Source organism: Anser cygnoides, chromosome 17 (assembly GCF_040182565.1).
Source record: "Anser cygnoides isolate HZ-2024a breed goose chromosome 17, Taihu_goose_T2T_genome, whole genome shotgun sequence".
In the NCBI taxonomy this organism is placed as follows: Eukaryota; Metazoa; Chordata; class Aves; order Anseriformes; family Anatidae; genus Anser; species Anser cygnoides.
Window position 1 is genome coordinate 12,306,097 of NC_089889.1, and position 105,822 is coordinate 12,411,918.

The following is a 105,822-nucleotide window of genomic DNA, read 5'->3' on the forward strand; positions in this document are numbered from 1 at the left end:
GAGGCAGGATGGAGCCCACTGGAGATGCTGCCCACATCTGCTCCCGCCTGGTCCAGGCAGCAGCGATGCCGTCGTGCCGAGCGGGAGCCTTTTTTTTTTTTTTCCTTCTTCTATTTTTTTTTTCCCATCCCTTTCCCCGTTCCCCCTTCCGTGCCGCTCTCCCCCGGTGTCAATGCGGCACGGGTGATAGGACACGGTGATAGATCTGCCTCGGACACACTCTACAATAGCTCTCAGACAGTCTATTAGTCAGCAATTGTCTGCCAGGCAGCCTGGCCGGGCCCGTGTGCCGCAGCTGATAATGGCAACGAACAAAGATGGCAGCTGCTTTGTAGGGGAACAGATTTGTGGCAAATCGAGATAAAATAAAGAGGAAGGAGAAAGGAGTGCATGGGAAAAAAAAAAAAAAAAAACGTGCAGAGGAAAGGGGGAAAGTAGGGGAGAGGGGGAGGAGGAAGGAAGCAGCGTGCGAGCTGTCAGTCCGCGGGAGCATCGCGCCGCTCTGATCTTCTGCGGGGCTTTGGGGGGGGGGAAGGAAAAGCAGCACGAGAGGAAACGCAAAGGCAAAAATCAAATGCAAAAATCATTTTCAGGCTCCTGGTGTCATGGGTGCAGATAAGCGCAGCCACCGAGGCTGTCAGGCTGGGGAAGGGCGGCTGGGGCTGCGTCGCCGCCTGTATCGCGGGCTGCGTGTGTGTGTGTGTGTGTGCAGCCGGCAGGAGCACGCCTGCCGTGCCGCCGCTTCCCTGTGCCCACGCACCCGGCCTCTTTTGGTCCCTCTGATTCTTCCCCTTGATTTTTGGGGCAAGAGAGGGGGCTCATCCCAGCTGGGGGTGTCACGGTCACACCGAGCATGCCTTCTGTAGCGTGCCCAGGGAGCGCAGTGGCCACTGTCCCCGCTGACATGCCCTGCGAGCAGAGGGGTGCACGGGGTGGGGAGGTGGAGGCTCCCAGGGATGGGTTACGCGGCTCCAGTGCTGTGAAAGTATAGATGGGGTTGGCAGGGAGCACAGGGAGCTGGCCTGCCGCCTTTCCTGGAGCCGCAGGGCTTGCACATGGGGGTTTGCACACAGGGATTTGCATGCAAAGGTTTGCACACCATGACTTGCATGCAATCATTTGCACACAGGGATTTGCATGCAAAGGTTTGCACACCATGATTTGCATGCAAGGATTTGCACACAGCAGTTTGCACGCAGGGGTTGCATGTAAAGAGTTGCATGCAGTGGTTCACATGCTTGGCTTTGCATACGAGGATTCGCATGCAGGAATTTGTACACACAAATTTGCACGCACAACTTTGCACGCAGAGGTCTGCCTGCAGGAGTTTGCACACGCAGTGCACTCAAGTTTCCACGCCTGACCCTGCACACAAGCACCCACCAGCCCAATGATGTGAGCCCCTCGCAGCCACCCCCCCGCAGCTCCCAGATCCTCGGGGCCCCCTAAAACGTGGCCCATGGGTGCGTGACCCCAGGAAGCACCCACCGAGGGATCACACACAGTACTTGGGGTGCTCGCTTGTCATCCTGAGCAAAGGGCGGATCAAAATCAATTACAAAAAATAAATGAAAAGGTGCCCGTTATAATTAAAATCCAAACTTTCTTTTTGGACAGAAGCTGGAGGTTTTAATTCGAATGAATTACATTTTGCCTTAAAAATTTAATTGAATTAAAATTTAAAGCTTAAATTATGGCAAACCTATGTTAAAGCCTACATTTAGCAAGATCTATTCATATTAAAATTAAATAGATATGTACAATTTTATATATATGTATATATAAAGATAGCTGTACATATTTGCTATTGAAGTTTTAAGGAAAGTTTGACTGAAAGTCTGCTGCTAAAAACTTAAACCTCGAAGTGCTGCCACGTTTTTTTGCTATCAGAGTGCCAAGAGTTTGCTCTTCTGCTTGGCTTTCCCACGTGGCGGTGCTCAGCACCCGACCTGCCCACGTTTTGAGGCAGAAACACGAGGTTTTTGTCGTCCTGGCCATGCACCGGTGCCGGAGGTGATGGGCTCGCTCCAGGCACCTCCAGCTTGTACCAGGGTTGGTTTAAAAGGGAAAACTCACGTTTGGGTACTGCAAGACCTTTTGTTGTTATAGATTCTGCTTAGTTAGGGTTTGTTAGTGTATTATTATTATTAATAATAATAAAAAATCCAGTTTTGTACATATTTAATTGAATTCTGGTTCCCACCTTGCCTGTGCTTGATATGGTGGGGTGCATGCGCTGCTTTGTGGGACGGGGAGCATCCTCTGCATTTTGGGATGGATAACATCTCCAGCTTTGTGGGACGGGGAGCATCCTCTACGTTTTGGGTTGGGGAGAATCCCCTGATTTGAGGGATTGGGAGCATCACCTGCTTTGTGGGATGGGGAGCATCCTCTGCATTTTGGGATGGATAACATCTCCTGCTTTGTGGGATGGGGAACATCCCCGTTTTGGGTTGGGGAGAATCCCCTGATTTGAGGGATTGGGAGCATCACCTGCTTTGTGGGATGGGGAGCATCCTCTGCATTTTGGGATGGATAACATCTCCTGCTTTGTGGGATGGGGAGCATCCTCTACGTTTTAGGCTGGGTAACATCCCCTTTATTGTGTGATGGGGAGCGTCCTCTGCATTTTGGGATGGTTACCAACCCCTGCTTTGTCCGACGGGGAGCACCCTCCGCATTTTGGGATGAGGGGCGTCCCATGGGGCAGGGCTGGGGGCGAGTTCAGGCCCAGCCCCTCTCGATAACCTCCTGGTGGGCCCGTGGAGAGCTGAGCCGCCTAATCTCCTTATCGCTGCCGGCCTCAGCCTCGGGGCTGGTTATCTCCGTGGATAAAGGGAGAGGGACACTGCACAGCACCTAGCCTGGCACGGGGCCCCCCCGCTAATCCTGCCGGGGCCGTTCTCCCTTTATCCCCCTCCGCAAATCCCCGGCCCCCCGCGCCCCCTCCACGCCTGAGCAGCACCGGGACCTCTTATCGCCCGCACCTGCGGTGGGAAAAGGGGGCTGGGGAGGGGAACACGGGGGTGCCAAGGGGCTGGGGGGGCTTCCTCTGTGCCCCCCTGGGCTGCCTGCCAGATAAATACCTTAATCACTGCTGCCAGCCCCCCCCCGGGGAGCGGGATAAGCCCTGCGCATCGCTGCTGCACGCAATGCTCCTGGTGCTTCGCCTCCCCTCCTGGCCCCCCAGCATTTGGGTCCCCTCCTGATGCACACACACACACATTTTCCCATTTCTTTCTAACCCCGTATTTCCCTCTTTATTCGTTTTTTCACCCTGCAAATACATATTTTTTGCCCCCCACCTTCCCCCATGCCCACTTCTCCCTGCTCCCACCTCCCCTCCCTCTCCTCTCCCCCAGCCTTCCCCCTCTCCCCTCCCCATTTGCTCTTTGTCAGGCTGTTCTCCATCCCTCAGCCTGCCTCTAATTTCTGATTAATATGTTCTTAGCCAAGGAAAAGAGAGAGAGGGAGAAGGAGAGAGAGAGAAAAGAAGGAATCTTCTAAATAAATCATTTAGTCATGTGAGGAGCTAATCTCCAAGTGACGGCCTGTGTTTATCTAGTTTTTAGCAGTGCATGTTAAATAGTGATAGGGGACTAATTTTTTTTTTTTTCCACTGGAGCTGCTGTGAAGGGATTTTTAACTTCATTTCCCAGAAAGAAAAATGGTGAAAGCGGAGATAAGGCCCCCGAGCAGCTCTGCCCCTGAACTGTTAGCCGGCGCAATTAAACACCGTGCGGCAGAAGGGGCAGCGGGGCAGGGGTTGCCAATTACCCCACGCAGGGGGCACGGCTCTGCCCCCGCACCCCCCCCGGCCCCCCCAGCCCCTCTGCCTCCTCTGGGTCCCCCCCAGTTTCTCATGTTTGAGAAATCTGCTCCAAATGGCGACGTCTTTCTGGGTTCCTCGCCATGGCAGAGGCGGCCAGATGTACGGTGCACCGGTCCCTGAATGTGTCCGCCTTTAGGTTTTACCTCTGGGTGAACGGTAACACCCCCCCCCCCCCACCAAGGGACTCGACACCCTGCTGAAATCTCTTGTAGGTTTGTCCTTTGGCTCGTTTTCTGGAAGAAGAGCTTGGTTTGGTCTCCTCGCCCTTCTTCCAGCAAGCTCACCACTCCTGATTTTGCACTGATGTGCCACCAACCCTGCCCATAGTCCTGCCTAGTTTATTACAAATTATTCTATATATCTATAAAACTACTTATTCCACGTATAGGTGATAGAAGGGGAATGTATCCTGATCCCCACAGGGCTGGGACGGACGAGAAGGTGCACGATGAAGAAGGGGAGTTACAAGCCACGGGCGCAGCTCAGCACGTTGGAGAGGACCCAACCTCCTTGCATTGCCTTCTCCAGGTGTTCTCCAGCCCCAGGAACCTGGGCTGCTGCAGGGAAGCATAAAAAAAAAGTCCCCACAGCCAGGGGCTTTCCCAGGAAGCCCCCCAGGAGCCTCCAGACCATGGGATCCCGGGTGGGCAGAGGCAGCTGATTCCCACCAGGAGCCGCCGCAATTAAGCCCCGGTAATGAGGGGCTGCGTTGAGGGGAGGCAGAGCGGTAATTTAAATGATGGCCAGCTCAAATACGGAACGTCTAAATGTTCTCTCGGAGAGATTTATCTGCGTGCGGGCCTACCTCGCTCATTTATTTCGTTAAGCAGCTCGCTATGTCCCGGCGGGCGGGAGGAAGGATGCTCGTGCACAGCGCCCGGCGGGGCTTGGGTACCTCTGTGGGCGCGAAGCATCCCTTTATGTGCGCCCAGGGAGCCCCAAAAATCTCTGCCTTCCTCCCCAGGCATGGCTTTCCCTGCTTTTTTCCCCACCCGGGGGATGGGAGGAGGAGGGATGCTGAGCTGTGGGGTCTGCAGCCCGAAATGTCGGGAGGTGGCCGTAGGTAGCGGCCGCCTGCCCTTAAATCCCTCCTCGCCGGTGACACCGGCTGCGCCGCCTTTGTCTGCAGCGAACGGCTTCCCACCAGCATGCCTGTTTGTTTTTTTTGGGGGGGAAAAATCAATTAAAAAAAGCCGGATTTCTCCAACTTCTTCCTCTCCCACTGCCGGGGAGGAGGAGAAGCCACGCAGGGTGCTGCAGAGGGGATGCACGAACCCTGCAGCCCCGCTGGAAGGAAGCACCCCCCCCCAAAAATAAAACCAGTTTGCATGGAAAAAAACACTGCCTCGCTCCCCTTTCCCGTATCCCCCACCCCTGGGGGGGGGCACAACACGGGGACCCTTCCCCACGGCCACCCCCGGGTCCCCGCTGTCCCCCCGGCTGCTCCCTGCCGCCGCGTCCCTCGGGCGTGCGGCCGCGAACAGCTGTCGGAGAGCTGGGATCTAATGGCTGCCTGGAGAGCAGTTAGCGGATAATTAATATTTGCAGCACAGAGCCGTGATTGCTCTACGTCTTCCTCCCTGACAGCGGCGCGGGGATGCTGGGGACGGCGAGGCGGGGGGCTCGGAGCCCAGCCAGCACGGAGGGGGTGCCCCAAACCCTTGGGCATCCTCGGCTGGGCGTGGGAAGGCAGGCAGGAGGCTGCCATGGCTCTCCGTGGCAGCACGGGGATGGGATGGGAACATTTTTCTTCCCCCCGGGCCATCCTTCCCCGAGGCTGCGGGGCTGCACGTGTGCTGCAGGGGTTTCAGCAAAAAGCAGGCTGCTGGAGGGGCTCTGCTTCGGCACCGTGGGATTTTACCTTGGCGCCTGTGAAAACCCTCCTCCTTTTCTCCTTTTCCTCCAGTTGGGTTTGTTGCATGTGCAGAACGAGAAAAAAAAAATAATAAAAAAAATAAAGAGCCTAAGTGAAGGGCCAGCAACTTCCCTGGCAAAAATAAACCAGCATCCTGCCGGGGTGCTCGGCGCACCGAAACGCTCCTGGGGGTGCACAGAGCCGGCCCCCTCCCCACACTGCCCAAAGCTCCTGTGGCAACCCCACAGCAGCGTTTGGGGGCAGCTGGGACAGGCTGCCCCCCCAAAAAACTCAGAGCAGCTCCTTGCTATGTTTTTTTTATCCTTTAAGCAAGAAAAAGCACGCTGGTGCTGAGCAAGCACGGTATGGTGGCACTGCTGCTTGCATCCAGAGCACCCGGAGACCCCAAAAAGCAGATTCTCATCACAAACCCAGCACGGAGGGGATGTGGGCACCTGGGGAGCATCAACCCCAACACAGAGTCCTCCAAACCGCTGCAATAAACTCAGGAGGAAAGGGCGAGGGAGGAATAAAAGCCTCCATGCAGCAGGCAGGGATTCTCTTATATTTCTTTTTGCTTTTCTCTCCTATTTTTTATTTATTTCCTGGGGGGGGGGGGGGGTGAGGAGCAAATTCAGCCATCTCTGGCTGCGAGCGTGTTCGCTGCAGCTCGCAGCGTGCCGTTAATTCCCCGAGCTGTTTAATTTAACAGCCCCTGAACATGCAGGCATCACGCTGCACCTTGGCTCTTTGCGGAGCGGCCTGGGTACGCGGCCAACAAAGCCGAAAAAAAACCCCACAAACCCTGCCCTCAGGAGCTGCGGGGCGGGCAGGGATGGGCAGCCAGCATCCAGTTCCCATCCCGTGCCTACGTCCATCCCGAAACGTTTCCAGCATCACAGCCCTGGTCCCGTTCCTGCAGCCTGGCACAGCCTCTCAGCACCCCTTCGGTGGCTTTGCACGGGTGTCCCGTGTGCCTCGGTTTCCCCAGGTGCATGGCGATGTGCCATTGCTTCTTGGGCATGCTGAGCGGGGTTAAACCAGCATCTGCCTGGCCCCAAATGTTTGGGGCTGGAGGGCGGTGCAGTGACACCTGAACCAGGCAGGTTCCCTGATTGTGCAGGAAGATGGGGCTGGGGCTGCTCGGTGGTGAGAGGTGACACTGGAGGCTGCTGACACTAGGGGCTGGTGACACCGGAGTTTGGGGTTGGTCTTGGCTCCAGTGCCCGGGGAGATGCGGGAGGACGCGGGTTTCCAAACCCAGGACAAAAAATCAGGGCCACGCCACGGCCCCAGCCGCTGCCTCGGACTGTCCCCAGCCAGCAGAAAATCAGGGCTGCTTGTGCCATCGCTCCCCAGCTTCAAAAATCCCATAAAGAGGGGCCGGCTGCGGGCAGCACCGCCCCGGCGAGGGGGCCGCGGGCTGCGGCTTGATCCGCTCGCCTGCGGTATTATCCCGCAGCCCCCCGAGCGCCTGGGCTGGCGCACGCGGGGGTTCACACCTCCAGAACAGAGCCTTATCTCGGTGCTTGGTGCAGGACAAGGCTGTTTTACTCCTCCCTCCATAACCCTCTTAGACTTAATCCCGTCTTTAATGCCGCTTGGAAGGGGGCTTTGAACGGCTGTGCAGCCTAACCGGCTCTGACCTCTCCGGCTGCTCTCGCATGCCCATTTGGAGAACTCCTGACTCTCAAAGAGATAACAGGAGCCCGGCAAATCCTCGCTGGGAAGCTAAAGCGATTGTCACACTTAGGGAAGTTTACTCGGAAAGCAAACTTAGAGCGGCTTCCCGGCCCCGGGGGTGGCAGGGGGGCTGGGATGCTCGCCCTCCCAGCCCCGTGGAGCGGCCGTACCCAGCCCAGAGGGATGCAGGAGAGCGGGAGCAAGGAGAGGAGGTGCTGTGGGTGATACAGAGCTGGATAAAGTGGTTCAGGGGATGAAAACCGGTGCTTCTCCTCCGTGTGGCTTGGCGCTCGGTGCAGCGGCGTGGCGATGCTTGGGGGTCCCCAGCACCGCGATGCACGCCCGACGCAGTGACCCCCCCCCCCCAAAAAATAACACAGCACCAAAACACCCCGCTGTCACCGTCCCCAGTGCTTGTACCCCACCCCTGGGTGCTCCCCGCCCCACCTCTGGGTGCTCCCCACCCAGCACCCCACGGCCAAGCCCTCCCCGGCGGCCCTGGGAATCGACACCTTTCTGTTCCGCTTCGAATTAATCAAAGCCACGGCCCCTATATTAATACTGCGGTGGGAATTAAAATCATGCAACGCATTAAAGATGTAATTTAAAATTAATAACTCATAATTATTTATCATGGCGTATCGGCGGGGCTATGAATTTTCTCCTCTCGCCCGGCGTTCATTTCCTTCCCTTTCCCTCTTCCTTGCGCCGCTAATAGCTGCCGGACCATTATGAATATCTGCGAGTGATTTTTGGAGACGCTCAGCTTCAGATAGACCACGCTCCATTTTTTATTTTATTTTTTTAAATTTTTTTCGGTGCTTGTCAGGCTGGGTGGCAGAGGAAAGCCTTGGCTGCGGTCAGTCCCTGGAGACAAAACGCTCCTGGCCCGTCGCAACGCGCTCCATGCCCAAATGACGGCACGGCTTTGCTGATGATGGCTTCGGATGCCTGGTGCGTGGGAGCATCGGGGTGGCTTGCACCAAAACCTGCGTGGCTACGGCAGCGGGGTGCCCTGCAGGGACCCCAAAAATCAGCGGCGACATCGAGGGGAAGAAGGAGGCGGCGAGGCCGGCGCACCCCTGCCTCGCTCGGCCGGCGCTGCTGAAGGAGGGAGCGCAAATCCCCAGCCTGGCAGTTGGCTACAGCTCGCAGGAGGGGAAAAAAAAAAAAAAAAAGAGGGAGAGAAGCACGGTTCTGTCTCTTTAAAAATAAATAAATAGATAAAGACTAAAAAAAAAAAAAAAAGCAATAAGTATATGCAAATGTGTTGAGCCGAACATCGCTGTCTGTGAAACAGATGAGGGAGAAAGTGCTTGAAGCTAGAGAGGAATGAGGCAGCCAGTGCTGACCTCGGGGTTAATAATTTTTACTTCTCCATCTCATTCCCTCCATAAAAAAGAATGCGAGGGGGGAGGAGGGGGAGACGCTGCGCCGGGGGGGCTGCGGCGGCCCCGGGCACAGCGCCCATGGGTGGGCACGGGGGGACGGGGCACCTTCCCGCGCCGGTGCCTGGTGGAAAGGGAACATCCGAGGCAATAATCACATTATTTGGTAATCACGTTATTTGGACTTTATCTCGGCTGCCATTACTCCGCCACGTGCGTTATTCCGTCATCTCGTGGCAGGCGATGACGGAGGCAAGATGCTCGACGCCACCCGGCACAACGGCATCGCCAGCTCTCCGAGGCGCTGATGAAATCGGCAACTCGATTGATGTGAATCAATTTTCTTTTTTTTTGGCAGAAAATCACGGAATTCCCACCAGCTTCAGCACCCGGTGTTGCGCGTGGGACTTGTATCCCTCCCATAGCCCGCCAGCTTTGCTGTGTTTTTCCACCCCGTGTTCAAATATCGCCGAAAATTACCCCAAACAGGGAGGTCAATGCCTCCGAACGCACAACCGGCTGCGGGGGAGGAAGGGAGTAACATGCTCCCTGGGTTTGTTTGGGACAAGCAGTGATGGGTTTGGGCTGCTGCCTGGGAAGGCTGAGGGCAGGAGGGACAGCCCCAGCCCCTCGGGGCAGAGCATGGGGTCCCTTGTGGGGTTTTCCCGGCCAGGGTTGGCAGCGGGTGCACAGGGAGAGGCCAGGGTGAGTGGGTCCTGCTTGAGGGGCCCTTGGGGTGGGCTAACGGAGCCTTTGCCCCGCTGCACGGGGGGGTGGCAGTCCACGGTGGCCTTTGAGGAGGTGCAGAAGGAGACACAGCCCCTCTCAGCCCTTTCTCTGACGGTCTCAGGGGAAGGAGCAGGGGTGGCAGCAAGGCTCGGGAGCTGCTTTTTGCCAAGGGGTCAGCTCGGTGGAGGCAGGGATCCCTCCTGCGCTGCCAAAACCAGCAGCAGGGCTGGAGCCCAGCAGGTGCTTGGATGTCACCTGCCTGCCCCCACCTCTGCAGCCCCCCCCACCCCCCCCAGCAGCCTTGTCACCCCCAGCCCTCCTCGCCTGCTGGTAAATGAAAAGATCCTTGCTGAGCACAGCAGCCTGTCAAAGCCTGCAGCGCCTTCCCCATGCAAGCCTGCATCCTTCCATCCCTGCATCCTTCTCCTACAAGCCTGCATCCCTCCTATGCAAGCCTGCATCTATCCCTACATCCTTCCCATACAAGCCTACATCCATCCCTTCAGCCTTCCCATGCAAGCCTGCATCCTTCCCTACACCCTTCCCATATAAGCCTGCATCCCTCTCTGTATCCCTTCCATGCAAGCCTGCATCCATTCCTGCGATCTCTCCCCTATAAGCCTGTATCCCTCCCATACAAGCCTGCATCCCTCTCTGCATCCTTCCTATACAAGCCTGCATCCCTCCCCTATAAGCCTCTATCCATTACCGCGTCCTGCCCATACAAGCATGCATCCATCTCTGCATCCCTCCCCTACAATCCTGCATCCATCCCTGCATCCTTCCCCTACAAGCCTGCATTTCTCCCTGAATCTCTCCCCTACAAGCCTGCATCCCTCCCTGCATCCCTCCCCGCATCCATCCCCTGTAAGCCTGCATCCTTTCCTGAATCCCTCCCCTACAATCCTGCATCCCTCCCTGCACCCTCTTCACCCCCTGCATCCCCCCCCCAGGCACCCTGCCCGTTCTCCCCCTCCCACATCTGGTGCTGAGCCGCGCAGCCCCTGCAAGACCCCTACCCACGCCCTCCCCATCCCCGTGTCCCCGTGTCCCCGTGTCCCCGTGTCCCCGTGCCGCCCGGCCGCGGCGGTGCCCGAGGAAGCGCCTCCTGCACCCCTGTGCTCGGGCGCTAAATGGAAGCGGCAGATCGATCCCGCGTGTGCCGAGCTGACACGGAGCCTCATTAGGGGTTAGTTTTCATCCTCCTGCTCCCTGGCAGCCTTCACATTATCCCATAAAATTTATTTACTATTTCATGAATACATAAGCAGCAGGCAAACGCCGGCTTTTTATATATTTACACTGTATATATTTCACGGGAGAGTTATGTGTGTCTCTGAGGCAGAGTGGAGGGAGCGAGAGGGGAGCAGGAGCAGAAGGAGAAAGCAGCTGTGAGGGAGGAGGGAGGGGAGATGGGGACGGATCCTGACGAGGGTGCTGAGCCGAATTTTGAGGGTGTTCACATCCCGCCGCTGGGGCATTGCTGACGGCTTTTTTGGGGCAAAAGGGGGGAAAAAAAAAAACCCAGCAGACAGGGGCTGGATGCGCAGGGTTTTGGGGGCAACGTGCCCAGCTGTGGGGTTTCCAGATGTGGGGACCGACTGCGCCCTCGTTGCTCGCCCCGGTCATAGGAAAAGGGCTTTTAGGGGCGGCAGGAGCAGAGCTGTGGGATGCCCTCGGTGAGGAGTGAACTCGGAGGAGCCCAGCTGCACCCCGCCGTCACCCCAAGGGCTGCTGTGAGGCGCTGGCTTGGGGTCCTTGGAGGGGGAGAGCGCAGGGTGCGCCCCGCGATGCTTGTCCTACATGGATGAAGACCCCATCCTTATCAAACCCCATCCCGTGTCCCCCAAAATGCCTTCCGTGTCCGTCTCAGTTGGCAGAGGCTGGCTCCCGGGGCTCGAAGGGGGGCAGAGGGACGGGAGGAGGGCCGGCACCTTCCCTCGGGAGGCAGAGCGGAGCGGAGAGCCCCCTTTCCGGAGCGGAGGCGAGGAAAAAAAATAAAAAAATAAAAATCCCGGTGGTGTTCATTTGAACCGCGCAGCCACTTGTAGCCTGATGCCGTCGGAGGAAATAAGCAGCCAAGAGCCACTCGAATGGTTTGCGCGGGGAGGAGACAGGGACGGAGGCAAAACAAGAGCTGGGAAGGCAGGAGGGGGGATTACGGTCCCCCCGTCACCCGTGGCGGAGGCAGGGAGCAGGATCAGAGCCAGGTGATTTTTTTTGGCAGATCCCACTGGAGACGTCGGCGCTTGGTGTGCCCCCCAGCAGGGCGTGGGGATGCACGCAAACCCGGCAGCGTCCCCAAATGTCACCGCTGCTGGAGCCACCACAGAGGCAGCTCCTGGCCTCCCTCGGAGGAACGAGGGGATTTAATCCTCGGAGCCGCGAGGCTGCTGTGCAAACGTGAGCTCCTTTTTGCAAGGTGCCCGCTTCCTCCATCCTCTCCCCCCGGCACCACGTCGTGCGTCCCTGGGAGAAGGGAGAGGAACCGCGGGTAGGAGGCTGCGAGGGAGGATCAGAGCAGGCGGCCTCCAGGCACGGCTGGCGAAGGCCAAGGAGGGAAAGAAGGGGAAAGGGGGAGGCAGGGGAGCAGAGGAGCTCCACGAACCCACAAACCCACCCCGCAGCATTCCTCCGTGGCCCTCCCCGCTCCATCAGTCATTTCTGCGCCGCCGGAGCTGCGGCTGCCAGGAGCAGAACAAAGGGGGAGGACGGCCGGGCCTCCTGCTGGGGAGGTCACCGCAGGGATGAGCCCAGCCCTGGGCAGAAGGCCGAGGTCTTGGGCGCTTTCTGGACGAGGGTTGGGGTCCCCCACCTCGAAGGGGTCGTGATACCCTAACGCGGTGCTGCCGGTGTCACGCCATCCCACTGCCACCCGTCCTGTTCTCATCACAGCGCCGGCAGAGGTTGCAGACTCCCCCTGCTAAATTCAGGAGGTTTAGGATAAAAACGAAGCCGCTGACTTCTCCCTGCACCGTTATTTTCCCTCTGGGGGAAGCCCTCTCTGCAGCAAGCAGCGTCGCTGGGAGCTGCAAACATCAGCTGAAGGACGAACGCAGCCTTTTGTGCACGCACCCATTTTACAGACGAGGAAAGGAGGGAAACGAGTGAGGCCAAGGGGCAGGGCGAGGGGACCGGGCAGGGGGTTTAAGCAGCAAACTGGAGACCTAAAAGGAAATAAAAACCAATCCCCAGAAGTGCTGAAGCGGCTCCTTAATGTTTGCCAAAAAATCACCTGCCTCGGCAGCGATACCTTCAGCTTTCTATCTCTGTTCTGGACCCATCCTCATTCCCGTGCGGCAGCGCTGGAGCCCTGCCTGCCGCTTCCCAACCCCAATCAATTCAGTGCTAATTTGAAAAGCAACACGTCCGCCGAGCCCCCTTCCTCCGGCGTGCTCATACCAGCCCGGCGGAGCCCCAGCGGGCAGGAGGGGGGGTCCTGAGCACCACGACGGCAGCTCCTCCGTGGGCAGCTCCACCGCGGGGCTCGGACAGCCGGCCGGAGCTGCGGGACGCCTTCCCCGGGTGCTGGCTGCCGATGGCAAGCCCGGTCCTGTAAGGGGTTTGCGCTTTTGGTGTGTGCCAATTAACGGGATGTCGCCGTCGGCGCCGCAGCTGGGTCCCCGGAGCTCTCGCGGCATCCCCTGCCTGCGCGGAGGCTTTTCCTTGGGCACCGCTGGAGGAACGAAGCCGCCCGCGTGCGCTGCCCGAGGGATGAGACGGAGAGAGGAGACCCAGCCGAGGTGGCACCCATCACCTCATCCCCCATCGTGTCCCGTGGGACCTTGCACAGAGCCCAGCTTCCAGGCCACGTTTTTTTTTTGCAGCAGAGCCACCAGAAGGGGGAAGGCTGCCCAGGCTTCCCGTGGTCCTGTCCAGCCCCATCCCACTACCCGGGCTCACAAGCACAAACCCAGGGATTTTTCCAAAGACGCAAAGCCACCACCAGAAGTCACGCTTGGCATGCACAACTCGGCGCTCCTCTGGTTGAACTCCTAGCACAAGCCGATGGGCGATTGTTGCTCGGCTTCCAGTGATCACAACCAAAGAGACAAAAGTTGGAGCTGGAATATTCATGGCCGAGCCACACAGTTAAAACAGCCAGGAAAGGTTTGTTGAATACATTCAAATAATTAATACATGTGAGAACACTGCGATTCCCTCATTGCCAGTCCACAAACAGAAAGAAGCTAAATTCATTAGATTAATATTTGTTGAGACTTATTAGTTTAGCTCTAATTTCATGATCAGATGGCATTTTCTGGAAGTTGAAAAGCAGGCGCTGAAGATTCGCTGAACCTAAACCGTGGCATTAAAGGGCAAAGCATCTCCGAGAGGAAAGGCTGTGCAAAGCCTGGCTCCCCCCGCAGCACGGAGAGCGGCAGCTTTTCTGCCTTACCTCACCTTGTACCACAGCCCAGGGTTTATAGGACTGGAGGGACAAGTGGCTCCTCCAGCTGGGGCTGCTCAGTTTGGGGAAAAAAACCGAGATCGCTCCCCTTTGGCAATGCTGTGACTTAACCCCCTTGTCCGCCTTGGTCGTGCTGCTGCCAAGAGCTTCCAAGGCCCCGTAATTCCCCGTCCTGCCCAGCCGGTGCCTTTCCAGCCCTGCCTCCTTCAGCTGAACGGGGAGATGAGCTCGTGAAGCATCGCAGCCAGGCGTAGTCCCCTGCGCACTCGAGCGAGCCCCCGTCCTTCCACAAGTCCCCGCCGAAGGTGACCGAGGCACCTCCTGCGGGCAGGTAGCAAGGCAGTGCAGCAGCTTTCTCCAGGGAGCCAGCCTTCCCGAAGCTGGGATGCCTCCTGGTTTAGTGGTGGCCATCCCTGCACACCCCCAGGACCTTAGAACAAGGTCCGGGTGCTTTGAACCCACGCTCGGGGCCGGCTGGGCAAGGCAGGGGCGCGCTGAGTGGTGCCCCCCGGGGCCGAGAGCCTTTGAGCCGCAGGAGCTTGCTTAAAGCCGAGCCCTCGTGCCCGAGCTGAGCAATTCCTGCCTTTCCTTCCCACCACGTTGGGACCTCACCCGATGAACCCCGCAGCAGCAGCTCCGGCGTGGCAGCAGCACAAACCACAGCAGCCGGCCCCGTCTCCATCGCGGTTGCTCCAAGCGCGAAATTTGCCGAGCCCCTGGAGCCGGGCGAGGTGTTTCACCCCGCACACGGCTTGGTCCAGCAAAGGGGACTTCACCGCACGCCTCAGAGCTGGGAAATGCTCGCCCTACAGCTGTGCGGGGTCCCAAAGAGGGCTGGGTGCCGGAGAGCTGACCGGGGCCGTGTGTGGATCCCCAGCTGCCCCCAAAGCCACCCACCTCTCCGGGGAACGATGCTCCGCTCTGGCTAACGGCACGCTGCACCCCTGCTCCTGGGGAAAACTTTTGGGGAGGGAGAATTGATTTTTGAGTGTTATTGTCTTAATTACAGTGCACATTTGCTACTGCTGCAAAAGCCACAGCAGGGGCCCGGTGGCTTCGCACCAGCTGGGGAAGAAAATGAAGTAAAACCACCAAAAATTTTGGAATCATCGCTGAGATTCCAGCTCTGTTCCCAGGACACGAAGGCATCCTCTTCCTCCCATCACACACACACACACACACAGACCGTGGGTGCTTCGGCCCCAAGTGTCTGGTGGGGAGGGTGAGGCCGAAGGCAGCGTCCCCCCCGCCCCCGGCCACCCCGCGCTCGGAGCCGCCTGACCCCCACGGGTCCCCTCGCTGACAAAAGGCCTATCTTCTCTCCGCCTAAATGATTTAAATTCTAATCAAACATCATTTATGGTACATCTCGGAGCCGTCTCCCGGGAACTGCTCCCACGTGAGCCGTTGCCAGGGCAACCGGGGGGTCTCATTTCAGAAATGTCAGATTGCATTATTGTCTTCACACTTCTCTGATAACCCGGTGTCTCTGCCTCTCCCGCCGCCGTCCCCGCGGCTCGCGCCAGCCTTCCCCCTCCTCGCCCGCCGTCCCCGGAGAAAATCGCCGGCTCCGTTTCATTACTCGCCCTGCCCGCCCCGCCGACACCGGGTCCCCGTTGGACTCCCGCGGCGCGGTCCGCTCTGGTTTTATTGCTGCTGGAGAGGAAGAGGAGAGCTCGTTTGGTGTTGGGGTGGAAGGGGAGATGCTCCCTTCACCCCTCCGCTGCGTCCCTGCATTGGCACGGTGGTACCCAGCTTGCCGGGGCACCTCGGGGATGCACGAGGATGCCCTAAAAGCCACTCAGAGGGGTTCTCACCGAGCTCCTGGGTGTGCCCAGGTGAGCCCCAATCTCCTGTAGCCATCCCAAGGGTTCCTGAGGGCACCTCCTGGCACACACAAGAGCCAATTAACCACGATCTGCTAACTATGTGGTGAAGGAGGAACCGCTTCTCCCCACCCATGGTTCCTTGTGGGCAGGTTAAAGCAGCCGGAGGTCAGCAGACACTTTTCGTTATGGTCACAACCACATCTGGCAGAGCCAGGTGGAGCAGCCACCAAGAGGCACGGAGAGCAGTCGCTAAAAACCAGCACAGGCATTTCATGCCGCGTGAGCCATCACCTACACGTGGTCTTCAGCCCTACGGGCAGAAATGGCAAGCCTGTCCCCATCTCAGCGCCTTGCCCTCAACGTGGTGCTCACACCACTCACTCCGCCATAGCCAGGACATCTTGCGGCTCCTTGGGGCACCAACAACCCAACCCAACTCAACTCAACCCAACCCAACCCAACCAAACCCAACCCAAATCAACTCAACGCAATTCAACCCAATGCAACGCAACTCAACCCAACTCACCCAACCCAACCCAAGAATAGCCTATACAAGCTTCAGGTTCCCCTTGCTCCCACGTTTTCTGCAAGCATTGCCAACTCCTCGAGCCATTTATGCTTCTTTGGCCCTTCTCCACACTGTGCATCCCACTGAGGTCCACCTCCACCCGCACAGAGGTCCTAACTCTTGCCTCCAGCTCCCAGAGGCCAATAATTGAAACCGCAGTTGGCTGATGAGCCTCTAACGAGGTTCGGCTCTAAGCTGTCCAAACCCGGCTGAGCTGGGTCCAACACAGCCGTGGCTTTCACGTGCCATCAGGGACAACTGGCAGAGCTGCTGGGAATTTGGTCCTGGCTGGAGACAGTGCTGGTTTTACAGCCCCAGGAAGGGTTTAGTGGGGAGCACAGAAATGTTCCAAGAAGCTGGGGACAAAATGGGGGTGTTTTCATGACTACTCTGCCACCGCTTAGGGGCACTGGGGAGATAAGCTGTGTGGGGTGGTTGGGATGGGACCATGCACGCTGTCCCTGCCTGCCCCTGGTGCTGAGCTCCTCGGCCCATCTGCCAGCAGCACTGAGGTCTTCATCACCTTTAAATCCCTACGAGCCCAGGAAATACTCCCCAGGAGAGTCCCCACCCAGGGCAGGAGGATTTGGCCCAACAGTCCCAAATCCCTTATTCTTCCCCCATTTCCCTGCATCCTGCCCTAAGCACGGTGGCTGGGAAGGTGACGAGGGGTGTCCCCGACGAGCCAGGCCGGTGGCAGTGCTGTCCCTGCGTGCGCTGTCCTGTGTCCATCCATCTGCCGGGCGCCCCGGCTGCCTGATAAACCCCTAATGAACTCCCAACACCGCCTCTTCCCAAAGAATAAACCAGCGCTGGCCCAGGCGGTTAATATTTAACTGAATAAGGGCCATAAATATGGAAAATGGGACTTTTAATTAAATAAGCAGCTTTTAAAAGGGCCCTTGGGCCGAAGCGGCTTTTGTTTAAATATGATTGATTTGACATGTCCTTTCCCTCCCGTTTTTTCTCTCTCTCTCTCCCTCCCTCTCCCTTTCGGTGCAGGGATGGGAAGCGGGGCTGCTCGTCCCCGTCACGCCGGCTGCGGGGATCCCGCTGGCCTTCCCGTGGTGGGGGCAGAACTGGAGGTGTCCTGCTGGAGTGGAGCCACCAAAAGCAGGGGCACAAGGGGTGGGTTTCGGGCCGAGATGGGTTCAGAGGAGCCCAAGACCTCCCTGGCTGCTGCGCAGCAGTGTCTTTCTGAGCTGTGAATCATCCGGAAGGAGCTACAGCTTGTTTAATCCTAAACGTTCTCGGAAGGGCCTCTGTCAGGATAAAACACCTCGACCAGAATTGATGCCCAGAGCCAAGGCAGGGACAGCACACAACGGTCGCTACCCTCTCCCCTTTGCTTCTTTTTAAAATATGTAACCCCCCAAGTTTCATATTTTCCATAAATGCCCTCCTCTGTAGGAGGCTGAAGCCACAGGGATCTCCTGGAGAGGATCCCAAGTGTTTGTGCGTGGCAGAGCCTCCTCCGAAAAGCTTGGAAGGGGAAACTGAGGCAGGGAGCGGGGATTGACTGCCCAGCACAGCCAGGAGAAGGATGGATCCCCCCAAATGTCAGCACAAGCGGAGCTCAGCTGTCACTGTGCAGGTCTTACCAGCTTTGCTGTTTGACGCTTGGGCTGTCCTCGTGCTGATGACTCCAAAACCTCCCAAGGGGACCCTGTGGGGCTGGCAGGTCCTGGGCTGAACGGCCACAGCGTGCAGGAACCAGCGCTGGATGAGACCCTCCGCAGCCCCCGTGGCCCGAGGAGCATCTCAGGATCCCCAGATTTGGCTCTCTAAGAAAGAGGAGCTGGGTGAAGGAAGCTGAGCCACCCTGAAGTGAACATTGCACCAGGATCTGGCGGAGCTTCACCCAGAGCCAGCTGAGCTCCTCGCCTTCCCCTGCCCAAAGGCTTTCAAGGGGTCTGCAAAGCCCAACGAGAAGCCCACATAAAGGTGCCCTGGCTCCTGTGCTAGATGCTGGGGGTGCCAGTCGGTGCAGCCCCGAGCTGGGCTGCCACCACGAGCAGTATTTGCTCCCTACCCGTTCATCCTGCCTGTTTTCCGTCTGTCGTTCTCCCCCGTCTATTCCCCATCGATACCGCATGCCTCGGGCTCCCTTCATTCAGCGCAGCCACGCCGAGTTTCAGCTGAGGGAGCACAGAGTTAATTATCTCCACCAACTACTCGGGGGAAGAGAAGTATTCCCCGGACCTTGACCTGTTGCTTCAGTGGGATTTCACGTGAGATACTGTGAAATGGGGGGGGGGAAGTGAGCAGGGGGGAAAAGATCAGGTTATGCTTCCCGTCACTTCTGGGTGCCTTTGGGTGTGAAGCTTTCACCAGGGATCACTGGATTTGAATACTGCCAGGGTGCCCAAAGCCGGGTCCTCACCCCGGTATCCCACCGATTTGTGAGATCTTCTCCCCCAGAAACAGCCCCCATACCCGGTGAGAGCATCGACACCTGGGACAAACACAACTTCTCCCTCGGCTTAAGCATCCCTGGGCCACTGGTGACAACTGGACCTGCTTCTGAACCCTGCTCAACGCAGGCATCGCTGGAGACCTCCGAGGGCAGGCTGGAGGAGCCCCGCAGTGGTGGCACGGGCAGAGCTGTCCCCCACGGGTCCCTTCCACACACCCTGCTGTGGCTCTGGCTCCTCCATGACACACAAAATGAGGTGCAGGAGGACATGCTTTGGTTTTAGCTTGTTTGTGGATAAACTGAACCCTGCACCTTAGCCTCACGCCTTGGGCAGGTCGCACTCCCCGGCAGCACCCGAGCTCGTCTGGGTTCCCTGCCTCGGATGTCATCGCCCAGCTAAGACCCCTCCAGGAGGCCAGCTTCCTTCTGAGCTGCCTCCCAGTGACGCACCCTTTGTAATTATTCATGCACATTGCTAAACATTTCCTCTTTTCCCTTTAAAGCAAGCGAGGCACTGCCTAGATCAGCTGGTGACGAACGCGCACGCAAAACAGCTCCTCGTCTCCACGCCATCCCGAGGCACCTCCAGCCTTGGTTGCCCTCTGTACCACTGCACAAAGTCCTGATTTTTCTCCCTCTGAAATCCAGGCACATCTCAGCCCCGGTGTACAACATCTGAACACGGCGCCACTGCTGGATCTGACCCCGGTACCAGGCAGCAGGGAGCGCAGCGCCAGGGACAGCGATCGGCCAGGGCCGGGTACCCACCAGGCAACACTGAAACTGGCAAAGTGATTTTATGAAAGGGGGGCTAATGCTGACATATAAAATTGTAATTCCTAAGGAATTACTAGAAAATATTTCTGTGAACCTCAGTGCTTGGTCCTCAGCAGCACGACAGCATCGTCGCTCTGACGCTGAGGGGTCCCGGGAAATCCCAACCCAAACTGCAGCCAAAATTTCTGGCCAGACCAGGCAACGAGTGACATCAGTGGGACTTTGGTGGATTTGGGCACGTGAGAAAAGCAACCAGGACACGGCCCGGACAGCTGCTACGCCACCAGTCCCAGGATGCTGGGCTCGTACCTCGCTCCTGGAGTGACCAGGCAGAAGGCAGAGCTCACCGTGGCACTGGAGAGACCGGGAGGTTTTGTAGGGATTTTTTTTTTTTTTTTAAGGTATGCGGTTCTCAAAAAGAAAAAAAAAAAAAGGCCCAGTGTTTGCAGCCAACACGTGTAATCTGTTGCAGTCCTTGTCAGACAAAACAGTTTTGCCGTAAGACAGCGATTCCCAGAGGGGAAAGGGGCGAAGTGAAAATACTTTATCAGCTGCGTACATATGTAAAGCGGTACCCTGGTTGAAAAGCAAAGCCTCTTTCCCTTTGAAAGCAAGGCAGGGAGAGACGGGAGGCAATTGCCTAAGAGCAGGGACAGAAATGACACAGGCACAAAGCTGAATGCGGCAAACCCCAGGCCTCGCTCCTAAAATATGCTTATCTCCCTATCGGGCTGAAATCACCGCCGGGCTGTGCGGAGCGCGGATTCAAAACCAAATCCAAACAAACCCCAGCTTCGGTCAGTTTTGGAAAACTCTTTAAAAATATACGCATGGCTTTTAATGTACAATTCACGATTTGATTCGGAGATTAAGAGCAAATTCTGCCGCAGTCTTTAGGGTCGGCGGGGGGGCCTTGCGCCAAGCGTCCGTGTCCCCAGGGCGCTGTGCCAAAAAATGTGCTGCTTTGGGAGGGTCGTGCTGCTGCCCCGTACCTGCTGCTGGTTTCAGATGACGTCCTGGGGCACAAGCTCTTCCTCCTGCTCTGAATTCAGGGTCTGTTTAAAAGGCTGAGAGCTGAGACGTGTACGTCAGCCCTCTGCTTCGCAGGACGAGCAGACTCAGCTGGCAACAGGTGTGCTCGCCGCCGAAAATCCAGAGGTTTTCTCCCTCTCCATCCATCAGCGAGTGCCCTGAGAAGAGGGAAATAAAATGAATGGCGTGCAGCAGCTACCCGTCACCCCTGGCGAGACGGAGACCGCATCTCGAGTTTGATTTACACGGATGGGGACGGGCACAGGAGAGTTTAGGGGGGATGCAGGCGCCCAGCCCCGTCCCCCGGGGGGACGCAGAGCCTGGGGAGGGCAGGGGCCAGACGTGGTGATGCTGAGGGGCAGAGGAAGGTAAGCAAAAGGGCTGGGGGAGGGAGCTGGAAAAATAAAGGAGAGAAAGAAGAAAGGGAATCAGGAGAGGCAAGGGGGGGCAGACGGAAGGAGCACGCGCGCGTGCCCATCTGGGCGCTGCATCACATTGAAATTGTCCCGCATTAAAAATTCACCAGGCAGCGAATTTTCAAGGGATTTGTAGTAATTAGATGACAAAATGCTGGCAAATCTCAGGCTTGCCAAAGATGTTACTCAGGGGTCAAAGACTCGACACTTTTGGCTGGGTAATTTGTAAGTGTCAATCACACTCAGCCATCAGAGGGAGAGCGGGGATCTGAGGGCTGCATCCTAACGAAGTCCAACGCCCCTGCCTGCAGCCGCCCCGCGCCTCGCAGCCGCACTCGCTGCCTCTTGCGAGGGACTCGAGGCACAGCAGCAGAAACACGGAGGCTATATATATTTATTTTTCCCCAGAAAAAACTTCCCACTTTTCGTTTTTCGGGTCAGTTTCTAGCAGGAGGAGCGCCTGCCCTGGTTTTTGGCCACCAAGCGAGGCAGCTGCCCCGATCGCATCGCGCCGGCGCATCCGTCCCGGCCATCCTGCTGGGGGATGCAAAAAGGATTTGAGAAATGGGTGTTTTTCATCAGTCCTGCTGACATGTGCTTAAAATTGCCCGTAGGACGGGCTCTGCCTTCCTGCCACCCCGTTGTCTGCCCCCGGCTTGGCTCTGCCCAAACCGACCGGGTTAATTCGGACACCGGCGGGCTTGTCCCAAACCTGGCTGCTCCCGTGCTAGGGACCGGGACCCGCTGCGGGTTGAGCCGCCTGGAGCCTCGGGGAGAGGAGAAATTAATGGGTTTTCCACTCCATCGGTTAGAAACCGGGCCACAAAATGCAAAATTGAGCACTCAAGGTGCCACCAGAGCTCGCTGCCCTGGCCATGGGCGAAGGCTCTACGCGGCCGATCCCACGGGGCCATCCCCTGCCTTTTTGGGGGAATTTTGGCTCGACCCGTGCGAGCCCCGACACCAGGGCACGCAGCGCTGCGGTGGCTGCCCCAGCTGCTTCAGTCTGCCAAGGACCGGCTGCGATTGCCTGGAGTCGCAGGCTCTTTGAGATCAAACTGCCCCACAGCAGGGCAGCATCTCCCAAGCACAGCACCCCTCCTGTCCCAAAAACCCGGCTGAGCCCGGGATCAGCCCTGGCACCGTCCCAGCACGTGGAGCCTCTGCAAAGCCACTCAGCAGGGAATTACCAGCACAATGCCTGGTGGGAGACACAGTCTCGGGGCTGTCCCGCGATGCTAACTGAGGCCAGGCTTCACCAGCTCCAAAAAATCCCCCGAGAGCGCCAGTGCACTCGGGTTTAGGTCGCTGGAGAGGCAAAAGCCCAAATGCCTCTCCATCTCCCGAGGCTTATGAGGACGTCCTCGTTCCACCTGCGAAATCCCACCTCTGGTTTCGGACCGCAAGGGGAGGTTTAAGCTGGAGGAAGGGGATGGAGGGATGCAGGGAGGGGCACGGCAGAGGTGGCAAGGGGGAAAATTGCCTTCGGGAAGAGTTTGATGTGGTTTAGTTCGAGTCCGTCGCCGTTCCTTGCCGGAGGACACCGGGACCACAATACCTGGTAACTCAGCCAAGCGGCAGCGTGCCGCTCTCCAGCCATCGTGCTGCCCTATATAAGCGAGCTGAGGGGACTGTAAAAGTGGCTGTGGGTTTCTCCTCAATTTAAAAAGTCATTTAGCAGCTGCAAAACACTGCCTGCCAGCAGCCAGGCCTCGGAGGGGCATCCTGCCCCTAACCAGGCAGCGGCTGGGTTTCGAGACTCTATTATGCGGACTTAAATAGCACTAATTACGGACCGAGGCACCCAGAGAGCTGCAGAGGTGCTTCTCACTGTTCTTTCTCCATCTTAATGCCACAATTTCTCTGTTTTCCTTCTTTGTCGGTGGTTCCCTTCGTTTTCAGCACCAGGAGCCATAAAGCCCAGCGCAGGTTTTTCCTATAAAGTGCTGATGCTTTATAGGAAACTGAACCCCCACCTCGACCAACCGCGCTGGGTGAGCGAGGACAGGGGACTCTTCCCTGTCCAGGGCTGCTGGAGGTGGAGCAAATCCCAAATATGCGTGGCAACGATGACAAAAAGGCCAAAAAGCAGTGGCACAAGCCTGGAGCCGGTGTCCTGCTGCACGAGAGGGCTGGCGAGTGCTTCAGCCACCTTCGGAAAAGGATGTCACACATATCGGGATGCTGTGAGCGTGCTGCTCCTTGCTCCGTGCCCGGCTCCTGCCCCTCTCTGCAAAAAGGCAAAGGTTTTAACCTCACCTTGCTGGAATTTGCTGGCTGCTTTTGCTCCGCTCCTCGGGAAAGCCCGGAGCTCCCCAACGTGCCCCAGCGCAGGTGCAGGTGGGAGAAGGGACTGACCCCATCCTCCGAGAGCCCCGGGTCCAGCAGCAGGGTGGGAGGCAAAGCCTGACCACGGCGAGAGGCTGCAGAGGAGAAAACTGACCCACAAGGTCCTGAGGCCGCAAGAGAGCCCTGATCCTAACTGCGCCTTGATCCTAATTGCGCCCTGATCCTAATTAAGTGGCACGAATCACTCACCGTGGCACGCTGGGGTCTCTCCAGGACCGTGCTCCTACAAGAGACCAGGGTGCCAAGTGTCCCACGGGATGACACTGGCCGCTGACAGCCACCTTTAGGGGATTTGGGGTGCCTGCCCCTCCTGGAGCTCTCCCTCTCCTGGCTGCTCCCGCACCCCGCTGACGGAGCCTCGCGCTCCTGCGCCGGCTGCTTTGCATATCTCACCGATTCCGGTCACATCGTGCACACATATGCCTCAGCCAACGTTTGTTGATATTCTCTCTGCCTCTCTTCCTAGCTCCAGTTTGGGGTGAAAGCCTCCCTTATTAGCCAATTTGGATACCCATTTACTGTGAATTACTGAGCCTGATTATTATTCATGAATGGATAAGTCTGAAATCTCAAGCCCTGCCATGCGATTTCTCTCCCTCTCAAATGCATATATTTAGGGAAAACAGGAGGCAGCGTGTCCGTGTCACGCAGCAGCGCGCTCCGGAGGAAGGAGAGCCGGGCAAGGCTCCTCGCTGCCCCCTTTTTTTGAACACTGACTTGTCCGGGAACACGGCGGTACCGGGCCAAGAGCAGCGAGACCCAGGACAAGGTCCGGATGCGCTTAACATTAAGGAGAGAAATTCACTCTCCCCAAATCCCAGCAAATCTCCACCAGCATCCACGAGAAGCGTCCCCACTGCAATTTGAGTTTGCTGCTGCCTCCTTCCAAGGGGGGCCAGGTACCAGGAGTCGCCTTGGTGGCGGCAGAGCCCTTAGGCATGGTGCAAAGATTTGAGTGCTGGCTGCAGGAAGGGGAAAAGAGGTTTGCCGTCGCCCATGGAAGGAGGCAGGAAAATCAGGGGCTGAACAAAAGCAAGCCCCGGCTGCCACGTAGCAAAGTTTGCAGCACACCTGCATGCCCAGCAGGGAACTGCCTCCAGCTGGAGCTCTGCAATGGGGAAACCGAGGCAGCGAGGGGAGGGCTGAAAGCACCGGGCAGGCGGCAGCTCTGCGCCAGCACTGCTTCTGCAGAAGGAGCAGCAGCCGAAGTGGGTTTTGTAGAGCCCAAACCTTTCCTGTGTGCTTCCTGCTCAGCGAGCCAACCTGAAGTGTATGCAGACAGCGCACCGGGGGAGCAGGCAGCCAAGCTGGGAGCGTTGCTGCCGCCGTGCCAGCACGCAGCAAGAGAGGCTTGCGGCGGAGCCGGCAGCAAGCAGGGCGCAGGAGAGCCGAGCTCCTCCCGCAGCTGGCGAAGGGCTGGCAAACCTGTGGCGGGGAGACGTGCTGCTTGTCCTCCGGCGACGATCCCTGGAGCCCCGCTCCGTCAGCCAGCCTTTGGGGAAGGGTTTCGCAAAGGCGGCGTGGGACGAGGGACAGGAGGAGAGCTGGGAAGCAGGAAGGAAATCACCTGGATGCGGGCACGGGGCTCCTGTGCCCTCCTGGGAGTGGGGACCAGCAGCACGCAGCCCAGCCCGGACCCTTTGGGGTTCTCTGCCGGGGAGATGACAGCCCCCTGAGGCCTCTGCCAAGAGGCAGCACCGAAGAAGAGCCAGCTTTCCATTAAAACCCTGCGATTCAGCAAAGAGGCTGAGTTTGAATAGCATCCTCGTCCAATTCCAAAGGAGCTAAGGACCAGGGGGAGACCATTTCCCATAACTACGTGGACAGTTACAAGAGTTTGCATTATTTTATCGTTAGGATCGTTTCAGATCCAAAAAAAGAAAAAAAAGGCAGTGGGGAGTGATGAATTCTGCGCAGACCTACTTAGGCTTTCGGTTTAATTCAAGTTAATTATCAGATATATGCTCATTCTCGGAAAATTCCCATTAAACCTGCTGTAATTTTAGGGTGCGGGACGTGGGATTCTTCCTACGTAACAAAGAAGCCGAGCCTTTGCTCGCAGAGTAGGAATTAACTCAAGCCGTTCTCCGGCGCTGCGATCAGCACTTCCACAATTAACGCGCGGGCAGATATCTGTACACACATACACAGCCCCCCCCCCGCACACATCAAACAGATTTCCTCGATACCAAATTGCCTGAAAAATTAACCAATGTCAAACTGCTCAGCGAGATAAGTATCATTAAGGGAGAAAGAAAATCTTCATTACGTTTGAAGGTACGGAAAAAGCCCCTCGTGAACGTCCTCCAGCCCGATCCCAGCCACGGCAATAAGGCGTTTTAAAACGTATCAAAGGGTTAAATTAATTTTCATTAAAATTTAAATTTGAGAAGGCTCCCTCTCTCTCCTCTCCTCCCTCCTCCCCCTCCGAACGTTTGACTGGCAACCATTTCATATTTCAATCTCGGCAGAACAAATTGAATTAGATGTTGAAACCAAACTCTGCTCTGTTCTCTAAAGCCTACATGCTCTGCTTGCGCTAATCCTTTTCGGCGCTGCTGCAGACCTCAGAGACGCTCAGCAAGAAACCTGCCCCGCCGCAAAAGACAATGAGGGGAGGAAAAAGAGGAAAAAAAAAAAAAAAAAAAAACACAACACGGGAAAATCCAACCCGAACCTGCAAGCCTGCGAAGCTCTGCTTTAACAGAGGGCTGGGGGACACACGTAGGAAGGGGCCCGCTCGGCTCCTCCGCCCTCGGGGCAGCCCGGGCCAGCTGGGCACGTTTGTTCCTCCCTCCTGCAGGGTGCTGAGCCATCCTTCCGTCTGATCCTGCTCCCCTGCTCTTGTACCTATCGATATATGTATATAATTTTTTTTTTCTTTTACCTCGAAGCATTTTTTCCCACGGATCTTGGGATGGTTTTCAGCTTTCTGGCGGTGCTGTGCGCCTCCCATCCTTCCCCCATCCTTGGCTGACCTGATTCTTGTCCAAAGATGCAGAGCCCCTGCTCTGAGCTGCTCAGAGACTCACCCCGAGACACGCCACTTTGCTCCCCCCCCGGTGCCACCCCAGGACCCCCACCAGGAACGCTGGGCAAAAAGAAAGGTAAAAAAACAAACAAGAAACAAGATTCCCTCACCCCACATTGAGCGTACGGCCATTTCAGCTGACTCCCCCTTTCCTAACACTGCTCCAACACGCGTGCCTCAGTTTCCCCAGAAAAGGGGCAGTGTTTGGGGCTGGGAAGGGGCGTTTTGGGGCTAGGAAGGGGCGTTTTGGGGCTGGGCAGCAGCAGAGCTCTCAAGCAGGGAGCGCCGGCTCCGGGAGCCCAGCTGGGGGAGGTTTGCAGACACCGTCCCAAAGCGGTGGCAAGCGGCCGGGGGAGAGCAGGGCAGGGAGGATGTGCCCAAAAAGCCGGGCTCGCCGTGCCTCCAAGCAGCACTGGTGCCGCTCCATCCCCTCCTTCCTCCTCCCGGCATCTCGAGAAGGTGCTGGCAGCAAGTCCATGCGGAGGCATCCTTAAATCAGAGCTGTTCCACGGGAACAAATGTTATCTCCAGGCCCCGGCACTGACTGCAGACGCACCGTGCGAGGCAGGCAGTTATTTAACCCAGCTCGTTTTCCTCCTGCGGTCACGCAAGCACCTTCCCTTTCATCAGGAGGGCCCCGCTGCTGTGCCTGTGCCCATGGCACGAGGCAGGAGGACGCATTAGCAGGGTTATTGGTCGGCTCCGGGCCCAGACGCGCTCTCTATTCAGGAGACAGCGGTGCCGTGGGTTTAACGAGGTCCGGTAATAGGTGAGGTTATGGGCATCCCACTGCTAGGCGGATTGGTACCGCCTCGCAGCAACGGGCAGGTATTGCCGGGAGGAAAAACAGCCTCGGCGGCACTGATGTGCATCACGCACGCAGGCACACGTGGGCGAGCACAGGGCGCTGGCACGGGGACAGCCCCGAGTCCCCGGTCACCGCCACGTGTTCGGCACCCTTAAAACCAGAGCCTTCCCGACTCCCCCAACCCCGGCAGGATCCGCCCGGGGGTCTCAAAAGGAGCTGGGGGAACCGTTTCGGCTGTTTTCCCCCCGTGCCCACCTCACGTGGCGAGCCAAGGAGGAGCAGCCCGCCTGCTCTGCCCCACGTGAGCACGTCCCTGGATGCTCCCAGGAGCCTTCTCCTCCTCCTGGCACCTCCGCCCGAGGCGTTTTGCCCTGCAGGGCCAGCTGTGCCCCGTACCCACCTGGGCGGCTGGCAGGCAGCTGCCGACGACCGGCTAGATGGCCTCATCTTTGTTGCTCTCCTCCTCTTCCAGCTGCTCCAGGATTTCACCCAAAACCTCCGAGTGTTTCCTCTTCTTCAGGGAACCTGGGGAGAGGAAACAGAAAGGCAAGGATCACAAGCCAGGCCTGCGCAGGACCGCCACCAGCTCCAGCCCTCCTCGTCCCCTGGCGATGCCACTTCCATCTCGCCAGCTGCCCCCGGCAGTGCGGCACCACGGAGTGGATCCCCACAACTCCTGCACCTTTCCTCCAAAGCCTTCGCTGGAGGCCAGCGATGCCGAAACCCTTCCTGTGAAGCCCAAATCACCCACCCCACGCCCGAGAGCGCTCGCAGGAGCCCCCCAGGCGCACGGCAGGACACGGACACCACGCGCACCCTTCCTTGGGGAAGGGACATCCCTGCTCTGCACCCCGCCACCGTCACCACGGCCGGTCCCAAACCCCCCCGGGGGGCTGCCAGCCCCCGTGGCGCCGAAGCCATTTGTCCCCTGTGCCGGGGAGGCCGGGGACTGCCTTGTCTCCGCTGGGCAAGAAATGCCCCCGCGGCACGGCAGGAGCCGCCGCGCAGCCCCCGCTCCCCCCGCGCTCCCCAGCCAGCGGCTCTCGCTCGCGAGAAGCACATGGAGAACAGCTGTTTAAATCCTGCTTTCAGACATCAAAAGCCTCGCTGGGTTTCTCAAACAAACAAACATACCGTAGGACTGAAGAAAAGGTGTAAAATAAATAAATGGAACAAGCTGTGCATTTTCTTTTAGTATTACAGCTGCTGCGGGAGATAAACAACAAGTAAATGTCACAAAACATCAATACAGAAGAAATTAACCTGACAAAAGCTCACATCCCCCTCCTCTGCCTCTCCCCCCCGCCCCCCCCAGCTCGGAACAGTTTTGCATTTCTGGAGTTCCCATCTAATGATTTTTATTTTTCAATTAATTCCTTGACAGAGCGCCAGAGCCCGCCTCGCTCCCCGCCGGGGGCTGCGGGGACGGGCAGGGGAAGGGGGCACCGGCTGCCACCCCCCAGACCCGAGGCGCTCGGCTCTGCCCCGCTGAGATGCCCAAAGACACAAAAAAAAGGGGCGGTCGAGGCCGGAGGAAGGCGCAGACCCCGCTGTTGACCCTACCCTTTACTCTGCCCTCCAGGCTCCTGCTCCCCCGGCCGTCCTCATGCTTAGGGTTAGGAGGCGAATAGGGTTAGGTGCGAATTCCCCAAACCCGTGGCAGGTCTGGGTTTGTCCCCCCTGCCAGCCGTTCCACACCAGACCCCAAATGCCCCTTGTAGGGTCTGTTCACTGCCCCCACCACACCCCAGTCAAACTATATGGGTTTATTAGGGGAGCATGAGCATGGGAAGAGGTTGGATGGCTCTAGATTTGGGATCAGAGCTGCTCCTACCCCTAAACCCACCCCAAGCCAACAAGGAGACTGCGGATCCCCCCGACCACAGCACCCGAACCCATCAGACCCACAAGCGGCATGGGGAAAACCCCGACCCCGACGGCCCCCCCAGCACCGGGGAGCCCCGAGAGCGACCCGGCGCCTGCCTAACGGGGAGGAGAAAAGGGAAATAAACCGAAATCAAACAAAACCCAGGAGGGTGGGGAAGCGAATTGGTTCGACTTCCGTTCTGCTGCTCCAAGCTGGTTAAGGTTTGCCCGCTAACGATCCCATTTGCTTCCTTTAAACAATAGCCAAGGCCGGCGGGGGTGGGCCGGGAGGGGGATTACCACGGGATTAGAACGTGGCAGGGTTGCGGATGCCACGCTAATCCTGCAGGGTTTTACTCTCTGGCTACGGCATGTGTTTGCATTAGTTACAGATGCTCTGTTAAAAAAAAAAAAAAAAAGCTAAAAAAAAAAAAGGAAACACAAAGGGAGCCCAAAAGGACGGGAGGTGAGGGTGGGAGCGCAGCCGAAAGGAAAAAGGAGCCGCTTCGGGGGGCCTGGGCGAAGGAGGAGCAATGGGGGAAAGGTTGTGGGGTTGGGGAAGCCCCTTCCATTCCTTTCCCTTGCCCCTTCCCTTTCACCCTGCAGGGCCAGGCCGAGCACAGAGCAGGGCTTCCCCTACAAGCCCCCTGGGCTTCCCCCTGCAAAACCCCAAGGGGACGGGGGGTGCACGCTCCTGCCTCGCTGCCCTCCTCTTCCTCGCCCTCTCCCACCCCAAACGAGAGGCAGCTCGGCGGGCAGGCAGCTCCCCCCCGTTCCACCGCCCGCCGAGAAAAAAAGCCGAGCCGTCCCTTCCCCTTTTTCCCTTGCGCTCGGCGCAAAAATTCCCCATCTGTCAATTTAATTCTTTGATCGATGGGAAAGAGCAGGAAAAAACGGCCCGGCACAGCTGGCTTCCCAAGTTAGCCCTGGCAGGAGACCGCCAGCCCCGCTGGTGACGGCTGAGCGCAATGTTTGCGGAGCGCGGCGAACACAAGTCGATAGCAATTTAGCTGGATTGGGAGCACGTACCTTCCCTGCACGGAGCGCGGGCTCCCGGGAGAGAGGCGGCGCCGCCGCGCTCGCCGACGTTTCCCCGGGGCTGGAGCTCGTGGCCGCGGCTGCAGCCGCCGTCGCCCCACGGCCGGCGCGCGGTGGAAGGGGGGAGAAAAAAAATGCAAGGAGAGGAGGGGGGGAGCGGTGCGGTCCCGAGGGTTGTGGGTGAGCGGGGGGAGGCAGGAGGTTGGGAAGTGGGTGCTGGGGGCCTGCAGGGGACCCCAGGGCTCGCTGACGAGCGCAGGGCACAGACGGGATCCGTCCCTCCCTGTGGTTTGAAGGGTTTTACAGTGCCCGTGCGCCCTGCTGTCCCAAGGGGATTGGCACAACGGCCCCTGGGGATCAGCCCCCTATAAAATGAGGGTGAAAAGAGGCTGCCGGTGGCAGGATTGGTGCAGCCACCCCGATGCAGTGCTTGCCACGGTCCTGCTCCATGGGACGGGCTGGATGAGCAGCCCCAAAGCCGACCAACCTTCCTGTGGCTTCTCTCCCCGCGTTACTGCAGACGAGTCCCTCTATCCACAGCAGCGCCCAGCCCTCCCTGCCACCCTCGTGGGCTCCCCACCACGCTCGGGGGCTCCGCAGCCACCTCTCAGCAGCAGCTCCCGCGTTAACAAGGCGTTGTGGGGTGCCATTAAACCCCAGAGAATCCAAGCGGGGTTTTCCCTCCCGGTATAAGACCCTCCTGCGCGAGGCTAAAGAGGAGGTGTGCTCAGGAATGAGAAAAGAGATTTAAGCTCTTAGCTACTGAGCCCGGAGGCAGAAGAACAGGGATCGGGGTCGGGCAGCGGGATCCCGTCCGGCAGCATCACCGACCCCGCTGCTGGCAGCGGGGGCCTCGCTTCCCCCTGAAACGTTACAAAGGCACAGAAGGAGCCGTGAAGAATGACCTGAAAACCGCACAAAATGGGAGAGGAGCCCACTCCACTTCACTGCACCTATCAGACCGATTGAAAAGATGGCTCCGAAGCGAAGCGACTTGATTGCTAGGCCAAACGGCGGCAACCGAGGCAAGATCTGGGAGGCCAGACCTGGCTTTGACCTAATGCAGAACAGCAAATTGAGACCCGAGCAGCCAAATCTGTGTAAGTGGTGCCTAGAAATAAGGCGCAGAATTGCAGCAGAGAGAAGTGGGCGGCGGGACGTGGAAGATGCTCCGGCTCTCGCAGCCCGGGAAGCGTTTTGTTGCTGAGCCAAAAATGCCAGGGCTGACAGGGGAGACGCTGGCTGGGGGATTTGGGCTGCTGCAGCTCGAGGCACCAGCCTGAAAGGTCGGCCTGCTCCTTGAGAGCTGGGGATGCAGAAATCTGGGGGGCTGGCAGCGAGACCCACAAGGTGACAAGGAGCAAGGTGAGGTCGTTCCATGGTCAAGCCAAATCTAACCTTGGAAACCCCTGCGCATCGCTGCTGCGCCCACAGCAAACCAAAATGGCACAGAGGAAAAGGAAAAGGAAAAAGGAAAATGGAGGGGCTTTTCAAAATACTTGCAGGGGTGTAGAACTTGGAAGAAATGTGTCCCGAAATTGATGTGAGATGGGGAATACCAGCGCTCTTTGTCCTGATTCACCCCTTTTGTAGGTGAAAAATCCTTGGGATGCTCCCTGGTGGCTTTCATTTCTGTGAGATAACTGGGAGAAAGAGGTGGGAGCAGCAGAGCCCACGTGTCAACCTGTGTTGCTGGCATGGCACTGCCAAGGTGACGACAGAAACACGCGACACCCCTGCAGCAAGGCCAGCAGCTCCCAGCAGCACCGTGGTTTGTGGCGTTGGAGGTCGAAAAGGATCGCAAAAGGCTTTCAGAGGGGAGAAAAAAACCCCAGCAGGATGGCAATGCTCAATACCACGAAGACGGTACAGATGGCAGGAGGTAATGCTGCGTGTGCTCCCCACCCTGGGCTCTGCTCGGGAAAATCAGCCTCCAGCTAAGGTGGGGAGGCAACGGGGATGCGAACGAGCAGCCCCACGGTGGCTGCAAGCAGAGGCAGCTGCAGGTTTTATCCCTATCACCTTCTGCACACCCACGGCAGTACCGGGGCAGGGCACGGCTCCCTCCTGTCCTCGGGGCCACCGAGCGCCGCTTGCGGAAACCTTCAGACCAACCCGCCCCGCCATCCGGAGAGGGCACTCCCCAAACTGGCACCCGAAGAACAAAAATCCCCACAAGGGCGGCCGGGAAAAGCTGTGCCCTGCTCCCAGTGCCAGGCAGCTCTCGTGCCCGCCCCGCAGGGGCTTTGTCCTGGAGATCTGCTGCTGGCAGATCCCGCTCGGCACCGGGATTAGCCACCAGCAGCTTCACGGCGGAGACGTGTGTGTGTGTGTGTGCAAGGCAGGGCTGAAGTCATCGGATATTATTTCTCTCTCTCTCTCTCCCCTCGAGACGGGCTGGAGAGCAGAGCTGCCTGCCGTCTTCAATCCTATTTCCAGCCCCTGAAGACGGGCGGCGATAACCTCGCTCCTGTTTTCCATCCAAGCCCCCGGAGCCACCGCAGCTCCCTCCAAGACCGCAGCCCTCCTGGGAGGCGCAGAACCTCCTTCTGCCGCGCTCCGCATCCCCGCCTCGGCCAGGGAGGCAGCAGACAGGGGGGCCGGGGCGATGAAAACAGAAACGAGGACGTGAGCTGAGCCTGGGGTAGGCGGCAGAGCTCGCCAGCAGCAGCCGGCATCTGCTGCCAGTCTGCACCGACAGCAAAGCCAAGCCCGTTCCCCCCGCCCAGAGCAGAGGAACAAGGGCAGGAGGAGATCGCGCATAGAAAAGGGGTGCACAGGGCATCACACCTGCTCCCCTCTTCCCCCAGGACGGAGATTCACGTTGCTGTGGACGCGCACCCGCTCTGGGCTGGGTTCAGGGGGGCACATCCATCCCCTCCCAGCAGTGCCCATCTGCCCCGCTGCCTCCCAGCGCTACGTGCAGGGTATTTTACGTGGCTGGACACCGCCGTGCTCCTCCAGGTCTCCTTTTCAGCGCCGTGTTGGCGCTCAGCCCGCGGCTCCCAGCCCTTCCAGCTCACCACGTGCCCCTTTGCTCCGCTCCTGGCCCCATCGCATCCCCCGTCGTCCCTTCCCCTGCCAAGCCGCCTCTTTCCCAGCCCGCCTGTAAGACTCAGCACCATGCACACCGCTTCACCATCATGTCACCGGGTCCTGCTGGAGCTGGGCTCGCTCAGTGAGCGAGGTTTGCTGCCTTCCCACCTCGGTGCATGGCAAAGCGCAGCCCCAGAGCTGCTCCTGCCACCCCCCGGCCACAGGCATGACAGAGAGGGGAGGCAGGGAAGGGATGCTGCAGGGGATGCAGGAGGAAGAGCATCGATCTCCAGCTCAGTCCTCCAGCCCAGGGGAGCCCTTCCTACATAAATATTTGCCAAGCAATGCATTTGTGCCTGTCGATGGCCGTCAATAGGAGCCCGCAGGGCTGTTATCTGCCGAGCTGTCATTCTCGGGCACCTGATCCAAACGGCACTCTCCGGATCTCAACCCACGGTCAAATTATTTGTCCTTTTAAACCGGGTTCCCATCCTCTGAGGGACCCCACTCCCCTCCCAGGTGCCCGTCTGTTAGACCCAGCCCTTGCTGGGAAGCCGACGGGGTTATCTCCGCGCAGCTCGCTGCACTCACGGTGCCACCACGGGCGCTCGTCCCCTTGCCCTCGCAGCCTGTCCCCACCTCCCCAGCACCCTAGGGCGCAAGGCAGGCAGAGCGAAAGCATTTCAGCTGGCACAGCGCTGCCTCAGCGCTGCCAGCGCGCGGGGAGTTAACAGCCTCACGTGCACAGGGAGAGCTGTCAGACAAAGCATCCTGCCCGGATCCCTCCTGCTTCCCCCTGCGCAGCCCTCCGCCGCCTCCAGCTCCTCTCCTGCAGCAGAGATTTCCTCCAGCGCGGGCACAGCCTCCTCCCCGGTGGGCCGTGCCCGCCTCTGCTGGGCGAGACCCCCTGCGTTGGCACCGCCGGGCTCCAGCATCCATCTGGCAGCCCCGGCGCGGCGGGGAAAGGGCCGGCGTGGAACGGCGGCGCGTGCCAGATGGGCCGGTGCCAGCCAAGCTGCAGTCGCCGGGCCAGAAGGATGCTGCTACGTTACCGTGGAAATGGTCGGCTGTTTTCCGTCTCAGGGCCTCCACCGTGCTCTCCTCCGTGTCTGCCCACTCCAAGACCAGCCTCCGGCCGTACAGATGCGTGCTGTGGCACAGGGCGTTGAAGGCTTTCTGCAGATTAAAATGGGGGGGGGAAAAAAGAGAGAAAATAAAAGCAGGCTTGCATGAGGAAAAAACAAAGATGTCCCTCCCTCTGCCCTGAATCTAAAAGGCCACCACAGGACATCCTGCTTTGAGCACTTGGCTCTGATGGGGCAGGATTCATCTCCATCACTGGCCGTGACTCCATCATTTATCTCCCACGTCCTTGCAGAAGAGCAAGTACCCGTCGCGATTCCCGCTGCTCGCAGGGGAGCGGGCTGAGAGCCAGCACGTGGAGCAGCTCAAGGCTGGCTGCAGCCCTGCGTCACCCCGGGACCACACCTGAGCCAGGAACACGGGGCAACGAGCTGTGCCCGCAGGCTCTCTGTGTCTGTAGGCAACTCACAGAAGCACTCACGCAACACCAGCTCAACGCAGTCCCCACTTCCCACAGACTTCCAAGAGAATTCAGGTCTGGGCAGGATCGGGCCCATCCCACCAACACGCAAACCCTCAGGTCAAATATTTTCATCCCCTGGGGCCCAAAGTGCTCCAGACATCGCGATACGCGGCTGGGCGCGGGGCAGAGCAAAGGAGTGCAGGATGCTCTTTGAAAACCCTCAGCTAGGATTAGGATCAGGTAACTACATCAGGTCTGGAAACTCGCATCCATGGCACAAACACGGCTGCACACAGCACCCCTCTGTCCTCACAGCTGGAGGGCCCCGAAGCAGCGCTGATGTAAGGGTAAGGCTGGAAGAGCCACGGCCAGTCGGTCCCACGGAGGTGCTGAGGCCAACCAGCGCCGCGGGCAGGAGCTTGGAGAGCAGCACGAGCGCCTTTTCCAAAGGTTTTGTTGACAACAAAAGGAAACGCGTCGAGTTGATCATCCTCGCTGCCCGCTTTTTGGGGTTTGGTTGGAGCGCCTCGCCAGATTTGGGGCAACGCTGAAAGCAGAAGGTTTCTCTGCACACAGGGCAAAGGCTCGAAAGTCGCGAAGAAGTCTCCAAGCGAGGCTCGCCCAGCAGCGGCTCTGGATGGCCGAGGCTGTCCCCAGACGGCACGTCACGTCTCCAATCCTCCTGGAAGCGCCTTCGGGTGCCCAGCACTGCTCCTTGGCAGCCAGGGCATCCCTGGGGGCTTCAGGGCCCAGCTGCTCCACGGAGGCAGCAGAAATTCCCCGCAGAGCGAAAGCAGCGCTCCCACCAGCTCACCGCGCCTCCTCCCAATCCGACTGCAGGGCCGTGCCTTTACCCCGCAGCAGGCTCTTCCGACTTCCTCAGATTACAAATCTCCAAAGAGAGCATTTCCAGGGACCAGCTTGCCGTTGCCTGCATTTTCCCCTCCTTCTGATTCTCCTTCGCTCACCCAATTCCCATCCATTATACAAAAATACAGCACTGCCAGCTCCACCTTGCCCGGACCACTCGCCGATGCACCGAGACATCCTTCCACATCTGCCACCTCCCCAAACTCGTGCCCGGCCCCGTTTTTGGGGTGTGCCGCAGCCTCACCAGCGCTTCTTGCAGCTACAGCTGTTTTTATTTGCCGCTGCTGTCGTTTTAAAGGCCCCTTTTCACTTGGAATGGTATCCAATTAGCAGAGCAATGTGTTGGCTTGAACAACCACCCGGGGGGAGGCGGCAGTAGGGCGCTGCGACGGCTGTTTACGTTGGCACAAGGAGCCACTTCCATAGCCTGGCGAAGCAGCACAGCTCGAATCACGCAGTCCCGTTTGTTCATTTCTACTTTTTTTTAAATTTCTCACTACCTGCAGCACGAGGAGGAGGGAGGCTGCAGGACAGGATGCGGCCGCAGGGTTGCCAGCCCCGTAGGGATCACCAGGAGAGGTCGCGGAGCAAGAGGGAAGGCTGGTGTTGCCATCAGCTCGTGTTGGATGGAAATCCTGCTGGGTGAAGCACAACTCCTGGCGGCCAGGTGACACCTCCCGGCCTAACGCGCTCCTGGAATGAGAGGCTTTGAACCCAGGAAGAAGCAAAGCATGGGATGGCGGGGTGAGAGCCCCTGAGCTGGGGCACTAGAAGAGGATCCACGCCCTTCAGGTGAGAAACACCCACACGTGTTATTTCCTTTGGAAACCAGCTGAAAAATAAAACTTACACATTCATGGCTTTGAGAGGGATTAGTACTTCTTCAGGGCAAAGCAAGAACGCACCGATGGTTCGGAAGACAAAGGGACGAAGGGGAGAAATGCTGTCCCTATGCACCCTTGTGGCTGGAGATCTTCCAGAGATTAGTAAATTCACCACTGCTGCTATTCCAAATAAAAAACTGGGCAGGAGAAAATTCATTTTAACTACAGGAGGAATAGGAAAAGGAACGAGGACGAGCAGAATGGCTTTCAAAGCAAGTGGGGCTGGGGGCCTGAGATATTTTTGGTATCCTCCACCTGAGTGTTCGAAGACCAAGCTGTCAGAACAGGAACAGAGGGTTGTTGGCCGTCCATAAAAATGGGAAAAGACCTCAAATTACTGCGGCACTGCATCGCTAAAGAAAGGGGATCAGAGCAGGCTTGGCATGTTGGAAGCACCTGAACTTGGCGGTGGCTTCAGCTTGGGCATGGCCTGAGCGTGGCAGAGGATGGAGAGGCAGAAGGAGCAGGGAAAAGCAGAGAGGAAGGGAAAAGGAGAATGAAAAACGTTTGTGGGATTCAGAGAGGGAATTTCCAAATGAAGGGGGGACTGATGGACTTCTCTGATGCCTGGGACAAGGCAGAGGCTGCTTTGGAGCTCATCTGCTGTGCCAGGGCACTACAAAGTCAGAGATCAAGGGGCTGGACCACTGCATCCACCACCCCTGAGCGCCCCGGCGCGCAGTCCCTAAATGCTGTATTAATTTTGAGGACAGTGCTGCTCTGCCTCCAGATTCCCCCTTGCCCTATTAAATACTCAAGCCTCAGAGCCTCGGGGCTGGAGTCATTAGAGGGACAAAGGGTCAACAACATTAGGAGATTGATAAATTTCCCTTCCTCACAAGAAACAGTCCCAACTGAGGATGCTCTCCGCATCGCCAGCTGCACACAAGGATTTTTCGCGTGCGCCTTTTTAAAGGGCTGCCCGTCTTTCCCAAAAGGGCAATTCCTGTTTGGAGACCAGATGTATTTTTATATTGACAAGGGAGAAAAGTGGAAACTCGGCTTCCAGTTAATAGTTTAAAAATAAAAACAACCCCCCACCAATTCTGCACGGGGAACTTCAGGAAATGTATCAAGCGGTTAAAGCTTCCTTAACCAGAGTTCATCTGCTACTGCCAGCGAATCGAAGGTCCCCTTCTCAGTCCCCAAATGCCAGGTGCTCCCAGCTAGTGGTCATCTTGTGCTGGAGATTTAAAGCCAAAGGCTTGGTCAGCAGGTACGCAAGCCCTCTTTGGGAATACGATGAAGGCAAGGTATAAAAACCCACCGTGTGCTGGGGGCTGGGGTAGCAGGATGGTACCAGCTGACGGGGAATTACGAGGCCGCAGCCCTGAAGCTCCCGCTGCAGAAAAACTCAGGGTCCTGGCTCCTTTCTGAATCTCTGACGTGGGTTCCTCCCTCTTTCCTGGCTTAGCACACGTGCTGGGATCTGCTCAACGCACAGCCGTGGCGGGCAAGGGGACGAAGCCCAGCCCGACGGGGCGGCCGTGCTGGCACACCAGCGGGGATTTCGGAGCGGAAGCCCCCCGTCTCCCTCCCAGCTTTGGAAAAACCTCCGCAGGCGCTCCCACAGCAGCTGTAATTGCTCAGAGAAAATGACAAACATGGGAGGTCGCAGGCTTTAAATGCCCAACAAAGCCACCGTAACTATTCTATTATAAAAACATCATGTTTTATAAGACGCTTATAAGCAATTTCCAAATTACCACTCTGAGCAAAAATGTCATTGATAGTCCACAGCTATTCAGCTCAGAGGTCTCCGGGCCCACTCCCCTCCTCTCTCATTTCACTTAGCAATAAACACTAAGCCAATTATGTCCGTGTTTACGATATTCAGGATCCTATTCATCAATACACGGCGCATCCTTTTCCAGACGGCCAGTGGAGTGTACTTGATGTGCCACTTGTGAGACAATTAAATCCCTCAAAGAGATGAGGGTAAAAAAAAAAAAAGAGGAAGGAAGAAAAGCTGCTTTGCTGGAAAAGAGGAAAAACTCACGGGGTGATCTTTCACAGGGTGGCTTTCTCACCGCACGCTCGTCTCCGGGGTTGGTGCATCCCTGCCTCTGTGAGCTCCGGTGGGGTGGTGGGAGCAGGAGGATCCCGATAAGGGCCCTGCCACAATCTCTCCCCCCTGCCTGGCTGCGTTTTTCACTCAGGTGAGAGCAAACCTGACGAGAGACCCGGTTGGAGCAGAGGCACATGCGAAAACCGTAGAGCAGGCAGGAGACCCACGCTTCGAGGGGGCTCGCCGCACGACGTGCTGCTGAGCAAGCCAGCCCCGAAGGGGAGGGCGAATGCTGAGCTGAAGGAAGTTTGAGTTAGGATCAATACAGGACTAACAAAGAAACTCTGCGTACTGTCTTATAGGGGAGGTCAGGCTGGACCAGATGATCTAATAGTCCCTTGTGACCCTGGATCAATGAATCCTGTCTAAAAACATAAACACCGGCGATGCTCGCTCCCCCCTCCTCGCTCCTTCATCTCCGCTCACGGTCTTGAAAATTTGGAGTGGCTGCAGGTCGGCGGAGCCCCGTGGTACCTCCTCTTCAGCAGTGACATCCCTTGGCCTGCACCCACGGTTCCTCTTCCAGACACCGCACACACCACCGGGCACCAGCAGCAGGTACAAAGCCCCAAAACCAACCCTGCGTCCTTCTTCTGACCACTGCATCAGGGACACCAAACTTCCGCCCTTTATGGCTCTGCCCTTTATGCCCTTACCTGCTGGCTGGAAGCACTGCCCAGCTTTTTACGTGCTGCCCCTGCCTCCTGCAGGACAGCTGTGCAGGTAGGCACAAACCCTCGCCACGGCTAGATCCTCCTCTTCACAACTGCTGAAAACTCATTTTTCCTTCCTAAAGAGCACTGCTCAGGTCCCCGGGATGTTTTTCCGTAAGGCGCTCTGGGAAGCACTTTGAAAAGCGTTATATTGTGATGGAGTTTCTTGTCCTTGCTGTGAGCTGCCTGTGGTTCCCCCAGCTCAAGCAGGACCATGTGGGACCTCATGCAGGACCTCATTTTATGGGCTACGACACCCACCTGATATCCCTGAGCCAGCAGCCCCGAGTGACAGCTCCAGAGCCCAGACCCACACGTGTGCGTGGGGCGATCTGAGCTGTTTGGTAGCTGGACGCTCGGTATCACTTCTGTGAGCCCTTCCTCCCACAGACAGCAGCTTGCGGGGCCGAAAGCACGGCATGGCACAGCACAACTGCCTGCCCCAACCGCCCTTCCCCGTCTTTTCCGCTGCCACAGAAGAAAAGCTGTTTGCTAGACAATCTGGAGGGTGATCCTGGGTGTTGGTTTCACTGAGGGTGATAAATTAGCCAGACCCCGAGTGCAGGTAAAGAGAAAGAGAGCCTTCGGTGGCTGCCCACCGTGGGGGTTTAGCTTCGTTGTGGCTTTGCTGGTGAATCCAACAGCCTGCATCAAATCCCTCAGTGGAACAGGGCCTCCAGGCTCCCTTCTGGCCCGAGACCAGGCAGGGGCGGTGCTGGAGGGAGAGGAGACGGGGGCAGGTGCAGGTCTCACCTTGGCATCCTGCTTGGTGAGGAAATCCACAAAGCCGAAGCCGCGGTGGGAGCCTGTCCCTGCCATCTTCTTGGGCAGCCGGACAGTCTTCAGCTCTCCGAAGGTGCTGCGAGGGAGAGAGGGAAAAGCAAAGACACTGAGACTGAGGGGAGAACCCTCTTCTTCATCCCACACCGCGACACCACCAGTTGCAGGCACATTTCAGGCTTGCCAGCCCCGAGGACTAAGGCAAGCCGTGAGCAGTGGCCGCTCTGCTTCCCTGTAAGCTCCACATCCAAAGCATGCAGCGACAGCTGAAAGCTCCGCTGGGATTTCAAAGGCCATCCTTTCCGCTTCACAAAGCGAAAACCTCCTCCAGCCTAACTGCTGTCCTTCTCCTCCCTCTAGATCTGCAGAAATAGAGGCCCCAGCCTGCGTGCCGTGCCCTGCTCAGGGTGGGCAAAGAGCATCTCCGCGTTACAAGGGGTCAGATCGGATTTATTGGCACTTCAGGACACGGCCACAAGTCCCGGCGTGGCCTCGTGGGGTCTTTTCCTCCTTCCAGAAGAGCTCCTCCGCCCCCAGAGCCTGTCCTGCACGCCATGCTCGCAGAGGTCCCGTCCCTCCGCTGGGCACCGTTTTTCAGACTGGATTTCCTCAGACTGGATTTCCAGCAGCGTTTCAGAAGAGTCTGAGGGGCACCAGCATGGAAAGTTGGGAACAGGTGAATAAATAAGGGGGTTCCCATTTAGCTGGAAACCTTGCCGTGGCATGGTTTTCCCTGCAGAACGAACACATCCCTCAAAAACCAAAGCATGCAGCCATCCCCCCAGCCTGGACCTCACCCCAAAAGCCTGCAGCCAGACCCCGAGGCAGAGCTCGCGGCTCCCGCACCTTGGCTCTCCCACCCCGACATCCCCAAGAAATTCCTGGACAAAGCCCCTGTTCTCCCTGCATCCCAGCTCCAGCTTCCTCTTCCCCTCCCCTCGCCTCCATTTATCAACCGCATACGCACAAACCGCAGGCGTTAAATATTTAATGCGGACCGGGTCTGAGGAGATGCGGTGTTTTATTTGGAAACCCGCACGCACAAAAGGAGCCCGGGATGCGGCAGTGCCAAAGAGCACCTGGGAATAAACACAGTAAAGGCCGTAAATGCTCTCGTGAAATGATATAAGCTAAATCCTGGGAGTTAACCTGCTGCACCGGCGGCATGACCAGGCATTCATCCACCCAATTTCCTCCGGCAAGGCGGTGTGTAAATGTACCATTATGAAGCCTCCAAATGAATCCGCACGCCTCCTCCTCGGCGCTTCCAGCGCTCTGCCTCCCTCCTGCCCCCTCCGAGCTGGAGCTGGGCAAACAAACCAACAAACCAACAAACCAACAAACCCACGCGGCGCGGCCTTGGCCAGCGGAGGGGCTCGGGTTCCTGCACGAGGACGATGCTCCCGGGCACCGGAGCTCCGCGGATGGCTCCTCTCGTCGCCGCGTCCCTGCGGGAGCTGAGAGCCCTGGGTGGGTTAAAGGGAGGGCTGACGAGGGAGATCCCGGCCCAAAGGGGTTTAAAACGGAGGTAGAAATGAGAGTGACGGTGCTCCAACCCATGGCACCACGGAAAACACGACCTGTGTCATGGGCATCGCCTGCGGGGAGCACAATGTTTGCCGAAGGACTCTTAAATTGAGAGTCTCCCTTTGAAACCACACCGAGACCCGAGGCACGGGATGGGCAAACAGGGGACAGCTGGGACAACCCCTGGGGATGGGAGCAGGGCAGTTTGGGACCCTACGGGGCGCAGCGGGGGAGCCCTGGGGACACACAGCGGCCTCGGCCACCAAGAAGACGACAGCGGGGACCCAGCCCGGAGCGGCACCTCCTCGGGGCTGGGGGAGAAGGCCCAGCAGGGCCAAAGAGGGCTGGGGCTGCTGTAGGGGACCACAGCACAATGTTCAGCAGGGGGAAGGAAAGCAGAGGGACAGGGCTGACCCCACCGGGGCTGAGGAGTAAAACACCCCCCCACTGCGGCGCTAATTAGAAAGCACAACACAGCAATTACCATCCGAGGAGCTGTGAATGAAGTGGAGAGCCCGGGCCTTTAATGTTCTCCTCTCCAGCGCAAGGCAGAGGCTCACACCTCTCTTTTCCAATTATTTCCTCCAGATTTGTGTGGGGGAAGAGAGGCAGAGGTGGGGGGGGGGGGGGGGGGGGGGAGGGGGGGGGGGAGCCCAATTACCCCCCGCAGCGCCAGGCTCCTTGTACCGGGGGGACACCGACGCTGCAGCCCACGAGCTCAGGGACGGCCCCAAAAACCCGCAGGAGCAGGGCTAGAGGAAGGGACAGGGACGCAGCCCATCCGAGCGAGGTGACAGGGAGGAAAGGAGCTTTTAGGCAGGCTGGCGAGCCAGCTGCTGGAAACGCGGCTCACCGCTGAGATCCCACCGAGCTGCTTTAACACCCAGGGGAGGACGGCTACGGAGGAGGGTGGGCTCCCAGCAGCTCGGACCCCTTGTTGTTGCCTCCTTCCCCTTCCAGAACGTGACTGAGATGTTTGCAAACCCACCGGCATGCAGAGACCTGTGTGCAAACGCAGCAGGCGCCCCAGGAGCCGGGTTTCCCCTCGGAGCTGATGCCTCTCCTCTCTCCGTGGGGAACTGGACGGCGATCAGCCGGCGCTGGCACCAGACCCCGCTGCTGGCGCAGAGCATGGCCCCGGGCCAGGCTCCTCAACCCCTGCACCAGGCTTTACAGGGCAGTCCCAGGAGCTGGAGTGAGAGTGTGTGAAACCCTGAGCGGCCACGGACCCTCTTGGGACACGGATGCTCACCACCAGGAGCTGAGCTTGGAGCTGCGGAGGTCAGAGGAGGGTCCTGGCTGAGACCACAACCAGTCTGGACAGAAAGCTCCGATCGGCCACTCAGGCATCGCCCGTCCTGCTGCACGTCAGAGTTATGATGAGATTTCAGCATCTCTGCCCACCTGGATGAAAGCTGGGGAGCTCCAGAGCCCCTGCAGCAGTGCCAGGGCTCAGCCGTGGCACAAGCGCTTGCAGGCGCAAAGCCCTTCCCGAGTCAGCGAGCCCGCCTCTGCAGGAGGCTTCAGCCTCCCCTCTGCTCAATCCCGCCCCGGGCAGACCCCCATCCCTGGCACTGGTTTCTGGCAGAACACCTCAGGTGGCATCACACCAGGCTGCTCTGAGTCCACCCGCAGCGAGCGTGCCTTCCTAGAGCCAAGGTAAAAACAAAGGCACCGCGTTTTACCTCCACGGCGCTGCTCACGATTAACAAACTCGGTCTGGGAGGCAAAAGCAAAGAGCAAGTCCTTTGCCAAGGAGGCAGCAGGTCTGCAGAGCACTCAGTGACCCACCATGCACGCAGCCATTTTGCCACCTCCTTGCTGCCTCATCGAGGCATCGTAGAAAAGCGTTTTGGAAATAAATCCCAGCCAGGGCACCGCTCGGCGTTGGGCAGCGCTGCTCGCACAGGAGGGGGGAACTCACCCACCGGCGGTGGGCGACGGAAAGCGTGGGTCAGGCTCCTGGTGGGAAGCAGAGCGGAGGCACAAGCGTGGCTGGGTTTGCAGGATTTGGCTCTCCTGGCTTTGCCCTCCCCGCACAGTGCAGGCGGCTCGCCAGCCAGGCTGGTGAGATCCATCCTGACGGCCGCGCTTGCCGTCCCCGGCTTGGCAGCACGCTGCTGGCTGGCAGGGCTGACAGCCCCGAACAAACGCGCAAACTGAGAGGTTTCCTCAGCGAGAACCTTCGCTTCGTGCTGATCCAGGGTTACGGAGGGAGAAAGGGAAACCAGCAAAAGCCTGCGTTGGCCCTGGCTGAGCAACCACCCACGCGGGCACAGAATAACGACAGCCACAACCTCCCTCGGCCCGTCACCGGCCCCAAACCCAACAGCGAGGCGAGAAGCTCCCCGAGGTGCCAGCAGGGACATCCCCTGGCGTCCCTCATCGCCGGTGCCAGGTGGCATCGAGCACCTCCGCGCGGCGCTGCTGGGCACCCACCGCTCGTCCTGGCGCTCCGGCAGCTCGCCCGCAGCTTCTGCGGTGCCGCCCCCTCGCCTCGCCGGCTGAGCGGAGGGAGGAGAAGGGGATTTCTCCTCCGTGCCGCGGGATGCGAGCCGCGAGCTGGCCGCGGGTCAGAGGACCATCGCTCCTTGGGATTGTAATTATATCCTTCTGGCACAGGCCAGCTGGGAGGCGAGTCCTTTGCCTGCTAATTATAGGACGCTCTGTTGCTGTTGAGCAGAGCGCGCCGCAGCCCGGTAGACAACACGCTGCTCACTTGGCTTCGCCTGCTTGCCGGGAGGTGCTCGGGCGTCCCTCAGCATCGCGGCCAAGCACCTGGAGGATGGAGAATTGGGGAATACAGGTGTTTTCTGGAAACCTCCTTCCCCGCTCTGCCGACACCAGCGGCGAGCCGAGAGCTGGCAGCTCCCTCCGTGCCCACGGCTGCTGTCCTGCCACGAGCTCCCCCCGAATCTTCTTTCTCCCCCTGTGCCTGGGCCTGGCCGCAGCAGCCCGGGCAGCTCCTGGAGCTGCTCACGCACGCGCTGCGCAGCTCGGCAGTGCCTCGCCTCGCAGGAACCACACATCTGCCTGAACACAAGCCCAGCTGGAAGGCGTCCTGTCCGCCACACACGGGTACCCCGCACTAAGCACACAGCTTTCCAGCTCCGTGCCTGCACCATTTTGTACTCCACGCTCCTCCAGACCCAAATCCACGAGGACGTCCGCGAGAAAATGAAGCAGACGTGTGCTGGTGGAGCCAACGTGATACCTGCTGACCCCTTCTGCTCAGCCTCTGCTCCTAACCCTCTTCACCTCCTGCCATTCCCTGCCTTAAGAAGAAGCACTTGAAGTGCAAGCTTCGTAGGACAGGCCAAGTCCTGGTGAGCCCTGATCATTATTAAGTCCCGGACAGAAGTCACCTGCAGCCTGCTTGGTCTCGGTGTGCCCTGAGCACCCGATCAAAGGCCGGTTGCGAAGTTCTGGCACCACGAATCCACGCACGTGGCTGGAAAAGCCAGCTGCTGCCCGCTCCCCGAAGGGCAGCCCCTCCTGAAAAGCAAATAGATCAGCCTTATGTTTCTCCAAACGCCAACAGATGTCCCGCTGCCCAGGATAATCCTAAATCGGGGGGGAAAAAAACACCACAATACCAATGATAACAGTGGAAAGTCGGTCACGAAAACCTCCAGCAAGGCCACCAGGCTTCTCACGGATTGCCACCTACTGCCACCACCTCCTCCTCTCTCACTGACGACTTCCCATCCCCAGAGCCCTGCCACCGCCTAAATCCTTGTGGCTGCTGCAGCCCTGGACGAAGCTCGAGGGGGTGAGCTGGGAGGTTCCTGCTCAGCACTAACAGCTCCAAGCAGGGGACGTGGGGCCAAACAAGACCAAAGTCCTCCCCTTCCCAGCCCGTGCCACCTCAATCCTTGTGGCAGGCCACAGCCATGCTTCAGCCCCGCAGAATTCAAGCAATCTCTTCGCAATGGTCATCCTAATTTTCCTTTTTTTTTTTTTTTTCCTTCTTCTCTTTTCACCCCCAAAAAGGACCTTCCCTCCCCCACCAAATTACTTCCCTGCCAGTCTTTGCTTCCGCGCCGATTTACTGATTACGGGGGAAAGGAGAAAAAAAAAAAAAAAAAGGGAGATATAATAATGGTCCTTTTTCTTTCTTCCTCCTTTTGGAAGGCAGGACCCTGCCAAATGGTTTTGCCCCTGGGCTGAGCCGCGGCCAGTTCCACCCCCTGCAGGAGGGAGTTAATGAAATACGCAGCGGAAGGGCCCTCCCGCCTCCCGCTCCAGGACTTGGGCTGACTCCACTACGGCTAATCCCATTACAAGAAAATAACGTGGATAATTCAAGCTAATGAAATCGTTACAAGAATGTGGACAGCCAGGGGTGGACATTCAGAGCCAATTTAACACTCCTCGGCGTTGTTATCCCCGGCGCAGGAAATATCTGAAAGGAGGAAGGGAAAGGAGAGAGGGAGAGAAAAAAAAAAGAAGCCCTCCTCTCTTGTTAGCTTAAATCCTGTTAGAGAGTTCAGGAATTAATCTGCCACCTATCTCCTCTGCTACCATTATCATCATCATCATCAGTAACGTCTCCTCGGTAACCTCTGAGCATTAACAGATGAAGGCGCAGGAGGGCGAGGAGGGCGCGGAGCCTCCCGGCACGCTGCAGCGAGCGCGGCGCTGCCGCTGCCACCACCCCGGCGCAGAAAAGGGGACAGAGAAGGGGACAGAAGGGGGCGGCAGGGCTGAAGCCTGGACCCGCACACCCCAGCCTTCCTCTCCCGCAGCAGCTCCGTCCTCAGCTCCCTGGTCTAGCTGGAGGTGTGCTGGGTCACCAAACTGCCTTCCAAACCTCTCCGAAAACCGCACAGGGCACGGGAGGAAGGCAGCCACGGGTGCTCCTTGTTCCTTCCTGCACGGATCACCATTTTTTTTTTTTTTGTTTAATTTTTCACCATCCTCTCCTCGCTGCCCACAAGCATCATCTGTAGTTGGAGGCCTCCTGGTCCGCTTGCTGCAGCAAAAACGGGGTTTTTTCTTACCTAATTCCTGCTCTTCTCCGCTCCTAGGGACAGCCGGACACGAAGCGAAGAGATCCCCACCTCCTGCAGGTGGATGCAGCGGGCCCAGGGGCAGAGCTGCTGCCGCGGGCGAGATTTCAGAGAGACCCAAGCTCCCACGCACATCCAAGCGCCTCCTGGTTGCAGCCTGACACGGGCACGGCTCACGCTTGTCCCCATCCTGCACCGCTGGGTGGTGGCAGGATGGCGCGGACCCCGGGAAAGCCAAACCTTTCCCACCCTTCCAGCTCAGCAGCTGCAAAGCCCCGGCTGCTGCTTACCGACCTCACGCAGACACGCACCGCCTCGGTCCCTCCACGGAAACAGCGACCTTTGGGATTTAAAACAGAGACGGAGCAACACGAAGGCGAGAACTTGGAGCGAGACGAAGCAAAAGCCCCGTGGCAGAAGCAGCAGAAGAGCTGGGAGCACCGCAGAAGGGTGAGCTGCAGGAGGCCGGGCCACCAAGAGCAGCGTGCCACCAGCCTCCGTGGGTCACAGAGACGGGACATTTGGGGTCCAGCCTGGTGGCTGTCCCCTCCCCATCCCATGCAGACACTCTCTGATGTGCCATAGGGGAATTTTTCGCCTTTGTGCCACTCCAGCACAAACAGCAGCTTGTCCTTCCCCTTTTCCTAGGCTTTATTCTCACCAAGCTTGCAGGAAATTACCACCAGCCACATTTCCACCTCGTGCCCCGTGAACGAGGCTGGGACTGACCCAGGCTTTTGGAAACCAGCGATGCCCAGGACAGGGAGGGATGCGGTGGGCCGAGCCTCCCCGGGCCGAGCGGCACCACCCCGTTTCTCCGGGTGCTCTCTCTTGCGCCTGCCTAATTACCTCCAGACGGCGCTTCCAGCACACCTGCCGCAGCAACTGTTTGTCTCGCCGCCTCCAAGAGCATCGCTCACGAAGTTTGCTAGGGAGGAAAGCCAATTAGCATGTCAGCTGGGCACGAAGATCCCTCGCGCTTTATCTCCGCCGCTCGGCAGCGGGGCCCTCTCGTGCTAATTCCCTCCCTCCTTCCGCTTTGGCTCCTCCAGTTGGAAATACGCAGAGAGGACCCGAAAGCAAAGCGGGAGGGGGGATTGTAGGGCGGGGGGCAGTGGTGCCCAGCCCTGGCTGTCCCTGCCACCTTGGGAAGCCCCGCAGCTCCCCAGGGAGCGAGGAGATGCCAAGAGGTGTGCCTGAAGAAGAGCCCCAAGATCCGGCGATTGGGGTGAATGGCTGGGATAAATGCGACGAAGGCACTTGCAGATGATTTTTAACTGAATTTTGGGAAGAGGTGGGCATGCAGCCCGTTGGACCTGGCTTCATGGGGCAGAATAAAATGATGCCGTGCCAGCAAGTACTTGAAAAATAAATTGGTAGATTGCCAGCGGTCAGGGTGTTGTGCTCTGGGAGCAGAGCGTTCCCATGTCCTTGCCCCACACCATGCTCCAGACTCCCCTCTCCAGCCACCACACCAGCCTGGCTCCACTCCCTCGCTGCCTGTGCCGGGCTGTCCTCACCTCTCCTCTCTGAGCCCGTCTCCTCCTTCATCCCCATCACCCTGCTGGCTCAGGGCTCCTCTGAAGCTTCCCCGGGACTTTGCTCCCCCTTCTTTTCCACCTGCAAGTCTCCGGCTGGCCGATGGCTCCCTTTTCTGGCTGTCACTTCAAATCCTGTTTCTCCTACTGCTGGTGCCAGCGGGTTGCCGTCCCTCGCCTTCCTCTCCTCTCGCTTGGGACCCGTTTGGGCGTGCTGCCGGTGGAGGTTTCATTGCCATGCCGTCCCGATGTGCCTTCCCACGCTCGTTGGGTTGCCAGTAGCCCTCAGCTCCGTGCCACCGTGCTCCCAGCTCCAGGGGAGCCCCTGAGGTCCCCCAGCCTGCGCCCCCTCAGCCTCACTGCTGGGCAACCTGCCCGGGGTGCCGCATTGCCCTCGCTCCCCACCTCTTCTACGTGGGCAAAACCAAAGTTCATCTCTTGGATGCGTCAAATTTGGGCCCAGAACTTCAAAAAAACCCACAACGACTCCCAGTGCCGGCAACTAGGAGGACACAGATGCGCTTCTTCCAAGGAGCTCTTCCAAGGAGCGGTGGATTTACGCACGAGGCTCTTGCCAAGGTCCTGATTTTCCAGGGAAGCCTCTCCGCCCTCGCAGCCTCCCTCAAAGCCTCGCAAAGGAGGCAGCCTCGGGCCCTTCCCTCTCCCCCCCGAAGCTGCTTCCCCCTCGCCTAAACTGCTTGCTTCAAACCGGAGCAAAACATTTCACCCCTTCTCGATTTATTTTCCTTAACAGTTGCTTGTGAGGGACCTTATCAAAAGCTTTCTGAAATTCCAAGTAAATTAGTCATTAGGCAGGTTTTCAGAACAGTAATTAGGCCACTCCATGCCCCTGATGTATTATTTACCTGAGAAGATATACATAATTAGGGCTCTTCTTTATAACTGGTATTACACGCGCTAAATTCTACTCCAGTCTATCGTGTAATTACGCAATTAGGCTGCATGCTAAACAGAAAGAAACCAATTCTGAAAACCAAGTGAAAAAGGGGAAAAAAAAAAGGCCGGTAATTATTATTTTTTAAATCCCCCATCACCGGCACAGCGGCAGGTTTTAAAATTTTAATATCCCTCCACTCCAGCCGTTTCTGAACAGGTGCTAGAACCAGGTTTGGTTTCCTCGTTTTGTCACGTCTAATCCTCGCCTTGCGCCGCCGATTCGCTTCCTTAAAGGGATTTGCTCCAGGGCTGACGGTCCCAGGGGCTTGCAGCTCCCTTCCCGGGTCGGTGGGGATTTGCTGTGCTCGGGGAAACGGGGTCGCATTGTCTCGCAGCCTCTCCTCGTCCTCCCTCTCCTCCCGAAGAACGATTATTTCCAACAGCTTCCCGGCCGCAGCCGGAGGATGACGGACGCAGGCAGGTCCAGTTGCTATGGCAGGGCTGGCGCCGAGATTTAGCCCTACAGGGCTGGACCCTACAGAGTAATCCAAGCGGGCAACGAGGCCAAAAAACCATCAGGGAGCACCGGGGGCTGCGCAGGAGAAGCCAACACCTCCGCAAGGGGCAGGCAGAAAACCAGGGGCCGGGTCCTGGCTCTCCAAAGCCGTGCCCAGCCCTCGTGCACCTCTCAACAGAAGGATGGGATGTGGCGATCCCAAATTTGTCCCCCTGGTCCTGCTGGCCGTACCTAGAAGTGTGAGCTCTTCTCTTCTGCAGCTCCACGTCCCGTGGTGTGCTGCCCTGCTCTGCCTCAGCCCTGCTGATGGAGGAGCGTGTGCCACAGGGAGTACCACGCACCTGGAGAATTTTTTTAATCTACCTATTATTACACATCTATTTTAGAGTTGGTGAGATCAAAGAAAAGTGCCCGGGACTTACCCAGCATGCTTACACCTCCCTGGGAAGACACCTGTGCATTATCCGCACTCGTTTTCATGCTTTAAAGGCTCCTCTGACTCATTAGCTTCGTTTCAGAAGGAAATCTGTTGCTGTTGCTGCTCTAACTACGTCTCAGCGCTCGAAATTGCCAAGCCACCGCAGGCACGGGGAACGGTGCAGGATGGGGAATGGCATCAGCTTCAGGGAGCCATAGGTAGGACACCGCTGTTGGACTTGCACTAAACTCTGGGAGAAAGTCAAGGTTTTTGGAAGACCGTCACCCTCACATGCCGTGATTTCATCTGCCTGTGGGCTTTCTTACCCCTACTGCTGCTTTTTTATTTGTTTTTGGGGCAAAACATTCAGTGGAGAGAAGACCGCATCCACCAGGACCACTGCAAGAGGACTCCTCTCGAGCCCTGCCGGCCTCCTGTCCCCGCCACCTCCCAGCGCCGTGCCAGGACCCCCTGGGACACCCCACGGCTCCTGCCGCCGGCTCCCACGGTCACTCCCACTGAGATGTACAAGCACAGCCGTGACCCCTATATCCCAAACCCCAGGAAACCTAAATCCTCCCACCGACCTCAGTGGGAGCCTCGGCGCTCGCAGAGCATTTTGTCGAGCTCCAGCTCTGAGCCACGCTTCTCCTGCGGGCAGCACCTTGCAAGACCAGGGCTTAGGAGCCCCCACATCCCCCGAGGGATCACCGGCAGGTCAGGATTTCAAAGGAACCCGCAGCTCGAACAGCGCCGAGATTTGGGGATTTATCTCTCCTGGGCTCCTTTGAAAATCCCGATCAGAGCGCAGCTGCGGTCACAAAGGAGTTACGCTAAAAATAGTGCTCGCAGGAGGGCCTGGCACAAATCTCCTTTCCTCTCGGATCCTCGTGAGTCAGCTCGTTTTAAAGACAGAAGAGGAAATTCAGGCGACTGGCAGAGCAGTAAACAAGAGCAGGGAGATGCAGCCGTGCCTCGTGGCCCCCAAAAGGGCATCCGGCGGAGAAAGGAGCTTTGCTGTAGGAGCCCAGGTGAAATGGCTGCACCGACAGCCAAAAAACATCTCGGCTTCGACTCCAGAGCCTCCTGCACCGGGCTGAAGGAGAATAAATATAGAAGCACTAAGATATTTATAGGCAGGCAGCTATTTTAACATGGCTCTGCTTTAAAGAGAATCCTTATTTAAGTCCCGGCCCTGCGAAGCCGCAGGATGACTTCGAGAAATAACCAGATTAATTATTTTCACCGGGAGAACCGAGAAACACGTAGGGAAGATCAAATGCATGCAAATGCATGTGGAAGCTTGAGTGAAGTGCTGCTGTTCTGGTGACTCAAACACCACGAGGATGGTGAGATCTTCTGAGCACGGGACAGTCCCGGAGAGCTTTCCCTACCCACGTCCTACACCTGCCAGGGGCCAGGAGGAGACAGACGCAGCAGTTGGACCAGGCACAGGGCTCAGCAGGGGCACCGTCCAGCACCGTCCCGGTCAAACGTTAGATTGTGTCACTGCTGGATGCACTGGGAACAGAGGAATATTTCCAGATGTACCGTATCGACCCTGATGATGCTCCAGTCCCTGCACACTGCCCCCAAACTGGAGCTGGGGCTGCTCCCTGTGCTCAGTTTCTGTCCTTTGGCTGCCCGTTCCCAACCTGCAGCTCCCCGAGCTCCTGCTGGAGCTCAGAGGTGACTTCACGCGGCGTGACACCTTCACAGGTCGCTTGGGAAAGCCTCAGAGGACGGAAGGGAAGGAAGGACAACGACCGCACGCTGCCAGCATCACCTGAGCCGTTACGGGACTCACAGACAATGTTTCTGCCTTCCTTGCTTCCTTAATCACGCCTTGGTGTTACGGAAGTGGAAGAGCACCACTCTTTGAGCAGGGCTGTGCTGTGCTAACTGCAATTTAACGGCGCAAGCCCACGCTCCCCAGCACTGCCCTGAGGACACACGCACCCCGTTAGCCTTGTCTTGGGGTCTCGGGCCAGCTTTTGAGGGCAGAGGCAGGGACGTGCCTCCCTGCGCCTTCCTCGCCCAGCGCCTCACCCTGTGGGTAGGCAAACAGCAGCAGTGGTGAACCTGCCTTGGGGATTTCATAAAGGGACGTGGAGGATGCTGAGCGCCTGCTCTGGCAGCTGGGCTCCACAAAACCTGAAGCCCTCCCCAGTGCTGGGGGTATCAAGTTTGGTCTCCCCCTTCCCCGGCCATCTATTTGCCCCAGTCTCACAGCAACTTAACGCTGAGGGCTTCTTGCTCATAGACCTCTCTTCCTGGGGAAGAGAGAAAAATATTTGAAAAACGTAATCTTAAATGTTTCGCTCAAACAAAATACTCTGGTGGTGTTTCTGACGGAATCCTCTACGCACACAAGCCCCAAGTGGTAAACATCCCTCCCGTATCCCCCGGAGAAGAAGCAAGGTGCAGCTCTCACTGCAAATCGCCAGCAGGCAGCGAGATGGAAAGGGGCTGGCACCTTCCAGCCGAGCGCCGGAGAAAGCCATTTCCCTGACAGATGCCTGATGTCTGCGGGAGGACCGAACACGCGGCCCTACAAACCCCGGGACCTGCAAGGAGCAGCAGGGCAGGCGAGAGAAGGGCTCCCACGTGGCCGCATGAAGTGGAAGCTCCCCGATACGGGGAAGAGGAAAAGAGGAAGCTGAGAAGCGTCCCTGTGCCACGTACCCTGCGTCTGACGACAGCTGGCTGCTACGCACGCTGCTTTAGCCTCACACACGGAGGTTTGGAGAGCTTTCCTGCGGGCACTCGCTGCTTCTGAGGTCGGCAGGAAGGCGAGGAAAACGCTGCACCGCCGGGACCATGGAGGTGGCCGCGCAGAAAGAGCCTGTTTCGGTTCCCGTCAGAAGATGGGACCTCAAAAAGGAATCTGAGCTGGGAAAGCACGAGCTGGATGCTCAGGGGGCGATTAAAAGAATGAAGTTCTTTGGGCTCATCCTCTCTGCGCTGTTTAATAAATATTAGAGAGCTCTGAGAACGCGCAGCACCGGCAGCCTGCAGTCCATCTCCCAGCCAGCTGCTGAGCTTGGTGTTGCCTGTAGGAAGCCAGCACCCCTGAGCCCTCCTCTCAGCTTTCAACCTGGGGGTTCGAAATTTATGCAGGCAGATGGAGAGCCCTGATTCCTCAGGAAAACTGTTTCCTTAGGAAAACAGCTTGTGAGAGCGGGGCTCTGCAGGCTCATGGGATCCTTCCTCCCGCACCTGCAGGTAGCTCCCCTCCCGGGGGAGGCAGAGCTGTTCCCCTTAACGCGCCTCCTGCTCTGCAAACACAGGGACACGCGAGCTGTGCCGCTCCTCGGATGGGGCTGCATCGCCCCGAGTGCTGTAAAAAAAGTGCAGCCACAGGGGACACGGTGAGAGAGAAGTGAGGAGGTGGTCCTTACAGCCTGAACCCTCCAAAAATACAACACAAGAGCACAGCTGGCCAAGAGCTGAGACACCTTCTTAGGGATGGCAACACCACAAATCGCTGGGGGTGGTGCAGAAATCCTGCAGCTAGGGAGGGGGCGGGGGGAGAGCTGCCAGCCACGAGGGGCCTGGGGAGCGTGGAGCCTGCGAGGGAGCTGTCAGAGCCCCAGCCCTACCTCGTGTGACAGCAAGAAGTCCCCGCAGAGGTGACGGCGCCGGCAGATGCAGCGAGCAAACAGCCAAACATGCTGCAGAAATGGGGGGGAAACAAGAGAGGAGGCGATGGATGCGGTCCTTGCGGGGAGAGCCGGGCTGCACTTGCTTGCGTTAAATTAAAAAAAATGGGGGAAAACCAAAAAAGAGGCAAGTGGTTAAAGAGCAACTTCTCAGCAGCACCCCCTCCGCCCGCAGGTAGGGCAGGACGGCAGCTCCCTCCCCTCGCTGCGGCGGCCCTCATTTCATGGGGTTTTTGCACGAGCGGCGGGCTGGAAAATGATCCAGCGGCTGCAGAAGCACCCCCAGGCCCCCGGGTGCGCGGCGGGCGGGTGGCCGGAGCCCGGCCCTGCTGGGGCGGCGAGGAGGGAGCCTGCTGCTGAGCTCCCAAATCGCAGCCGCGGTGCGTGGGGGGAGACGGGCGCTGCCCCCCCCGCCGCCCTCCTGGATGCTGACGAGAGAGACAGCGCAGTCCTGCGTGACAGCGTGAAATTAATATGATTTTGGGGGAAGCTGGCAGTGAGTAATGAGCATCTGAAATACTTCGCCTCCACCCCCCCCCTCGCCCCTGAACTCCTTTAACCCTTCAGCCGCTCGCACGGCGACGCCGGGAGAGCAGGCTCGAAGGAGGGGAAGAGGCAGAGCTGGGGTGGGGAGAGGCAAAGAGGGGCCGAGCAGCCCAGGCAGCTGCTGAATTTGTGGGGTGAGTTTCGGTGCAAATGCTGGAGGTGCTGAGGTCAGCGCTCTTGGAAAGGCGGGACCCGAAACGTCGAAGAGCACGGCTCCACGGGAAGGTGTTTTGGGGCTGGAAGGGACCAAGGCTGGCCTCCGGGCCTCTCCCAGCTGGTCCCAGGAGGCCACCCGTGAGGGGAACAGCCCAACATGTCCCCACCACCTCCGTTAAGAAGCCAGGAGATCACCTTCCCAGGGGCCCAAAAAACCTCGGTCTGAAAAAGCGCTCCGCGCGAGGGTTCCTTCCAAGCACTCCTGCTGCCTCAAAAAGGGTCAGTGCCATAGCACCACGTCCCTGCAAAGCTCCCCAGGAGCTTCCTACACCTCCCGGTACCAGGTTCTCACGTTTAAGATCTCTCCTCTTCCCTGCCAGATGCCTGGAGTGGTCAGCTGGCTCAGCTGCAGCTGGGGGAGGAGGGAAGAAGACAGATGGTCAGCGTGCCGTGCCTTCGCTTGGCTTCTTTGGGGAAAGCAAGATGCAGAGAGAAATGCTCTCGGTGCCACGAGCAGCAGAAGCCAACGCGGTGCAAACGCCAGGGCACAGGAAACCTTTGGGGTCCGCCCGGGCAAGGCAGGAGACCGATCACAGCCACGTCCCAAAGGCTTCAACCCCACTAGATTGGAGGAGGTAGAAATGCTGCAGCGGGCTTGACGTTAAAGAAGAAGATAATGCAAATAGAGATGCAAATAAAGGACACGGTGTCACCCCGAGCAGCAAACTGTGATTCATTAGAGGCTCATTCAGGACCTTCGCGGGAAGCGAGACTGAGAAATACCCACACACAGGCGCCGGCGAGAGGCGGGGAGGTGGGCAGGTCAATGTCAACGTCTGGCTGAGGAATGCGGTGGGGAAGGATTTTAAGACGAAGGAAATCATCGGCTGGATGGCTCCTTGGGTGAAAAACTGAGGCAAGAGTCAGAGTTAGTCCAGGTCATTCCAAAGGGGCAGGTCCCGCGAGCCCCCAGCCTGACCGGCCAAGGGGCAACGCACGAGGAGAACGAGATCAGGCTACAGCCTAAGACAAAAAACCCTAAGACAAAAACCCCACACGTTTTCCCTTCCTTATATACAGGCACACGTGCAGCGCTCAGAGCAATTCAGACAAAAGGAGACTCCTAACACTCACACTGCAGCAGCCAGCAGCCAGCCTTTCCGTCGGAGTTGTTGCTCCTTTCCCATCGAGGAGCAGAAGCGCACGCACGTGTGCCAGCCCCACTCGGCACAGAAAGCTGGCAACGACCCCGACGCAGAATCCCAGAGTCACGTCCGACTGAGACACCTCAGCAGCGGCCCCTTCCCCACCTCTCCTCACCTCCCCAAGCCCTTCCCCGCCGAGGAGCCTGTGTGAAACTCACTGAGCTCCCCCGGGAGGCTCGGCGCCTGGGCGAGAGGCTCCCGTGGAAGGAAGCGGCCTAAAAACTCCTTAATTTGTGTCGGACGGGCGGCCTGAGCAAAAACAGGCAGCCGAGAGCTCCTCGGCAAAGGTTTCAGGTGAGCAAAAAAGGGACCTGTGGGCAGGGGACACGCGGAGTGCAGAAGAGGTGGGGAAAAAAAAATAAATCAAATATTGCAATGAATATTCAAGGCAGGGAAAGAGATGTACTGAAAAAAAAAAATCTTCCTTCTGCTCTTGGGAAGATCCACCTTTTAAAGCAGCCCTGTCAAGATAACACAGAGTTAAACATTTCCTTATCTATGTTAAACACCTTTATGATTCAAACTGGAAAACAGCACCAAAAACCTATTTCGCTCTCCCCCGCCCCATGGCTCGTTTTGCGGAGCCGAATTAAAGCGGCCAGCTCCACGTCTGGGCTCTGCTCGACATCGCTGCGCCTGGGTTCCCAAGGCGTAAGGAAGGGTCTCGAAGAAGGACCCCCATCTCCCCCAAAAGTTTAATTTATGCTTTTCAAGACAGGAAGAGAAATAAACCAGCCCAGCACATCCCTGCCTGGCGGAGAAAACCCTGGGTGCCGTGAGCTGGGTCAGGCTGCAGGGTGGGACAAGGGCACCCACACCCCAGATGTTCCAGGAGCATGGATTATTTGGGGCAGCAGCCACCAGGGCTGGATGCAGACTTTTGGGGCCACCCTTTCTGGAAGAAGAAGAGGAGCTAGTTCCCAGCTAGGAAGAAGGAAGTAATCAACCAAGCTGCGTCCTGACAGCACCAAGGGAAAGGCACCCAGCAAAGACAAAAATTTTGCAAGTGCCTTCGAAGCACACTTGTAGACCTTCAGTGGGTGAGCGGGGCCAAGCTGCAGCAGGAGCACTGGGGTTGAAGGCATCAACCCCAGAGCAGCTTTCTGCAGCCCCAAACGCTCAGCCCTCAGCCCGTGCACAGGCCCCACATCCTAATTACGGAGCTGAAACCCCGCATTAACTCGAAGCGGTGCAGCATCAGAAGCCCCTTCCGTTTACATCTCCCAGGGACGCGGTCCCAAACTGGCTCACCGGTGCTCCTCCGATACGTGCCTCCAGGCCTAGATTTGCAACGTGTTTTTGGAAAGCCACCTTTGAAACGGGAACCAACAGCAGGTGGGTTTTTGATCCCCTGGAGATAAGCCAAAATAGGGCAAAAGCGCTGTTGGCACGTGAATCCACCTGCACGCTGCGGACACCAGGGCGCGCGCACGCACCTACACGGGCTCTCTGACATGAGCTACCACCAGCAACGCTGCCCAGGAGCCGTCTGTGGCCTCAGACGAAGTCAAAAGATGGAGCAGGAGCTCGGTGACTTTGCCTAGGGTGCAGGGTGCTGCTGGCTGGGTTCGACCCAGATCGACCTGATGGCTGCAAAGACCGCGGAGCAGCCGGAGCTCTGCTGAGCACAAATATCCTCTGGCACGGCCCTGCCCTGCTATGGGTACATCCCAGCACTTGTTTTAATGCCTTACTCCCCCTCTTAGTGTCCATTTCTCCGAGGCACCTAAACCCCAATCCACGGAGGTAGTGAAGTGAGTGATCGGTGCTGGCCTGGATAACGAACAAAAAAATTGAGCAAGGCTCCTCGCCCATGGGATGAGCCTCTCTTCCCTGCTTTTGCTCTAGCACGGGGGCTTGTTAATCTGCCCGCACCGAGCAACAAGGGATTTGGCTGGCCCACCAGGCTGTGGAGGAGAGCAGGAGGCTCCTCCCCGGGCAGAAGCATCCTCCCGGGGAAAAGGGCTGCATCTCCTCCGGGGAACATCTCTGTATTTGCTGGTGGGGGAGCTGAAACCGCTGGCTTTACACCAGTAACCACACAGGGGTAGGACAAGAGGCATTTTGCTCATCACCCAAACAGCCAGCCCCCTCTCCTTCTCCAAAATACAAGTCCTTCAGCCAGGTCTAGCTGCAGCCTGACAGTTGGACCGTCTTGATGAAGTGATTCAGAAACGCGGCTTAATCTGCTGGTGGATGTAGCCCAGAGGAACAGGGCACGAACCCAGCAGCGGCTTCCAGCAGCCTTTCTCAAAAAGGGCTCGATGATCTGCTCCACGTCCTGCCTGAGTGTGCCCAGACCAGCGTGCCCAACGCCTGCACAGCTAGCAACTGCCTCCCTCTGCCCCTCAGATCACAATCCCATCATCTTATCCACGCTGACTTAATTTTGTTTCAGCTTTAAAGGGCTAAGGGCATAATAAACGGGAAGTTTTACAGTCCTGTGAATTGCAGTCGTTTGTGCGCACACACCCCCTTACCTCGGCTCAGGGTGCCGGGGGGAGCTTCCAGCTGCAGCAGAGCAGAGAGGGACCCGTGCTGTGCTTTAACCAGCTGTCCCCAGGAGGGCACAGGACACGCTGGGGGCATCGCTCTCAGCATCCAGCGAGGAGCTGAGCAGGTGATTTGGCCTGCCGACGTGGGAGGGTGGCAGAAAGAAGAGGAAAAGTGTTGCACCCGGGGTTCCTGGGGCTCACCGAGCCACCTCCTCCAGACCTCCAGCAGGGGCTCTGCAGCTCCTGGGCTTCACCCCACCACCAGCTCCACCCCCCCCGAGCAGCCCCTGCCTGACCCAGACAGGCTTTTACACCACGATTTGATGCTCGCTGTGCTTTCTGCAGCTTCCCCCACGCTCACAGGCCGGCTCACTGGCGTGGGCACGGCCCGGAAAGAAAAATTTAAGCAGCCAAGAGGAAGCAGCAATGGATTTTGAGATATTTCTAGCACACAGCTGGGGTTTTAAAAGCAAAACCATCACTTGGAGAATGATCTGACAGACTGTTCGGCAAATGTTTGCAGCACTGTGCATCCTAGGGGTGTTTACACTGCATTTTCTAATTAAAACTGTCCGGCACTTGCTTAACAAACTCACATGTTTATGAAGGCTCTGTTTCTTTTTTCCCCCTCTTCTGCCTTTCAGTAGCAAAGATTTCCACAGCTTCAACAGGGCAACGTTAGTCCAGGAAGGAGAAATTGTCTCCAGTCATGTAGACTCCATTACTGGGAGAAAGGTGTGAACAGCAAGCATGTCTGGCAGACGGATTCATTATACCACCGTGTCCTTTATAATGGGAAATGAAAAGCCCATTCTGATAACTACACTTTATTATAATAGGTCAGAAGAAGTGAAAGGCATCATCTTATAAAATTAACTTCATAAAGACTGCCTTTAAAAAAAAAAATATATCTGCCAGTTTATCCACCGCATCTTTCTTCAGAGATTTTTCTTCTTCTAGGGGAGCTGTGACTCCAAAGCCTCGTCCCGCTGCCTGTTCTCACTTTTGCCCTCTATCAGAGGGAATGGAGCTGTTTTCTCCTGATCAGTCCCAGGCACTTGTTTTGCCAGATGCAATAACGCCATGTCTTTGTCAAGACAAAGAAAACAGCCAGCAAAGTAGTTAAAAACTAGGAGAGACCCCAAAGGTCTTCCTTCTCTTCCTCCTTCTTCGTAGGGAAGTCACAACGGAGATAAACTCGCCCCACAGCCCCCCCGTGCTCTGGCATACCTTTCAGTTGCTTCTTCGTGCAACTCAAGTCCACTCTTAACAGCTGGGGATAATTTCTAAGACTCAATAGCTTCTCACAACACATTTGGATTCGTTTCCTACAGGTGAAAGACAAGAGGTGGCCAGGCAGATGATAAAACACCTTCTAGGGGCACTGCTCTGACGCCTGATCTCGCTCTGAGAAGCGCTCACAACGTGAGGGTGGCTGCGACTAATTGGCAGAGGAGGGCTGGAAGCGAAGCTCCTTGCAATTTTAGGAGAATTTATACTGAAAAAAAAAAAGACTACGTACTTTTAGGTATGTTTTGCAAAGAAGGCAAAAGGAAAACACCATCCTCAACGCACACAAGTTGAGATGCAATGCCAAGAACTGCTCCGGTGGTGGTACAAGCATCAGGCACCAAACTCTAGATGGACTCTCTGCAGTATTTGTGTCTCACATTGCATTAGATTGGGTGGAAATCTTTAAGACTTCTTCTAAATCTCACCGTTTCCCTTTTGGCAAAAATAAAAGGTGTCCTTGAAGTGTCATATGGCAGTTGCAAACCGGCCCTGTTTGTAATATTCATGAAAGTTGGTGCAGGAAGGAGGATGGAAGAGGATGCTACGAAACAAACGGTTAATTGGGACTTCAAATGAAGGTTGGATCTAGTGTGAGAGATTTTAAAGGAGCCCAATTTTCAGAAATTGCCAGAGCTCCAATCTGTGAAAATGTGGCCTTTCATGGATCTCCAATTCAGCTTGCCACATCGAGAGTTCCTTTTGAAAAAAGTCGTGCCATAAAAGCCCCCCAATTTGGTAGCAAAAATTAGCAGCCTTCATGGGATATCAATTCCTTTGTCTCTCCTCCCCTAAGCACGGCTCTTTGGAAAGGACGAAGGACCATTTGTCTTTTGTTATTTTTGCAGGTAGTGAAGATAAGAGTAGAATCTAATAAAGAACAAAAATGGCGAAAAAAAACCACACCACCCACAAAAGCTAAATCTTCACACCTAGCCCAAAAGCTGCCCCTATAATTGAAGAGCATTTCTCCCTCTGAAGAAAATAACACCCATCAGGCCTCAAAAAACCTCTCCCGACGGCACGACAGAGGCGAGCACCTCCAGCAGGAGGGGACAGAGGGACACCACATGTCCCAAAGCCATCGGGCTCGGGGTGGGCACACGTCCACCCTGCAACCCTGATTTTGCAGGGGCAGGACTCCAGCCTTCAGGGCTGCTAACCCGAGTGCTCCTGACTTCAGCTCCTTCCTTCATCCCAAGGATTTGAACTCGATAGCCCCGAACTCCAAAATTACACTCGTTCACATCGAGTCTCCTGCACGCCATCCACCTGGGGACAAATCAGGTTGAATTTTGCACGCGCTCGCAGACCTCTCCGCGCTACCAGGGACCCACCTCGCCACTCGACGGCTGTACGAACACGAGCAATGGGGCAGGGCAAGTGTGAGCATCCAAGCCATGGATCCGTACGCTGAGATATTAAAAAGCATAAAGACAACCAGGGAAGGATTTCCTGAACTGCCAACGCCGAGCAGCGCGTGTACGAAGCCTTCCAAATCTGCTGTTCCAAACACCCAACTCCCTTGTTTCGCTGTTTCAGTGTCATTAACACCTACCGCTGCGAGAGTTAAAAACGAAGACAGCTCCTTGACAAAGCTCAAAACACGCAAATATTTGTTTGGGGGTAAAAACACACGTACCGTCTCCTGCCAAAGCAGCTGAGAAAAGGGAAAAAAAAAAAATCAAGCACAGAAGGAAGCAAGCTGAGAGACATCAGCTGCAGGGCTTTTGAGAGCGTGAAACAATAGGGGAGAGGCTCGTCCTGCAAAGCCTCCCACCTCCACGGGCCGGGGGCTGCTGCCCGGCGTGGCGGTGCCCGGCGGGGTCCCTGGCTGTCCCCAGGCTGTCCGTCCCCAGCAGCCTCTCCTGGGCAGGCTAAGAGTGCCCCCTGCAGCCCTGCCGTCCGTGCCGCCTCCGCTGCCAAGCGACCGGTCGCAATTCCAAATAAATAAAGTAAGGAAATACAAATCGGACAGGTTCCTAAATGGAGGGAGAGCTAAAAGCTCCAAGAGCGAAGGCAGCTGATTTAAAAGCACAGAAAGCAATCTAGGAGGATGAAGTGTTGGGTAGCGCTCTGTCATGCCCGGTTTGAGCCTCTCGGAAGGGAAGGAGGGATGGCAGGGGTGCAGGGAGGATTGTGGGTGTCCCCCCCCCCAAGCCATTGATTTTTGTTTTGAGGATAAAACCCGCATCTCCGAATATCCTAGGTAAATGGGACGGATGTTCACGCGTCGCTCCGAGAACGCTGTCAGCAGCGCCCGGAGCCAGAAGCCGCTTGTTCCTTGCAATATTAATCAGAGCGCTCCGCTGCCCCTCCGCTCCCCAGCACTCAGGTGCCAGACAAGGCAGGAAGAAATAAAAAAAAATGTACCAAAAACCCCTCATTCTCTGCCGGGCTCTTCTATTCTCCTGATACACATAAGCCTCCCAGGTCCTTGAACTTCACCCAGAGCCCTAACAGGCACAGATCCCCACGGTTTTGTTTGCTCTGCTGTTAGGAAGGACATTTCCACGACCACGCTGCATTGAGTTTTAGATCAGCAGAGCCCCGTGTGCCACCAGAACTCAGCACGAGAACTTGAAGCCCAAGGGTTTTTGCCCTCTTTCAAAAGGGCTCTCAGGGAAGCCGGGAAGCAACAGCACCCAAGCTGCACCAGCAAGAAAACCCCTCTGCTCTTCCACAGGGCTCCTTACACGGTGCCTTTCCTCAACGTGTATCCGACAGCTGAGTCCACGGTCTGCAACCGGTTAGAACCGAGGACCCCGCTCCAAAACAGTGTTTCAACACACAGTTTTCCTCACCACCTTACACCCTTCCTCCATCCTGCAGGAATCAGGCTGCCAGCAGCACAGAAACCACCGTCCTTACCTGCGGGCAGGCCAGGAGAAGGGCATCCCACGCTAATGAGGCAGCTGGAATTCACTGTACACAGGGAGCTACATTGCTTCCTCTGCTCCAACAAATCCCTGCCCCACGGCTCCTCGCTAGGCAGCTCACAGCGTGCCCTGAGGGGTTTCAAAGGGTTAAAGCGATTCCTCGGCTCAGTCCCTTTGGAAAGGGACGCTGCAGCCCTGACCAGCTGAAGCCACCTGCCTTCTGCTTCAACACTCAGCAGGAAAGCCCCCTCCTAACCCAGGAGTTCACCATTCCCTGTGGACGGATGCCACCACTCTTGCTTCTGTGGATGCAAAAAGGGATGGATGGAGCTGGACACTGATCCCCCCAAATTCCTTTGGGGATGCAGGAGGAAGAACGGAGCTGGGACCACAGCCTGGGGCAACCAGCCACAGGTTCTCATCCTGGTGGGAGCAGAAAAGACACCGTAAGCTGAACTCTACACGGCTGCACCTCCTTCCTGAGGTGTGTTACACAGCGTAACGAGTCGCTGCACAAAAGGCTGAGGGTACAAAGAAAATCGAGACCAGCCAGCGTGCAGAGGAATGCAGGCTGGGATCCTAAAATCCCTCTTCGCTGTTAACGGCAGGTCTCAAGCCTGGCAAGGCACTCCGTGCTGGAGAGGCTCCGACAGGCAGCACAGCCTCACATCCTTACGCAGGGATGCGCCACACCAAGTACACCAGGCACGCATCCAGGTACACAAAGCAAAACACTCGAAGGCAGAGCAAGATTTACGCGCTCCCCGCGTGCTGGGAAGGAGCTACAGCATTATGTGTGCAGGGCAGATGGAGGAGGGAGCCAGCCCGAGCTAAAACCTCTCAGAGCAGCTGTCTGCAGCGGCTCGCGGTGCTCCTCCCCAGCCAGGTGTGCCAAGCAGCAGGAAAGCTGCCGCACACGGATCAGACGAGGGAAAAAAATCCAAGGCGATGTCATTCGGTCAATGGGGGAGTGATGCCCGTGCTCTGGGGACATCTGTGGCACAGCGAAGGGCCACCCAGCTCTGACAGCTCCCAGGGCTGTAGTCACAAAGCTGGCACATGTCATCTCTGTCCCTCAGACAGAATTTCTGTAGCAATATATAACCTGCTAAACCATTTCTACTTCCAGGTTTGCTTACTTCCACAAAAAAAACCCCGAACTCCTAACATTTACACTCCAGCAGCAAGCTCCTGTACTCAAATCTTGCTGGCTCCCGCACGGAGCACACCACACGCCCGACAAAGCGCGTTCCTACCTGAAGAGCTCCCTGATTTCCCTGACGGTGGCCTGGAATGGGATGTTTCGGACTAAGATCTTGGAAGTCTTCTGCTTCTTGACCGTTTGCTTCTTTCGGGAGGATTTCACGGCAGGCCTGTGAAGTCAACAGAGAGGGCAGGTGAGAACCACTGTGCAGCAGCACACACAGGGCATTTGGGCACCTTTAAAGTTAGGAGTCAGGAAAAATTAGCCAGCCAGCTCAGAGTGACATCTTCACTGGTATCTTATTGATGACAATAGAAATTTCACAAGGTATGTCATGTAGGAATGAATGCAAGCGATTTAAATCCTATGTCTGAAAACTGGATTCCAGTTTGCTGAGTGCAACCACAACCAAGATCAGGCAGCAGGCCTGTACTTGTACCTGCCACTAATTTTTCTTTTGAAACCAAATCTTGTCTACTCAATTATCAGAAGGAGATATTATTTGTGCGTATGCAAGCAGTTAGTCTAATGTAAGCTAATTTTCATTCTTTCTGGATTAGAAAACAGTAAACAAAACTTTTTAAGAGATTATCAAACTAATTTATTTTGCCCAGTTTGTGTTGCATTTGAACAAGAGAAAAATTTACCTAAGACAAAAAACAGCAGAATAAAGGAAAGCTTTCTACATTAAAATTCATTTAGTGGTTATCCAGACTGTAAAGTGCAGAATGAATGAGGATGCTTCATTAAAGAACTGAAGTACAAACTGCAGCTCGTGAACTGTTGAATTCTGGTCCCTAGGTACCAAATTTTCAGAGAAATTTTGACATTTAAGAGACACCTCTTCTGGTAGGGTTTCCAAAGTGCCTAAACAACGGTTTTTGAGTGCTGACTGTCACCTTCAAACACCTGGATTAATTTTCAGCTTCATGGGTACGAATCACCAAAATCCCAGTGGACAGGAGTCTCAGACTTCAGCATTAAAGGTATAAATCTCAGTCAGTCATCCTCTTTATTTGACAGCAAGAAACACCTCCACAGAAAGGTCTGTCTGTGAGGCACCATCGCAAAAGCATTTGAGGAGCCTTTTCTTTGAATGTGGAAGTCTCAAGTGCCTGGTTCACGTTTTGGGGTCACTTTTGGGGCCCCACCACTGCATGCTGCTTAGGGGTTTTACTTGGAAATATGTCTTTTACTGAGCAAACACCTTCACATCAGCTGATTTTTTTTCTTTTCAAGTAAGACTGACTAAGGTGACTCCACTTAATCGTAACAAGAGCTGATGTGTGACCAGCGCTACTGCTCACAACCCTCACGATGCAGAGAAGCTGGCTAAGAAATGAGGAACCTACCAAGAACCACTGCAGCTTAAATGTAACCATGCTACAGAGGTAGAGACAGCTTTACCTGATAGCTCTCTCCGAGATTTTCACTTCCAGCTTATGTCCATCTACAATGCAGCCCTAAAAGTCAAAAAAAAAATATATATAAAAAAAAAGTCACAACAGCTTTCACGCTTCCAAGGTAGTGGCACAGCACTTCACGTCTTTACTCTTTCCCATATATTCCTCCCATTCTCCCCATCAAACTTTTTCCCTGTTGAACGCTGTTCAAACAAGGCCAGGTTTCTGATATGAGGCTGAAGACAGCCTGACCGACCGAAGCAGCAGCCCGCGTCCCTGATCTCCCTGCCGATCAGCCTCAGCTCTGCCACTAAGCTGGCAGAGGCGAGTCACTTCACTGCCTCCGACTACTGTTTCCTCTCCCTCTAGACTGCAAACTCTTCAAGGCAGGGAGCGTCTTACTGCTCGTTCTGGAATGAGCCAAGGATGACTCATTTGCTGTCAGTAGCCAATACAGCAAAAAAAAAAAAAAAAAAAGTCTGCAAAATACCCACTTTGCTGCTTTCTCCCTTCCCCCAGGATTCTGCTTTCAAAACAACTGGGAACGCAAATCTAACCCCAAGACTACGTGGGCTGTGGAACGTGAAATCACCACCTGTTGAAGGTGGAACCCATGGACTGCGGTCACGGAGCACGAACAGATTGTACAAACCCAGCAATTTCCTCAAACCTATCTAGAAAGGGATCGTTCCAGCTGTCTGGCCCGCTTCGCCCAGGTAATGCAGACCCAGGACTTGAATGGTGGTGTTCTAGCAGCACAAGGAACAACTTATTCCCTTGGAGCGCAGCCAAGCCCTGTGGCATGTGTCATGGAGAAGGCGTAAGGCTAGAAAACCCTGAAGCCCTGGCAGATTTACAGAAGGTAAAACTCAACTCCACAGCACTAAATACTGAGCAATAGTTATTCTCGTTTTGTGAGGGCCTGGGTCTCTGTCACCTCTGCAAAAGACACCCGGCAGAATACAAACTCACTAAATCTGCACCTTTCCACATTTTCTGCCACCTCCGCATTGGATCAGTGCTAACAAACACCCTTCTGAACAAGCCACTGTCCCTTTTACACCCTGTTCCTCAAGCAGATTTTGAGCCTCTCAGCTCATCCATGCCTTTGCCCATCACCTCTGGAAAGAAACCTGGATAGACAAATCTGGATAGACAAACCTGAGCTTACCTGGAGCTGGCGCAGGGCTTTCTGAGCACTCTCTGGCTTCTTGTACTCCACAAATCCAAAGCCCATGGAAAGCAACGTGCCTAGGAGGAGAGAGAGAGAACTTAAGTTAGTAGAAAACCATGCTATTAAACTGGAGATTTAAAAATTTAAAAACAAACCAGAAGAAAGCGCTGTTGCACACTGACTAGACTAGGGGAACTCGCTGCCACAGCATCACACGCACTCACACCACGAATTGCAGTGCCCTGCACTGGCTCTTCAATGTGATGCAGGGACAATTTGGAGCACAAGAAGTCTCTGAACTGCTGATTGTCAAAACTGGGGAGGCAAAAAGTAATACCCCAGAGAAGGGGCCAGCCTGCCCATGCCCACGCCATGAAGTCAAAGGCCATCCAGGCTGTGCTTGCCTTACGCAAAACCTTTCCTGCGTCCAACCCCGTGGAAAGCAAGCAGGCAATGCAACAGCTCCAACCACTTGTCCCTGCAGCGCGCCGGGACCGACGCAGGCAGGGAGATGGCAAACGAAGCACACACAGCACAGTGCTCAGCCAGGGATCCTCAACGATCCTGGCTGCTGCTGTGGATTAAAGCATGCCCTGCGATGATTCAACCAGTGCATGACGCTGGTTCCTTTCAACTTGCGTCTTGTGTAGTCCTGAAGGAGCTGGCTCCTCTACACACATCCCCACAAAGCCCACAATCGAGCTTAACCTTCTAGACTGAACCCCGGTGTATTTTTGGTGGCTGTTTTCAGCCATTTCAACAGGCGTACTTCTAGAAATGTTAAAGACTTCGCCAGCAAGAACACAAACGCTCATCTAGATGAATGCTAAAGCAACGCCACACCTGAGCCCTCAGCAACCAGCCAAGGGAAGGAATTGAACAGCAACATCTAGAGTACCTGCTCTGTCTTTCTTCTTGGATATCGTGCAGCTCTTCACAGCTCCCACTTTGGAGAACGTCTGCAAGGAATTCAGACACGTGACTCCGTTCTCTTTGTCACAGGCTTACAGCTCAGCTTGAGTGACAACGTGGCCCTCTTCCAGAGCCACGAGCACAAGCTCACGAGCCCACCTCCCCCCGGCACACCTGAGAAGCAGTCAGTGCAGCTGCTTTTTCTATTATAAGATTACTTCTGTGCAAATACACACCGACTTTAAAAAAAAAAAAAAAAAAAAAAATACAGGTGTTCTTGGAAACCCTCCTCAGAACCTCTGAGATCTGGGGTGGCTCTGGAAGACCACTGCAGGTTACAAGATGCTCTCACCCAGGCAGGGACCTTAGGGGTGGGCAACTCCAGTGGCGTCCCAAGAAAACAGCTCCTTCCAGAGCTGAGCAGGACGGGGTGCCCTACAGCAGCACACCGGCTATTTGATTCTCCTGTAAAACTGTAGCCACAAAGCACAAAAAAAGGAAAAACGGACAAGTCCCAGTCTCTCTCTGATATTTATAGTTGTTCCCAGGGCCCACTGGACCACATCTATACTAGTACCACAGTCCCAAGGCAGAGGAGCACAGGTCCAGAATGGACTAACACCCCACCAGCACTCCTGGCCCATGAAACGTGGCACTGCACATGGCTACAGAAATTAGCAGGGATGGGAACTTCCAGCTGTTTCTCCCAGCCTTGCTATTAACATCCCACGGGGCTTCAGAAACGCTACAATCTCTCCCAAGCGCTTTGCTGAGGTAAAGCAGCTCTGCGTTGGTAGAAAACTGAAGATGAAAAGCACACCTCAGTGAAATCACCATTTATTTATTTAGCACACAAAGCAGCGTCACAGCTGCTCAAGCTGATCCCAAGGAGAAGCACAGACAGCGAGGAGTCTTAAAAGACTTCCTGCTGCCTCCACCTGTCCCAAGGTGGAATTAAACCTCATCAAAGCTGTTTCAGAAACATTTGTCTAATTGATGCCGAAAACTCTAAGTGGAGTTTTCCAGCCCCAGTACAATCCCGGGCTCCCTCTTCTTCCCTTCATTAGCCCGTACTGTCTGCAACTGAACTCCTTTGGACACTATCCTTGGCACAACAAGGTGGAAAACAGCTTTCCCCTGGCCCTCTGCAGCCCAGCAGAGCCCTTCCTTTTAGCCCCTGCAGGCAGTAAGGGGTTTGCTCCAGCAAGCAGCCCAGTCTGACCTCCAGCCCACTCCCACCCCACCTGAGCGGCCTGTGCCAAGTAAAACCCAGTCCCCACCCTTTGCTTACGGCTTACCTCGTTCAGGGTGTCTTCTGTGGTGGCGAAGTTGAGGTTTTTGATGAACAAGGTACACCCTGGCACGCTCTCTTCTTCTTCCTCATCCTCCTCTTCATCCTCCTCCTCCTCCTGTGCTGCTGTTTCCTCTGAGCCCTTGACAGCTGTGGCCGTGTCATCATCACCTGGTACAACAAGAACAAACACAACGCTGGAAGGGGTAACAAAGCTGAATTTGGGGCGAGCTTGCCCCCTGCCCCAGCTGTGAGCCAGCGTTCCAGCAGGAACAGACCAGTCCTCCCTTGGCTCTTTGTGGGTGAACAGGGATTGAGGCAAGCTCAGCACACGGTACGTGAACACGTCAGCTGTGGAAACTAAGATACTGCCTGTCCTCTGAACGCAGAAACTCCACAAACCTGCGTCCCCAGCACCCAAACGCCCTCACATCCACCCTCACCAGACACTGCTGAACTAGGCAAGGGGCCTCAGCCTTGCTTGAACACGCTTCTGCGCGGCTCTACAACCTCGCCTCTTGCTAACGCTTATCTGCAGGATGCAAAACCCTCACTTCCCCATCAGCACACGAAGGCACTTCCTAGACAACAGGGTATACACACAAGCTGTCATCCATTGGCTCTCCAACTCCTTTCCTTGCTAAACAACTTGCATTTTCACACTAGCTTCATCCCCTACAGCGTAGCTGATGCTGTGCTCAGGGGGACCACGCTAAGCACCTCCCTTTGGCATTACCACCACCCCCTCGATGATTTTCTTAGGCTTATTTCCCTCGCTTTGCATGAGATAAACCTGCATGGGGTCAGGGGTGCTCAGAGACCCCCCGGCTCTATTTCAAGAGCTGCCTTTCCCCACAGGGCTCCATCTGGTTGCCCTCCCTGCCTCTGACACCACACAGCCCAAACCTTTTCGGTCGGGTGGCCAAACTCTCCTCATCCCAGCCCGCGAGGAATCTGCCAACAAGGTATGGAAAAAACTCATCGCCTCCGAAGGCAACTCGTCGGAGGAACGGGGAGGGAAGAGATTTAGTGAGACGGGGTGGGATGAAAAGGTGCCTCCATCTGTGGCTGGCACAATGAGAGGCCGCCACGCGCCGCCGCCTGAAGCCCTTTTGTGAGCGAGGCGAGGAGTTTACCGCGCATCCCCTCCCTTCCCTCTCCCAGACGCAGAGCGCCAGAGGCTGGCAGCAAAGACCATTATCAGCCCCAAGCAGCCTTCCAGGAGCTCCTGCGCTTAAAGCCCTTTATCTCGAGGTGAGGGTCTCGGTCACAGGGAGATAAAGCGCCCCCCCCAGCTCCCCTGGGCTCCGGCTGTCCCCTGTGACCCACACGCAGAACAGCAGCCCAGGAAGAGGCTTTTCATCAGCTTTTCTCCCCCCTCCCCAAACCTCAGAGTCCTGAAATAGCTTCCAGCAAAACAAACCTACATAAAGCCATGCTTCTCCAGCCCCCCTCCCCTTTTTTTTTTTTTTTTAAGGTTTAAAGGATCTTGAAAGGTTTTAAACATACAGGCAAGATTTAATTGTTATAGCCCCAGGGATGGGGAGAAAGAGTCTGCTGGTGGAGGGAAGGTTGTGCCCTTGAGGCAGTGGAAAATCACCCAGACAAAGCATACAGCAGGGCTTGACACAGGAGCACAGAGAAACGAGCACAGGGACCCTCGATCTGAGGCTGGCATGTCGGCTGCTCCATCCACCGCTGCCTGCTGTGGCAAGCTGGCTGCCCACAGACAGGGAGCGTGGCCTTGCACAGCACGCAGCCACCTCAAAGCCATGCTCAGGGGGGCAGGTCGGGCTCAAAGGAAACAGCTACAGCTCTCCTGATGGCTGCTGCCCAGCCCGGCCCAAAAATCTCCTCCCATCAGCCCAGGCCAACTGGACTGTGTGCGAGCAGCACCACGCTGCCCCCGACTCATCCAGGAGGTGGGGAGTGCAGAGACAGGATAGAGCCCAGTGCTTGTGTGGGACACACTGCAGCTCTGTTCTTAGGGGACCCTGAAAACCACACAGAGGACATCAAGAGAATGGTTCCCTACCAGAAAGTTCAGCATTGCTGCTTTTGTCAGAATGCAGCAGGGGAGTGACCCGAAGTTAAAGCTCTTACCAGGTGCCAGGCTTGCTTCTCCCTCCTTTTCTGGAGCCTCTGTGGGTTTTTTCTGAGGGGCTGGGCTGGAGAAGACACCCATCGGAGCCCACTCCAGATACAGTGGCGTGGAGTGAAACTGAAGAGAACACAGGAGAAACATCAAGAAGGTAAGACATGAAAAAAAGCTCTGCTCTGAGTTTTTCCACTGACACACTGTTACGGAAACAGCAGTAGGAAAGCTAAGCAACATTTTTGCCTGGCTCAACTATCTTCCACTGAAGGAGAAGATGTATCCAACCTCACACAGGGGCAGCCTGCCAAACGGCACCCAGAGGTCAAGGAGCAAGGCCACAGCTGGGCAAACAAGCTCCAAGGGGAGCTCTGGGCGTCAGTACCACACTCCCCCAATGCAAGAAGTATCAGAAACTCTCTCCCATACCACAGAGGAATTATTACAGAATAGCAGAGACTCTGAGAAATCTCATCCTCCAAAACCCCCCATCTTACATTTTAAGAAGCACAGCTTTTTGTAGCTTCACAATTAGCCAGGACCCACGCTCTCCAGGCAGCTGCCTGCCCCTGGCCACGCTCACCTTGGAGTAAGCCAGCCTGGTGAACGCTTGCTTGGCCTCAGTTGGCTCCAGGAACTCCACGATGGCTGTGATGCCTCCTGCCGGGAGCAGCACCCGGCCCAGGCTGCCGTGCTTGCCAAAAAGGACCTCCAGCTCTGACACGCTCGTGCTGGCGGGGAGGTTCTTGACCAGGATCACAGTTTTACTCCGCTTGCCAGAGGCCTGCCACGTTTGGTGGGGGGAAAAGAGAAAGGGGAGACGGGATTTTAGAAAGCCATGCAGCATGTATTTCAACCATCCCAAGCACAGCTGCATTTTGCAAGTGTTCAGAAGGTTTCCTAACTCTTAAAAGAGTTCAATCCTGCAAGATGATGAGGATTAATTAATTTCAGAGAGAGCTGAGGATGTCAGGACTAGGCAACCATAGAAGAGGCAGGTCCTATTTGCTCCAGCTGGGCATCTCACCTGACTGAAGGAATCCAGGCTGACTCCGTTTTCGATTAGGAACCGGCGAATTTCCTGGACCAGCTCGGTTTCTCCCAGAGCGACCCTCACTGCCACGCTGTCTTTGCTCTCCTGCAGGCAAGAACATCGGTTAGCAGTGTGACAGAGGTCAAAGCAGGGAAGTAAACGGCCTGATCCAGGAAGGTGCTGAGCAACTGTTGCTCCTGCTGCTCTTAAAAGCATCAGGAATTTGGCAGAGAGCTTGGAGGCAAAATGCTCCAGCTCCTCTGAATCTGCTGGGAGTTGCTGAGTGGAAAGGTGTAAATTCCCATCAACTTCCAGTCATGTACAAACTCAAAATTCAGCCACAGAAAAGCAGATAGAGGGGAGAATGGGGAGAAGAAATGGGAGAAGAAACGTCATTTTGTCTTCCAGTGACAAAGGGTTTGTCCTCCACAGAGAGGCTACAGGATCACTGATCTTTCAGCCTGTATGGTGCTCATGATTGAGCAGCAGCTTTTGCTGCACAAGACCATCAGGCAGGTCCTGGCCCAGAGAAAACAGGTAGGAAAGTGATCTCCCCTCCTCACTGATCAATAACCAACTCACGTGATCCAGCACTTGGCTTTTGGAAGCGTTGTACTTCTGAGCAATGGCATCAGCCACAGCATTTGTCCCCACAAACAAGGTGTTCCAGTTGTGAGAGCTGCAGAGAGAAAAAAGAGCGAGGTTCAAAGCCTTGCAGTCTTCTTCCACTGGCATCTCTCTACTCGATGGTCCTGGGAAAAAACAGCTTTGCATGCCACCATTAGCAGCCAGGACAATAAGTTAGAGGGAAAGAAGGGTAGAAGACCCTTAGAGAAGGAACAGAATGAGGGAAACATGACTGGAGAGCAAACCAAGGCAGCAGTGCTGGCATCTTAGCTCTTCTTCTTCCCTAGCAGGTCATTAGGCACAGCCACACAGTTACAGCTGGAAGTTCAGATGTTGGCTCAGAGGAACACATTTTTTCATCTGGTTTCTTAAAAACAAAGCCTGTGCAAGCAAGGCTGCACTCCTTCCCCATAAAGTCTGAAGACATCATAAACTTTCAAACCAATATGTTGCAGAGGAAGATAACCCAAAATTCCTGCAAATTTTAGAAATACACGTGGCCAAGTGGAAGACAAAGACCCAACCGATCTGAAACCACGACCCCCGAAGAGTTACAGCACCAGACCAACGTCTGTTAGGCACCAGAGAAACTCCTAAGCAGAGCCACCGAACCCCATGTTTCTCTCAATTTGTGCTACTCACTGAACTACTAGAGCTACTTGGAGTGAGGAGTCAAGTAGATAAAAGAATCAGAAAGGTGCACAATAAATGCTTTATTGGCTCTGGTAACCTCTACATCCCCTGCAAAGATGCATTCTGGCCGTTTGGGAATTTGGCAGGCTGTATCATCATACCGTGCTAAAAGACACCTTTGTACCTGGCACTGTTGGCTTTTTCCTTGGCCTCTTTCTGCTTTTTGTAGGAAGAAGATTCGTCTGCATCCGCATCTTCAATTTGTTCCTTTTTGATTGTGGAGGGTAAAAGGTGCATCATTCTACCCTAGAAGGAAGGAAGAAGTGGTCAAGAAGCTCTGAAATAACTCAAAAGAAACTCATGAACTAAGTAAGCAAAGGGAAGAAACTTTCAGGCACCTTTCCTAGTCAAGTGAACTAAAAGAGGGAACCTTCCTCCCCAGAGAAGGCATTACTGCAATTAAGAGTAGCCAGGCAGTACATGACAGACTCGGACCTCCTTTCTCTAGCTCAGGTACCCCTGAAGCTGTTCACACCAGGCTGCCCTACCAGAAGGGACTGTTTTTCTCAGCGCAAGGCAGAATTGCCTCTGCCCCTGATCGCCCAGAGGAACCCCGCTCGGCAAAGCACAGGAGCAACAAACACCCTCCCAGCAGAGGAAACCCATCGGTGGCTGTACCTGGAACACCTGCCCGTCCATTTCTGCATAGGCCTTCACCGCGTGCTCGGGCATCATGTAGGTGATGAAAGCAAATCCTTTGGGCTTCTTGGTCAGCCTGTCTATAGGGAAATGGATGTCCGAGAGGGGCCCTGCAAGAGGAAAGGCCTTTCCGTGAGAGATGTCCCGGCACAGCCATCACAGCTCACAACAGCACTCTGAACTGGCACCTCCTGGCCACACAAATGCAGCTGCTTAGAACTTGCCTTCTTTATCTTAAGTCAGGAAAAAGGATTTCCACAACCTAACCCTCCATCTCCCCCAGGACACTCTCATGCCAAGAGAAACTTAGATTTGCCTAACTTTGAGCAAAAAGGTAAGCTCGAAGCTCCCACCTCACACGCCAAACACAATTTGGAATTTGGGGTACTCAGAAATTCACCCCTTACCTACAAAACCTAGAAGTGTCCTGCGTGATCAGGGTTTCATGCAGCAAGTAATTTCAGCTACCCTCTCCTCCTTCCCATCCCATCCCATCCCATCCCATCCCATCCCATCCCATCCCACCAGGACTCTGAGACTGACTGGCAAGAGCTTTTACTGCTCCGTTTGAGATGTGATGAGGAATGAGGGCGCACACACAGCATGCTTTGAGCTAAGCACAACAGCACCAGGATCGGTTTCAAGGCCAAGCAACCACACCCTATCACACCGGACAATAAAGATGAGGTGTAGGACACGGAGCTTCATACATCCGCTCCCACCAAGCAAGCCTCTGTCCCAGTCCCACAGCAAGTACGTACCATACTTGGAGAAGATCTTCTCTAAGTCCTCCTCAGTGCTGGTAAAAGGCAGATTCCTGACAAAGAGCCTTCCCGATTCAGACAAGTCCTCTTCTTCCTCATCGTCCCTCTTCCTTCGTTGCCACGGCTTGTCATCAGTTTTTGCTGGAACAGTTTCTTTTGTGGTATTCCCACATCGGAATACCTCGACGTATCGCCCACCTAGTCGACAAACACAAGCACGTTAGATGATTCGCAAGGCCACGGGCAACCTGTACCAATGAGTTCAGAGCCTGGGCTTACAGCAGACACAGGCAATTACAACTCGAAAAAAATCTCTGAGTATAACTCTGCCTGATTAAACAAAAGGATGAGGGCTGCAAGAGATTAGTCTTCATGAAAAGCAGAATAATGCTTGCTAGCCAGCTGCACAGCCTCCTTCCCCTTCAGAGCTCCAACACTTCTGCCTCTGCCAGCCTCGTCTACAGGCTTCTAAGCAGGTGTTCCCTTCCTACATGGGTTTTTTTACAAGTATAAGTTGAGCAGTTCCACTACAGACCAGGCCAGGAGCAGGTTTCAAACACAGATTTACAGAGTCATTTCTACAAACCCCCTGCAGTATCCCACCTAGATTTAAACGATACCATTTTTATGCCAAGAGCAAGATACACTTCAGGCACGTGGCAAGAAACAGGAGCCAAAGAGCACACGGCTCAGTCCGTTGCCAAGTCTAAGCTGCTCCTGATGGCACTGACATAGCACCTGGTTATCCCACGTCAGCAGCGCAGAGCAAACCACCCCCACCATCTGCCTGGGAAAAACTGAAGCAATGGGAGATTCTTCCGCAGGGAACACTTCAGCAGCTGAGCACCCTGCCATCGACAGCAGCCGGAAAGAGAAGGAACAAACAGCCCTTACCTAGGCATTCTTTTTTCCGTTTCAAGGCCCTTTGCACTTCTGCTTCGCTCTTCAAGTCAACAAAGACATAACCTTGGAGGAAGGAAAGGTTCAGCTGAGCATCATGTGGGGTGCAGAGTCACTAATTGGCTAATTAAGGGTGAATCAGGCTTTTTAAATATAGATTCCTATAGATAAAGCATTCAGGTCCCATTAAAGTTTCAATCCAGCCTGAAAACAGCCCCATCAGACTGGAAGGCTGCCTTTTAATAGCTCATTCTCTACGTACAAACCAAACAAGCCCAATTTAACAGCTCAAGTAGGCTTTCACAGGTGTCTCCAAGCCGTCAAGAGCAAAGAAAAGGTGCGTCTGCTCTTAGGCTATGAAAGAAAAACAGCATGCAAAGTTCCCTGCCAGCTCTGAGGACCTGCTATTTCTGCTGGGTACCTCCAGTAACTGCAGCCCCTAAGAAGCCCACCTTGGTTACAGACGGACTGGCAGCAGCAGCCCTTCCCAGAGGAAGGGACCTTTCCTTGGCACGGTTTGGGATGTTTAGGAAAGCTCCAGGGGCAGATGAAAGAAAAGGCTCCTGCTGCTGTACGCTGCAGTACCCTAAGGGAGCACAGCCAATATTACTCTGCCCACGGCATCCTATGGATGGCAACTAGGGCAGGTGAGCTGCAAAGTCACAGAAAGGTCTGTAAGAATCAGGGCACGAGCCAGCAATTTAGAACTACAGATGGAAAGAGCAGTGGTGTGATTCAGAGGTCCTCCAAGTCACAGACCCAACTCCCTTCAACATTTACACATTACCTGTGTTTTTCCCCTGGGCATTTTTTCCTATCCGGATTGCCACTGGCTTCAGAGGCAAGAAGAATTCTCGAATCTTTTGCTGCAGGAAGAATTAGAATTGCTTAAATGAGTTCTCAGATACAGGAAGTAGGTTTCAGACTTTTTTTTTTTATAAGCACTACAGAAACATCACATGCAACATAGAGCATTTCTGCACAAAGCCAGGTAAAAAGCTTCTCTGGCTGCCCATACAACCCTCAGCACAGCTCCACTGAGTGAAGAAAGGGGCCTCTGCAAAGATTTGGTTGAGTTACAAACTGGGAACAGCCTTGAACAATCACTCCCAGCTTGGGAACGAAGCTCACCTCAGTGATGTTCAAAGGGGCACCATGCAGTTTCACTGTGTATGGCGTGCTTGCTTCTCCCGAGCTGACCTGGTTCTTCTGTTGCACAGAAGGACAGAAAAAACAAAGCAGCTGAATGAAAAACAGTTAAAGTCACAGCACAACAAGATGATTTTGCCCAGCAAGCAGGAGGTCTGAGATAAAAAACAAGAGATTCTCTCAATTGCATCAGCCTGGGCAGGAGCTGCTGGATGAGGGTGCAAAGTTGGACTGGGATGTTCAAATAACTGCTAAAAAGCAACCTCTGCAAAAGAGCATTCTCTGCAGACACAGAGATAGGCACGGGAAAGAGAGAAGAGCCTCTGAAAAGTGCTCTAACAGCACTTCTTAAAAAGCCCTAGTTTCCAAAAAGGGAAATTTAATCAGCACTGAAAAGATATCTGACAAACTTGTTTTAATGTCTCCCACCAAGTGCACCAACAAAGCTGGTACCTGGGGGTCTTGCAGATTTCAAGCTTTCCATCTCATCCTTGGAGCAACCAATGAGAATGTACTATCCCATGAAGTTCCTGCTTTAAGACAGACAAAATATAATTCAACAATACCTGCAGCGTGGATCCTTTTTTCTGCTTCTCTGCTGGTGACTCGTGCTGTGGTTTCTGGGCTTTTGCCTTACCCCTTTTTTCTGTGTGGGTGCTGACAGTTTCTATAGTGTCTGAGTCCTCCTCACTCTCACCTTCCATCTCTTCACTGTCTGTTTCCTCTTCTGTGCTAGAGGAGGATGAATCCTCCACTACTTTAGATTTCAGGTAATCCATATCTGAGAGGTCTTCCCTGGCAGCTGCCTTCTTCTCCTGGCCTTTCTTTGCTGTCAGAAAGAAGACCAAAGAAGTTTTGCGTACAGGTACTGCTGCTTTCTTCACAGACAGGTAAAATCTGAGAACAGACACAATCACTAGAACCAACTTACTCTCCTCTACCCTTTCTGCATGAAGGAAAGACTTGAAAATAGCAGGGCAATTTTAAACCAGCGCTTTCACGCTGACATGTCTGGACTGCTGTTTCTTTTTTCTTTTTTAAAAGCAACAGTTCATATATAAAACAAATTAGAAAGGAGCTTGAGGCATTTCATTAATTATTTTGTCTCCATTTTAACTAAATACTTCAAATGGACTCCAGAGAATTGTTCTGGAGTCCAGAGAATTGTTCAGTTTAGTTCTGCATGGTAAAAGACAAAGGAAGCCATTTCTCCAAAACACCATCCGTCCATCCCCAGAGATCGACTGACCACACCTACACATTAGTTACCCGAACAGAGGCAAAGAGCAGCAGGCAAGATGCCATTTACTTCAAAAGGACGTAAGGCAATACCACACAGGGAGCAAGGATGGCTCCCAAACCACATTCATCGCTGGTGCAAGAACACACGAGACTAAAAATACCAGATTACAGCCCAGATTTCTCAGTCTAAGTCAGCCCAGTACTCCACTAGATAGTCTTCCTTCTAGGATCGAACACACCGAACTCTGGCCATTCCCATCAACTCTGACAGAGCCTGAGGACACACCAACATTTTCAGAAACATGCAAAGGCAGACCATGTCCACAGATATCAGTTAAGGGCTACTAAATAAAAAGAAACCACATCCAGCTTTGGAAATGCTGGCAATGAAAGGGGCCATAGGCTAGGCCAGCACTAAGGGAGAGAGACGTTTCCCCTATTACTCTTCCTAGACTTTCAGGAGAAAGCACAAATGCTATCCAGTTCGTACCAGAAACTGCATTTTTCCACGTTTGGGGAAGCTACCTTCTGATTACACTGTCTCTGTTTGTAGGCAGGACACTGACATTCAGAGAGAAAGATGAGAAGAGATGGCTCCTTTTGGTACCTTTGGCTTTCTCCTCGTCTTCGGAGGGTTCATTCCCATCCCTCTCCTCCTCACTCAGATCCTCAGACTCGTCTGAATCGAAGTTCAGATAATCAGCTGCTGCCTTTGACTTTTCCTTCTTGGGCTTTTCTGCCAAAGTGTCATTAGCCCAGGTGGCCACCTGAGACCGTTTCTGGTGAACCACCAAGAACTCCTGGAATGTTTCATCTCCTTCCAGCTGTCGAAAAATAAGCAGACAAAAAATAAGCAACAAAATAAACTGTTGAAAAACCAAGCAGACAAACTGTGAAGACAGACAGAGGAGAGGTAGTAGCAAGTTTAAATTCAAAGACAGCTCGTTTCCAGCAACAGAGAGAAAACTCATAAAGGGGAGTCCACTTTATACAAGGTGAACACTTAAAGTCACTAACATCTTCCCAATCTCTCAGCCCTATACCTTCCTGTTGTACTTACTGTTTAGAAAGCACTTTAAGGAAAAAAAAAAAAAGAAAACATTAAAAAAGGAAAAAGTGTGTAAGTCAAACGTAACAAAACTTGCACGTGGCTTGAAAATACAGTTGTTGAAACAGGTTTGTCCTGGATGCAGTGTTTGTTCACAGAGGAGTAGTTAACAATTAAAAAAAATAATCAATTTCAAACGTTGGGATTATCAGAATCATAGTTTGTTACAACAGAATTGACTGTCGTGGAGTTCTTTACATCATACATCTTGCCTGAATTGACAGCAATGAAAGCAATACAGAAAAAAAAAACATGCTATATTATTCCTGCTTTTAATATAAGTTAGCAACAATGTAGGGATTGGAACTGAAACTTAACTCACCTCCTTTAAGTCTTCTGTGGGGTCTTCCTTCTTTTTTTTCTAGGAAGATAAACCATATTTAGAAAGCCTTGTTAGTAGCAGAGGCAATATCACTTCTCAGGTAACCCAAAGGTCTAGGGAACGTAGGCCCTAAGGCGAAAAATGCCAGAACCTCCAACATCAGCTGTCCCAGCTACTCGATCCCCTTTCCCACACACCCGGCTATCCTTCCCTCTGCCAAGTCACTGACACACGTCAGATTCTCACAGAAAAAAGCAAGACTTACTTTCTTTGTGCCTGCAGGAGCTGCACTCGTCACAGGTTTCTCAGGCTGCTTTTCCGAGGCAGGGGCCTTCTGAGAGTGCTTACTCCACGCTTTGGGTTTTGAAGGGTCACCAAAAGACTTGCATAACTCAACCTGAGAGGAATAAATCAAGTCTTTAAAAGTAAACAGTCTGAACAGTGCTCAACTAAACAGTCAAACAAGTTCTCCTGCACATCACAGATAACCCTCTGCCTCGTACAATGTGATGAACCACTTTATTTAAAGGCAAAAATGAGCTCAAATTCACAAGTTCGGATGATCATAGCTCAAAATCTGACACTGCTGTTCCTGAAATCACTGTTAGTGCCCAGAAGACGGACCATCCGGATCAGCTACCTGCCTGGGACACCAGCAACAAGGGCTGACATCAAGCTTTGCTGTTTTGCTGCAGAGAACTTAAAATTCAGACTTTTTTGGACCCTAGATGCTCATTAGTAAGACTACCAAGATCTCCAATTATCAACTTCATTCTGAATCAAAAGAAGGCATTTTTAAAGATCAACTCACGGTGACTCTGGAGGTGTCTATGAAGCTCCTGTTGAAGTGGTTCAGTGCCACCTGAGCTTCTTCTTCGGACTTGTAGCCGATGAAGCCAAATTTCCGGAATTTGCCATCCTTGGTGAACTTCAAGCAGCAATCGGTTAGCGTGCCGAAGGCTGCAAACAGCTTCCGAAAGCGATCTTCCTTCATCTGGGAAACGAGGAACAGGAAAAGAAGTCAGCGATACAATATAACGACAGAAATGCTTTGTGGACACATCCAAACCAAAACATTTACTAACAACGGACTTCTGAAAAAATAAAGCACATTGTATTGTGGCAGGGCTGGTAAGAAACGCACATCAACTACGAAAGCTCTTCATCTCCCCCATGAATTCCCTACATGTATGTATCTGTGCCTCCAGGAGCTCCCCACCCAAATGCTGCACCCAGGTGGGGGCTGCCCCCAATCCGGCACCCACTGCAACCACAGGCAGCTGCCTGCACCCCCCCACGAGACCCCTGGCCCACAGCACCCCAACCACTGAGGGTCCTGCTCCCCCTTCCACCAGCCCTCCCTCGCCTCCTCCAACCAAGCCGAGGGCCCTCTGTGCTGGGCCATAGGATCAGAGAATCATTAAGGTTTGAAAAGCCCTCCAAGATCATCTGGTCCAACCATCACCCTACCACCAACATCACCACTAACCCATGGCCCCAAGCACCACCTCCAACCTTGCCTTGAACACCCCCAGGGACGGTGACACCACCACCTCCCTGGGCAACCCGTCCCAATGCCTGACTGCTCTTTCTGAAAATAAATGTCTCCTTTTTTCCAGCCTGAACCTCCCCTGGCACAACTTGAGACCATTCCCTCTGGTCCTATCACTGGTTACCTCTGAGAAGAGGCCGACCCCCAGCTCCCCACACCTTCCTTTCAGGCAGTTGCAGAGAGCAATGAAGTCTCCCCTGAGCCTCCTCTTCTCCAGACCAAACACCCCCAGTTCCCTCAGCCACTCCTCACAGGACTTGTGCTCCAGGCCCTTCACCAGCTCCGTAGCCCTTCTCTGGACACGCTGCAGGGCCTCGATGTGCTTCTGGCAGTGAGGGAGGGGCCCAAAGCTGAACCCAGCACTCGAGGTGCGGCCTCACCAGAGCCGAGCACGAGCCGATCACCTCCCTGGCCCTGCTGGCTGCTCTACTCCTGATACAAGCCAGGACGCCGGTGGCCACCTGGGCACGCTTCCGGCTCCCTCTCGGTCCTCCCTGGAGCCTCCCCGGAGCCTCCCCGGGACCCCACCGGGGCCTCCCCGCGCCCAGCAGCTCGTACCCGGACCCCAGGCCCCGCTCCCCCCAAAACGCCGCCCCGCTGAGGCCGCCGCCGCTCTCACCCCGTTGGGGAGGTTCTTCACGATGAGCCTCGACATGTCGGCGACAGAGAGGGGCGGCGACAGCGGCCGCGACACGACGAGGGCCGCGCCGCGCTCAGCCGGGCGCACGCCGCCCCGTGGGCGCCGCCATGTTGCCGCCGCGTCACGTGGGCGCGGGGCCGGCAGCGCGCAGGCGCGGAAGTGAGAGCGGGGCAGAGGGGAGGGGCCATGGCAACGGGCCCTAGCAACGCCCATAGCAACGGGCCCTAGCAACGGGCCCGAGCCTGTTGGGGCCTGGGGGGGGGAGGGCAAAGGAGGGGGATGGAGGTGGCCATGGGGGGCGGTGAGGGGACAAGGGGACACGGAGGGGACAAGGGGGCCACCAGGGGGTGTCGTCTCCCCAGGGGGTGTCCCCTCCCTGCCAGCCCGGGGACACAGCCCCTGAGGCCATGCAGCCATGGCGGGGGGGGGACACTGATGTCCCCAAAGAAAATGGTGTCCCCAAAGCAGGGGACCCCGCTGTCACCTCCCTGGGTCCTCCTGGTGCTGCTCGGTGGGGCCGGAGGAGGGAGCTCCGTGCCTGGTGCTGCTCTGAGCTGAGAGGCCCTGAGGGCAGGGGGAAGGAACCCCTAAAAAATTAGGGGAAATTGGGGGTGATGGTGTGAGCTCAGGGCCGCTTTGCTTCCCACCTGCCCTGTACAGGGGGGAGATCTCCGTGAAGGCAGCAGGCTCACCCCAGCCACACCACGGCTCCATCCCAGTGGCTTGGCGGGACTGGGATGCAGGCTTGTAACTGGGGAGCCCAACCCAGTTTCTGCTCACCCCCAGGTGAGCAGAAAGGGAACCGCCTGTATTTTCCAGGCAAGAACCTGGGGAGCGGCCAAGCTCAGTGCTCAGGAGAGAACGGGATGCTCCAGGATGGCCATCTGAGGCTCTGCTTGAAGGAAAAACACGCAGCACGAAGTGCCCAGGAGCAGATGCTCCTGCTCCCTTTGAAGGGGTCTCCACGAGCTGTCATGGAGCCGGGGACCCAGCTCCCTCCCCCTCACCCTCTGCTCCTGCTTTGTCCTTGCCGGGCTGTCAGCCCTGTCACTGGGACGCAGCCTGGCACTGACAGGGCCCCGCTCACACTGTCACTAACACATCCAGACCGTGCCCTTGTCACTCCCGTCCTCTCCAAGACGCTCGTCCCCCTCTCTCCCTCCCCATCTCCTCCTCACCTGCTGATCGCAGCCGCCAGCACTGCCCAGCTCCAGCCTGTGCTGTCCAGGACAGCTCTGACCTTGTCCTCCTAACCTGTCACCGCTGGGACAGAGCTGTCCCCAGCCACAGCCAGCCATCCTGCTCCCCAGGGTTCCCACGCCTCACCCGGGGACGCGATTCCCCTCTAACATCCCCTCCTGCAATGAGGGTTGATCCTCCCCAGGTGAGGGCTCACAAAGAAGCCTCAGTGTCCATGAGGGGACATGGCTTTTGCCAGGGCCATGAAGATTCTCCCCTTTGCTACTCCCCCTCCTTTGCAAGTAACATATTTCAGCCTCCCCAAATGCAAAGATCAAGCTACAGAAGCAAAAGCTTTCAAAATTCTGACTTTAGAGTTGATTTCCTTTTTACTTTCTACTCCGCAGTCTACCTCTGGCTCCAGTTTTTATGTTTGCAAGTGTGAAAGCTGGAATATATATATATATATATTTTTTTTTTCCTCACCCAGTCTTAGGCTTCTGGGACATCAAAATAGGTGGCTCCTTCGGTGGGTGTTCCTGCTGCCCCATGGAAGATCCTGCCCCAATGTAGGCTCGTTCCTGAGCAGAGGTCCCAGCCCCATGTAGAAGAGAGGGAAACTGAGGCCCTTGTTTGAGAAGGCTCAACAAAAGCTTTGGAAAGCAGCTCCCAGTGCTTGAACACCTGCCCTGAGGCCATCCCTGACCCCTCTGCTGCGGGCACACAGCATCGGTGGGGGAAAGACCAGGTGCTGCCCTGCCCCGGAGCAGAGACTCAGGATTAGACTGAACACGACACATTTCTTGGTCTTTTCTCCATGAAAATACACCTCAGGTGATCCCGTGGGCATGCCTAGGGGGGATATTCAGCCGAATCCAGGAGGGTACCTGGCAGGTGCTGCACGCGGTGAAGGTGATGCTCCATCCACCTGCGGCCTGGGTGCCAGCCGACCAAGAACCAAGTCGGGGCGTCAGGATGGTGGCGTGGTCATGGTGCTGCCCACCCCCCCCGCTTTCCCTCCTCCAAGGCCCCCCGTGCCTGGCAGGGGGTGACAAGCTCTCCGTCCCATCCCACCGCTGACAGGAGGAGAAGTCGCGGCCCCTCGGCCGGTCCCAGTGGAGCTGTCACAGCGCATTAGGCGGCCGGCTCGTCCGCCAGCCGGACAGGGCCTTGCACAGCGCCAAAGAGCAGGGGTCACCTTGCTGTAAAACGCTGTTCTGGGCTGCCTGCAGCCGAGCGGCTGAACTTTGGGCAGCAAGGGCTACAGCGAGGGGCGGGAAGGGGAGAAAGAAAGAAGCTGCTGCAGATCCTGTCCCTCCCCGGGTGCATCGAGGGGTCAGACTCAAAGCATGCCACGGTTTTGGAGAGATGTCTCTTTTGGCCTGGTGTCCAAAGGGGCACCAGAGGTTTGTCCCCAGGTCACCCGGGTGCCATGGCACGGCTTGTCCTGCTGCCAGCCCTGCCCAGGAAGGACACGCGTGGCCGTGGGCAGCCCTTCACGCCTGTCTGATCAGGAGCACCTCATCCCTGCTGGGTGCTGGGCAGGTGGGGGCTGCCCGAGCTGGGGTCACCCTCACTGGGACGGGAGATAGATCACAGACATTAAAGCACAAACCAAAACCATGGCCCTCCCCGGGGGGCTGCAGGGACCTCCGCATCGAGCACACAAACTGCTGTGATCGGCACGGGCTTAAAAATGAGGTTCACCTGGTGTTCCTCCTGACCGCACGAAGCCACGGGAGACGTTGGCCATGCCATGCTTGCCCCGCAGCTGCAGCTGGTCCTGGCCATTGCTGTCACCCAGCGGTGACACCGTTTCCTTCAGGGGACAGATGAGGTCCGGCCCCTTCGCAGCGCACCCCGAGGCAGCCTTCAGCACCTCTCTCGTGACTCTCCAAAGCCTCACCACCGGCCCTTCTGGTGGCCGGGACCCTCCGCGAGGAGAAGGGTTCCTCCTGCTGCCGCCCCTTGCCTGGTCTCTCCTCCATCCATCACCCCCCTTCCACCGCCTTCGCTTTCCTTTGTGTTTCTGTATTTTTGGTTGTGTGTAAATGGACTCAGGGGAGGGTCCGGGCAACAGCTGCCTTTGATCAGCGCAACATGTGGGAGACGGAGCACTTCAGGAATGCCGACTCCTGATCAAAGGTGGGAACGCAGTGACAGCCGGGGCTTGGCAAGGGCCCATCCCTGCTAATCCCTGGGGGGTAGGACCAGCAACCCGCACAGGCTGGCCATCCGTCCGTCCGTCCATCAAAATGGACAATCTGCACCCCAAAGCGTGGAACGGAGCCGGAGGGCAGCCTCCAAAATTCGGTGCTGGCACCCAGAGCAGCAGGAGAAAGGCTGAGCAGTCTTGGGTAGGGCACAGGATTGAAAATGGGGCGGCGCTGCCCCAGCACATCACCTCCATAAACGTGAGGCTAGGTTGGAAGTTTTGGAAGTTGGATGTTTGCTATAAAAACATCAGGAGGAAGAGGGAGGAAGGATCGCTCCTCCTGATGGACAGATGGGGTCCGCAGGAGGGGAGAACGCAGCCCAGCCTCCCCTCCTGTGGGTTTGGCAGCCCCCAAGCCTGTCCCACGGCACTGCCTGCCACAGACGCTCTTATCTGCCGTCTCTTTCCCTGATAACCCCGGGTGTGGAGCTGGGGACCCATCTGTGCAGAGCAGGTGGACTCAGCAAGGTGCTGGGTGAGGGATTACACGCTCCCCACGATGCTGCTCCAATGGGGTCGGGGTTCCCCAGGAGGATTCTCCCCTCCCAACCTCAGGAAAATAATCCCTCGCCGCACGCAGCACCCCTGCCCCATCTCTGTTTGGGTACTTCTCGGACAAGGCTCCCCTGTCGTGTCAAAAAGGGAAGCTTTTAGAAAGGGCAATTCCCTGGGGGTCGCTCCGGGCAGGGTCACGGGTCGCTTCCTCGCAGCACGCTGCCCGATAACGAGGCAATCGGGGCCGGGGTTGCGGAGACGGCATTTATCAGCAAGCCCTGGGAAAATAAAGACCCACAGATGCCTGCTGGCTTGCCAGCCTGGGGAGATGGGGCAGGGATGAGCACTGACGTGTGGGTGGGGGGCTTCAGGCATGGGAGCCAGCGCAGAGGAAGGGTGCAGGGGGACCGGGGAGGTGAAAAGCAGGGGGAACGGATGGGAAGCTCGAGGTTTGTTCCCTGCTTGCTCCCAGAGCAGAGATGCTCTGCACTGTGACCACGGACACATGGCGGGGCTGCCATAAAAAAATACAGACGAGATGTCCCCAAAGCAGGGAGATGCTGCGTGTGGGAGCCGAGCCCTGTACAAGTCCCAGCCCCAAGAATCCAGCTGCCATATATCTCCCAGGCCACCCAGTGCTTTTCTTCCCCCTTCGTAGCCACCTGAGGACCATCTCCACCTCCAGCCATCCCCTCAGCCTCAGCTCACAGCCTGCCACCCCCGGGGTGCTGGGGGCAGCGCAGGGTGACAGGCCACCCCTGACACCTCACCACGGCAGGCACGGGGACAGGCAGCACCGGAAGGGCAAGGCACAGCAAGAGACAGCAGCTCCCTAGGTTTCACTCCCTCCTCCACCGCACGCATCACTTTTCCCTGCCTGCAGACGCCCAGCAGTGCAAATATCCAGAGCACCTGCCTGCCTTGGCCAGGCACAATTATCCCCGACCAAATGCCGCAGTGCAAGAATGTAGGGCACCCTCTCCGCCTGCCCGCCCTATGCCAGGGCACAATGCAATTAAAGTAAGCGGTGCCAGATGGTTTATTAGCGGCTGCAGAGCTGGGGGCCAGCGCTTTGTGTCCCAGAAGTGGCTCTGCTGCAGCTCCCTTGCATCCTGGACTCAGCTCTTCCTCCCACCCCACCAGCAATGCCGATACCATCCTCGCTGTGTTGCGGTCCAGCTCCACCTGTTCAGGACCAGCACGCCACACCGCAGGCTTTTTGGTAGCCTTGCAGCAGAGCCAACTGAGCTCTTGAAAGCCAAAGAGCAGCCAGTGCCCTCCTGCTTTTTTTTTTATAAGAAAATTTGGTGATTTCAGCAGCAGGCGTGCTCTGCGTGCTTTGGCACTGCCGCGTGTGCATCGTTTGGAAGGGGCAAGGGCGGCTTCAGCACCAGGTGCCCCAGGGGAAGAGCCTCTACTGATGCAGAGCCTGGCCTGAAAAACATGAAGCTCTGAAATCCTACAGGAAAAATCAGGAATATCTCTAGGTTTTCACACTAAATATATAACCACTCCGGGGGCACTGTGTGCTTGCCTCCCCAGCCCCTCTCCCACAGCTTCTGATCTCTTGGGCTTTGCAGAGGTGCTAAGCCTCACATTTCTGCCATGGATTTCACTCCCCTGAATGCCTTCTGTACAGCACCAACCACTCGGGGCGCATCCCAACCATTCGTTACAAGCAGAGAAGCTGGTTCAAGCCTGCGATATGGAGTAAGCCAGGAAACACAGCTTCTGTGCCACCTACCAGCTGGCGATGAACAAATCCAAAAAACGTCCCCATGGCTCCAGCCCCACAGTTATGTACCACATCAGCCTGTCTCGCTGTTGGGAATGGTGTTTTTGGTGCTCTTTTAAGTCCCTTGAAGCTTCGCAGCAGAGCAGGCGGCGAGGGGATGGGAACAAGCTGTCGCAGCCTCACCCAGCACAAGGGCTTGGGCTCCGCGCGAAGCCCCGCTCCATCCCTGGCTGCTCACACAAGGCAAGGAGCTTTGCACCGAGCCCCGGAGGAGCTCAGGGGCTGCCCGAGCAGCAGCACGTCCCTGCTCCATCCCAGGGACACGCAGGGAGCAGAACAGCAGCAACAATTCAGTGCAAAGCATTTTGTCCCGGTGGGCAAGGCATGGTGCACCCTTAGCCAGCTCCATCCCCGCACAGCGCCCATGGCGAGCGGCATGGGGAGCTCCTGTGGTCTTCACCCCATCCTCAAAGGGGCCCCAAATTTTTTTCACGTCCCCCCAGAACAAATCCTCTTCCCAGCTTGCGGCAAAGCTCCCTTCTCCCGCAAGGGCTTCTCCCTCACGCCGTTTATTTTGCTGCTGGCAAGGCTGGGTGCTGAAGCTGCCAGGCGAGGGGCTCTGCGAGCACGGGGACTACAAAGAGGGCTGACACCTCTAATGAATTGCAGTAATACCAGCTCGGCTGAACTCTGAAGTGCCTGTTTACACAATCACTGACCTCCCCTCGCCCGCTCGCTGGTGCGAGTCCCCCCCCCTTGATGGATCGCAGCTGAAGGGAGGCAGAGCCCGGTGTTTATTGTCTCCCAGCTTGGGAAGGGAAGAAATAACAGTATTTCCTGGCACGCCGGCCACCACCAGCGATCAAATGCCCACCCAGCACTTGCTCTGGGAAGCACCCTCTGCAGGGACTTCTTTACAAATCCATTTTTTGGGGAGGAGGGCCTGAAGCTCATAGATTTTGCAGCCAGACCTCCCCCACGGCCAGCAGAGATGATCCCCGGACCAAATCCTGCTCCATCACATCAGTCCCCAGCAGAGGGACAGAGCCTGGTCAGGTGTCCTTGCTTAGATTTATGAGGGCAGCCCCCAATCCTTCCTGCGGCCCTAAACCTCCCTGGGGTGCAGGTGAGCACCACGAGCACTTCTGGGTGATGCCATCCGTGGGGAAGCGGGTCCCTGCTTTCAGCACACACCGGGATTTGGGGCTGGGACAACACATCCCATGTCCCTCTTGTCCCAGCTCCAACCATACAGGGAAAAAAAAAAAAACACACAAGAAAACCACTATTACACAAGGGGGGAGTGCATTCAGAAAGCTGCAGCCAGCCAGCAGGAGGGAAGGAGAGGAGGATGCTCTGTCACCCAGCCACCCTCATGCCTCACCACGGCTCATTTTAGCCCTGGCAGGAGGGAAAAGTCTTCCACAAACCCAAGCTTTCCTTCCTCGTGTACTCAGAGGGTGAAAACTTCAGCGCTGGCCCCCAGGGAAAGCGCTTCTCCATTCCCCTGCTCACCCCCCGACCTCCTCGTTTTGTTCCGGAGTTATTTTTGGCAGTAAAAAGCTTTCTTCCTCGCCCTTCCCCTGGCCCCCATCTTTCTGCCAGCCAGAGTGCCATTTTAAGCCTCCTGCCCGCCCGAGCAGAAAAACGGTGGCTGCGGCGGGGCAGAGTTAAACCTCTCCACCTGCCGAGGAAGCTGGAGCCTTCTCGACCCATTAACCCCCCACCAGCTCAGCCACCCCAAGAGGAGCTCTCAGAGCTCGCTGTGGGCCAGACCTGACCCCACGAGGGTCCGTGGGCAGGAGGGGAGAGCTGTGACCCCCAGGATGGGGACTCACCCCCAGCTCCTCCCCTGCAGCACTCTGAAATCCACTTAACCGTAGCACCGTGGTCTCCGCAGCCCTCCATCACGTAGAAAATCCTAGCTGCACCCCAAGTCCTGCTTGCAGTCAGAGTTGGATGAATTCAGGAGGTCCTACCCCCAAAAAAGCTTTGGGGAATGCACCAGAGACCTCGTGCCACTCCAAAAAAAGGTGAACGAAGGTAGCTTCACATAAACAAAGGTTCAAAACACCAACAGCAAAGAAGCAGGCAGCACAAAACATCCCTAAGGCTCGAGCTGTGCAAAGGGATGTCAGGACCGAGGAGCAGATGCCCTGAGACCCGAGGGTACCAAACCCCAGCATCACCTTACCCCTTGTCTGCTGCCAGAGCTGCTCTGCCCTGCTGGGAAAAAAAAAATATAAGAAATTGTTGCTGTCCATCAAAACCAGCAACAAGGGGCTAGGCAGACGCCCAGCTGGCTCAGCATCCTCCTCCCCACACCAGCAAGCACCAGGCAGGGGGGACACCAAGTCCTGCCTCAGCTGCTGGGGCCAGCAGCCCACAGACATCCATGGTGTTTAGCTCCCCGCATAGACAGCCCTCTTCTTCCAGAAGGTTTGCAGCCCCTCTTGATCCCACTGATTTCTCTACCTTCAGCTGCACCTCACAGCTGTGAGTTTGGGTTTAACGACAGCCCCTCGGTGGGTTTTTGCCCACCGGGGAGGACAAGGGCTGCAGAGCGTCACCAAAACGGAGGCACCCTGCGGGGCACGGACCTGGGAAAGCCTCCGACCTTTGGATTTCTGTCCAAGCAGCTCCTCCAGCACTTCCCAGCACTCCATCCTTACGCCACTGATGAAAAAGAAAAAAAGAAACAGCCAGTGGGGAAGCCTCGCAGCGATGCCCCGGCACGCCTGGCTTCAGCCCAAGGTGCTCTCCTCTCCCCATCGCCGGCCCCGATTCGAGCCGAAATGGCCGAGCAGCCTCTGCTGTTGCAGCAGCATCACTGCACAGCCCCGGAGAGGAGCCGCCACCACAAGATGTCACCCGCACCCTTTGCCCAAAGCCCCCCAGAAGCCCCCGTAGGGCCGCCTTGCTGAGCGGGGCCGGGGGCAGCCTGCCCCGAGACCCCCCCTTCCCAGCCCCTGCGGGGTGCTGAGACCCCAGCGCCTCGTCCCCTGCCGCACGGAGGGGCACCAAACCTCGTCCCCAACTCAGCATCTCCCCGTCCCCATGGAAACCCCCCAGCTGCGGCATCCCCCGGGGACCAGCGCTGGACCGCGGGATGCTGCGGGTGCTCAGCCCCAGGTCCCAGACCCCCTCGTGGACCGGGATAACCGTCCTTAAATTTCTCATCCACCCGGAGACCTGCAACCCGGATCATAAATGAGTAAAAGAAGTGGTTATCCTGCCCAGAACAAAACACCCCGTTTTTGTAAGTAAATTGCAAACTTCTTTAATCCATGGACTCAAGATATTTTGCCCTAAAGTAATTCAGCTTGAATAAAGACCTCAAAAACTGAGACAACTAAAACGTTTTAAGAGGAAGGATGGCTCCAGAGCAGACGGAGCAGGCTGGTAGGGAGCTACGGTGATGTGAGCGATTCTGAGTCAAGGGGGAATGGAGTTTACTGAAACTGTGGGAGCACCAAGCCCTCTGGCACAACATCCCCTTATTGCCAAGCCTGTCATATTTCCAAACGCAGACATGGGCGAGAACTGCAACCAGCACCAGGCTCAGCACAAGCAAGCCTGAAGCATTTTCCCTGGCTACCCATTTTCCTCCCCAGCCCCGACAGGGAGCAGAAGAGCATCCAACAGATCAAATACAGGCTACAGACCCATGTGGCACACCCAGAAGATCGCACCAACTCCTGGAAAAGGAAACCTTCTCGAGGGGGATCCCAGAAACCCTAAAACCCCAGCGCCAGCAATAAACCCAGGAGGGCTGGCAGCATTTTGGGCGCTGCAGCAACAACTGAGTGCTCCGGAAAAAAACCAGCCTGGGTCTTTTCCTCCTTGACCTCCCCTGCAGCAGTGCATTAGCCTCCCTGTGCATGCTCGTGCAGTAAGTGGGATGCTGCTGGGTTTATTCCAGAAGCAGAGGGGTCGGCTCGGCGAGGTCCCGAGGGCTCGGTCCCCCACGGCTGCTCAGCTCAGGTTGCGTTGTTTAATGGACTGCTCTACCAAAGGCACGTCTGTTGCGAGCCCCCGCGGTGCCTTATAAAAGCCAGCACCACCAGCGAGCCCCGAGCCCGGCCGCACGGCTCCGCGAGCAGGTTATTGCTCGTAAAACCCCGCGCTGGAAGGAGCTGCGCTCCTCGAGGGTGAGCCAGCGCTGCCTCGTGGTTTGCTCAATAAAAAGCCCCCCGTGCTCAACTCCTTTCCCAAGGAATATTTGAGATCTGCTGCTCCGGGGTGTCCAGAAAGGAAGAAAATTACTGGCCCGTTAACAGCTGCCCCTTGGCCTGTTTTTCCACGTTTAAAACAATTGGCAGCCGGGTCGGCCGAAAACATTTGTTTTGCCTCGGATTATTTGCAACACCCCGTAAACTCGGTGGCTTTTCACTCCCTCACCACGGGGACTTCTCCTGTGTGTTTTTCCATGCGCCTCCAACATATGGAGCAATAAAAGCCCAGCTCGTGGCTGGTGTCACAAAATATTTTGGGGGAGCCCCGGGGAGGAGGCGTAGGGCTTGCGTGGGGACGACCTGGCGGAGACCCGGGGCTGAAGGAAGCTCATGTTTTTATGAGCCCGGAAATTGCAGGCTCAGCTTGGGCTGTGCCAGTTGTCTGCTTCCTAACCGGGGGCTGGGCAGGGGGAAACATCCAAAGGGACACGTGGCAGCTGCCAAGGGGGGGTGGTTCTCAACAGGGGGACAGCCAGGAATCGCTAAGGTCGGAAAAGACCTTCAAGACCATCCGGTCCAACCATCCCCCTACCGCCAATGTCACCACTGAACCACGTCCCCAAGCACCACATCCAACCTTTCCTTACACACCCCCAGGGAGGGTAGGTGTCGAGTGGGACAGGTGAAGTGGCAGGGCTGTCACCGAGCCAGCCTGCAAGGACAGGTCGGGGTGGGGAGATGCTGCTTGGCAGACGTGATGGGGAAGGAGCAGAGAGCTGGGGGAGCTGACAAAGGGGGGTGGAGGGCATGGGGAGAAACACAGATCTGAATGGGATGTACCTGAGCCATGGAGAATGGCACAGGATGGGCAAGGAAAAGGGATTGAGACCTAAAACAGGGGAGAGGAACAAGCCTGGAAGAGCTGAAGGGGAGGTGGAGGTGCTCCTTTTGGGAAACCCCACTTCCACCTGCACAGCCTGCCGATGCTCCACACGTGCGTCCCGCAGGAGAGCAGCCCGCATCCAAAGCCCGAACAGACCTTGGCCCACGGCACAGCGTACAAACGTCTCGACCAGAAGGCGAAGGCAGCTCTCCGTGCCCCCCTCCCCTGGGGACGGCGAGCGGGGCTGGAGCGAGGGCGAGCAGAAGGCTGGAGTTTGTAACACCGCGTCCAGCTGTCATCGCCAGCGCTTGTCAAACGAAGTGACCACTCTCGGGACAGGTACTATTTCAAAAGTGGACATCGCTTAAAAAAAGTGCTAATGTACAAGGCTGTCAGGTCCCGGCCTCGGGAGCAAGATCACTTCTCTGATGTTCGGGGGGAGATAAGGCTGCCAGGAGGGGTGGCAGCCGGGGCTGGCTCTGCTTGTCACTCCGCAGAGTGCTCAGACCTGGCCTTCCAAATATGTTTGGCCAACTGCCTCCTCCTGCCTGAGGCTGGGGAGCTGAAGTATAGATGCTCAGGTCTGTCCCCATTGCTACAGCACCACGTATTTCAAGTCTCCTTCCAAACCATCTGCTATGTTAAACTTATTTTTATAGAGCACGTATCACCGCTCCCAATGCGGAGTGCTCTGCTCACCAAGGACTCCTTCACCAGAAGGATTTGAGAGTTTTCCCCAAAAAGAGGCTGGTGGAGAAGGAGCAAGCCTTTCCTTGCCATCCATCACCCCCAGCAGGGCACAGCCTCCAGCACATCACCCCCAACCAGGCACGTTTCAGCCCCTGCCTCTCCTTATTTAACACCAGCAGAGATGATGCCTCTCCCCTTGCTTCTACAGGGCTGCCCAAAAGCTGCTCCCATCTCACTTTGTCCACCTTGGTTTAGGAGAAGGAGGGGAAAATACACATAAAACTAAAAATATCTAATTCTTACTTTCTCTTCTGGAGACAGCTGAGGTCTTCTAGGGTTTGTACATTACCCACCTGGTCTCCTGGGTTAGCTGCTGAAAGAGGAGCTCTTCCCTCTGAGAGCCTCGAAGCAACCTCAGCCTGCTGGTGGGCCCCACTATAACCCCTGCAAAGAGGATTTAATCCTGCCCCTCAGTCCCTCGGGCACTCACCTGCAGCCCCATCCCGCACCAAAGCCAGACATACCCCCTGGCACCAGCAGCACCCAGGGCAGAGCACGCCTCTCCCCAGACCAGCACCACCAAGCACCTTTCCCCCGACACATCGTCCTCCCCAGGACGTGAAATGTGGATTTCTCCCTCGGGGAAATCCCCCCTTGCTGGCACCCAGCCATATCCAGCAGCCCCACCACCCCAGGGAGGGGCAGCCCTGCCCTTTCCCTAATTACCTGCAGGCTGCTCAGCTAATTAGCCCTCCTCAGTTCTGGATCTTCAGCAGCCGTGCTGCTCAGCACATCCTGAGCTTGGTCACAATCAGAGGAGCCCTACAGCTGCTCTGCAGGGCAGGCTCAAAGCAAATAATCCGCAAAATGTTTTGCCGTCTGAACCAGAATCTTACTGGGAAGTGGGGTATTTTCCATCTGAATTGAAATCTGAGGGGCTTTTCTGACTTCATTTGTAACCTATTTGGACCATTGATTAGTATCAGCACTAATAACCCTAGTAATTAACATCAGAAGAGGGATTTTTCAAGGACATGGTTTGCATGTTAATGTGTTGCTCTTGATTAAACTTTGCAACAAGTTAAAAAACAAACAGTTTGTTGTGCTAAAGCCATTTTGATGGCTCCTATTTGTTTCTAGAAAACTATCACTTTTTCTCTACGTGCTGTTACATTACATATAACAGAGCTTATTACACCTGTGTAGCGTAGACAAATGGAAACAAAGAACGAAAGCGATGCTAGGGAAACACAGCAGGCACCTTCACCACCGTACAACATTTTGGTTGTTGGTTGGTTGTTGAAAACAATCATTTTAGGGAAATTCAATGGGAAAACTATTCTGTTCTAAATCAGAATTATATATTTTTTTAACACCAAAAGTTCCTATCCATGGATAAAGAAATTTATCTATTTATTTATGAAAGAAATACAAGCGTCCATTCCTTATACGCAATAAGCAGGGAAAGTATCTCACAGCACAGGCAGCTGGCTTGAGGGACTCCTGACTAGAAAGAGCTTTAATTTCAAGTAGCAAACATAATAACTCCATATAACCTATTTGTATTAATTCGTTGCATTTACCCGGTGGTCCTCCAGGCCTGGGGACAGCGCTGCCCAGTGCTGTGGACACCAAACTCTCGGAGCAGCAGGAGCACTGGGATGTCCGGTGGTGGGTGCCTCTGATGGCAGGGCTTTAGGGCATCCTTTAAGTTACCTACAAACTTCCACAGGTCATGCACATTTTGCTGAGGATTAGGCTGGAAATATTTAATTTCTAGCAGCCTTCGTGAGCTTACTGACCGCACAACCCTTGAGAAATTCCTCTGTGCAAACAGAAACGCCCCAAGCCACCTTGGTGCCATCCCTCCCTCCTCTTCCTCGGAGCCTCCATCCCATCCCATCCCATCCCATCCCATCCCATCCCATCCCATCCCATCCCATCCCATCCCATCCCCCCATCCCATCCCATCCCATCCCATCCCATCCCATCCCATCCCCGTGCGAGCCCCAGAGGAGCAGACAGACCTGTCCCATGCCACCCTCCCGACCCGGCCCACTTCCACCATGCTCTGCCCCCAGAACCCCATCTTCTCTCTATTTTTTTTTTTGGCAACGTTGCAGGGAAATATCAGAGGCACCCACGTGGCCTCTGCTGGCTCAGAAAGGAGGCACTGGCTGTGGAAGAAACACCCAATTATTTAGCAGCTGGCAGGGTTAAGCTCGGTAACCCTGGGGCCGGGGAAGGCTGGGCTTCGTGCGCCCAGGGGGGAAAGCATCATCCCGATGGAGGGCAGCCCAACCAACGCACCCACCCGGCGGTGGCATGCTGCTGCCTGGCAGGACGCCGGCTTTTTGGGCCGTGAAAAGAAGCCGGGGATGTCCTGGCCGACGCCGGCTTGGGGCGAGGGGCAGACAAGCTCTGCCCATTCATCAGCACCCGTCAGGCTCCCCGAGCCGGCCGCGGGATAAATCAAACCGCGAGAGGGGAAGGGGGAAAAAAAAAAAAAGCGTCCAGGGGGGAGGTGGGGGAGCGAAAAGGCAGCGCGAGGGAGAGGAAAAACCAGATCAAAGGCAGAAATTCATCAGAGATAACGGAATTATTTATTTTTCCTGCTGCTAGTGGGGATTTTTTTTTTTCCCCCTTTGAGGCCCCCCAGGCCTTCTGGGCTCCTACGTCTCCAGGCAGTCTGTTATTCTCTGGCGTCCCATCACCCCAGCCCAGCCACAAAGCACCACGTTCACTTCATCACGCCGCCCTGCTCCGCGCAGCGAGACCTTTTGATCTCCGTCTCTCCAGTGTTTATGTGTGACAGTGCAAGAAATGTATTTACAGTACCCAGGGCTCTGTTAGACACTGCCCGCCTGCGTTTGAACATTAATATTGGGAGCAAGGGAAGGGGGGGGGGGGAGCAGCTCTCCTTTAATTCACCCGTCATTTATTAAAGTGTTTATTTGGAAATCTGCAGGCCCATTTATCTGGTTATTACTCAGCGCGGGATCAAATAATAACTCAGGTTCTGCGTGTCACGCCAGACAAACCAAACAGGCTCTCGATGAGGTCTCTCCACAGCCTGTGTGCCCAGCTGCCCCCCTGGCACCGTGCCTGCCGCAGGGCCCTGGGTGGGCTCTGCAGGCCCCTAACCCAGCTTTTCATCTCCCCTCGCGGGCACAGATCCAGCCTGGGCCTGTTGCTGCTGATGGTGGTGGCCCCAAAGCCCCCCCTGAGAGAAATTGGTGCCCGGTTGGGCAGGGACAGCCCTGCTAAGAGCTGTGGCCCAGCTCCCTCTGACTCGCACCCTGCTTTTAACGCCACCTCCTTCCTTCTGCAGCGCCTATCCCAGCAGCAGAGTGGTGCCCATGAGGGAACAAGGCCACCGAGGACCCCAATGGATTTACCACCATGTGTTGGTAGTAGCCGAAGAGCCTGGAGCTACTGCAAAGCCCCCATTCCCAGACCCTGAGACGAGGAGAAGAGCCCGGGGTGTTCCAGCAGGAACCCTCCTCTTTTTGGGGTGAAGATAAGGCAACAGCCACTGAGCCCCGGTGGCTGCCCCGCTGTCTCCTTCGGGCATTCCCTTCCCCACCTCACACCTTCTGCTTTATGTCGGGTTCCCCCACCCCACCACACGAGGAGGGTTTGAGAAGTGCTAAATTCAAGCACCCAGCAGCATAAGACTGTCCTACAGGGCCACATTTCAATGTTGTTAAGCACCCACGTTGCACGTTTCTCAGATTTTAAGAAAACATTTCAACCCCTTTCAGGCGGTTCTTGGTGGCGAGCAAGGTGTCTTCTGGCCAAAGAGGCTTTGGTGATGAAATGTCCTAGTGAAGGGACACATTGCACATGGCCACGGTGTGGGGAACAGCCTGCACGGTGCCCTGGCAGCACCAGAATTGAGGCTAGAGGTGCCAACGCACATCAAGCTTTGGAGAATGTTGGTGCCTGACGAAAGGCATAACGGCAGAAACCAGCTGGTAAGAGGAAAAGACGGTTCGGTAGAGTTTGGTCATACCCAGGCTCTCTGCCTCGTGCACCTCACACCGTTGCTTCACGCCCCTCCTGCGCCTTACCCTTGGCTACGAAGGATGGGCAGCCCTGAAATCCCAGCTCTTCGTTAGTGCTTGACATCGCAAAGTGCTTTCCATCAGCAGCTGTTCACAAATTCTCTTTTAAAAATGCCTTGTGGTCCAGAAGGTGTTGAGCAGGCATTACGTCAAACCCAGATTCCTCGGGATCGCCAAATAAGCGTGCTGGGGATGAGGAGCAAGGAATGAAACACTGAGTCTGGAGCTGGAGCAACAGGCGTGTGCTTGGCCAGAGCATTGCCCAGCAGCACAAGCCTCTCCCAGGCTCCCCTACAGGCAAAAGCTTTAGAAGAGGCAAAGGCACTCACCAGAGCTCTGAGAGCCTCTGCAACCCACCCACCTCCTGGCATCATGGGTGGCATTTAACCATGAGATGCCTCCATCTCGATGGGTCCCATGTGGGTGCCATCGCCCAGCCTGGCTAGAAAGCCCATGGGGTAAAGCCTCTATAGGGTTAGAACAGCCCCATCCTAGACCATGACATTTTAAAATCAGTGGGGCTGGAAGCCCTGCCCTGCCTCTGGGCAGGAACAGCCCGTAGGAAGCATCCCTCCCATCAGTAGGATCCTGCCACCACCCTGCGGGGAGCACCGGCGCTCATCAGCCGGCTCCAAACGCTCATTTTTAATTCCTGCCTTCTCTGCACGCGGATTTAAGATGCATATGATAAGGTGTCATAAAAAGAGCTGACAACAGAGGAAACGTTAAGCTGCTATGGGCATACTCCTTTGACACTATTTGGAGAGTTGTCTTCGTTAAAGCCCTGAAGCCTGGGATCCCGTAACAGGAGCCACCGGAGGCAGGCAGTGCAGAAGTTCCGACCCCCTTCCAGCTCATGGCATCAGCCACGGTATAAAAATACAAAAAACAAAACAAAACAAAACCAAAACCAACCAAACAAAAAAAACCACAAGCATTTCAAAGAAAAGATCTTTCTGGTTAAATTACATTGCTCAGGAGAAAATTTTGCTCGCATTTTCAGAGAACAGATTTCTGTTCATCAATTCAACAGATTTTTCATTCTGAAAGTGGGCTTGATTTTGCTATTTATACAAATGTGTGCAGAGAAAGAAAGCAATTTCAGTTTCTAGCATTTACTACTTAAGCATATACACATTGTATGGAAATGCAATGTTTTGACTACTTAAAAAATGATTCAAATGCCCTCCCCCTTTCCTGCCGTACACTTTTTAAAAATAAAAAAGTTTGCATCTTGGCCTCCCAACTTCACTTGCAGTCATTTTATTTCTCCCAACCGATGTTTTCCAAGGAGCAACCATTTATTTTGCAGCCCTCGCTCCTGAAATCTTGCGACGATTTTAATCCTTCCTGTGCAAAACTCCCTGATAGCACCGGCACAAGGCCTCCCAGAATAAAATTTCGTAATTAACGATGTAAAGAGGTTTTCATGCATTATTTTGTTTTACCTTCTCTTTTGGTCCTAACTCTGCAAAGAACTGGTGAGTCACGGCTTTGAAATCCGCGCTGGATGCCAGCTGAAAACAGAGGCTTTGCACGATCAAGTTGACAGATGATGCAAAGGCGGCCCTGCTAGGCACAGACTCATCCATATTCTGAGTTAAAAGAAATATTGCATTTTTAAGGGTAAAGAAACATATTTAAGAGATAAAGGAAAAGAAAAGTTTGCTGGTCATCAATTATAATAATAAAACAGAGGAAGGGGGAGAGAAATTCACTTTAAAGACAGGCTAAAGCCCCTAATCTTCAAAGAGCTAAAGGCCGGCGGCTGCCCTTGAGCCAGCCCCACCGGCAGGCGGCAGCCGCGGAGCCCAGGGAGGAGAAAAGTAGTCAAAATAGTCCCGGGAGAAACCTGGACTGGGCCTGGATGGGTTCAACAGGGAACAGGAAAGGAGGAAAAGGCAGGCAGAAGGGCACGATCGTGGGAGATGGCCTGTGGGATGTCTGGGAGAGACCCATGAGTTGGGGTGGCACCAGGGGAGGCAATGGGCAGCCCCATCGTGACACCATCCTTCCTCCAAATCCTGCTTCTCCTGCCCCAGAAGCCCCTGCCAGGTGAGCATAGGCATGGTTTGGGCTCAAAATGTTTTAGGAAGTGGCAAGAAGTTGTGAATGCTGTGGGCCACCTGCAGGACCTCATCCACAGCCCCTTGAAGTTGACCACCTCCCACTGGGTTTGGGTAAAACCCTTGGGATGTTTCGGTGTCTGCCAAGGGAAGGAGCAGAGAGGTGAGGAGTAGGGAGAAGAACTGAGATGGTACATGTCTACAGATCCATGTGAGTGAGCCCAAGGCGGGCGTGCAAAGCCCATGGTTGCGTGGTATGTCGGGAGAGAACTGCCACATCCCTACGTCTCTGCTCACTGCGGTGCAAACCCAACCCGGGCTCTTTGCACAGAGTTACTGTTGGAAAATGCTGTAAGCATGTTTCCTTCTTTTCCAGGTGTTGGAGCTTGCATTCAGACAGCAAACACTTGGAAACCCATGCTTTAAGCAGCACTCCACAAAGCCTTCACCTTGCTTCCAACCAGCACGTGAGAACCCACCTGTGAACTGCATTTCATTGTCCACCTGGTGGAAGAGACTTTTGTGCAACCCTGAAGAACTCCCTTCTACAAAACTGTGCACTTTGCAACCTCAAATTGTCTAAAAGGGAAACTCAAAGACTGGCAGAACCAAGGGATGAACAACAACAAGGTGTGCTGGGCTCCTCTGCTGGGAAGGGGACGTGCATTACGGTCCTTTGGAAGAAATCAAGCAACTGCAGAAGCAAAAGTGAGACCACGGACACAACCAAGTCCTGCCCACTGGTTCAACAGGGGAGGCACAGAAATTTGGGTCCATTTGCTTAGCTTTTGCTAGCTGGCAGTGGTAAAAGGGTTGGAACAGAGAGAGAAGGGACAAAGAGACTTCGGATCTGAATGAAGCAGTGTCCACTCTGAGAACAGTCATCAGAGGGAAAATAAGACTACGTGAAGACCTGCGTTCAGCACAAGGAGGCGATGCCAGCTATTTGGAGAGCCCCGGTGGCTTGTGTGGTGGAAGGACAGCAGCAGGTCAAGGTGCTCATCCCTCCCAGTACTCAGGGGGTGAGAAAATGGGAATTCACTGTAGCACGCCTGGATCATAGATACTACTTTGTACCTGCAATTTACTGGGTTATCAATAGTAAATTGTGATGACAAGAGGTGATACCTACTGGTGATACATCACCTGGATGCAAATAACACACAGTGTAAGCACCAGAGTCCCAGCTAAACCTCTTGGGTTTGGACTTACAGTCTGGGCCATTTTGGCTGGAGAAGACCTCTCCATGAACCTGGCTGCCAGGCGACCTCAGCCTGCAGCAGGAAAGAGCCAAAGATGCTCCCCCCGGTGTGAATACAGACACACAGCCTCCTTTCTCTTCCTTGGCTTCACGGGGACCAGAGGAAGCTGCTCTGGTGGTATAGTTGGACAAAACCAGCCCAGAAATGGGCTCATCTTGCTTTTCCAGGGTATCTTCTCCTCAGGGGGGAGGAAAACTGATCCACCTCCACCACGAGCCACCCAGGCCCATGTTACAGGTTGGAGAAAACCCCGGTGAAGTTCAGCCCAGTTCCTGCCCCCCAGCACAAAGCCCATTTTACGCATTTGAGCCTAAAGCATATCAGAGTGAAGCTGGAAAGAAACCCGCCAAGGACAGATGATGGCTGGCCCACCACGAGCTATGAAGGAATCCAAAAGCATCCAAGCAAGGTGTAAATAAGCCAGTGTGAGCATGGAAATAGCTGGACACTCGTGACTTTGGCTGATTCACATATTCCTCATGCATGTGGCACAGAGACCAGCCCCAAGGAGCAGATGGCTGCAGGTCGCCAAGCTCTGGAGAGCCCCCAGCGGTGCGGTCTCATCCTGCCCGTGTCTCACCTCACCCTGGTGCTCAGCAGGCTCGTGATGTGCCAGCCTCACCCTCTCGGGCCCTCAAGGCTTTTAAAAGTTGTTTCCAATCTCAGAGCCCGCTACAGCGTGGAGAGTTTATCGCGAAGTCCAACACCAGAATTTTTCTTCAGCTTGCAAGCCAAAACTAACATAAACAGCCGGCTCCTCATTCGTTATTCTAATTCTACCATAAAACATGCCAAAGCCAGTCCTGACTGAGGTTTTAGCTGATTTACTGCCTTTTCAACAGGCAGTGTCTAATGAATTGGGTGAGCTCGCGGGTCAGATTTATGCCGGAGGAGCAGCTGTAGGGGAGCTCGCCACGCGGCGAGCAGCAGGAACACCACTTGCCTGGCAAAAAGAGGGCATCTCCCAGAATTTCGTACTTCACCATGCCCTTCCGACATGTTTCTGTTAGCACTGAAAGAGAGAGATGCAATGGAAGAGTTTTTCGTGGAGCCCTGAGAAGTTTCACCTGGCCAAAATAACTCCAATGCACATTTTATCCCCCCAAAATCCCAGCCAGGTCTGCTTCCAGTTGCTCCAAAACCCCCTTGCAAGGCCTGCTGCAGCAAGCAGGATCGCAATGCCATCTGCAGCACGTATCACGGCCTGGTTTTCCTCCAGCTCTCCCCACCGGAGCCCCTCTGAGGAACGGGGCCAGCGATGGATGCTCCCGGTGAGGTTAATCCCCCTTGAACACAAGATGCGTGCCATTTTCTTTATTTTTCTATATCAGTTTGATAAACTGTTTCCCAGGGAGGCTGGCGCACAGAAAGAGGAGGAGTTCAGCTAAAACCTTAACCCTTTGGCAGCTCCATGGCTGGTATTTTGGAGTTAATTGAGGAACTTTCTTTCCCCTTAAGATGCTTCTAATTTTATCCACATACAACCTCACAGGTAAAAAAAAAAAAAAAAAAAAACCAACAAAAAAAAACCCACCCAAGCAGCATTTGCAAAGCCATACAAGATCCAGATAATGACTCCAGCTCCTTTGCCAGAGCACCGATCACCTATTCCACCTCCTGGGCTGCAAGAGGCAAGGACAAAACCAGCCCCACACCACCTCCAACATCACTTTGACCAGAAAAGCGGAGGAAACACTGTTACCTTCACCAGGGAGAGCTTCCAAGTCAGCACCAGACCTTGCCCAGAGCAAGATCAGGCTGGTTTACTGCTGGCTGCATAACCTTAGGACCAGGAATTGGGGTCCTTCTTGGCCTTCAGGTCTTGTAGGTCTGCAAAAGCAGGTTGGAAGCCCCCATGGAAGTGGCTTGTGTGGCTCCCAGCACGTCCTCCTCGCTGGAGCACTGGGGGATGCAGCTTTCTCCCAATGTCTCCAGGCTGCTTGGCAGTAGAAAATAAAAAAGAAGAAAAAGCCTTGCCTAGAGGCAGCTGTTCCTCTGGCTTGGCTAAAATCAGGTGTGAAAACAGTCCAAGGCTCAGAGAGTGGAGCTCCTGGGGATGTCGAAGAGGCGGCTGCCCTCGGTGCCCCTGCACACAAGGAGCATGCCTGCAGGACCCCTGCTGGGGGTCCCCAGCCACCCAAGCCTCTCGCAGAGCACCCACGAGCAGGAGGAAAACCCCTGAGGTTTCCTCCTTCAGCACCAAGCACAGGGGTGGTCGCCCCTCACCTGTGTGCCATGCACCCCCTGAGCTCTTCCTCCGTCCCCAGGCACCTGCAGGGCACCCTGCTTCGCTGAGCTGCTCCAAGATCCATCCTTCCCACTAGAAAAAAAAATATTTTGGAAATATTCCTTGGGTTTTCTCATCACCTTGATGGGGATGGGAGGTGCCGGCAGCTCAGCACCGCCCTGCCCCAGGAGCACTGCAAGCTCAGCACTGTGCCATCAGCATCAGTACCCTCAGGTGACCCAAACCCTTCTGCCCCCCAACATTTGTCCCTACAGCTGTATATAGAGGAGGGGAAGAGGCATCGCAGCAAGTTCATTAACCAGGTGATGCTCAGATCCAGCTGCCTCCCCCACCTTCCTCGAGGCGCAAGCGCTGCTGCGATTTAAATTACGTGGAGGGGCAGGATTTAGTGCGCTGCTGGGAGCGGGCTTGGCGCACAGACCCCCAGACCTGGAAGGGGCCTGTCCTTTGTGTATCGTCTTACGAGACAAAGGCGGAAGAAAACACCTGGAACAGTGAGGCCGGGGCTGGGGGAAGAGATGTTGCCACGGCTGCTTACGAGATGCGGGCCAGATTTATAAAGGAATTTGCAGACCTACCGCCGGGACCTGAATGCGCTGACTTCGAGCAGCCTTCTGATGCCCAGCAGCATGGGATGGGCTTACCCATGGTCCGAAATCCTGGCTGAAAGCCCCCCAAAGACCCACAGAGAAGCTCTGCATGAGGGGCACCATGTCTCAGAGGCTCCGTGTGCTGAGCAGGCTTGGTCCCTGCCTGCAGCCAGGACCACCTCCTTCCATGGGTGCTGACAGGGCTGTACTCAGGCACCTACGGATATATAAAAACGTACCCGGTGGGACAGAGCCGAGCAGATGACTCCCACTGATCTCGCAGGCTTGCACCTTGTGGAGCAGCTTCCTCCCCATCTCCGCCAGTCCTTCCCGTGCCAAAAACTGTGGCAACCCCCCCCCCCTTTTTTTTTTTTTGGCCGGAGCGTGAAATGCTCGCAGGGAGCCAGAATCCACCTCTGCTCTGCCCGTGGTGCGTGGATGTCTTCTGCAGCCAGGAGGATGGATGTAACAGGAGAGGGAGGAGAGGAAGGATGGATGTAACAGGAGAGGGAGGAGGACGGGAGGTGCGGATAGCGCTCTTCCCTGCTGCGGAAATCCCCCATCACGGGCGCAAAGAGAGGGATGAGAGCTGATAAAGCCCTCCCTGCCCTGCTGTGAGCACAAAACGTGAAAGCAGAAATTTGGAGAGCAGCTGGGGGTCCTGCCACAAAGCCCCCGGGCACCAGGGCAGGGCCCATGCCGGTGCTGCCCCCTCCTCAGCCCCATCTCAGCATCGCTGCCGGGCACCCGGGGGCTTCACCCCGCGGGATGTGCCACCTCCCTTCCCACCGGGAGAGCAAGGGGAAGCCGTGGAAACACGCAGAGCTGGGAAAGACATTGCAGGTCCTCCCCGAGAGCGCCTGGAAGGCGCGGGGGGAGGCGGGGAGGCTGACTGACAGCGTGATTTAGGACCTGTCTGCAAAGCAAACAAAAGCAATTGAAAACTGCATCATCTAGGCAAACTTAGTAGGTTGTATTTTCACAAGTGAGGACTGATGGTAAGACCAGCTTAATCCCCCAGCGGACTTTCCACACCTCCGCGGGCCGGCTGACAGGGCCAGCTGTTTTGTCTTGCAGCTGATTGCTGAAATAACATTGCTGGGCTCGCGCTATTGAAACAGGACGGGCCGGGAGGGAGCGAGCAGCCACGGGGGCTGCCGGTATTAAAACAAATACGCTGGGCTGCCAAACCTCCTGCTCTGCGCCCCCTAAAAACCGGGGCACCCCTTGGTCCTGGCGGCGATGAGCAGCGATGCTCCCAATGTTCGCGCCGCAGCAGCCTGTGCTCATGGGTGTTTGGAGAAGAACCCCAGGAGAAAAGTCTCCCCGGGTGTTTTTGGCTGATTTGGGGTGAGAAGGAAATGCAACAGAGATGGATAATTGCGTGTAACTCACAGCCTTACCCGTCCTCCAGGGGACTGGCCTGGGGACCTGCTGCGCTGAAGGCGAGCTGCAGCCCAGCTCACCGGCTTTTAGGGGCTCATCCAGACCACAGATACAAAGAGTTAGAGGAAAAGGGCTTCAAAGGTTATGGCATTATATGCATGCAGACAAAACAAACAAACAAAAAAGCAAAGCCCAAGCCAATCTGAAGTTCTCATGATGTCTCCCTTCACTTTGGGTTTGAACAAAACCACAGGTTTAGGTTCCCACATCCTAATTTCCCAGCAAATACCAAAAAAAAAAAAAAAGAGACAAAAAATCGCCTTGCACAGAGCAAGGGATGTTCAGTGCCTTCTTATTCCCTTCCCAAAACCATCATTGAAATGATGAATAGAACAACATATCCTTTTCCAATGTCAAACTTGTTAACGGAGCAAAATAAAACATGTTTTAAGGAGCTTAACAGATCTCCTGCACGCACCAGGCATGCAAGCAGCAAATGAATGCACCAGTTGTACTGATCCTCACTTTTTTTTAGAGAAGATGAATGAACCTGTGTCCGCTCTGGGACTGTTCAAAGGGACAGATGACAGACCAAGGTCTCCCCCCACTCCTAGGCAATGTGTGCAGGACTCGAGGAGATCAGCCCTCTTCTCGGCTCCTGGCACGCAGCAGCGCCTGCAGGAGAGCATCCTCTGCTCCCCAGCCCCTGGGAATCCCCTTTGGCTATCTGCTGGAGCAGGAGGAGGCTGCTCCTCCTCTGATGGGACATATTACCAGCAGAGAACGCAGATTTGCTGAAGTTGCAACGTTTGGCAGAAATGCTGGTGACATTTTCACCAGAAGTTTACCCGCTTCCTTCAAATATGAGTGCAATGCTCTAGTTCAGGCAGACAAGCAGCCTTTCACTCTGCCCATGCTGTTTCATTTCCCTGCACTGTGACTTAAGTTGAATTCCAGTTTCCACTGATAATTAGGTTACAGCAAAACAGCTATTTAGGAGCTTGCGTTTGGACTTGAATGGTTTTTACATTACGAAAACATGACATTAAAACCCAACCCACCAAATACTCCGATGTTTTCAAAGCAGAAAGTTTTTTCAGATTTTAATTCCAGGGCAATGTTTGTTTTTAAAATAGTATCCATGCTTGCAAAGAAAACAGATCTCAGAACAAGGCAGCCTGGCCCTCCTTACAGGGCCAGCATCATCTTTGTTCCTTGCACGCTCAGGTCTCCGTGCAGCCAGCGGGAAAAAGGCCGAGCACTGGTCACCTCACTTTTCCTGCTTTGACAAGGGGAGGGGGAAAAAAAAAAAAAAAAAAGAGATGGAAGAATTTAGTCCGCCTCCATGGAGTGGGTTTTTGTCCTGGAATGCCATCTCCAGTTTCTCCTTAACCAGAATTAAGTAAATTAACCTGTCTCTATATCAACAAGTTGAAGTTTTTCAAGGACTTTGCAACTCTGGTAAAATCAGGGAAGCTTAAGTATAAAGTCAGGGAAGTTTACGGAACAGAGCAGAACCTCAAATACCTGTTTCCTGTAGTTATGAAGTCATCCAGGACACAAGTGAGTGCTCTCGAGGCACAAGGAGCTCTCTGCTTTGGGTTTCTGTAACATCTGCACCCCCTGCAAAAAACAAACACGACTTATTTCAGACACATCATGCTGATTGCAAAACGTTCCTTCATATCCTTTTGAGCAAAATCTTGAAATTTTAGGGATAAAGGAGATACCCTTATCCCACCACACCACGCAGGGCACCACAAGATATTTGGGGGGGATGCTCTCAATCCACGAGGGAGGCAGAAATCCCTGAGCGCCTTCAGAGGCAGTGGCAGGGGGGCTGGGGAAGGAGGACAGGGAGTTCACAACACTAAAATTTTAGGCTGCTTAAATACAGACGGATTGCCTTTGCCTGGGGGGCAGGATGGATTTAACCCCCTCTCAGCCCCTCCTCACCTCTGAGCGAGCTCAGAGGCCAAGCACAGCACAAAGGCACTGCAGCTCGCACAGCACAAA

General features: G+C 55.5%; 1 protein-coding gene and 1 long non-coding RNA gene across 6 annotated transcripts in view; both read right to left on the reverse strand.

Annotated features, from left to right (window-relative positions):
- Positions 1-20,286: 20,286 nt before the first annotated feature.
- RBM19 (RNA binding motif protein 19) lies at positions 20,287-80,945 on the reverse strand. 3 transcript variants are annotated; one of them, XM_066978732.1, is made up of 25 exons: positions 80,795-80,945; positions 79,435-79,617; positions 78,889-79,020; positions 78,624-78,662; positions 77,801-78,017; positions 76,518-76,780; positions 75,934-76,011; positions 75,590-75,668; positions 74,797-74,868; positions 73,900-74,100; positions 73,118-73,248; positions 72,624-72,745; positions 71,762-71,858; positions 71,174-71,284; positions 70,730-70,930; positions 70,155-70,272; positions 68,059-68,222; positions 66,747-66,807; positions 65,846-65,925; positions 64,679-64,734; positions 63,324-63,440; positions 39,899-40,004; positions 34,117-34,240; positions 27,525-27,649; positions 20,287-20,678 (listed from the first exon to the last, which is right to left on the reverse strand). In XM_066978732.1, the coding sequence occupies exons 1-24, from the start codon at positions 80,828-80,830 to the stop codon at positions 27,558-27,560; spliced, it is 2,880 nt and encodes a 959-aa protein (XP_066834833.1). In that variant the 5' UTR covers positions 80,831-80,945; the 3' UTR covers positions 20,287-20,678; positions 27,525-27,557. The 3 variants fall into 3 exon arrangements, with proteins under 3 accessions (XP_066834833.1, XP_066834832.1, XP_066834834.1); XM_066978731.1 differs by having other exon boundaries at positions 75,934-76,014; XM_066978733.1 differs by lacking the exons at positions 20,287-20,678; positions 27,525-27,649; positions 34,117-34,240; positions 39,899-40,004 and adding an exon at positions 59,013-59,226 and having other exon boundaries at positions 75,934-76,014.
- A 13,822-nt stretch (positions 80,946-94,767) lies between these two features.
- LOC106031375 (uncharacterized) overlaps positions 94,768-105,822 on the reverse strand; it is a 21,997-nt gene continuing 10,942 nt past the window's right edge. Inside the window, exons 3-5 of one of the 3 annotated variants that reach the window (XR_010825560.1) lie at positions 105,334-105,429; positions 97,703-97,849; positions 94,768-96,440 (exon numbers count right to left, since the gene is read on the reverse strand). This is a non-coding gene — a long non-coding RNA (uncharacterized lncRNA). Of the gene's footprint in view, positions 97,850-104,893; positions 105,086-105,333; positions 105,430-105,822 lie in introns of those variants that run through there. The other 2 variants (XR_010825559.1, XR_010825561.1) reach the window with 2 other exon arrangements.

Coding starts and splice junctions, on each gene's coding strand:
- RBM19 (XM_066978731.1), bottom strand. CDS start 80,830: ATGTCGAGGCTCATCGTGAAGAACCTCCCCAACGGG. Junction 79,618..80,794: donor TGAAGAACCTCCCCAACGGG/GTGAGAGCGGCG, acceptor CTCGTTTCCCAG/ATGAAGGAAGATCGCTTTCG. Junction 66,808..68,058: donor CAGAAGACACCCTGAACGAG/GTAAGCCGTAAG, acceptor AATTCCTTGCAG/ACGTTCTCCAAAGTGGGAGC.